General features: G+C 37.9%; 5 protein-coding genes and 1 non-coding gene across 8 annotated transcripts; 2 read left to right on the forward strand and 4 right to left on the reverse strand.

The window, feature by feature from the left end:
- Positions 1 to 16,430: 16,430 nt before the first annotated feature.
- On the reverse strand, positions 16,431 to 34,787 carry LOC137394860 (uncharacterized). 2 transcript variants are annotated; one of them, XM_068081635.1, is made up of 7 exons: positions 34,698 to 34,787; positions 33,847 to 34,040; positions 31,903 to 32,090; positions 31,448 to 31,678; positions 19,368 to 19,445; positions 17,817 to 17,894; positions 16,431 to 16,658 (listed from the first exon to the last, which is right to left on the reverse strand). In XM_068081635.1, the coding sequence occupies exons 1-7, from the start codon at positions 34,722 to 34,724 to the stop codon at positions 16,639 to 16,641; spliced, it is 816 nt and encodes a 271-aa protein (XP_067937736.1). In that variant the 5' UTR covers positions 34,725 to 34,787; the 3' UTR covers positions 16,431 to 16,638. The 2 variants fall into 2 exon arrangements, with proteins under 2 accessions (XP_067937736.1, XP_067937735.1); XM_068081634.1 differs by lacking the exons at positions 16,431 to 16,658; positions 17,817 to 17,894; positions 19,368 to 19,445 and adding exons at positions 27,820 to 28,112; positions 29,228 to 29,305; positions 30,918 to 30,995.
- Positions 34,788 to 43,027: 8,240 nt separating this feature from the next.
- On the reverse strand, positions 43,028 to 55,262 carry LOC137394906 (uncharacterized). Its single transcript, XM_068081690.1, has 9 exons — positions 55,215 to 55,262; positions 54,968 to 55,033; positions 54,050 to 54,157; positions 48,226 to 48,419; positions 46,852 to 47,002; positions 46,335 to 46,556; positions 45,806 to 45,883; positions 44,250 to 44,327; positions 43,028 to 43,124 (listed from the first exon to the last, which is right to left on the reverse strand). Exons 3-6 carry the CDS (start codon positions 54,110 to 54,112, stop codon positions 46,527 to 46,529), a joined length of 438 nt encoding a protein of 145 aa, XP_067937791.1. The 5' UTR covers positions 54,113 to 54,157; positions 54,968 to 55,033; positions 55,215 to 55,262; the 3' UTR covers positions 43,028 to 43,124; positions 44,250 to 44,327; positions 45,806 to 45,883; positions 46,335 to 46,526.
- A 3,150-nt stretch (positions 55,263 to 58,412) lies between these two features.
- LOC137394273 (uncharacterized) lies at positions 58,413 to 59,062 on the reverse strand. The gene is made up of 2 exons (XM_068080991.1): positions 58,899 to 59,062; positions 58,413 to 58,785 (listed from the first exon to the last, which is right to left on the reverse strand). Exons 1-2 carry the CDS (start codon positions 59,060 to 59,062, stop codon positions 58,413 to 58,415), a joined length of 537 nt encoding a protein of 178 aa, XP_067937092.1.
- Positions 59,063 to 76,791: 17,729 nt separating this feature from the next.
- LOC137394274 (uncharacterized) lies at positions 76,792 to 77,891 on the reverse strand. Its single transcript, XM_068080992.1, has 2 exons — positions 77,762 to 77,891; positions 76,792 to 77,627 (listed from the first exon to the last, which is right to left on the reverse strand). Exons 1-2 carry the CDS (start codon positions 77,889 to 77,891, stop codon positions 76,792 to 76,794), a joined length of 966 nt encoding a protein of 321 aa, XP_067937093.1.
- Positions 77,892 to 117,463: 39,572 nt separating this feature from the next.
- On the forward strand, positions 117,464 to 140,647 carry LOC137392925 (endoplasmic reticulum-Golgi intermediate compartment protein 3-like). Of its 2 annotated transcripts, none has more exons than XM_068079290.1 (11): positions 117,464 to 117,621; positions 118,816 to 118,974; positions 119,132 to 119,251; positions 119,414 to 119,522; positions 120,551 to 120,656; positions 121,333 to 121,450; positions 121,849 to 121,883; positions 125,338 to 125,434; positions 133,754 to 133,818; positions 134,503 to 134,677; positions 140,444 to 140,647. In XM_068079290.1, the coding sequence occupies exons 1-11, from the start codon at positions 117,531 to 117,533 to the stop codon at positions 140,521 to 140,523; spliced, it is 1,155 nt and encodes a 384-aa protein (XP_067935391.1). In that variant the 5' UTR covers positions 117,464 to 117,530; the 3' UTR covers positions 140,524 to 140,647. The 2 variants fall into 2 exon arrangements, with proteins under 2 accessions (XP_067935391.1, XP_067935390.1); XM_068079289.1 differs by having other exon boundaries at positions 134,485 to 134,677; positions 140,444 to 140,646.
- On the forward strand, positions 133,633 to 133,704 carry Trnap-cgg (transfer RNA proline (anticodon CGG)). Its single transcript has one exon. It is a non-coding gene; the product is annotated as a tRNA-Pro (tRNA).
- Positions 140,648 to 144,179: the final 3,532 nt, after the last annotated feature.

The following is a 144,179-nucleotide window of genomic DNA, read 5'->3' on the forward strand; positions in this document are numbered from 1 at the left end:
CATTGTGATCAACTAATCACAAGGAGAGAGTGTTGGGTTCAACTAAACACATGCTGTGTGTGCTGCGCTTCACCATTCAAAATTAAAACAAGCTCTATGTGGAAATAGTATTAAACAAAAAAGGTTTAGCTGCACAGAATCAAATGACAATCAACTGAAACCAACAAAACAATGAAAAACATTGTTATCACAAACCTGGGGGAATGCAGTCTTCAGAGAATGAATGAGTGCTGGTAAGATCAGAATCAGAGGAAATCGGTGAGCTGTCGGAATGAGGATTATAGAAGGACAGAATTGAACCACTAGATTCATTGTCAGAAACACGTGGAACATGTCTCCGTAGTTTCCTACGACGAAAGGCTGGAGGTGTCCGGGTCACAACTCTGAATAAATAAACTTTATTTGAAAATGTGAACACTGTCTGGATAGTTTTACCTTTCTTAGCATGAAACAAGAAAGAAAACCTATCAAAATTTATCATTTTTTATCACATCAAATCTATTGCGGAAAGGAATGAAATTAAACAAGGAAAATTCTCGTATCACAATCAAAGTGACATGTTTAAGGAGTTCTCATGGCATTGCATCTAAGGGTAAATATTAGGGGAGAAAACCATAAAAAGAGTCATACTATAAACGCTCCTATAACATATAAAACGTAAATTCCAGATAACGTAAAAAAATTATGCAAACTTTTTGCTTCATACTACGTACAAAATTTCATATAAAGTAAAGAGCCAAGTAAGGGCAACTTCTCAAATTTTATTTGAATAATAATATATCTCGGCGCCCTTGTGAAAAAAATGACTTATGTAAAGCGTTATATACTTGTACACAGCTTCCATGAAATTTTAGCTCGTCGCAACAGATCATCAATTGCGTCGATAAAACAGAGAATAGGTAGCTGCGCAAATGCTAATACATGTAAACACTTTAAGGCGATCGATTAGTGCCGGTGTTACAGCGTCGGTCTACCAAGCTAAATGTCGCCAGTGGAGAGTATTGCCGAAAGCTATTTTTTATCCTAACCTAGACTCCTAAATACAGGTAGACTACAAACAGGTAGATAATAAAAATTATAACAAAAAAAATTATACTCTTTTTATAATAAAAATATATTCTTATTTTGCTTTATCGTAGACGTATAAAATATTTGCTTTTAGTTTTACTTTGCAGAGTAGACATCGCTGTCTAAAAAAATAAACAAATCGTTGTAAATGGACGTCTAATATATATAGGCATTTATTATCAACGTATTGTATAATACCGCAATCTCATTCTATAAAACCAGTGAAATTGAGCAGAAAACTGAGACAAATTGCAAAGTAATAATACTACCGTTATGATAGAGCCAACAAATTAAAATGTGAAGTCTAGTTTTTTCTTTTTGTTAGCCAAAGGGATGAGTTTGGAAATATCTTGGAACAGATCAGGCAATTTACATGTATTTTAATGTTCGTACAAAGTAAAATCCCGATAACAAAGTAAGTTTTCTTTTCGCAATGACATGTTTGAGGAATTCTCACGGCATCGCATTTAAGGGTAAATATTAGAAAAGAAAACCATAAAAGAATCTTATATTTAAATTGACTTATATCCGAGAAACTCGTGGAGTTGTCTTTCTCTACAGTTCCTTCAGACTTCAATTAGGATTGTTAAAATGATTTAAAATGGACTAAAATCTACTAAAGAGTTTAGCAGATTTTATCCGAAAGTATCGATATTTTCCCATCATTTGCGATTGTTTTTGCAGTCTGAGATGGTCTGACTGCCTGGACATTTCAAGAATAATATCGAGAAAACATGATCGCAATTAAATGCTTAGGTCAAGCGAAAGTGCGATTATGACGTCTATAGTCGCAACAAGAACAAAAAAATAGAGACGCGTGAAGCTGAAATTTGAACACAATAGCTGATATCAACTATAGCAACTAGTGATCATTTCAGTACATACTTTTCTTTCGAGCCTCTTAATCGCAATCAAGTTTTTTCATACACTAAATGTTATAGTTTATATTAATGTAACAGAGAATTGTTAATACTTCTAAACATCTCAAAGTGAAAATTTAGCTGAATCACAACTCATACTCAACGTCTGTTTATACACTTTCAGATTGAAATATCGAGTTATCAAAGCTCATCTAACACACCTGGATCTAGTCAGCACCGTCAGAGCCAGCCACTGTTTCCTAGACATGTCACTAATGGTCCCATGTACGTGTTGATTGAATTTGTTTCTGGCCTTTCTCCCAACCATCCTATCCAGTACCAGTCTTGTTGTGATGCTCATTAGACGAATAAAACCCCTATCAGATATCTTAGCCCTCCTACATCTTAAGGCAGCCTGTAACACAAGAAATATATTAAGAACTGGAGTTCATCCAACTGTTATACAAGAGAGAATCAAATAGGTTTGAAGATATTTGAATGTTTAAAGAGATCTGGAACAGACATATTATTACACAATATCCCATATGTACAAACTAGAGCTGCAAAAGCAAGCTCCATGATAGCGCATCATTATGAATTAGCTGTCAAAAATTCCTTTTGATTACAAAATAAGAATTGTATAGGTTTATATTGACCAATGTAGTTTGGTAAGTGTTTGTATGGGTAAAAGTGAGGTACACACTTATAGTCCTGAATAGATGAACTAATGTTGATATTCTAACAGGTTCATATCAATTCTCTTACACATAAACCTTTAATTCAGAGAAACTTAATCATGCTAGAAATGAGAATGATGGTAGACTCTCTAGTAACCACCACTAGCAATTCCTGCCTAGTCATTTGGTTTTCCAGTTAACAAAAGATTAGAATAACTTAAAATGCAGCAACCGTCGTAAACACATTATTATCAACATAAAATACACCTAATAACGGAGTAACCATATTATTATAACATGGAGAATTATCATTATACAAAAATTCTAACGTCTAATTATATAAATTACAGAACAAAGACCTACAATCTAAAGAGAAACAAGTTACACAGACATACCTTTATGAACCTCTGACTAGCCATCATGTTTGTCACCAACACATCAACTTGGTAGTAAGAGAGTTTAGAAAAATTCTTGGATCTAACCAAATGTTCATACTCTTGCCCAAAGGTACCCATTCTAATGGCATCTTTCTGTAAGTGTATGATTAATAAACCAGTTTATTTACATAAAATCCTCATTGTTAAAAGGAATACAGTAACAAGTTATAAAACTAGTACAGATCACATTCTAACTTACAAATGAACATACCATGGCTGCTCGAACTTCCAGAGGAATAACCGACTCCATAAGCAGTTGAGACACAGAGTTCATTCTTAGAGAACCATCTGCAGTGCATGTCTCACTCTTTGAGTACTTCTGCCAAATTCAATTGAGATTATATGCTTTAAAAATATGCTTTAACATGTAATTTTACGAAAGATTTTATTTTCACAATCTCCACATGTTATTCTATCATAAACTGTACAACATAATGAATAGTAATCTAGAAAATAAAGCTAAAATAAATGTTTCGGTGGTCACTGAGGTTGTGATAGTAATGCGTCCAGAAGTATCATTCAGTTTTATTGTTGTTGTTCTCTGTAGAAAAAATTTTTTCTTTTTAAAATATTCTCAAATTAAAATGAAACAACTTTTATTGCAGAGTAAATGTTTCTGTCATATGTAAACTTTAAATTCCAAGCACCGGTTTTATTGACATTGTGCTGGTCATTAAAATTCGCCGCCATAGTAATAGGCTCAATTTTAAAAATCATCATATTTACCTCACATTCCATTCAGACAAACCTTTAGCAAACTAGGTAAGTCGGCAATTGTAGCAAATTTCTAAAAGAATATTTGGTCTTGAAATACTGGCGTTGCAAGAAAATCTACATCATGAACGTGACAGTGTTATTCAACTCTGGTTATTACACCAGCACCAGTAATTTAAAATTATCCCGGTCTCCATCTTCAACAATGAAAAAAAGTTGGCAAAATATAATATACAGAAAATTGAAGAGCAGTTCTTTCTGAATTGCTCCTTATTGGTTTCAATAACATAGAGTGGCTTTACCTCTTTTTAAATATGGTAATACAGAAAAAGTTATGTATGAGCATAGATGATCGTCAGTCATTACTCTTTAGTGTACAACTACATTTTTGTGAGTGATTTGCGATGTGAACCTGTTTGTTGCATAGGAGTGAATGTGTTACAAATATGAATAAACTCAAAGGCCTTTTTTAGCACAACATATTACTCACCAGAACTGAACTACCAGCCGCTCTTTTTAGACTCTGATCACCAAGACTACGAGATTTTCTAAGGGTCTGCAAGAAAATAAACTATGACTAAAATACCAGACTTTTTGATGTTTGTGAAGCGATAATTTGAAACTTATGGTTACAGTAGAAAACATTCAGGGTTAGAATGACAGTTGAACACCAGCCTGACTAGCAACAAACTGATGGGCAGACAAAAAATTATCTGAACCTTGGCTACAGATTGGCAGTCAAGGCAGTCTCTCAGCACAGCGATCTTATGGCTTGCTTCTTGACGGGCTTGCCAAATAGCAGCTCATCCATCTTGATGCCCGTGCGATAATTTACATAAGATGTCATTTCCTTCTGATAACAAGGCTCACGTATGGCCTCATTCATCCAATATTTCTGTCCCAACAAAAAGTTCATCATATGGTTGCAAAAGTTGACATCGAACCAAGTTTTTGAACATCAAACATCGCTTCTTTAAATAGATATAAATTATCAGAATTATCAAGTTTATTACAGATTACCAAGTGTGCCACAAAACGATACATTTAATTTTATATGGTATTCATTGTGCATTAAAATTATATCCTATGAATTGAAATATAGGGTGGTAGCTTCATTCACAACTAAAATTGACAAAAATTGACAATAAACCGCACAAACAGAACAGCAATACGTGAACACATATATATTTTTCTCCGATCAAGCTGTCAAATCCGGTCACTTAGATAGTATATCCTGCTTTAATGTTAAAGAAATATTTAACTAGGATGTAATCATTGAAACTAATGCCTTGTATCGATCATTTGAAAACTATTCAGCATGACTATTTAAAGAATAAAACACCAAATATGTTATATACTCTCATGCTAATGCTCATTGGTCCTTGACCTTTTCACGTGCTTCCTGTTTACGGCATTAGGGCCGCTTTTACGTCAGTCGTGTTTATGAAGCCAATATGGCCTAATACGTTTAATAAAGAGTCTCACTTAATCCAAGCAATCTGATCCAAGTTATAACAGATTGGCGACGAGGTTGTGTTTATCGGACTCTGTAACTACTACAGCGATGCCTGTTGGAAATTTGCAAGAATTTAAACCCGATGTTGAGGACTGGTCTACCTATAAAACGAGGCTTACCTCTTGGATGGTTATAAACGATATAACGGCGGCTGATAAGAAGAAGGCGTCTTTGATTGCTGTACTGGGCGGTGAGGCGGTACAGCTGCTGATCAACCTTTGTTCACCTGATCGTCTTGATGATCAGTCGTATGCCCAGTGTGTGACTTTGCTTGATGGACATTACGGTCGTAGAAACGAGGTAGCCGAGGCCTATGTTTTCGACACTCGCACACAGTCTGCTACTGAGTCAATCCCGGAGTTTGTTTTGGCGTTGAAGAGGCTCTCAACGCACTGTAACTTTGGCCCGTCTGACCAACTGAAGCAGAAGTTGCGAAATAGGCTTGTGGCAGGGGTGAGGTCTGACGCCATTCGTCAAGCCCTAATCAGAGAGGGGCCAACTTTGACATGGGATGCGGCAGTCACTTTGGCCTCACAGATGGATGACTACCAGTCAAGCGCAATGGCTCAGCAGTCCAACAACCCTACGGCAGAAATCAAGACAACTCAGTCTGGCAGGAAAGGTCCAGCTGCTCAGAGGTTCCAGGTCCCCCAAAATTCAGCCCCTGGCCTGGGACCACCAGCAACCAAAGCTAAGTATCTTTCTTCAAAATGTTGGAGATGTGGAAAATCCAATCATTCAGCTGACCAATGCAGGTTTCGAGATGCTACTTGTCACAACTGTGGTCGACTCGGCCATATTAAGCCTATGTGCACCAGGAAACGAGCTCAAGCCAATACAACTCAAGCTAATGCTGCTCATGCTGCTGACCATGTCGAAGCTGAGCAAATGTGTTTTGATTTTGACAATGTTTCACTTGCACAAACCCTAAGAGCAGCAAATTCTCATAATTCTAATCCTTATTGTGTTACTGTATCTGTGAACGGTGTCGATCTTGTCATGGAAATTGACACTGGTGCAACTGTTTCTTTGATCCCTTACGATGTGTACCAAAAACATTTTGCTAATGCTAAGCTTACTCCATCTGGTATGCAATTCTGTAGTTTCACTGGAGATATGGTGATGAGTGAGGGAAAATTCTTGGTGTCTGTCAAGCATTTTGGCCGGGCTAGACAGTTGTGGCTGCATGTGCTGAGGGCATCCCGCTTCACGCTGTTGGGAAGGGATTGGCTTAAGGAGTTACCCATTGACTGGCAATCGATCAAACTGGTAAGTTCACCGGTAAGTGGCCTGCACGAACTTCTTACGAAGTACTCTGATATCTTTAAGGGTCAAGGTGTGCTGAAAAGTGCGCCGGCTACTCTTGAGTTGGTTGAGGGTGCCGTTCCCAAACGTTCTAAGCCTTATAGAGTGCCCATTGCGCTACAGCCTGCAGTAGATAAGGAGCTTGATCGTTTGGTTAGTGAGGGCGTTTTGGAACCAGTTGAAAGTAGTGATTGGGCTACCAGCCTGTTGTTTGTTCCTAAGCCGGATGGTTCAATTAGACCGTGCGGGGATTTCAAATCGACTGTGAACCCTTTGCTCAAGGAGGTAGCACCACCTCAAATAAACATGGAGGACATACTTTGTGATTTGGCAGGTAACCAATACTTCTCAAACCTAGACTTCACACAAGCATACAACCAAATGGTTATAGACAAGAGTTCTCGAGATCTGTTGACCCTAGTTACTCATAAAGGGTTGTATCGATATACGAGACTACCATACGGCATTAAGACTGCACCGTCCTTGTGGCAACGAGCGGTTGAACGTGTGCTTAGTGGTATACAAGGTATTCATATATACTACGATGACATACTTGTGGCTGGGCGTACTATTGAAGAGCATAATCAGAGGTTGGAGCTTGTGTTCCAGCGTATAGCAGAGTATGGTCTAAAACTTAAGAAGTCTAAATGTTCTTTCCTAAAGTCGGAAGTGAATTACTTGGGTCACTGCATTAATGCTGAGGGCACAAGGCCAATCCCGTCCAAGCTGGACACCATATTGAACACTGAAGCTCCGACTGACAAAGCTAAGGTGAGATCTTACCTAGGGCTTCTAAACTTTTATCGCCGTTATCTCCCAGACCTCGCGGGTACTGTGGCACCTTTAAATGCACTGCTTAGGGCTAGCACAAAATTTCATTGGTCCAAGGAGGAAAATGATGCTTTTGAGGCATCAAAATGCCTGTTGAAAGAAAGCAAGCTATTGGTTCACTATGACCCAAACTTGCCAGTGAGATTAACCTGCGACGCATCTAGAGTTGGGGTTGCAGCTGTACTCTCGCACACAGTTGATGGGGAAGATCGTCTGGTTCTGTTTGTGTCGCGGAAGTTGACTTCGGCTGAAGTTCTGTATCCTCAGATAGAGCGTGAGGGTCTTGCCATCATTTTTGGGATAGACAAGTTGAGGCACTATCTTTACGGTCGTAAATTTACTCTGGTAACTGACAATCAGGCTTTGAGCAGGATATTTGCTCCAAAACAGGGCCTGCCGGTTATGACAGCTGAGCGCATACAGCGATGGGCCCTAAAGCTCTCTGCTTACAATTATGATTTGGAGTGGCACCGCGGTGTTGAAAACAAAGCTGACTTCCTCTCCCGCTATCCTGGTCCAACGGTTGGTGAAAGTTTTGAGGGAGAGTCACAGGCATTTATTTTCAAGGTATCTGACCTTGGTCTTCCGGTTACGTCTTTGCAAGTGGCTAGGGCTACCAATAGAGATGTTTTGCTTGGTAAAGTGCTTGGTCTGGTGCAGAGTGGCTGGCCCCAGAAACTATGCCCAGCAGATGCTGATCTGTCATCGTACTTTGCTCGCAGGGATGAACTGTCTGTGATGTGTGGAGTGGTCATGTGGGGTACTCGAGTGGTGGTACCACAGTGTCTTAGGGGTAAGTTGCTGCAGGAACTTCATGAGGGGCATCTAGGTACTTCAAAAATGAAGTCAGTGGCCAGATCCTTCATGTGGTGGCCTGGTCTGGATAAGGACATTGAAAATGTCTCCAAGAGTTGTGAATCCTGCATGGAAATGAGCAATGATCCCAGTGCAACCACATCCCACTCCTGGTTGCCCACTTCTCGCCCCTATCAGCGCGTTCATGTTGATTATGCTGGTCCTATTGGGGGTTGCATGCTGTTTGTTGTGGTGGATTCGTTTTCGAAGTGGCCGGAGGTGGTAGTTACTAAATCCATGACAACAGAAAACACAATTGATATGCTCAGATCGCTGTTTGCCAGGTGGGGGGTGCCTGCGGAACTTGTCAGCGATAATGGTCCTCAATTTACTAGTGTAGAATTTCAGGCATTCATGGCTCATTTAGGCATCAAGCACAAGCGTGGTGCCCCATACCACCCGTCTACCAATGGTCTGGCTGAACGGTTTGTGCAAACTGTGAAGGGGGCCCTTAAAGCGTCTAGCGCTGATAGCGGAAGTGTACAATGCAACTTGGACAGGTTTTTATTGGCTTACCGTAATGCCTCCCACTCGATTACAGGAGAGAGTCCAGCACAGCTGATGCTGGGACGCCCATTGAGATCTAGGCTTGATTGTGTAAAACCTGAGGTTTTGTCGAAGCAGCGCCAGGGCCCTTGTCCAGGTAGTGTCGTGCGTGGATTTGGCATAGGCTCTTCAGTGTGGGTGAGGTGTTACTTAGGAGCAGTGAAATGGAAGAAGGGTGTTATTGTTGACCAAATCGGTCCGCTCTGTTATTATGTTGAGGTAGATGGTAGGAGGTGGAAACGCCATATCGACCAACTCAAGAGTGGCACGGTAGGCACTGATATTGATTCACCAGTCCATTTTGATATTGACTCCGATGTCAGAGCACCACCTCATTCAGGCCATTTACCATATGTTGCTCCTTCTAGACAATCTAATGCAGCTCCACAGCCAGTCCGCTCTCCTCAGGTGGAAGGGTTGCCCTTGCATGTGGAGCCTCAGCCTAGCACTACGTGTCCTGAAACTGTAAGTAATCCACATCCTTATACACCTGTCACCATATCGCCAGGACCTAGGCGCTCTAACAGGGTACGTAGCGCTCCAAAGCGTTTGGACTTGTAAATACATTTAGCATGTTTTGTTTAACGTAATACTCATACTACTAGTCGTAGTTAGTTACTGTTTTACTCAGACTACTGGTCGTAGTTAGTTGCTGTTTTACTCATACTACTAGTTGCAGCTTAGTTACTGAGTGCTCTTTGTAAAGGGAGAATCTGTTATATACTCTCATGCTAATGCTCATTGGTCCTTGACCTTTTCACGTGCTTCCTGTTTACGGCATTAGGGCCGCTTTTACGTCAGTCGTGTTTATGAAGCCAATATGGCCTAATACGTTTAATAAAGAGTCTCACTTAATCCAAGCAATCTGATCCAAGTTATAACAAAATAAATGTTACTTTAAAGCACAACAGAAGATTTTAGCTTCTGTAACGTGCATTTGCTATGTAAGAGAAAAGACAAACAAATTTATTTAGGAAAAAATGAAGAGATACGCTGCAAAACATTAAAGATTAAACATACATTATTCATCTAACTTAAAGACAGAATAGGACTTACCAATGGCATGATAAAACCAGTTCCTATAAATAATAATAAGTAGTATGACAAGCGTTTGTTCCCTCTTTCATAAGAATAAAACGAATAAACTGAGCGCAATGGAGAATTTCGAGTGAATGTCAGTTTTCACTCTGCTCAACAATGGCTCTTTTTAAGACTGACAGCTTCGGCCTTTAAAAATCGGTCAACACTATTGTTCTTTGTATTAACAAATGGGGTACATTTAGGACTAAAGATAAAAGCATGAGAAGACAACTTTAAATCCAAAATTTTGTGTTGCGTGATAAACTACCGTAACAATAATTGCTTGCAAAAGTAACGACCAGCTTTACCATAAGAAAATGTGTATTCAACTGAAGCAAAACTAATCCTTGCATAACGGCGCAACGTCGATCAGTCAACTGATAACTGTACATAACGTTTTAACCAAACAAGATTATGGAGGAACAATATCTAATGCCATGATTACTGGTGTTCCTATTATACAATAACAATGTCTTTACAATTAGAAATGAATGGATCGTTTTGGATGGGTTATTATTTTAAAATGCATGTTACGAGTCAAATATACACTCTCACTTTTTTGCTCCAATTGAGTAAACATTGTGTTATAAAACACATTTGCCAACTGACAAGTTTGTCGATTACATCTATTGGCTAACAAGCAATCATGGAGCAGACTGTGCATAATACATGCTGGTCAATCGCCTCAGAGGCAAAAGTCTTAGACTACCTAAAGGCAAGAACTCCAGCTATAGCATTTAGTAGTAACTCAGTAATCACACAGTAGAAATTCAGGCTATGGCATCTAATGGTCATTTACTTTGATAGGCCACAGCTGTGCTAGGTTAATAGGCTATCGTAGCAGGGACAATCCTACAGCATGTACTGTTCCGCAAAAGAGTTACCTACTCAGTGTTACTAAATTACGAAGGCAAGACAAGCTAAACAAAGCTTTTATGTACATCATAAGATGAACACTGTCTTAGTATTTAAAAGTGTAATAGATTTATCGCACTTCTCTCATCCTTCTGTAAAACATTGAGTGCTAGTTTTAGTGTTATAAGTACCACTTTTCAGATAATATGAGTAAAATTTGGACTACAAGAGTGCAACAGCAAGGTGTTTATTATGATACCAGATCACAATGGTGTTTAGGAGAGAGAAATGATGTCATAAATGTGTGGTGTTTGAAATTATTCAGAAGTAATTTGTATTCTGATTGTTTATGAGTATAATATAATTGGATAACATTTTCATGTTATGGCGCTATTATTTAAAAGGATAACAGGAATATATATAAAGTAAGAAACTGCTTTATACCTATTACTAATAGTAAACTCAACCATACCTACTAGCTATATGCAACTCACTAATACTGACTTTTACTGTATGGTTGGCTATTGGGAGCAAAAATAGTAGTCATTCACTATTACACATCTTGGTGTCCAGCTATGTACACAATTGGTTTGTTTAGTTTAACTGAATGTGTAAAATATGCTGATGGTTAAACAGCTGACAGTCGTTTAAGCTTTTACTCTAGTTGCTGGTATATTAAATATTATGAATACACTCACATCAAATCTCTATAATGACATGTCAACCAACGTAAGTTGAGCTCATTAAAGCTTGTAGCTAGTTCATTGCTAGCAGCAGTCAAATCACACGCAGTACAAACTGACTCATGCAGTCTGGTTTTCTGTTCCCCAGATAATCAACTATATCAACTAACATAGCAACAATGCTGGTCTCAGAAAAGCAATTGGTTGCCCTTGTAATGGAAGACTCTAGCACTCATGTTAGTAGATTGGTGCAGCTGAAATGTAGCTTGTCAAGTCTGGAGTTGTGCCCTTTATGTGTTAAGGGCCGATAACTATGGCCATGATATAGATGTACTGTTATTATTGTTTATTAGACACCAACGTATGTAACATAGTAATTTGTAATTTAACAAATAAATGGAAACTGTCACCATTGATCAGCTCAATAAAATCAAAGCTGTAAAAAGTTGACCACCATAAAGGATTCCTAAGTTGACAGGTCTGAGGAATTTACTAGGTCAGAAGGTTTTGTAGATCAACACCTGCAGCATTTCTGTACTGTTGGTTTGTAGCTGAGCATGTAGCCTTTGCGTTTACCAAGTTATGTACTTTTTGTTCATCACTACATAGCTCAATATTTCATATGCCAAACCACCAATCAAAATGGTGATAAAGAACAAGTAATTGTTACAACAGTTAACAATATAATATATTTGGTAACTGACTACTATTTTAGTATACGAGGAATAAATATTGAACATGCAAGGCATAAGAGAATATAGAGTATCGTATGTACATACAGATATTGTTAAATATCTTTCCTGTTCATGTACACTCTAATGTTTCAACTGTTAACCTCAGGTCCATCTGAAAAGTGACTCACTATCTTGCTATGACCCAACCTTTCTCATGTGAAAAGGAGATGACAGACAACTCCAACTAGACTACTGTCACTTGAACCACACAGACTCTAGTCATGCTCCCGATATTATTACTTTCCCTCATCATCTTTTCAGTTGACACTGTGTTTCAGCCATATGGCTACCATTGAGGAGGTTTAATCATGCTCCATCCCTTCCACATGTATTTAATAAATGTAGAAGCTGAATAATAAAAATACATGCTACTTAACTTTGAGCACGTTTTAGGCAATAAAATGTTTTACAACGCTCGTGTTCCTAATAGCGATGGCATTTCTAATTTTTCTTGTTTTTTCGCCAATGCAGTAGACACTCCTATAATGTATATCTCCTATAACGTAAATGGTTCACACAGGACATCAATCGGGCTGGTTCAAATTTTGTTACCGTTGATGCCATCAGGCAGTTGTTCTATAAATGTAACAGTTGTTTTATAAATTTAGCAATTGTTCTATAAAAGTATAAGCAGTTATTCTTGCAACTGCAGGTTGCTAACACTAATATATATAGACTTCGCTTATAACAACAAGTTTAGCGCATAGCTTGCGCGAATTTAGGTCATACTTACTTGTTAGGTGGTATTTACTCACTCATCCCTTAGAGAACTCTAAAAAGTCAGTCACTCTGATAACCTGACTTAGCCAAACTTTGATCAATTTTAATATTTTTGCGTGCAACCAGAACGTCCTTTCACGTTTGTTTTATAATGGAACATACTCTACAGACATTGTTATTCAGTGTACCCAGTTACGAGATGGAACGACAAAATCCTTTCAAATTGGTGACATATTAGTATTATTTTATTTATTTTAGCTCATATTCAGTATATACATGTATGTGTATATATTGAGCTCAGCTTTTGTCGTCTAGTTACAGCAATAGTTACAGGAATGGAAAATCTGCTTCGCACTGAATTTAACTCAGAACCTCCAGGTCTGCAGACAGGCATGCTATCCCCTTGGCCAAGCAGCTATATTGCTACGCAATGGCATAATTGTGCATATGCTCCTTACACCTGTTAAAATACGCACACATGAAGCACTTGCAAAAATACTATTGGTTACTACAAGTGAGCCTGAAGATCATGCTTGCATGAGAGATCATGATTGCATGAAAAATCATGATTGCATGAGAGCTCATGATTGCATGAGAGATCATGTTTGCATAAGCGATCATGATTGCATGAGCGATCATGATTGCATGAGAGATCATGATTGCATGAGAGATTATGATTGCATGAAAGATCATGATTGTATGAGAGATCATGATTGTATGAGAGATCATGATTGCAAGAGATGTCATGAAGCGCAGCATAACGATTACAAGCTGGTTTCATTATTATAGCTAGCTTTTATTATAGTAAAGATTTAGACAAGCTTATATTACTAGCTTAAGTTACTCAAATTAGCCAATCTGTTACTTCTGCCATTGACTAATTAGTGAACCTAGCCAACAGCAACTACATTACCTGTCACTGCTTATAAGATGTTTTTGTTATCCGTGCAACGTCAAGCATTCGGCTAGTGTTATCTTAATGTAGTATAAACAGAAAAGGATTTCTTTTAAATTTGAACACTAGGATAATATACACCTACTGATGTATGCTGCAAATGCAAATTGTTTTGGGTCCACCTTTTCAGATCGGCAACATGAAAATTAATATAATCAAAAAAAGCCTCCTATTACATTTGCTAATTTAAAGTGACTGCTCAACATTCCAAACACTTTCAATTATATTTATGGAGAGTTACTGACATTCTAGTAATTTAATTTTTATTTATGTACAGTATGGTAATGGTGAGCATAGCTATTACAAGCACATGCCGATTTTAGTTTTCAACAATCTTTACTACAATAAAAGCAATATTCGTTTGTCTGAAGCGACGCTAAGAGTATTAAATTGTCTTGCTCAGGAATTGAACCCAGACTCTCCGATTCACAAACCAGTATTTCAACTCCGACTCCACCACCTTTGAAAAATTATATACATGCTGATTACTCATGCCAATCTCTCACAGTGCACAAGGCTGTCAAGAGTACTAGTATTCAGTAATATATGTGGTTAGAGTAAATCATGGCTATACCACACATGGTTCAATTATGCTATATATACATGCTATGATCATGACAGCCTGTGGTCTTACATACTTTCACTTGGCTACAGTGCTTTATGGTATACATACATGTGTGCATCCAATCTCAGTCCATTGCTATCATTCTTTCATGCACTTGATTGTGGCTTCGTATGCACATTTACAGTTTCATGTGTTTGATTATGTTCTGTATGGTTCATTGGGGTCTAATAGTTGATTGTAATATTGGCTTTGGTCATGGTAAAATGCTTGATAATGGTTTTATGCGCTTGATGGTGGTTTTACGTAATCTAAATTGCTCGTGAGTGGTGTCTGTAGTGTGAGACTAGTATACTTTCTCTTGCACCCACAACTGATCTCATGCATTTCTACGGGCTAAAATTTAATTATATGGGCTCCAGTTGTTTTCATGTGGACTCATGTGCACCCACGTGATTCAATATAGTCTCAAGTTGTTTTATGCACCGATTAGTACTCGCAGTTAAATGTTCGCAGTTCATGTTCTCCCAGTTAATATAAATTTTTGTGTGATTACAGTATATCACATCTATAACACCTGGCTTAATCATATTATCTATCCCATGCTATGTTTATGACAGCCTGTAGTCTTTTACTGGGTTAGGCTGAATTAAATTCCTTGGAAGATTGTTGAAGTTTGATGATAGCCAGACGTTTGATGATACTGTATATAAACTATATATGACCACTACAAACACAAAGTTATGTTGTCGTTTCCATCATATTCAAAGATTATTCTACTGTGCAAGTTTACAAGTGTGGCTATAGTGAACTATGACTACATAAATTTCATTATTTTCAATCAGTCACATGATCAGTTGTTAGTTGCCTGTCACAGTCATGTGACTTAGTAGCGCACTGTGAAGTGCGGACTAAGCATTGATTTTTGTTCAACTACATGCTTATCAGGCAATGATGGCTGAACACTATGGCCATCAAAGCTCTCATTTTAATTGCTTGCACATTAAGTGATGTGAATTTCAGTGTTCCAACAATGCACGCACAGCCAGAGAGCACAAACAGAAAATAAAATGATTTTGTTTATGGTTGTTGAGACAAAATAAAACAGCATTATTTTGTCAACTTTTAATTGAATTATTATTAAATTTTAAGTTTATTCAGGAAACTAGTACATTACAATGAGCATACTATAACCCAGAGAGTGTCTATACTGTATTTGTAACGTGTCAATGTAGGTTGAGCTCATTAAAACTTGCAGCTAGTCCATGGCTAGCAGCAGTCAAATCACACGCAGCACAAACTGTCTCACACAGTCTAGTTCTCTGTTCCCCGGATAATCAGTTACATGTATATCTTCTAACATAATAGCAATGTGAGTCCCAGAGGAATAAGAATTTGCCCTTCACATGAAACACTAGCACTCACAGGAGCAGAATGGTGCAGCTAAATAGATTGTCAAACCTGGAGTTGTGCCCTTTTTTGGTAAGTGCCGATAACTACAGCTATTATCCATACATGTACACACTGTTATTATTAATTGGACAACAACGTATGTAAAATGGTAAGTTGGTAACTTAACAAATGAATCAAAACAGTTGCCATTAATCAGCGAAATAGGACCAGAACTATAAAAAGTTAAATTTAACCTAATTGACCACCATATAGGATTACCAAGTAGTTGACAGGTCTGAGGAATTTACTAGGTCAGGTTTTGTAGATCAGCACCTGCAGCAGTTCTGTACTATGAGTTTGTAACTAAGCATCTAGCCTTTGTGTTTACCAAGTTATGTGGTCTTTGTTCATCATTACATAGCTCAAAATTTCGTACGACAAATCACTGTTGAAAATGGTGATGAAGAACAGAACAATTGTTATAAAAGTGAACAATATAATATATTTAGTAGCTAATTACCACCTTAGTATATAAGGAATAAATATTAAACATGCAAGGCAAAAGAGAATATAAAACATGGTACACACAGATATTGTTAAATATCTTTCCTGATCATGTACACATGTCTCAACTGTTAACCTCAGGTCCATATATACAGCAACTCATTATCTTGCTACGACTCAACCACGCCTTTTATGTGAAAAGGAGATGACAAACAACTCCAACTAGACTGCTGTCACTTGAACCACACAGACTCTAGTCATGCTCCCGATATTATAACTTTCCCTCATCATCTTTTCAGTTGACACTGTGTTTCAGCCATATGGCTATCATTGAGGAGGTTCAATCATGCTCCATCCCTTCCACCTGTATTTAACAAATGTATAAGCTGAATAATAAAAACACATGCTACTTAAATTTGAGTATGTTTTAGGCAATAAAATGTTTTACAACGCTCGTGTTCCTAATAGCGATGGTATCTCAAACTTTTAGTGTTTTTTCTCCCCTGTGCAGTACACATTCCTTTAACGTACACCTCCTATAATGTAAATTTCACGTAAAGTAAAGAATTTATGGAGAGTTTTTTCTTGGTACTACATAAAATATTTCACATAACGTAAAGTGTCAAGTCGATGAAAGCTCTCAAATTCAATTTGAATAACAACAATGTCGTAAGTCGGCCTTAAAAATATCGGTGTCTTTTCTACAGCACACAAAAGGAGAAAACAACATACATCTTTATTATATATGCATGCACCCTGGCTGTCAAGTGCACTGTGAGAGAAGGTCAGAGCGCGATAGAGCACAAAAAATCAGCAGCTGTAAAATTATTCAGAATTTATGCAGGTGCTAAAGTGTCGGTTGGCAAATCTAAATGTCACGAGTTGGCGTATCGTCGAAAGCGACCATTTTTCCTAACTTTGAACTGAATTGAAGGACAAATTGAAGGACGTATAGACACCGATCCTAAAATTATAAAATATACTTCTGTTTTACTTTATTGTAAACGTATAAAACATTTATTATTTTTATTTTGCAGAATAGCCTGCTATTTAGAAAAAACAAATCATGGTAACTGAACGTTGGAAGTGTGCGCTTTTATTGTAAAATGACTGCAACCATAGACCATAAACCAAGTGAAAGTGGTAAGAAAAAAGAAGAAAAGCTGTTGATACAAACCAATAATCCTAGTTACTGTACAGCCAATACATTAAAAAATTGACTCAAGTGTTTTCTTTTTGAAGGGTCAAATGAGTGAGTTGTGAAAGACTTCGGAACGAATTAGACTACTGTACATGTGTTATACTAATCGTATAACATGAAATCTTTTTAACGCAAAGGTTCCAAGAACAAATCATATATCATTTATGTTGTAGGAGTGTCTACTGTACAAACATAGCTTAAGTAGTCAAAGTAGCTTAAGTCAACTGGAGATAATGAGGCTATCTATATCATGGTCATCAAGTTATATCATTATATCGTGTATATTTCATCATAACTCTGTTAGTTAAAATACAAACATACCAGACGATGTCATGATTCTGCTACGCTTTACTTCTCCATCACTAACAGGTGAGCACGACTTCCTTTTTCTCCCAGCAACTATAGAATGAACACAAATTATAACTCAACTAATATCTACCTCTAAATAGTAAGGACACAGAGATACTACTAGAATCTTTTTCTCTATTACATCAATTACTATATCTTATTACTGTATAACATACCACATCTCCCCGAGTAGTCTTGTTAAAAACACAAAAAACTTTGCTGTTAGCACTGGAGTTTTTTTAAATGTCACGACTCCAGCATTCCCAATAGTGCTAGCATTTGAAATTTCTTAGTTTTTCTTGTTACTAAAAGCATAACGTAGCCAACTAGGGAGAATAATGCTATCTAGAGTTGACCGAAGGTTGTTAGTATTAATACAGACTGGGCCATGTCAGTACATAGAAAATGTCTGTACATTAAACAGCTTCTATCGTCTAGCACATTTAAACCTAAGCTACAATATAACACAATATACATGTATGCTGGATACATGAGAGAGTAAATTATCGTTATACCAGCAATAAGGTACAGCAAGTATAATATTAACCCTTTCGTGTAGCAACATAATGTCACCTATATTTTGCACTCTCCCACAAGCAGAGCGACATTACTGTCACTGAGATCAGCATTTGGCGACATTGACGTCCTCAGGGTCAGCATTTTGTAAACAGTTTTTCACATAAGAAACGATCAATCTTATCATGCACATTCGTCACTCAAACCACAGCGATTACGACAACAAAATAATCAGTCGATATTGAAGTCATAATTGGTACCCAATTTGTGGAGAATCTTTTACTGATCATATTTACTGCGGGTTGAAACAGATTTTAACAACATTAACAACAACAAAAACAGATTTAATTATTAAGTTATGAAAAATTGAATTGGCATGAGGAGGGGTAACTCAGACAATCAATTGATGCCTTTCAATTCTTTAAATGTGTTGAGTTGAGTCCACTCCGAATCATAGATATGGTAAAATGCATTTTGTTTTACCAAATTTATATGAAGGCATTCGCTGTGAGAGTACTTCAACATCATATAAACGCTCACTGCTGATGGAGCCGAGTCAATAATATTCAGTCAAACTCTCCCCAATGGAGGTAAATAAATTTCAGTGTACAACCATGCAAGTCTCTGCTAAAAAAATTTTGTGCTATTACTCAGTGCTGTCTCTACTTGACTTTTTACCTTTATATTAACCTTTCCGTGTCAAAGATGGGTTGCTCATAAAAGGGTGATGAAATAACTACTTTTTAGTGTAACTAGTTGACTACATATGAATTGAAAAGTTACCGCGACCCGAAAGCGAGTCTACTTAACAAGTTTTATTTTGAGGGTCCCATTGAGAATCTTGGAAAAATCTATATAGTGCAACTCTGATTCGTTGAAACATTAGGGTACGTATTCTTCGGCAGCGGGAAACTTTGAACAGTTGCAAAGCATGCAACTACAGTGAATAATGCTCTCTTCATCTGAGGCATTATTGTATACCTCCCGATAGTTAAAACACAAACATACCAGACAGTGTCATGATTCTGCTACGCTTTTCATCTCCATCACTAACACGTGAGCACAACTTCCTTTTTCTCCCAGCAACTATGAAATGAACACAAAAGATAAGGGAACTAATATCTACCTCCCCATAGAAATGATACAGAGAGATTACTAGACTCTCAACACTTAGTAATTATATAGAATATATTACAAAGTATGGTATGTCATCATATCTAGTATAATTCTATTAGCAAAAACAATAAATATATTCAGCTACTAACTAAAGATAAAAAGATATATAAAGATAATACAACAACAAATTCCATCAAATATAAAAGTAATGATAATAATAAAATAATAGAACTAGAGAAATGAAAAGTGGACACTACAATAGATAGTAAAACTTAATACACAGGATGTGGGATATCAGTTGATAATATAGTATATTTATTAGAACTAAGTAAATGGATTGATTATGTAGTGGAGAAAGTCACAAGTAGAAGTGATATAAGTAATCTAGTACACCTCTTGATGGATAACTTAGATCTTACCATCTGCTCTTGAAGAGGTACTTGGTTCTAGGTCAGACGGTACGGAAGAGGTGAGAGAAGCCTTTGGTATATCTGTGACAAACTCCAAAGAATCACCAGCATCATCAATGATCTCTTCATGATCGTATGTGGAAGAGTCATTGATATCTACACCAATTAGATCATTATAAGATGTCCAATATTGAGCATCACCCTCTAGCTCTAGTACAATGACAACTGCATCTTCAGGGACTAAAAAAGAGAGGTATTAGCGACTTTTAAAAAGAACATCTATTGCAATCAACCAATCATTATGACTACGTGTTGCACCTCACCAATCACAAGAAGCACGCATTGTGATCAACTAATCACATGCTGTGTGTTCTGCGCTTCACCATTCAGAATTAAAACAAGCTTTATGTGGAAATAATATTAAACAAGAAAAGGTTTAGCTGCACAGAATAAAATAACAATCAACTGAAACCAACAATCAACTGAAACCAACAAAACAATGAAAAACATTGTTATCACAAACCTGGGGGAATGCTGTCTTCAGAGAATGAATGAGTGCTGGTAAAATCAGAATCAGAGGAAATCGATGAGCTGTCAGAATGAGGATTATAGAAGGAAAGGATTGAACCACTAGACTCATTGTCAGAAACACGAGGAAAACGTCTCCGTAGTTTCCTACGAGGAAAGGCTGGAGGTGTCCTGGTCACAACTCTGAATAAATAAACTTCACTTGAAAATGTGAGAACTGTCTGGATAGTTTTACCTTTCTTAGCATGAAACAAGAAAAAAAACTTATCAAAATTTAACTTTTTATCACTTCTTTTTTACCGCGTGAAAGGAAAGAAATTAAACAAAGAAAGTTCTTGTTTCACAATCAAAGTGACAGGTTTAAGGAGTTCTCATGGCATTGCATCTAAGGGTAAATATTAGGGAAGAAAACCATAAAATGAGTTTTATACTATAAACGCTCCTATAACATATAAAACGTAAATTCTAGATAACGTGAAAAAATTATGCAAAGTTTTTACTTTATACTACGTACAAAATTTCATATAAAGTAAAGAGCCAAGTAAGGGCAACTTCTCAAATTTTATTTGAATAATAACATATCTCGGCGCACTTGTGAGAAAAATGACTTATGTAAAGCGTTATATACTTGTACACAGCTTCCATGAAATTTTAGCTCGTCGCAACAGATCATCAGATGTATCGATAAAACAGAGAATAGGTAGCTGCGCAAATGCTAATACATGTAAACACTTTAAGGCGATCGATTAGTGCCGGTGTTACAGCATCGGTCTACCAATCTGAATGTCACCAGTGGAGAGTATTGCCGAAAGCTATTTTTTATCCTAACCTTGACTCCTGGATACAGGTAGACTACAAACAGGTAGATAATAAAAATTATAATAAAAAAAGTTATACTCTTTTATAATAAAAATATATTCTTATTTTGCTTTATCGTAGACGTATAAAATATTTGCTATTAGTTTTACTTTGCAGAGTAGACATTGTTGTCTAAAGAAATAAACGAATCGTTGTAAATGGACGTCTAATATAGGCATTTATTATCAACGTATTGTATAATACCGCAATCTCATTCTATAAAACCAGTGAAATTGAGCAGAAAACTGAGACAAATTGCAAAGTAATAATACTACCGTTATGATAGAGCCAACAAATTAAAATGTGAAGTCTAGTTTTTTCTTTTTGTTAGCCAAAGGGATGAGTTTGGAAATATCTTGGAACAGATCAGGCAATTTACATGTATTTTAATGTTCGTACAAAGTAAAATCCCGATAACAAAGTAAGTTTTCTTTTCGCAATGACATGTTTGAGGAATTCTCACGGCATCGCATTTAAGGGTAAATATTAGAAAAGAAAACCATAAAAGAATCTTATATTTAAATTGACTTATATCCGAGAAACTCGTGGAGTTGTCTTTCTCTACAGTTCCTTCAGACTTCAATTAGGATTGTTAAAATGATTTAAAATGGACTAAAATCTACTAAAGAGTTTAGTAGATTTTATCCGAAAGTATCGATATTTTCCCATCATTTGTGATTGTTTTTGCAGTCTGAGATGATCTGACTGCCAGGATGTTTTAAGAATAATATCGAGAAAACTTGATCGCAATTAAATGCTTAGGTCAAGCGAAAGTGCGATTATGACGTCTATAGTCGCAACGAGAACAAAAAAATAGAGACGCGTGAAGCTGAAATTTGAACACAATAGCTGATATCAACTATACCAACTAGTGACATCATTTCAGTGCATACTTTCCTTTTGAGCCTCTTAATCGCAATCAAGTTTTTCTATACACTAAATGTTATAGTTTATATTAATGTAACAGAGAATTGTTAATACTTCTAAACATCTCAAAGTGAAAATTTAGCTGAATCACAACTCATACTCAACGTCTGTTTATACACTTTCAGATTGAAATATCGAGTTATCAAAGCTCATCTAACACACCTGGATCTAGTCAGCACCGTCAGAGCCAGCCACTGTTTCCTAGACATGTCACTAATGGTCCCATGTACGTGTTGATTGAATTTGTTTCTGGCCTTTCTCCCAACCATCCTATCCAGTACCAGTCTTGTTGTGATGCTCATTAGACGAATAAAACCCCTATCAGATATCTTAGCCCTCTTACATCTTAAGGCAGCCTGTAACACAAGAAATATATTAAGAACTGGAGTTCATCCAACTGTTATACAAGAGAGAATCAAATAGGTTTGAAGATATTTGAATGTTTAAAGAGATCTGGAACAGACATATTATTACACAATATCCCATATGTACAAACTAGAGCTGCAAAAGCAAGCTCCATGATAGCGCATCATTATGAATTAGCTGTCAAAAATTCCTTTTGATTACAAAATAAGAATTGTATAGGTTTATATTGACCAATGCAGTTTGGTAAGTGTTTGTATGGGTAAAAGTGAGGTACACACTTATAGTCCTGAATAGATGAACTAATGTTGATATTCTAACAGGTTCATATCAATTTTCTTACACATAAACCTTTAATTCAGAGAAACTTAGTCATGCTAAAAATGAGAATGATGGTCGACTCTCTAGTAACCACCACTAGCAATTCCTGCCTAGTCATTTGGTTTTCCAGTTAACAAAAGATTAGAATAACTTAAAATGCAGCAACCGTCGTAAACACATTATTATCAACATAAAATACACCTAATAACGGAGTAACCATATTATTATAACATGGAGAATTATCATTATACAAAAACTCTAACGTCTAATTATATAAATTACAGAACAAAGACCTACAATCTAAAGAGAAACAAGTTACACAGACATACCTTTATGAACCTCTGACTAGCCATCATGTTTGTCACCAACACATCAACTTGGTAGTTAGAGAGTTTAGAGAAATTCTTGGATCTAACCAAATGTTCATATTCTTGCCCAAAGGTACCCATTCTAATGGCATCTTTCTGTAAGTGTATGATTACTAAACCAGTTTATTTACATAAAATCCTCATTGTTAAAAGGAATACAGTAACAAGTTATAAAACTAATACAGATCACATTCTAACTTACAAATGAACATACCATGGCTGCTCGAACTTCCAGAGGAATAACCGACTCCATAAGCAGTTGAGACACAGAGTTCATTCTTAGAGAACCATCTGAAGTGCATGTCTCACTCTTTGAGTACTTCTGCCAAATTCAATTGAGATTATATGCTTTAAAAATATGCTTTAACATGTAATTTTACGAAAGATTTTATTTTCACAATCTTCACATGTTATTCTATCATAAACTGTACAATATAATGAATAGTAATCTAGAAAATAAAGCTAAAATAAATGTTTCGGTGGTCATTGAGGTTGTGATAGTAATGCGTCCAGAAGTATCATTCAGTTTTATTGTTGTTGTTCTCTGTAGAAAATTTTTTTCTCTTTTAAATATTCTCAAATTAAAATGAAACAGCTTTTATTGCAGAGTAAATGTTTCTGTCATATGTAAACTTTAAACTCCAAGCACCGGTTTTATTGACATCGTGCTGGTCATTAAAATTCGCCGCCATAGTAATAGGCTCAATTTTAAAAATCATCATATTTACCTCACATTCCATTCAGACAAACCTTTAGCAAACTAGGTAAGTCGGCAATTGTAGCAAATTTCTAAAATAATATTTGGTCTTGAAATACTGGCGTTGCAAGAAAATCTACATTATGAACGTGACAGTGTTATTCAACTCTGGTTATTACACCAGCACCAGTAATTTAAAATTATCCCGGTCTCCATCTTCAACAATAAAAAAAAGTTGGCAAAATATAATATACAGAAAATTGAAGAGCAGATCTTTCTGAATTGCTCCTTATTGGTTTCAATAACATAGAATGGCTTTACCTCTTTTTAAATATGGTAATACAGAAAAAGTTATGTATGAGCATAGATGATCGTCAGTCATTACTCTTTAGTGTACAACTACATTTTTGTGAGTGATTTGCGATGTGAACCAGTTTGTTGCATAGGAGTGAATGTGTTACAAATATGAATAAACTCAAAGGCCTTTTTTAGCACAATCATATTACTCACCAGAACTGAACTACCAGCCGCTCTTTTTAGACTCTGATCACCAAGACTACGAGATTTTCTAAGGGTCTGCAAGAAAATAAACTATGACTAAAATACCAGACTTTTTGATGTTTGTGAAGTGATAATTTGAAACTTATGGTTACAGTAGAGAACATTTAGGGTTAGGATGACAGTTGAATACCAGCCTGACTAGCAACAAAAAATTATCTGAACCTTGGCTACAGATTGGCGGTCAAGGCAGTCTCTCAGCACAGCGATCTTATGGCTTGCTTCTTGACGGGCTTGCCAAATAGCAGCTCATCCATCTTGATGCCCGTGCGATAATTTACATAAGATGTCATTTCCTTCTGATAGCAAGGCTCACGTATGGCCTCATTCATCCAATATTTCTGTCCCGACAAAAAGTTCATCATATGGTTGCAAAAGTTGATATCGAACTAAGTTTTTGAACATCAAACATCGTTTCTTTAAATAGATATAAATTATCAGAATTATCAAGTTTATTACAGATTACCAAGTGTGCTACAAAACGATACATTTAATTTTATATGGTATTCATTGTGCATTAAAATTATATCCTATGAATTGAAATATAGGGTGGTAGCTTCATTCACAACTAAAATTGACAAAAATTGACAATGAACCACACAAACAGAACAGCAATATGTGAACACATATATATTTTTCTCCGATCAAGCTGTCAAATCCGGTCACTTAGATAGTATATCCTGCTTTAATGTTAAAGAAATGTTTAACTAGGATGCAATCATTGAAACTAATGCCTTGTATCGATCATTTGAAAACTATTCAGCATGACTATTTAAAGAATAAAACACCAAATAAATGTTACTTTAAAGCACAACAGAAGATTTTAGCTTCTGTAACGTGCATCTGCTATGTAAGAGAAAAGACAAGCAAATTTATTTAGGAAAAAATGAAGAGATACGCTGCAAAACATTAAAGATTAAACATACATTATTCATCTAACTTAAAGACGGAATAAGACTTACCAATGGCATGATAAAACTAGTTCCTATAAGTAATAATAAGTAGTATGACAAGCGTTTGTTCCCTCTTTCATAAGAATAAAACGAATAAACTGAGCGCAATGGAGAATTTAGAGTGAATGTCAGTTTTCACTCTGCTCAACAATGGCTCTTTTTAAGACTGACAGCTTCGGCCTTTAAAAATCGGTCAACACCATTGTTCTTTGTATTAACAAATGGGGTACATTTAGGACTAAAGATAAAAGCATGAGAAGACAACTTTGAATCCAAAATTTGTTGTCGCGTGATAAACTACCGTAACAATAATTGCTTGCAAAAGTAACGACCAGCTTTACCATAAGAAAATGTGTATTCAACTGAAGCAAAACTAATCCTTGCATAACGGCGCAACGTCGATCAGTCAACTGATAACTGTACATAACGTTTTAACCAAACAAGATTATGGAGGAACAATATCTAATGCCATGATTACTGGTGTTCCTATTATACAATAACAATGTCTTTACAATTAGAAATGAATGGATCGGTTTGGATGGGTTATTTTTTTAAAATACATGTTACGAGTCAAATATACACTCTCACTTTTTTGCTCCAATTGAGTAAACATTGTGTTATAAAACACATTTGCCAACTGACAAGTTTGTCGATTACATCTATTGGCTAACAAGCAATCATGGAGCAGACTGTGCGTAATACATGTTGGTCAATTGCCTCAGAGGCAAAAATCTTAGACTACCTAAAGGCAGGAACTCCAGCTATAGCATTTAGTAGTAACTCAGTAATCACACAGTAGAAATTCAGGCTATGGCATCTAATGGTCATTTACTTTGATAGGCCACAGCTGTGTCAGGTTAATAGGCTATCGTAGCAGGGACAATCCTACAGCATGTACTGTTCCGCAAAAGAGTTACCTACTCAGTGTTACTAAATTACGAAGGCAAGACAAGCTAAACAAAGCTTTTATGTACATCATAAGATGAACACTGTCTTAGTATTTAAAAGTGTAATAGATTTATCGCACTTCTCTCATCCTTCTGTAAAACATTGAGTGCTAGTTTTAGTGCTATAAGTACCACTTTTCAGATAATATGAGTAAAATTTGGACTACAAGAGTGCAACAGCGAGGTGTTTATTATGATACCAGATCACAATGTTGTTTAGGAGAGAGAAATGATGTCATAAATGTGTGGTGTTTGAAATTATTCAGAAGTAATTTGTATTCTGATTGTTTATGAGTATAATATAATTGGATAACATTTTCATGTTATGGCGCTATTATTTAAAAGGATAACAGGAATATATATAAAGTAAGAAACTGCTTTATACCTATTACTAATAGTAAACTCAACCATACCTACTAGCTATATGCAACTCACTAATACTAACTTTTACTGTATGGTTGGCTATTGGGAGCAAAAATAGTAGTCATTCACTATTACACATCTTGGTGTCCAGCTATGTACACAATTGGTTTGTTTAGTTTAACTGAATGTGTAAAATATGCTGATGGTTGAACAGCTGACAGTCATGTAAGCTTTCATTCTAGTTGCTGGTATATTAAATATTATGAATACACTCACATCAAATCTCTATAATGACATGTCAACCAACGTAAGTTGAGCTCATTAAAGCTTGTAGCTAGTTCATTGCTAGCAGCAGTCAAATCACACGCAGCACAAACTCTCACACAGTCTAGTTCTCTGTTCCCGGATAATCAGTTACATGCATATCAACTAACATAATAGCAATGTGAGTTCCAGAGGAATAAGAATTTGCCCTTCACATGAAACACTAGCACTCACGGGAGCAGAATGGTGCAGCTAAATATATTATCAAACCTGGAGTTGTGTCCTTTTTCGGTAAGTGCCGATAACTACAGCTATTATACATACATGTACAAACTGTTATTATTAATTGGACAACAACGTATGTAAAATGGTAAGTTGGTAACTTAACAAATGAATCAAAACAGTTGCCATTGATCAGCGAAATAGGACCAGAACTATAAAAAGTTAAATTTAACCTAATTGACCACCATATAGGATTACCAAGTAGTTGACAGGTCTGAGGAATTTACTAGGTCAGGTTTTGTAGATCAGCACCTGCAGCAGTTCTGCACTGTGAGTTTGTAACTAAGCATCTAGTCTTTGTGTTTACCAAGTTATGTGGTCTTTGTTCATCATTACATAGCTCAAAATTTCGTACGACAAATCACTGTTTGAAAATGGTGATGAAGAACAGAACAATTGTTATAAAAGTGAACAATATAATATATTTAGTAGCTAATTACCACCTTAGTATACAAGGAATAAATATTAAACATGCAAGGCATAAGAGAATATAGAACATGGTACACACAAATATTGTTAAATATCTTTACTGATCATGTACACTCATGTACACATGTCTCAACTGTTAACCTCAGGTCCATATATACAGCAACTCATTATCTTGCTATGACTCAACCACGCCCTTTATGTGAAAAGGAGATGACAAACAACTCCAACTAGACTGCTGTCACTTGAACCACCCAGACTCTAGTCATGCTCCCGATATTATAACTTTCCCTCATCATTCTTTCAGTTGACACTGTGTTTCAGCCAAATGGCTATCACTGAGGAGGTTCAATCATGCTCCATCTCTTCCACCTGTATTTAACAAATGTATAAGCTGAATAATAAAAACACATGCTACTTAACTTTGAGTATGTTTTAGGCAATAAAATGTTTTACAACGCTCGTGTTTCTAATAGCGCTGGCAACTTAAACTTTTAGTGTTTTTTCTCCCCTGTGCAGTACACATTCCTTTAACGTACACCTCCTATAATGTAAATTCCAGATAATGTAAAGAATTTATGGAGAGTTTTTGCTTGGTACTACGTAAAATATTCCACATAACGTAAAGTGTCAAGTCGATGAAAGCTCTCAAATTCAATTTGAATAACAAGAATATCCTAAGTCGGCCTCAAAAATATCGGTGTCTTTTCTACAGCACACAAAAGGAGAAAACAACATACATCTCTATTATATATGCATGCACCCTGGCTGTCTAGTGCACTGTGAGAGAAGGTCAGAGCATGATAGAGCGCAGAAAATCAGCAGCTGTAAAATTATTCAGAATTTATGCAGGTGCTAAAATGTCGGTTGGCAAATCTAAATATCACGAGTTGGCGTATGGTCGAAAGCGACCACTTTTCCTAACTTTGAACTGAATTGAAGGACAAATTGAAGGACGTATAGACGCCGATCCTAAAATAATAAAATATACTTCTGTTTTACTTTATTGTAAGCCTATAAACATTTCTTTTTTATTTTGCAGAATAGTCTGCTATTTAGAAAAAACAAATCATGGTAAATGAACGTTGGAAGTGTGCGCTTTTATTGTAAAATGACTGCAATCATAGACCATAAACCGAGTGAAAGTGGTAAGAAAAAAGAAGAAAAGCTGTCGATACAAACCAATAATGCTAGTTACGATACAGCCAATACATTAAAAAATTGAGTCTAGTGTTTTCTTTTTGAAGGGTCAAATGGGTGAGTCGTGAGAGACTTCGGAACGAATTAGACTACTGTACATGTATTTTACTAATCGTATAACATGAAATCTTTTTAATGTAAAGGTAAAAATAAATCATTTATAGTTTATGTTACAAGCAGCTTAAGTCAACTGGAGATAATGAGGCTATCTATATCATGGTCATCAAGTTATATCATTATATCGTGTATATTTTATCATAACTCTGTTAGTTAAAATACAAACATACCAGACGGTGTCATGAGTCTGCTACACTTTACTTCTCCATCACTAACAGGTGAGCACGACTTCCTTTTTCTCCCAGCAACTATAAAATGAACACAAATTATAACTCAACTAATATCTATCTCCAAATAGTAAAGACACAGAGAGACTAATAGAATCTTTCTCTCTATTATATCAATTACTATATCTTATTACTGTATAACATACCACATCTCCCAGAGTAGCCTTGTTAAAAACACAAAAAACTTTGCTGTTTGCACTGGAGTTTTTTTAAATGTCACGACTCCAGAATTCCCAATAGTGCTAGCATTTGAAATTTCTTAGTTTTTCTCTTTACTAAAAGCATAACTGAGCCAACTAGGGAGAATAATGCTATCTAGAGTTGACCGAAGGTTGTTAGTATTAATACAGACTGGGCCATGTCAGTACATAGAAAATGTCTGTACATTAAACAGCTTCTATCATCTAGCACATTTAAACCTATGCTACAATATAACACAATATACATGTGTGCTGGATACATGAGAGAGTAAATTATGGTTATACCAGCAATAAGGTACAGCAAGTATAATATTAACCCTTTCGTGTAGCAACATAATGTTACCTATATTTTGCACTCTCCCACAAGCAGAGCAACATTACTGTCACTGAGATCAGCATTTGGCGACATCGATGTCCTCAGGGTCAGCATTTTTTAAACAGTTTTTCACATAAGAAATGATCAATCTTATCAGGCACATTCGTCACACAAACCACAGCGATTATGACAACAAAATAATCTGTCGATATTGAAGTCATTATTGGCACCCAATTTGTGGAGAATCTTCTACTGATCATATTTACTGCGGGTTAAAACAGATTTTAACAACATTAATAACAACAAAAACAGATTTAATTATTGAGTTATGAAAAATTTTTTGAACTTAAAAAATATTGATAATTTTTTCGGAATTGGCATGAGGAGGGGTAAATGAGGAGGGGTAACTGAGGAGGGGTAACTGAGGAAGGGTAACTGAGGAGGGGTAACTGAGGAGGGATAACTGAGGGGTAACTGAAGAGGGGTAACTGAGGAGGGGTGACTCAGACAATCAACGCCTTTAAATTCTTTAAATGTGTTGATTTGAGTCCCTTCCGAATCATAGATATGGTAAAATGCATTTTGCTTTACCAAATTTATGTGAAGGCATTCACTGTGAGAGTACTTTAATATCATAGAAGCGCTCACTGCTGATGGAGCCGAGTCAATAATATTACGCCAAACTCTCCACAATGGAAGTAAACAAATTTCAGTGTACATCCATGCAAGTCTCTGCTAAAAAAATGTTCTACTACTACTCAGTGTTGTCTCTGCTTGTCTTTTTACCTTTATATTAACCTTTCCATGTCAAAGATGGGTTGTTCATAAGAGGGTGATGAAATAATTACTTTTTAGTGTAACTAGTTGACTACAAATGAATTGAAAAGTTACTGCGACCCAAAGGGCGAATCAACTTAATAAGTTTTATTTTAAGGCTCCCATTGGGAATTTTGGAAAAATCTATATAGTGCAACTCCGATTCGTTGAAACATTAGGGTACGTATTCGTCGGCAGCGGGCAACTCTGAACACTTGCAAAGCATGCAACTACAGTGAATAATGCTCTCTTCATCTGAGGCATTATTGTATACCTCCCGATAGTTAAAACACAAACATACCAGACAGTGTAATGATTCTGCTACGCTTTTCATCTCCATCACTAACACGTGAGCACAACTTCCTTTTTCTCCCAGCAACTATGAAATGAACACAAAAGATAAGGCAACTAATTACTACCTCCCCATAAAAATGATACAGAGAGATTACTAGTCTCTCAACACTTAGTAATTATGTAGAATATATTACAAAGTATGGTATGTCATCATATCTAGTATAATTCTATTAGTAAAAACAATAAATATATTCAGCTACTAACTAAAGATAAAAAGATATATAAAGATAATACAACAACAAATTCCATCAAATATAAAAGTAATGATAATAATAATAAAATAATAGAACTGGAGAAATGAAAAGTGGAGACTACAACAGATAGTAAAACTTAATACACAGGAGGTGGGATATCAGTTGATAATATAGTATATTTATTAGAACTAAGTAAATGGATTGATTATGTAGTAGAGAAAGTCACAAGTAGAAGTGATATAAGTAATCTAGTACACCTCTTGATGGATAACTTAGATCTTACCATCTGCTCTTGCAGAGGTACTTGGTTCTAAGTCAGATGGTATGGAAGAGGTGAGAGAAGCCTTTGGTATATCAGTGACAAACTCCAAAGAATTACCAGCATCATCAATGATCTCTTCATGATCGTATGTGGACGAATCATTGATGTCTACACCGATTAGATCATTACAAGATGTCCAATATTGAGCATCACCCTCTAGCTCTAGTACAATGACAACTGCATCTTCAGGGACTAAAAAAGAGCGGTATTAGCAAATTTTAAAAAGAACATCTATTGCAATCAGCCAATCATGATGACTACGTGTTGCACCTCACCAATCACAAGAAAATCACCATTCAAAATTAAAACAAGCTTTATGTGGAAATAATATAAAACAAAAAAAGGTTTAGCTACACAGAATAAAATAACAATCAACTGAAACCAACAAAACAATGAAAAACATTGTTATCACAAACCTGGGGGAATGCAGTCTTCAGAGAATGAATGAGTGCTGGTAAGATCAGAATCAGAGGAAATCGGTGAGCTGTCAGAATGAGGATTATAGAAGGAAAGGATTGAACCACTAGATTCATTGTCAGAAACACGAGGAAAACGTCTCCGTAGTTTTTTACGAGGAAAGGCTGGAGGTGTCCTGGTCACAACTCTGAATAAATAAACTTCACTTGAAAATGTGAACACTGTCTGGATAGTTTTACCTTTCTTAGCATGAAACAAGAAAACTTATCAAAATTTAACTTTTTATCACTTCTTTTTTACTGCGTGAAAGGAAAGAAATTAAACAAAGAAAGTTCTTGTTTCACAATCAAAGTGACATGTTTAAGGAGTTCTCATGGCATTGCATCTAATGGTAAATATTAGGGAAGAAAACCATAAAAAGAGTCATACTATAAACGCTCCTATAACATATAAAATGTAAATTCTAGATAACGTGAAAAAATTATGCAAAGTTTTTACTTTATACTACGTACAAAATTTTATATAAAGTTAAGAGCCAAGTAAGGGCAACTTCTCAAATTTGATTTGAATAATAACATATCTCGGCGCACTTGTGAGAAAAATGACTTATGTAAAGCGTTATATACTTGTACACAGCTTCCATGAAATTTTAGCTCGTCGCAACAGATCATCAGATGCGTCGATAAAACAGAGAATAGGTAGCTGCGCAAATGCTAATACATGTAAACACTTTAAGGCGATCGATTAGTGTCGGTGTTACAGCATCGGTCTACCAATCTAAATGTCACCAGTGGAGAGTATTGCCGAAAGCTATTTTTTATCCTAACCTTGACTCCTGGATACAGGTAGACTACAAACAGGTAGATAATAAAAATTATAATAAAAAAAGTTATACTCTTTTATAATAAAAATATATTCTTATTTTGCTTTATCGTAGACGTATAAAATATTTGCTATTAGTTTTACTTTGCAGAGTAGACATTGTTGTCTAAAGAAATAAACGAATCGTTGTAAATGGACGTCTAATATAGGCATTTATTATCAACGTATTGTATAATACCGCAATCTCATTCTATAAAACCAGTGAAATTGAGCAGAAAACTGAGACAAATTGCAAAGTAATAATACTACCGTTATGATAGAGCCAACAAATTAAAATGTGAAGTCTAGTTTTTTCTTTTTGTTAGCCAAAGGGATGAGTTTGGAAATATCTTGGAACAGAGCAGGCAATTTACATGTATTTTAATGTTCGTACAAAGTAAAATCCCGATAACAAAGTAAGTTTTCTTTTCGCAATGACATGTTTGAGGAATTCTCACGGCATCGCATTTAAGGGTAAATATTAGAAAAGAAAACCATAAAAGAATCTTATATTTAAATTGACTTATATCCGAAAAACTCGTGGAGTTGTCTTTCTCTACAGTTCCTTCAGACTTCAATTAGGATTGTTAAAATGATTTAAAATGGACTAAAATCTACTAAAGCGTTTAGTAGATTTTATCCGAAAGTATCGATATTTTCCCATCATTTGTGATTGTTTTTGCAGTCTGAGATGGTCTGACTGCCTGGACATTTCAAGAATAATATCGAGAAAACATGATCGCAATTAAATGCTTAGGTCAAGCGAAAGTGCGATTATGACGTCTATAGTCGCAACGAGAACAAAAAAATAGAGACGCGTGAAGCTGAAATTTGAACACAATAGCTGATATCAACTATACCAACTAGTGATCATTTCAGTACATACTTTCCTTTCGAGCCTCTTAATCGCAATCAAGTTTTTCTATACACTAAATGTTATAGTTTATATTAATGTACCAGAAAATTGTTAATACTTCTAAACATCTCAAAGTGAAAATTTAGCTGAATCACAACTCATACTCAACGTCTGTTTATACACTTTCAGATTGAAATATCGAGTTATCAAAGCTCATCTAACACACCTGGATCTAGTCAGCACCGTCAGAGCCAGCCACTGTTTCCTAGACATGTCACTAATGGTCCCATGTACGTGTTGATTGAATTTGTTTCTGGCCTTTCTCCCAACCATCCTATCCAGTACCAGTCTTGTTGTGATGCTCATTAGACGAATAAAACCCCTATCAGATATCTTAGCCCTCCTACATTTTAAGGCAGCCTGTAACACAAGAAATATATTAAGAACTGGAGTTCATCCAACTGTTATACAAGAGAGAATCAAATCGGTTTGAAGATATTTGGATGTTTAAAGAGATCTGGAACAGACATATTATTACACAATATCCCATATGTACAAACTAGAGCTGCAAAAGCTAACTCCATGATAGCACATTATTATGAATAGACTGTCAAAAATTCCTTTTTATTACAAAGTAAGAATTGTATAGGTTTATATTGACCAATGTAGTTTGTTAAGTGTTTGTATGGGTAAAAGTGAGGTACACACTTGTAGTCCTGAATAGATGTACTAATGTTGATATTCTAACAGGTTCATATCAATTTTTTTACACATAAACCTTCAATTCAGAGAAACTTAATCATGCTAGAAATGAGAATGATGGTCGACTCTTTAGTAACCACCACTAGCAATTCCTGCCTAGTCATTTGGTTTTCTAGTTAACAAAAGATTAGAATAACTTAAAATGCAGCAACCGTCGTAAACACATTATTATCAACATAAAATACACCTAATAACGGAGTAACCATATTATTATAACATGGAGAATTATCATTATACAAAAACTCTAACGTCTAATTATATAAATTACAGAACAAAGACCTACAATCTAAAGAGAAACAAGTTACACAGACATACCTTTATGAACCTCTGACTAGCCATCATGTTTGTCACCAACACATCAATTTGGTAGTTAGAGAGTTTAGAGAAATTCTTGGATCTAACCAAATTTTCATACTCTTGCCCAAAGATACCCATTGTAATGGCATCTTTCTGTAAGTGTATGATTACCAAACCAGTTTATTTACATAAAATCCTCATTGTTAGAAGGAATACAGTAACAAGTTATAAAACTAGTACAGATCACATTCTATTCTAACTTACAAATGAACATACCATGGCTGCTCGAACTTCAAGAGGAATAACCGACTCCATAAGCAGTTGAGACACAGAGTTCATTCTTAGAGAACCATCTGCAGCGCATGTCTCACTCTTTGAGTACTTCTGCCAAATTCAATTGAGATTATATGCTTTAAAAATATGCTTTAACATGTAATTTTACGAAAGATTTTATTTTCACAATCTCCACATGTTATTCTATCATAAACTGTACAATATAATGAATAGTAATCTAGAAAATAAAGCTAAAATAAATTTTTCGGTGGTCACTGAGGTTGTGATAGTAATGCGTCCGAAGGTATCATTCAGTTTTATTGTTGTTGTTCTCTGTAGAAAATTTTTTCTTTTTAAAATATTCTCAAATTAAAAAGAAACAACTTTTATTGCAGAGTAAATATGTTTTTGTCATATGTAAACTTTAAACTCCAAGCACCGGTTTTATTGACATCGCGCTGGTCATTAAAATTCGCCACCATAGTAATAGGCTCAATTGTAAAAATCATTATATTTACCTCACATTCCATTCAGACAAACTTTTAGCAAACTAGGTAAGTCGGCAATTGTAGCAAATTTCTAAAATAATAACTGGTCTTGAAATACTGGCGTTGCAAGAAAATCTACATCATGAACGTGACAGTGTTATACAACTCTGGTTATTACACCAGCACCAGTAATTTAAAATTATCCCGGTCTCCATCTTCAACAATAAAAAAAAGTTGGCAAAATATAATATAGGCCTACAGAAAATTGCAGAGCAGATCATTCTGAATTGCTCCTTATTGGTTTCAATAACATAGAGTGGCTTTACCTCTTTTTAAATATGGTAATACAGAAAAAGTTATGTATAAGCATAGACAATCGTCAGTCATTACTCTTTAGTGTACAGCTACATTTTTGTGAGTGATTTGCGATGTGAACCAGTTTGTTGCATAGGAGTGAATGTGTTACAAACACAGGTGTCCTTTAGCGGGGATATTGCCGAAGCCGAGACCGGGCCGTAGTCTACACACACAAAAAACAACAAAGGTCCACGTAGTTCTGAGCAAAAACAAAAGTATCCATCCAAATATCTCACCAATCCGATGAGCAGCACACACAAAAACTAAACCAATCGACAGCGCCACCCATCATGTCAAAATATTCCAAGTTTCAAGTCATGTCTTGCACAACTCACCTTATGGTTTGTCAAAACTTGTTCCAAAGTCCTTATTAATTTGAGACTGTCTAATATCCGTTTTAGAAATGGTTGCCGTTAGCCTAGCCTAACGTTCTGATTCAACATCTTAGTAACTATCGGGGCATTGCTGAGTGCTCCTGATCTTTTTGAATCTTTCGTAAGCATGCAAAAACCAATCAACATCGGGTTAACGCTATTGTAAACAAAACTTAAGAGGGACTCAAAAAGATCGGGAGAACTCAGCAATGCCCCGATAGTTACTAAGATGTTGAATCAGAACGTTAGGTTAGGCTAGCGGCGACCATTTCTAAAACGGATATTAGACAGTCTCAAATTAATAAGGACTTTGGGACAAATTTTGACAAACCATAAGGTGAGTTGTGCAAGACAAGACTTAAAACTTGAAATATTTTGACATGATGGGTGGCGCTGTCGATTGGTTTAGTTTTTGTGTGTGCTGCTCATCGGATTGGTGAGATATTTGGATGGATACTTTTGTTTTTGCTCAGAACTACGTGGACCTTTGTTGTTTTTTGTGTGTGTAGACTACGGCCCGGTCTCGGCTTCAGCAATATCCCCGCTAAAGGACACCTGTGGTTACAAATAAGAATAAAATCAGAGGCCTACTAGCACAATCATATTACTCACCAGAACTGAACTACCAGCCGCTCTTTTTAGACTCTGATCACCAAGACTACGAGATTTTCTAAGGGTCTGCAAGAAAATAAACTATGACTAAAATACCGGACTTTTTGATGTTTGTGAAGTGATAATTTGAAACTTATGGTTACAGTAGAGAACATTTAGGGTTAGGATGACAGTTGAACACCAGCCTGACTAGCAACAAACTGATGGGCAGACAAAAAATTATCTGAACCTTGGCTACAGATTGGCAGTCAAGGCAGTCTCTCAGCACAGCGATCTTATGGCTTGCTTCTTGACGGGCTTGCCAAATAGCAGTTCATCCATCTTGATGCCCGTGCGATAATTTACATAAGATGTCATTTCCTTCTGATAGCAAGGCTCACGTATGGCCTCAGTCATCCAATATTTCTGTCCCAACAAAATGTTCATCATATGGTTGCAAAATTTGATATCGAACCAAGTTTTTGAACATCAAACATCGTTTCTTTAAATAGATATAAATTATCAGAATTATCAAGTTTATTACAGATTACCAAGTGTGCCACAAAATGATACATTTAATTTTATATGGCATTCATAGTGCATTAAAATCATATCCTCTGAATTGAAATATAGGGTGGTAGCTTCATTCACAACTAAAATTGACAAAAATTGACAATGAACCGCACAAACAGAACAGCAATACGTGAACACATATATATTTTTCTCAGATCAAGCTGTCAAATCCGGTCACTTAGATGTATCCTGCTTTAATGTTAAAGAAATATTTAACTAGGATGTAATCATTGAAACTAATGCCTTGTATCGATCATTTGAAAACTATTCAGCATGATTATTTAAAGAATAAAACACCAAAAAAATTTTACTTTAAAGCACAACAGGAGATTTTAGCTTCTGTAACGTGCTTCTGCTATGTAAGAGAAAAGACAAGCAAAATTATTTAGGAAAAAATGAAGAGATACGCTGCAAAATATTAAAGATTAAACATACATTATTCATCTAACTTAAAGACGGAATAAGACTTACCAATGGCATGATAAAACCAGTTCCTATAAATAATAATAAGTAGTATGACAAGCGTTTGTTCCCTCTTTCATAAGAACAAAACGAATAAACTGAGCGCAATGGAGAATTTCGACTGAATGTCGGGTTTTCACTCTGCTCAACAATGGCTCTTTTTAAGACTGACAGCTTCGGCCTTTAAAAATCGGTCAACACTATTGTTCTTTGTATTAACAAACGGGGAACATTTAACACTAAAAATAAAAACATGAGAAGACAACCTTTAATCCAAAATTTTGTGTTGCGTGGTAAACTACCGTAACAATAATTGCTTGCAAAGGTAACGACCAGCTTTACCATAAGAAAATGTGTATTCAACTGAAGCAAAACTAATCCTCGCATAACGGCGCAACGTCGATCAGTCAACTGATAACTGTACATAACGTTTTAACCAAACAAGATTATGGAGGAACAATGCCATGATGGTAATCACCAGTAATGCCATGATGGTAATCACCAGTAATAGGAACACCAGTAATCATGGCAACTAATGCCATGATTACTGGTGTTCCTATTATACAATAACAATGTCTTTACATTTAGAAACGAATGGATCGTTTTGGATGGGGTATTATTTTAAAATGCATGTTACGAGTCAAATATACACTCTCACTTTTTTGCTCCAATAGAGTAAACATTGTGTTATAAAACACATTTGCCAACTGACAAGTTTGTCGATTACATCTATTGGCTAACAAGCAATCATGGAGCAGACTGTGTATAATACATGTTGGTCAATTGCCTCAGAGGCAAAAATCTTAGACTACCTAAAGGCAGGAACTCCAGCTATAGCATTTAGTAGTAACTCAGTAATCACACAGTAGAAATTCAGGCTATGGCATCTAATGGTCATTTACTTTGATAGGCCACAGCTGTGCTAGGTTAATAGGCTATCGTAGCAGGGACAATCCTACAGCATGTACTGTTCCGCAAAAGAGTTACCTACTCAGTGTTAAAATACTAAATTACGAAGGCAAGACAAGCTAAACAAAGCTTTTATGTACATCATAAGATGAACACTGTCTTAGTATTTAAAAGTGTAATAGGTTTATCACACTTCTCTCATCCTTCTGTAAAACATTAAGTGCTAGTTTTAGTGTTATGGGTACTACTTTCAGATAATATGAGTAAAATTTGGACTACAAGAGTGCAACAGCGAGGTGTTTATTATGATACCAGATCACAATGTTGTTTAGGAGAGAGAAATGATGTCATAAATGTGTGGTGTTCGAAATTATTCAAATGTAATTTGTATTCTGATTGTTTATGAGTATAATATAATTGGATAACATTTTCACGTTATGGCGCTATTATTTAAAAGTATAACAGGAATATATATAAAGTAAGAAACTGCTTTATACCTATTACTAATAGTAAACTCAACCATACCTACTAGCTATATGCAACTCACTAATACTGACTTTTACTGTATGGTTGGCTATTGGTAGCAAAAATAGTAGTCATTCACTATTGCACATCTTTGTGTGCAGCCATGTACACAATTGGTTTGTTCAGTTTAACTGAATGTGTAAAATATGCTGATGGTTGAACAGCTGACAGTCATGTAAGCTTTCACTCTAGTTGCTGGCATCTTAACTATTGTGAATACACTCACATCAAATCTCTATAATGACATGTCAACGTAAGTTGAGCTCATTAAAGCTTGTAGTTAGTTCATTGCTAGCAGCAGTCAAATCACACGCAGTACAAATTGACTCACGCAGTCTGGTTTTCTGTTCCCCAGATAATCAACTATATCAAATAATATAGCAGCAATGCTGGTCTCAGAAAAGCAATCGGTTGCCCTTGTAATGGAAGACTCTAGCACTCATGTTAGCAGATTGGTGCAGCTAAGTAAGCATAGTAATCTGGTTTCATTATTATAGCTAGCTTTTATTATAGTAAAGATTTAGACAAGCTTATATTACTAGCTTAAGTTACTCAAATTAGCCAATCTGTTACTTCTGCCATTGACTAATTAGTGAACCTAGCCAACAGCAACTACATTACCTGTCACTGTTTATAAGATGTTTTTGTTATCTGTGCAACGTCAAGCATTCGGCTAGTGTTATCTTAATGTAGCATAAACTGAAATTGAGTTTTTCTAAATTAGAACACTAGGATAATATACACCTACTGCTGTATGCTGCAAATGCAAATTTTTTTGGGTCCGCCTTTTCAGATCGGCAATATGACAATTAATTTAATCAAAAAAAGCCTATTACATTTGCTAATTTAAAGTGACTGCTCAACATTCCACACACTTTCAAATATATTTATGGAAAGCTACTGATATTCTAGTAATTTACTTTATATTTATGTAGAGTATGGCGATGGTGAGCCTAGCTATTACAAGCACCTGCCGATTTCAGTTCTCAACAATCTTTACTATAATAAAAGCAATGTTCGTTTGTTTGAAGCGACGCTAAAAGTATTAAATTGTCTTGCTCAGGAATTGAACCCAGACTCTCCGATTCACAAACCAGTACTTCAACTCCGACTCCACCACCTTTGAAAAATTATATACATGCTGATTACTCATGCCAATCTCTCACAGTGCATAAGGCTGTCAAGAGTACTAGTATTCAGTAATATATGTGGTTAGAGTAAATCATAGCTATAGCACACATGGTTCAATTATACTATATATTACATGCTATGATCATGACAGTCTGTGGTCTTACATACTTTCACTTGGCTACAGTGCTTTATGGTATACATACATGTGTGCATCCAATCTCAGTCCATTGCTATCATTCTTTCATGCACTTGATTGTGGCTTCGTATGCACATTTACAGTTTCATGCGTTTGATTATGTTCTGTATGGTTCATTCGGGTCTCATAGTTGGTTGTAATATTGGCTTTGGTCATAGTAAAATGCTTGATAATGGTTTCATGCCATTGATGGTGGTTTTGCATAACCTAAATTGCCCGTGAGTGGTGTCTGTTGTGTGAGACTAGCATACTTTCTCTTGCACCTACAACTGATCTCATGCATTTCTACGTGCTAAGATTTAATTATATGGACTCCAGTTGTTTCCATGTGGGCTCATGTGCACCCATGTGATTTATTATAGTCTCAAGTTATTTTATGCACCCATTAGTACTTGCAGTTAAATGTTCGCAGTTCATGTTCTCCCAGTTAAAATATAAATTTTTGTGTGATTACAGTATATCACAGCTATAACACCTGGCTTAATCATATTATATATCACATGCTATGTTTATGACAGCCTGTAGTCTTTTACTGGGTTAGGCTGAATTAAATTCCTTGGAAGATTATTGAAGTTTGATGATAGCCCGACGTTTGATGATACTGTATATAAACTATATATGACCACTACAAACACAAAGTTATGTTGTAGTTTCCATCATATTCAAAAATTATTCTACTGTGCAAGTTTACAAGTGTGGCTATAGTGAACTATGACTACACAGATTTCATTATTTTCAATCAGTCACATGATCAGTTGTTAGTTGCCTGTCACAGTCATGTGACTTAATAGCTCACTGTGAAGTGCGGACTAACCAATGATTTTTGTTCAACTACATGCTTATCAGGCAATGATGGCTGAATGTTGATAGCCATCAAAGCTCTTATTTTAATTGCTTGCACATTAAGTGATGTGAATTTCAACGTTCTAACAATGCACGCACGGCCAGAGAGCACAAACAGAAAATAAAATGATTTTTCTTATGGTTGTTGACACAAAATAAAACAGCATTATTTTGTCAATTTTTAATTGAATTATCATTAAATTTTAAGTTTATTCAGAAAACAAGCACATTACAATGAGCATACTATAATCCAGAGAGTGTCTATACTGCATTTGCAACGTGTTAATGTAAGTAGAGCTCATTCAAGCTTGCAGCTAGTTCATTGTTAGCAACAAGCAACAATCAAATCACACGCAGCACAAACTGACTCACACTGTTCGGTTCTCTGTTCCCCAGATAATCAGCTATATCAACTAATATAGCAGCAATGCTGGTCTCAGAAAAGCAATCGGTTGCCCTTGTAATGGAAGATTCTAGCACTCATGTTAGCAGATTAGTGCAGCTGAATTGTAGCTTGACAAGTCCGGTGTCAAGTGACAATTCCTGTAATGTACACAATTGCTTTGTTCAACTGAATGTTTATACAGTGCTGGTGGATGAACAGCTGACAGTCATTTAAGCTTTCACGCTAGTTGCTGGCATCTTAACTATTGTGAATACACTCACGTCAAATCTCTATAACGACATGTCAACGTAAGTTGAGCTCATTAAAGCTTGCAGCTAGTTTATCGCTAGCAGCAGTCAAATCTCACGCTGCACAAACTGACTCACGCAGTCTGGTTCTCTGTTGCCCAGATAATCAGCTATATCAAATAACATAGCACCAATGTGAGTTCTAGAGGAACAAGAATTTGCCCTTCACATAAAAGACTAGCACTCACAGGAGCAGAATGGTGCAGCTAAATAGATTGTCAAACCTGGAGTTGTGCCCTCTTTCGGTAAGTGCCGATAACTACAGCTATTATACATACATGTGCAAACTGTTATTATTGATTGGACAACAATGTATGTAAAATGGTAAGTTGGTAACTTAACAAATGAATCAAAACAGTTGCTGTTGATCAGCGAAATAAGACCAGAGCTATAAAAAGTTAAATTTAACCCAATTGACCACCACATAGGATTCCCAAGTAGTTGACAGGTCTGAGGAATTTACTAGGTCAGGTTTTGTAGATCAGCACCTGCAGCAGTTCTGTACTGTGTGTTTGTAACTAAGCATGTAGCCTTTACGTTTACCAAGTTATGTGGTCTTTGTTCATCATTACATAGCTCAAAATTTCGTACGACAAATCACTGTTGAAAATGGTGATAAAGAACAGAACAATTGTCATAAAAGTGAACAATATAATATATTTAGTAGCTAATTACCACTTTAGTATACAAGGAATAAATATTAAACATGCAAGGCATAAGAGAATATAAAACATGGTACACACAGATATTGTTAAATATCTTTACTGATCATGTACACTCATGTACACATGTCTCAACTGTTAACCTCAGGTCTATATATACAGCAACCCATTATCTTGCTACGACTCAACCACGCCCTTTACGTGAAAAGGAGATGACAAACAACCCCAACTAAACTGCTGTCACTTGAACCACACAGTCTCTAGCTATTCACTCGATGTTATTACTTTCCCTCATCTTTTCAGTTGACACTGTGTTTCAGCCATATGGCTATCATTGAGGAGGTTCAATCATGCTCCATCCCTTCCACCTGTATTTAACAAATGTAGACGCTGAATAATAAAAACACATGCTACTTAACTTTGAGTATGTTTTAGGCAATAAAATGTTTTACAACGCTCGTGTTCCTAATAGCGATGGCAACTTAAACTTTTAGTGTTTTTTCTCCCCAGTGCAGTACACATTCCTTTAACGTACACCTCCTATAATGTAAATTTCACGTAAAGTAAAGAATTTATGAAGAGTTTTTGCTTGATACTACATAAAATATTCCACATAACGTAAAGTGTCAAGTCGATGAAAGCTTTCAAATTCAATTTGAATAACAAGAATATCCTAAGCCGGCCTTAAAAATATCGGTGTATTTTCTACAGCACACAAAAGGAGAAAACAACATACATCTTTATTATATATGCATGCACCCTGGCTGTCTAGTGCACTGTGAGAGGTCAGAGCGCGATAGAGCACAGAAAATCAGCAGCTGTAAAATTATTCAGAATTTATGCAGGTGCTAAAATGTCGGTTGGCAAATCTAAATGTCACGAGTTGGCGTATGGTCGAAAGCGACCATTTTTCCTAACTTTGAACTGAATTGAAGGACAAATTGAAGGACGTATAGACGCCGATCCTAAAATAATAAAGTATACTTTTGTTTTACTTTATTGTAACCGTATAAAACATTTATTATTTTTTCTTTTGCAGAATAGTCTGCTATTTAGAAAAAACATATCATGGTGAATGGACGTTGGAAGTGTGTGCTTTTATTGTAAAATGACTGCAATCATAGACCATAAACCGAGTGAAAGTGGTAAGAAAAAAGAAGAAAAGCTGCCGATACAAACCAATAATGCTAGTTACGATACAGCCAATACATTAAAAAATTGAGTCTAGTGTTTTCTTTTTGAAGGGTCAAATGGGTGAGTCGTGAAAGACTTCGGAACGAGTTAGACTACTGTACATGTATTTTACTAATCGTATAACATGAAATCTTTTTAATGTAAACGTTCCAAAAATAAATCATTTATAGTTTATGTTACAAGCAGCTTAAGTCAACAGGAGATAATGAGGCTATCTATATCATGGTCATCAAGTTATGTCATTAAATCGTGTATATTTTATCATACATGAAACTCTGTTAGTTAAAATACAAACATACCAGACGGTGTCATGATTCTGCTACACTTTACTTCTCCATCACTAACAGGTGAGCACGACTTCCTTTTTCTCCCAGCAACTATAAAATGAACACAAATTATAACTGAACTAATATCTACCTCCAAATAGTAAAAACACAGAGATACTACTAGAATCTTTCTCTCTACTATATCAATTACTATATCTTATTACTGTATAACATACCACATCTCCTAGAATAGCCTTGCCGAAAACTCAAAGAACTACTGTTTGCACTGGAGTTTTTTTTAAAATGTTTCATGACTCCAGCATTCCTAAAAGTGCTAGCATTTGAAATTTTTTAGTTTTTCTCGTTACTAAAAGCATAACTTAGCCAACTAGGGAGAATAATGCTATCTAGAGTTGACCGAAGGTTATTAGTACTAATACAGACTGGGCCATGTCAGTACATTGAAAATGTCTGTACATTAAAGAGCTTCTATCGTCTAGCACATTTAAACCTAAGCTACAATATAACAAAATATACATGTATGCTGGATACATGAGAGAGTAAATTATGGTTATACCAGCAATAAGGTACAGCAACTATAACATTAACCCTTTGACGGGCGTAGCAACATAATGTCACCTATATTTTGCACTCTACCACGGGCAGAGCGACATTACTGTCACTGAGATCAGCATTTGGCGACATTGACGTCATCAGGGTCAGCATTTTTTAAACAGTTTTTCACATAAGAAACGATCAATCTTATCAGGCACACTCGTCACTCAAACCACAGCGATCATGACAACAAAATAATCTGTAGATATTGAAGTCATTATTGGTACTCAACTTGTGGAGAATCTTCTACTGATCATATTTACTGCGGGTTAAAACAGATTTTAACAACATTAACAACAACAAAAACAGAATTAATTATTATGTTATGAAAAATTGAATTGGCATGAGGAGGGGTAACTCAGGCAATCAGTTGATGCCTTTCAATTCTTTAAATGTGTTGAGTTGAGTCCACTCCGAATCATAGATATGCTAAAATGCATTTTGCTTTACCAAATTTATGTGAAGGCATTTACTGTGAGACTACTTCAACATTATAGAAACGCTCACTGCTGATGGAGCCCAGTCAATAATATTCAGTCAAACTCTCCCCAATGGAGGTAAACAAATTTCAGTGTACAACCATGCAAGTCTCTGCTAAAAAAATGTTCTACTACTACTCAGTGCTGTCTCTACTTGACTTTTTACCTTTATATTAACCTTTCCATGTCAAAGATGGGTTGCTCATAAAAGGGTGATGAAATAACTACTTTTTAGTGTAACTAGTTGACTACAAATGAATTGAAAAGTTACCGCGACCCGAAAGCGAGTCTACTTAACAAGTTTTATTTTGAGGGTCCCATTGAGAATCTTGGACAAATCTATATAGTGCAACTCTGATTCGTTGAAACATTAGGGTACGTATTCTTCAGCAGCGAGAAACTTTGAACAGTTGCAAAGCATGCAACTACAGTGAACAATGCTCTCTTAATTTGTGGTATTATTGTATATCCCCGATAGTTAAAACACAAACATACCAGACAGTGTCATGATTCTGCTACGCTTTTCATCTCCATCACTAACACGTGAGCACAACTTCCTTTTTCTCCCAGCAACTATGAAATGAACACAAAAGATAAAGGAACTAATATCTACCTCCCCATAGAAATGATACAGAGAGATTATTAGACTCTCAACACTTAGTAATTATATAGAATATATTACAAAGTATGGTGTGTCATCATATCTAGTATAATTCTATTAGTAAAAACAATAAATATATTCAGCTACTAACTAAAGATAAAAAGATATATAAAGATAATACAACAACAAATTCCATCAAATATAAAAGTAATGATAATAATAATAAAATAATAGAACTAGAGAAATAAAAAGTGGACACTACAACAGATACTAAAACTTAATACACAGGAGGTGGGATATCAATTGATAATATAGTATATTTATTAGAACTAAGTAAATGGATTGGTTATGTAGTCGAAAGTCACAGGTAAGAGAGATAATAAGTAGTCTAGTAACCCTTTTGGTGGATAACTTAGATCTTACCATCTGCTTTTGAAGAAGTACTTGGTTCTAGGTCAGACGGTATGAAAGGGTGCGAGAAGCCTTTGGTATATCAGTGACAAACTCCAAAGAATCACCAGCATCATCAATAATCTCTTCATGATCGTATGTGGACGAGTCATTGATATCTACACTAATTACAAGATGTCCAATAATGAGCATCACCCTCTAGCTCTAGTACAATGACAACTGCATCTTCAGGGACTGAAAAAGAGAGATATTAGTGAATTTTTAAAAAGAACATTTGTTGCAATCAGCCAATCATGATGATTGTGTTGCACCGAGCCAATCACAAGTAGCATGTGTTGTGCTCAACTAATTACAGGGAGAGAGTGTTATTTTCAACCAATCACACGCCGTGTGTACTGCACTCCACCATTCAAAATTAAAATGAACCCCATGTAAAAATAATATTTAGCAAGAAAAGGTTTAGTTGCTCAAAATAAATTAACAATCAATTGAAACTCACCAAAAAATGAAAAATATTGTTATCACAAACCTGGGGGAATGCTGTCTTCAGAGAATGAATGAGTGCTGGTAAGATCAGAATCAGAGGAAATCGATGAGCCGTCAGAATGAGATTATAGAAGGAAAGGATTGAACCACTAGACTCATTGTCAGAAACACAAGGAAAACGTCTCCGTAGTTTCCTACGAGAAAAGGCTGGAAGCGTCAGGCTCACAACTCTGAATAAATAAACTTCTCTTGAAAATGTGAACACTGTCTGGATAGTTTTACCTTTCTTAGCATGAAACAAGAAAGAAAACTTATCAAAATTTAACCAATGATATACAGCCCCCACAAGGATAGGCCACAGGCACCATGTGGGTGGAGCTTAATGATCGAGCTCTGTTGAGATGAACCCGAACACGGCACCCGAACAAACAAATATGCTGAATAAAGCCCCTTGTAAATTTACCAATATTATGAATAGTGGTTATTTTACTTATCTGTTGATTACATTTTGTTGCCAAATAAATATAGTTGACCAATATTGTCACATTATAATCAGTCTGTTGCCATTCACAAGCATTCACGATATTAGTAGTCGCAATCGTAAAATAGCCAAAATTCGATTTTATGTTTAGATCTTGAGTATGAAAACTACACTCCACAGCTTTGCCTGCTGTCCCTCTTATTGGCCAGGTAAAACAATGTGACAACGATGAAAGACTTTGTCATTTTATATTAAGGTTTGCAAAATATTAATCATAAACTAGGAAAAAAAGGTCGTTGTTTGGGTGATTTTGGGTAAATTATATTTAACTTTAAGGATATACTACGAAACCTACAAATTTCAAAATTAGTAAAAGTAGATAATTTGAAATGTTTTATTTTCCATGGATCCATTTTTTTAGTTAGATGTTACCCTTACATTGTAGAAATTCATAGTTTGCTATTGTGAACCACAGGTATACTGACTGAATGAGCTAATGACACGGTAACAGCGAGTCGTGTTTTTCAAAACCTAACAAGGCAACCGTCCCGCGAGAATTGTGTTAGCTTCGAAACGCGGGCTAGCACAATCCTAATAGAGCACGATCATTAAACCCCGCCTATATGATTGCCGTTGCCTGTCTTTGGGGGGGCTGTATATCATTGATTTAACTTTTTATTTCTTCTTTTCTACCGCGTGAAAGGAAGGAAATTAAACAAAGAAAGTTTTCTTCTCACAATGAAAGTGACGGGTTTGAGGAGTTCTCAATTATATTTTATGCTATATTATAATGCTATAGTTAGTGCCACAAAGAATTGTTCATACTTCTTAAGATCTCAAGTTGAAAAGTTAGCTGAATCACAGCTCATACTCGACGCATGTTTATACACTTCGAGGTTGAAATATCGTTGAGCTATAAAACCACATCTAACACACCTGGATCTAATCAGCACCGTCAGAGCCAGCCACTGTTTCCTAGACATGTCACTAATAGTCTCATGTACGTGTTGATTGAATTTGTTTCTGGCCTTTCTTTCAACCATCCTATCCAGTACCAGTCTTGTTGTGATGCTCATTAGACGAATAAAACCCTTATCAGATATCTTAGCCCTCCTACATCTTAAGGCAGCCTGTAACACAAGAAATATATTAAGAACCGGAGTTCATCCAACTGTTATACAAGAGAGAATCAAATAGGTTTGAAGATATTTGAATGTTTAGAGAGATCTGGAACAGACATATTACACACTATCCCATATGTACAAACTAGAGCTCCAAAAGCTAACTCCATGATAGCACATTATTATGAATCAGCTGTCAACAACTGGTTTATATTGAACAATACAGTAGAGTTGCCGGATTTTGGTATCGGAATCGTTATCGGTGCCGATATGGTTGTTAAAGGTTGACTTGCAACAAGATTCACTTTCCAAAACTGCTCAAATGTGACATAGTTGTGAGAAATGGTTTCTATTTACACTTTTATGCAACCTTATTGGTTGAAATATTTTCACAAATATACTTCACGCATTCAATAAAACCATGTCTATTGTTCTTACGCGCCTGTTTTATCGTCATTGTAATGTTGTCACTTTTAGCAGTGATATCTTATAACTTACTGTAAAAATTCGTTTAATTTTTTAGCCTTAGCTTGAAGGAGTACATATCATTGTCTGATAATCATGACGAGCTTGTTGGTCACTTGTGATAATCGAAAAGTGCTGCAGAAATTATTTGCCAAGTATTGGGTCACATGATCAGATTACGACTTGCCGATTAGACCAAACCGAAACAAAACTGTAAAGTAGCGAGCATCTATATTTGATACGGGGTCTCCAGTAAAACTCGAAGTGTTTGTCATAAACTAGTGCTACGATAAGTTTTATATTGAGCTTTTTATTGGCCTTTCAATTCACGTGAGAACATAACGTGACAAGACAATAACCAAATTTCATGACTACAGTTGCTTCTGCACTGCTGATATCTCTAAATCCTGGGCTAGTAGATTGAGAATGTGGCCTCCACAACTATATGTTATTGGTGGAGATGTTGACTGGTCATCCTGTAGCTTTCTCCTCATGGCAGCCATATTGGCGGCATTATCAGTAACAAATGATTTGATTTTGCAATTGAATTGTCTTTCAGTTTTAGCTATAGCGCTTTGGGCAAGTTCATGGAGGTAATTGGCATTGTGGGAACTTCCAGATGTATCGACGGTGTCAGTCAAATAAGTTTTTCCAGCTGAGTTGGTGACACTTGCGCATACAATTGGCTCACTGTGCACATTCGACCATCCATCTAGAGACATTCACAGCTTGGTCAGCTAGCTGCCTTTGCAATCATTCTGCATCTCCGCATATACTTCATCTAACAGTCTGCCTCTTATTTCTTTACGTGTAGGAAGGGTGTAACCTGGTCGAACTAGATTCATAGTGTTGAAATGTTGGATGCTCCACTATCCGGAATGAGCTGTTTGTAGCATAGATGAATTTAGCGAGCTAAAGCAAAAATAATATCAACTGATTCAATATTTTAACACATTCCCTACTCAAAAAATTATTTTGCCTACAAAACAAATATACATGTACAAATCAATTCACCATTCTACATTTCACAACACCTCTCAGAGCTCGCTTGAAATGATTAAGAGAACATTCAACCACTATTATATGCAACAGAAATAGAAAATAGGTAATTGGTAAAAATCAAAATAATGATATGACTAAAAATTACCGCTTTGTCAAAAATCTCTTTTTCATTCTTGGTAGTCTTGCAAATATATCCAGATATTGTGTGCTGTCTCTTCTTACTTGTACTTGGTTCTTGTGTAACAGCAGCAGCACTGCTCACACTGGCACAGGGTTGATGAGTTACTGTTGTACCAGATGTATTGCTAGTGTTTGTAGCAGTGCCAGATGACTCAACTTCTATCACCTGAATACTAGCGTCACTGTCTGAATTGGAGTTATCAGCTTGACATTTTGCTAAGTGTGCTTCAAGCCTATCCGCGTGTCCTTGCATTACGACAGCACAGTTTGAGTGAAAAACTGCCAAACAAGATCCTTATTGCGAGGCATGCTGGAAATTCAAAGCACAACTTTAACTTTTCAACACACAGAAAGCTTGATAAAATGAACTTGAACAATCCAACTTGTGAAGAGCATGGTGGGCTTGGTGTTAGCGCGCTCTGGTTACCCTGAGTGATGACTAATGGACAGCTGGCCCGACCCTGCACTGGGTTTCCTTGGGTGGTCTGATGATGATGACCAATGATAGCATTGGTTTTTGGTCACCAAGCTTTGTTTGTTCCCACTCTTTTTTTTCTTGTTTTAGCTTAGTTCCAAAGTCTATGACTTGCCTTTGACATATTTACAGCTGTTTTTACAAATAACGAAGAGAATAAATAATGTGAAGCTAGTATGCTAGTAATGTGATAACGGAGGCACAAGGTTAGTGAAACAGATGTTACACATGATATGTCATTTTGCTAGCAATTCTGTACTACTGGTTAGTTTTCCTGCATGATATATGTTTCTACATGATGCTTTATATATTCTATGTTTGTTTACTTTATGTAGTAATATTCGACTAATTAAGTGCCTTCATTCATTGTATAGGTTTTACAATCTACAAATCTTAAAATAGACCAGTGAGCCATAACTCCAGACTTATCACACTGGTGTCTAGCAAAACTCTACACAACTACTTTGGCTTGTGCCCACTAAATGAAATATTAGTTTGTAAAGCTTTTGCTCAAAAGGATTTTATTGTTTTAATTTCTAATTATAGGCACTGGCTAGACGTGAAAAAGTTTTCATTATTAAAGACAATGATGAGATTAGTTTACTTTACAAGGTTTTCATATTTCATCAGTAAAGAGATCATCATATCGCTTGATAAAACCAATTGAAAATGAAATTCTTTAACTCATTGTTGTGCTAGGATTTCATGTAGTTTCAACTCGAGCTCTGCCATCACTTTACTACTGTGTCCTAAATGAACTTCCACAGCTGATAATTGCATAGAATTGCATTTCTACCACACAGAAACCATTAGGAGCTTAAAATATTGTTTTTCACGAAAAATAATGAAAAACCATAAAAACCAGTTTCTCGGCTTGGTTTAAACCGGATTTAAACCACTTGGTTTAAACCATTGGTTTAAACCGAGCCAACCCTGTTTTTAAGTAACAGCAGAAACAAATCAAATTAAACCATAACTGCCACGAACAACTTTTATCGTATTTACTAGGTAAATCAGACATGCTGATTCCGATTTTGTAATCAAAATAAAGATTAGGCCACTAACTTTCAGAGTAATAAAGGATTTTTTATAGCGTTTTAATATCGGTCTCGAAAACAACACGATCGGCATAACAAGCTCCGCCCATAAATACTTGACGTAACCTAGCTTTTTAGGAACAGAAGTTACGTAAAGATGTTTAGACCGATTTAGAATAATAGAGATGGGTGTTTTAAAATCTATCAATATCTAAATCCAGCTTTAAAAATAATAACAGTTTTTTCTGAAAGATAGATAAGCTATTCAGCATTGCGTATTTAAAAAGCGCGATAACAACGCTAGCTCGTGATAAAATCGCGCTTTTTGAGCTCCTTTTTCTCGGCGTCCAGCCCATTTAAACGTCATGTAACAAGCTGCGAGCAATTTTAAATAGTTTATATCCCTTTCATAAAAAACTGAAATTATTTTACAGGCTGGATTTAGACAATAATGGGTTTTAAGACACCCATCTCTATTATTTTAAATCGGACTAAACTTTCCTAACTTCCGTTTCTAAAAAAGCTAGGTTTCGTCACATATTTATGGGCGGAGCTTGTAATGCCGATTGTGTTGTTTTCGAAACGGATATTGAAACGCTTTAAAAAAGCCTAAATGACTTTGAAGGTTAGTGGACTAATCTTTATTTTGAGTACAAAATCGGAATCAGCGTGTCTGATTTACCTAGTAAATACAATAAAAGTTGTTCGTGACAGTTATGGTTTAATTTTTGCACAGGATGTTAGACCAGAAAATTCATTTCCATTTGTAACAGTTTTCAAATATCTTCACCTAGTTCCCTCGTTTTAATAACCCATTTTATTAGAACGATAATGCAAAAAAATCGATACAACTCATTTGTTAGTAGGTCATAAATGATATTACTGCAAATAAAGAATTTTATGATACTAATTATAATTTTTTAGTACTTTTTGAGTCATGAAATGATGAACAAATGCTAAATGGATATGCTGCTACTGTGTATGTTTTTACGAGTTTTGTAAAATTGCACAAACTTTTATAGTTTTAGCCCGAATAATGGTGACGTAGTTTTTTTTTCTGTTTGATGACATTTGCTGTGGGTTGCCCAACTTTTTTACTAGTGTTTTTCCGAATATCATTGTATTATGAGCACATTTAGATATATTTAATAGAAGTTTAAAAACTTCGGATCACTGGACAGATTGCCCAGGGTTACTGACCCGCATTGACAAAAACGGCCAGGGTTCAAAGGGTTAACAGTGAGCCCATTTTCAATTTTTCTCAAGTTCACAAAATAAAGCCGGCTTTACCAGTAGTGCAACTTGCTCTATTAAGGTCGTGTGTTAGCTGTCAATCTTGAGCTTGACCTAATAAATTGACGCACCTATCACAATCGCCAAGGAATATAAGTCACAGCAGTTGCGTTTGATTCTGTGATTGCAACTAATACTAATGTACAAGTAAACACGGGCAACTCGCCTACGAATAGCTCGAACACATAGTTAACTCAAACAGATTTGTTCGGTCTGTTCCAACGCAATGATAAATTGCTTTAGATAACTCGAACTTGACATCACTAACTTGAACAGTTTTTTGCCCAACGGCTACCGGGACAGTTGTTATCACTTTAGAATATCATTTTATTCTGATCCATAGAGAAAACATCAACCTTTAGTACTTCTTAGGCATCATTAATACCAGTGTCGGCAAAATATTTTTGCCGACTTTTCTAAAGGTTTGGAAAAGATCCAATTTTACCAGACATCCGCTTTGCGATGGCCTCTCGAAAGCAAAAGGAAAGCGTGAAAACCTTCGGATGAACTTGAAAAGTAAAATCAGCAAAATTGATCTTGGTTTAAATGCTCAAAAGAAAAAGATGTCTTTCTTTCTGAGCATTTTATCAGCAATCAAGTTTTGCCAATTTTAATCTGAAAACGTCTTGGCGGTCACATCACTTAAAACAACAAACAAATCGCAAGTGAGAGAGACATGTCTATACTTTCTGATGAAAATTTTTAAATATTTACATGGGAGGCCCTTTAACTTGCAACAAGCAATCTATGCTTTTGATTTATATATAGTTTGTATATATACATGTATTTACTGATAAATACATGCACTTGTGACAGCGCTCTGATAACTTGAACGCTCTGATAACTCGAACACTTTCGCTTGGTCCCGTGATGCTTGAGTTATCCGTGTTTGACTGTATTCAGATATGTGTATTCTTACACTTTAACTATCATTTAGTTCGAACTAGCCAGAGGTGATTCAAATTAGTCAGACTATTTACCGTGGTAAATGATATAGAGGGACAGGAACCTAAAAGATGTTTGAATTAAATAGAAATTCAAATTATCCAGGTCCGAATTATTCAGACTTCACTGTAGTATGAAATCATTCAACTGCACTCTCCTACTTAAAAGGAAGTAAACTTTATTGTTTCAGTCATACAAATATGTACAGCATATGTAGGGTTACTGTGCACAAATGAACATACTATGGTTGCTCGAACTTCAAGAGAAATAACAGACTCCATGAGCAGTTGAGACACAGAGTTCATTCCTAGAGAACCATCTGCAGCACATGTCTCACACTTTGAGTACTTCTGTAAAAATCAATTTATATAAATATACACTGAATATTCAATGAAAATCAAATTAAACCAAATTATAAACTATAGGAAATTTAAACAGCATGATGCTGTGTTAAGGTTGTTTTGTTTTTATAACATTTAAAATCACTGCACCTGATTTAAACATATTCCTGTAACTTCTATCTGCTGGACAAATTTTGAAGATATTTCGTTTGTACATTTACGAAACCATATTCAAATAATTAAATAATGCTGCATGTTGGGTTTCAATTAATGACAGACTTGTACATTCTCACCTGTGACTTGTAATTGTGCTTTAGCAGAACTTCCCCACAATACTAAAGGTGTATAAATACTTTGACATTACGAAAAACAAAATAGTTTTTAAATTTCTCAGATTAGACTGTTGAATGTATTCTTTTTTGAATACAAGAGCTCTTAGGAACAAAAGAAGCAGTGTTAAGGTAAGTTCTAATGAGTTGCACGTTTTCTCCAAAGTAAACACCAACTTCCAGATTCCACTCTTAAATCAGTTACCATTTTATGAACAAATCTTCCTTAAATGGTTATGAGATTAATTTGAAAGATATTTCGAGCTATAGCCAAACACATACCGCATTCTAAGAAGATTTTTGGTTGTACCTCAATGGAAAATATGTGACCGACAGCTAATTTGTCTCCTTACCAGCAACTGAAGGAAAAAATATTTATACCATTGGTTGAAGGGCGAGTTGGTATTTAATAGGGGTTGGCAACAACTTTGCTGCATGGGATAAAATGCTAGAAAAATGAATACACATAACGAGCGAACATATTACTTACCAGAGCTGAACTACAAGCCGTTCCTCTTTGAGTCTGATCACCGAGACTACAAGATTTTCTAAGGGTCTGTAAAAAATAAATGTTTATGAAGTGACCATTTAAAAATTATAATTTTAGTAGAAGCCTTATTAGCATGTGATGTGAAGCATGCATATTATACAGAAACGATTCTTTGGTAGGGGAGACAGCTGAACACCCGCCTGACTAGCAACAAACTGATTGTCAGACAAAAACAAATGATCTAAACCTTAGCTACAGATTGGCAGTCAAGGCAGTCTCTCAGCACAGCAATCTTATGGCTTGCTTCCTGACTGGCTTGTCAAACAGCAGCTCATCCATTTTGATGATCTTGTGATTATTTACATAGTTTTATTTCCTTCTGATAGCGAGGCTCTAATATGACCTCATTCATCCAATACTTCTGCCACAATAAAAAGGAGATATGGTTGCAAAATTTGCAATTGAATAGACTTTTGCATGTTGAAAAGTTTTTTTTAACTCTTTCACTGTCCTAAGCAAGTTTATGCAGTCTATTATCGACAGATGTATATGTATTTTGCGAAATTTACACTGGCTGTGTAGTAAGTGAAGATTATTGATTTGTGACAACTTAACCAATGATCGTTAGTATTTCTAAGGCATTGAAAGTGGTGTCCAAATATTTCTCTAAAAAACTAGCCGGTATTGGCCAAACAAATTACAATATTAATCAGAGAATTCCAAGTCCAAAACGAACATTTTGTTTCTGACGATCAAATGTTTCAGTTGTAACATGATTTTCGTGAGCACCTCCTGTGTTAGAAAAAGAATAGTTTTGGTTGATGACATAATAGCTGATTCAGACTTAAGTAAATACTTTGATAATGAAAGTGACAGCACTGACTCTGATGGTGGTGAAAGTAATAATTTTGCAAGAGTAAAGACCATTGTAGAGGATCATAATAGTTTCAAAGCGATCGTAGCTTCATATAGCTTTAGCAATGCATGTACATGTAATATAAATACATTGAATTTTTTGCATAGCTCTGTTTGTTAACATGTTGGCAACATAAACCATGTAACAAAAATGTTCTAGATAATGTTTGGAATTAAAAAAACTGTATACACATCATTTTTCAGCAAAATGGCTGGCAGTAGGCCGAAAGCTAAACTTGTACATGGATGGCAGCGAAAGGGTTACATGAATCCAAATATATTTGAAAAGCAGGTAAAAGATAACTTTTTATACCAATAGTTTATCAGGTGTGCCACAGAGTAGTGAATTTAGTTTTCTATGGTATTCATAGAGCACTAAAATTCTATCTAATGAATTGAAACACTGGGTAATAGCCTCATAAACAGCTGAAAGTGACAAAAATTGATAATAAGCTTCACATGCGAAGCGATTATATCTAGACCCTGTAAACAATTCTCCTAAATTGAGCCAGCAAATCTAGTCCCTAGGATATATACTGCTTACTTACTGATATATACTGCAATGTTAAAGAGATTTAACAGTGGCACGACCATCGAATCTAATGCCTTAACTGAGTTTTGTACACAAAAACTATTTTGTACGAGCATTAAAAAAAAAAAACATCGAATCAACGTTACTTTACGGCAAAAAATGACAACGTAATTTTTGCAAGGTGTCCCTGCTATGCAAGAGAAGAGACAAACAAAAGCAAAGTTGTGAAAGTTAAGACAAACGAAAGCAAAGTTGTGAGATGCGCGTTTAAACATTTGCAAATGAAAGTGAATTAATAGATGCATTTAATGACAGAAAATAATTTACCAATGGCATAATTAACCGGTTTTTTAAATAAAAGAATACTGGATGATAAGCGTATTTTTGCTTGTTACAAAAATCAAACGAATAATTCGAGTGCCACGGAGAATTTGACTCGAATGTTCTGCTCAACAATAGCGCCTTTCAAAGTAACACGTATCCGCCTTTAAAAGAATCGGTAGACTTTTGTGATTTTCGTTATTAAATGGGATGGATTTAGACATTGAACTCACAACCCCTGGAATGGCAAAGGTCATTCGCGAGTACGGAAATCCGGCCTAGGCCTTGTCCTATGGCGCCTAAGAACAGTGCCTCGCGTTGCGTGTTTGCAACTCGAGTTGTACAACTCGGCCTGGGTTTTTGATGAACTCGAGTTGTGTTACGCAAAACAAAAATAGGTTGGTAAAAAACAAAGCGAGTAATTGGGGTGTAACTTTTACAGAAATTTAATAATAATTTAATTATATAGACACATTTAAATTATATATATTGGCGATATTTGCGCATATTTATTTTTATAAATATAACGAGACAAAAATGCATGTAGAATGTAAAAGGCAAACTAAAAAACAATCTATATGGGACCCAGACTACTTCTTTTTCAAATGAAAAAAGAGTTATCTCTCTAGAACCTGACAAGAAACTGAATGAACACCGAAAATGAAGATAGAAATTATTTCAACGGCGTTTAATGATGCACTCGAGTTTGTTTAACTCGAGTTAAACAAACTCGAGAATATTTACAAACTCGAGTTTGTAAATATAACTCGAGTTGTACAACTCGAGTTGCAAACTCAGGACACTATAATTCGCCATTAGCTCTGGTTTTACAGTACATACATACATAGTTTAATTTCTACTAGCTAACGGGTGTCTATTGATGTATCATTGTTAATATAACCAGATCTACGGTTATGCTACTGTACAGACTTGCCAACCCAAGAGTGGGGCAGTGCGTGAGATTTGGTTTTGGAGCAATTGATGTATCAATGATAGTATTTTATATTTTATAGTATATAAAATTGTGGAAATTGGGGCAAAAATCTCCTGAATTTTCTCTCATTTTCATTTTTTCTTTGGGGTGATTGCGTGAGTCTCACGCCCAATGGGTGAAAGTTGGCAGGTATGCTATCGTAATACAAATATATTGCACCTTTTACAAACTTGTGTTACGTGTTCACAACTCGAGTTGTGCAACTCGAGTCGTACAACTCGAGTCGTGCAACTCGAGTCGTACAACGCGAGTCGTGCAACTCGAGTTGTGTGTTGAAGTGTTGATGGATGCCATGGATGAAAGTTAGATATATATATTTGCTGTTATATGTAAGAAGCGTGTAAAAAAAACAGGAAGAAGAACGGCATAGACACAACACATATAATATTAATGGTCAATTGCTAATCACGTATTGGATGTCTATGGTGTCACTAATTATGAAATCTCGGCATACATAAAACAGGAGCAGACAACTCACACACAATTTGTACTACTTGGCTAAAATATGTTAAACTATAAATGTAGAAATATGAAGAGTAATAGCTATGAAGGGTGTATGATTGATTTCCTCAACACGCCCCCTCAATCATAAAACCTAACTGTTTGAGCGCACAGTCATGTTTGATTCGATCGAGCGGTTTGGTCATGATGTTGGCGAGGTTATTGTCACTACTCACATATTTTTAGAGCATTGTCGTCTGTTCTCTGACAAAATGATATCTAATATCAATATGTTTGGAGCGAGAAAGTTTAACGCCATGTCCTTTGGATAGTGCTATTGCGCCCTGGTTGTTGGATAGAACTATGTTCTGCTCTGGTTGTTTAAGATCAAGTGAGAGGCAGAACGTACGCAGGTAGAGCATCTCCCTTGTGGTATCTGATAGAGCCATGTACTCGGCCTCACAGCTGGAAAGCGCTACGCTAGGCTGCTTTCTAGTTTTCCAGCTGATCGGAGATGAGCCCAAGGTAGTTACAAAACTGGTGGTGGAACGTCTATCATCCGTGTCACCGGCCCAGTCCGAGTCGGAATAGCCTCTGAGAACACCGTCACTTGGGCTATATATCAGTGTGTGTGAAAGCGTGGCCTTAATATACGAAGTAGACGTTTCACTGCTGTAACATGCGCAGGTCCTGGCTTATCCAGAAATTGTGAAAGTTTGGAGACAGACCAAGAGATATCTGGTCTGGTGGCTGTCATCAAGTATATAAGGCTGCCAACGATCTCGCGATATGGGAACTTTGATACGTGTACCTGTTCATGCTCGTCATCTGTAGCCTTTTGGAGATGTGTGTCACTACCACTTGGAGTAGAAGCCGGCTTGCATTCAGCCATGCCATAACGTTTGAGAATTTGCTCAGCAGAACGTTGTTGGTTGATCTGATAGCGTCCATCGTTCAGCCTTTTAAAGTCTATACCTAGAAACTACTGGAGTTGTCCCCTGTCGTCCATGTTGGATTTCTCCTGCAAAAGAGTTTTTACTGAGTTTATGCTTGTATCAGTTTTTCCGCCAACAATGATATCATCGACCCAAAACACTAGGATAGCATAATCATCATTATCCACTCTACCGCGAGTATACAGACATAGGTCTTGAACATTAGCTACAAATCTATTCGCTTTGAGATAATCAGTCAGTGTTTCATACCACATGCGGCCACTTTGCTTTAAACCATATATGGATTTGTTTAGTCGGCATGTAAGATGTGTGCTGCGGTTGGCTGTCATTTCGTAGCCAGGTGGCTGTTGTATGTATAGTTCTTTATCGATTGGTGCATTCAGATATGCCCCCTTGACGTCTAACTGATGTAAAACGAGGTCTTCATTAGTTGTTTTTTGTAGCAAAACACGTATAGAAGTGAACCGTGTAGTTGGTGAAAAAGTTTCATCATAGTCAACCCCTTGTACTTGAGTGAAACCTCGTGCGACATAACGAGCCTTGTACTGAACTTGATCCAGCATTTCGCCCTGCTCAAGTGTGTATACCCAACGGCCTTTAGTCTCCATAAATCCCTTTGGTAGAGGGGTCACTTCCCAGGTGTTGTTATCGCAGAGGGTTGTCACCTCTTTATCCATTGCAGCTTTCCACATGTGTGCCTGCTTGCTATTTGTCGCCTCGTCATAAGTGTTAGGTATCAGTGGAAAAGCAGTGTAAGCACAATCAACATTTGCTGAGAGTACGTAATCACTAAAACGAGCTGGAGTTTTGTGCTCCCTGCGCGGCCTACCTCCATTACCGTCAGCAGGCTGGGGACTCACAGGTACTTGCGGCACGGTGATGTCAACGGGTGTATCGGCATTTTGCCCAGTATTATCATTGCAAGGAGGCCAGAGTTCCTCGTGTTCTTCAACTGCCTTTTCGTCGGCATATTCGGGCTTGTGTATCCTTACATTTCGTGTCGTTATAATCCTTGAGCATTGAGAGTCAAGTATATAATAACTGTGGTTTGCTGTATTTACACCCAAGTAATAACCTGGATATCCCCGAACATCGAGTTTTTGTTTGTGGGATTCGTTGTAATATGTGTACGCACAGCCGAATTCATATATCTTCCGCATATCAGGCTTAGCTCTCGTGAACAGTTCATATGCAGTTGATTTGGTACGTCTTTGAAAGCTACGGTTACGAAGGTATTGGGCATGTCGCACAGCATATGTCCAATAGGGTTTAGCTATACCCGACTCGGAGAGTAAACACCGGGCCATTTCTAGCAGACTGCGCCATGCTCTCTCTGACTTGCCATTTTGATACGGCATATATGGGGCTGTTGATGTGTATTTGATTTGATTTTCCACTAGTACGGTTTGGAACGATTTACTCACGTATTCCCCCCATTGTCACTGTGAATTTCCTGTGGTTGACCGACTGGCGCTACATCTGCGAGGAACTGTTTTAGAGCGGTAGTTGCTTCGTCTTTTGAACGAAGGAAGTACACAAAATGCTAGAATATTCATCAACAAAATTGATAATATACTTGAAGCCTTCACGTGATATTGGCATGATTGGCCCGGTAATGTCTGTATGTACCCGTTGAAGCGGTTTTGTAGCATGTACAGGCGCATCATCAGTAGCTTTTGGAAGTCTAGTAGCCTTGTTTTCATTACAAGTAATACAAGTTTGGGTTACACTTTGTGACTTAGCAATTGACATACCTTGTGTGCATGCCTGCAGTTGATTTATGTCCTCATGGTTCATATGTCCCAAACATCTGTGCCATTCCTGTATGGTTCTTGTTGTGTATGCACCATCTTGTCTATCCTCCAAGAAGTATAGTTTGCCGTGTTGTACAAGGTTGAATATAGTGTCACCAGATTGGATTGTGTTGTTGCCTTTAGAAAATATAGCAACAGCGCCAGCCTCTGTAGCTGCCTGAACAGAGAACAAGCTTACCGGAAAACTTGGGGCTAGCAAGGCGTTATGTAGTATCACCGTTTGTGATTTGCCAGTTGCGTCTGTTATCATGAGTTCAGCATCACCACGAGCGGTTACAAGTTGGTTACTGCGACGGCCATCCGCTACTTCAATCGTATGCTCTTTTGGAGCGAATGTGCTGTCGTATGCAATGAAGCGATCGGGCGAGTTCACTATGTGTGTCGCGGCTCCAGTATCTACGAACAACCTGCGTGAAGGAGTGTTACCCGGTGCGCCGTTATGAGCTTCACTCGCATTTACGACAAAATGAAAGGAGGTTGATGGATGAGCAGTATTTGGGGTAGTTGTAACTACATTTACGTTAGATTTATTCTGATTGAATAACCTCTTTCTTTTCTGACATATGGTTTCTACGTGTCCAATGATTTGGCAGTGGTCACAAAATAAAAACGACCGGTCTTGAGAGCAATTACCAGCTTTATGTCCCGTATTTCCACAAGCTAGACATTGTATGCGAGTATCGCTTGTTGGTGGTGCAGTCCTTGGGTTACGATTTATGGAGCTCCATTTGCTATTACTATGCGTAACGAGCGCAGTGTTTGGAGGTGACCTCATTGCTTCGGTGTTAGCATACGTGTTGAGCGCAGATTTAAATTCAGATAATGTTTTTATTTTGTCAAGTTGCGTGTGCACAACTACGAACGGTTTGTAGGTTTCGGGTAAACCTTTCAATATCATAGCTATTACAAGGTTATCGCTTATTTGCTCACCAGATGTTCTTAACCCAGTAGCAGCGCGTTCAGCTCTTATCAGGTAACCTGTTATATCTTCCGTGTCATTGAGCCGGAGTGTGGTGAGTTCTTCGTATAAAGAGAGTACTCTTGATTTTTCAGTACTAGCGTAATGTTGTCAGAGCACTTTAAGTGCTTTTCTACCATCATTAGCAGCATCTGCCATGATAAGTTGGAGCGACTTTTCATCGAGAACCTGAACGAGTTCGGCGTATGTCCTTCTATTGCTGATATGAAAATCCTCTTCATCTTGGACAGAATCCTCTTTCGGTAAATCTGCTTTGTAAAGCTTAATATCCAGCGTATACAGATAATTTGTGAATCTGGTTTCCCACATTTGATAGTCAGTTGGGTTACCGGAGTAAAATAAACGATTCCTGGGCCCATAACCTGTTGAAGTGTTGATGGATGCCATGGATGAAAGTTAGATATATATATATTTGCTGTTATATGTAAGAAGCGCGTAAAGAAAACAGGAAGAAGAACGGCATAGACACAACACATATAATATAAATAGTCAATTGCTAATCACGTATTGGATGTCTATGGTGTCACTAATCATGAAATCTCGGCATACATAAAACAGGAGCAGACAACTCACACACAACATGTACTACTTGGCTAAAATATGTTAAACTATAAATGTAGAAATATGAAGAGTAATAGCTATGAAGGGTGTATGATTGATTTCCTCAACATTGTGAATGCGCAACGCAAGGCACTGTAAGGCGCCATAATGTTCAGTTAACGTTTGAGTTAATTTGAGTTCAATATGAGAAAGAAATCTGATTTCAGATTTATCAGCTATGGAAGATCACGAATACACCGCTAAATCAAAAGAACAGACTACTGAGATTACTACTAATAATTTATGTAAGAGACAGAAGGGTGTAGGTTGTTGTATGGGGATATAGCGAAAAGAAGATACCGACAGAGAATGTAACCAGACCATAGGAGAAGCATATAACACCCGCAAGTGGCAAGACGCCTAAGAGACAACAAAGGATTCGCTAATTGGAAATGTCGAAAGAAGATTAGAAACTTCAGAATTGAAAGAAATTAATCACAGAAACTACGTCAATGCCATCTTAAGAAACCACCGAAGTAATAACGTCTACCAACCATTTTTAAGCACAGCCAAAAATAACTGAACTTACCATCACCCTGACCCAGTACTTTTCCGTGACGTATTTACAGTGCCAACGGAAACATTATTATGCAATCCTAGCTTCCAGCCACAGAAGCAGTGCTCTTCAGATGGCGTACCCAAAGACAGTGTTCCCTCCAATGGATTTACTCCTACCACATAAAATATGATACGAACATTATATGTACCCGCCCTCAGGCTATTCTGAATGCCTATAAAAGCGAACAATTATAGTAGCTCATCCTCTTTTGACAGTGACACCTGTAGACGTACAAGACAGCTTAAGAGCCTATACAGCTGTTGGCGTAAGAGATTCACTATGTTTCCATGATACGCAGTGCTTTGATGAGCCCTCTCCAAAGTCTAGGAGATTGTACGTTTACATGCTGCGCAGTGGTTTTCAGCAAATTAGCCGGAGAAGAGAAATTGTATAAATCGAATTGTCGGATGGAGACATAGAGTCGATCATGGATACCGAACGTCAGAAACGGTCTTTTTATGCTTCTGTCATCATAATACTTTTATTTACAAAACACATTCACAAGGTTTTACAAACCTTAACACAATTTTTACCAAGTAATATATTTTTGACAGGTATTTTTAAGTAATATATTATTTAAATGTTACTGGAGGACTTGCCATATATTTTTTGAGAAGTGTTGGCATCGATAACAAAGTCCTGGAATGTAATCACCTCATCATCTTCGTGGATGCAGACCATAATTAAATTTAAGTGAATGAAAATCGGGAGAATAAAAAAAGGTAAGCGGAATAACTTTTGTACTAGTTTATGGCCCTCGATGAAACTGCCTCCACAGCAAGAGAGCTATGCGCAGCCACTGCGCAACTGCCGTTTCCTTGTTGCGAATTTGCACTGGCTTCGCACTGATCAGTGCGCAGCGATTTCAGTGCGAAGACGCCGTTTCCATGATTCGGAGAGAGCGCAACTCCGAAGTACTGCGCATCATGGAAACAGTGATTATTTTACTTAGCTTTTACTACTTGTTATCTTTCTTATATTCTAGAATTTTGCTACTTGTGTATTAGGTTTTGGTTCATAAGAATAAAGGACATTTTGATTGATACACCTAAGATTTTGCATAGTTAGACTTGCACTAATTATATGGGTCAAGTCCTATAATTTGAACTTTCCACTCTTGACAACCATAACAAATAAGGCAGCTTGCCTGTGTCTAAACAACCATAGCAACTTGGCTAGATTGAAGTGGAACTGGTAGTTATTAATCATTGATGTTAGTGTGGTATTCAAATGAAGCAAATTCCTTAAATACCCATATAACATTTCTGGTGGAGGTGCCTTATCAGTCACCAACCTGTCGCATAGCTAAGTGTATTTCCCAAACGCTTAAATCTTTCGTAATACTTTCGTAATGTTTCATAGCGCTTACTGTAGATCTAACCATAGAGTTATCTCTCCCTAGAGTGATAACAACACGAGTGTTTCCGGTGCCAACAAGGAGTGTTTAGGCCACGCCCCTTTTTTGTGCTAATCAATCGTAGTGATTGACTAGATCAATCACATCAGCCATGAGAATAGTTAAACAAGGATCATGGATTTCCAGTTAAGATAGTAATTAATGATCATATTAAAGAAATGATGATTATAGTTTATTACTCTAATATATGCTTATTATTTAAAGCAATTCAATACCTACCAGGGATCGCTAAACATATTATGCAAATGTTTACTTACTTTTCCATATCCATTTCCATAAACATAAATATTTCCATAGGTTCAGGGAAATGGATATGGAAATTTTATTTTAGAAATATGGAAATGGAAATAATATAGATATGAATTATGGAAATGTTATGGATATGGAAATAATATGAAAATGAATTAGGGGAATGTTATGGAAATAGAAATAATATGGAAATGAATTATGGAAATGAAAATAATATGGAGATTAATTATGGAAATGGTATGGAAATGGAAATAATATGGAAATGAAGTAGGGAAATGCTATGGAAATAAAAATAATATGGAAATGAATTATGGAAATGTTATGGAAATGGAAATAATATGGAAAGGAGTTATGGACATTGAAATAATATGGAAATGAATTATGGAAATGTTATGGAAATAGAAATAATATGGATATAAAATAAGGAAATGTTATGGGAATGGAAACAATATGGAAATGAATTATGGAAATGTTATGGAAATGGAAGTAATATGGGAATGAATTATGGAAATGTTATGGAAATGGAAATAATATGGAAATGAATTATGGAAATGTTATGGAAGTGAAAATTGTGACATACTGATCCTGAGTTATTGTGACATACTGATCCTGACCAAAATAGATCTTGAGTTAGCTTAGTTTGCTGGTAGGCAAGTGACTGTAGCATTGAATTGAGTAAGGCAGCGTTTTGACCCACTGCTGATATCCTTTCTTTTATCGTATCGTTAAGTGTGACATTCGTCAGTGGTGTAATAAATTTGACTATAAGGCCTTGGTCCAAAAGCGAAACGTCAGAGTTGTTGCAATCCTTTTGTGAATTCAGTCCCGAGTTATAAAATGTTAGGGCTAAGTCTCGTTTCTTAGAGACGAAGTGTGCATCAAAAAATTCTCCTGATTCGTTGAACCATAGTGTATATTCACATGTTTCGACTATGTCCAGGTCCCACATAAGCATTGATTTGTCGTTTAATTCACAATAGCCGTCGTTGTAATGACAGTGTCTGACGTCTGGCTGTACTTTCAAATTTGTCAGATCCGTGTCTCTTGTACAGGTAGGTCTCCACATAACTGCATTGCTTCACACTGAAGGTTTTCTGTTGGCAGCACCATACGTACATGGCGTTGGTTGGTTCGTTCGTGATATACATTCCATCTCCTCCATGTAAAACTCCTGCTTGGCATTTCTTATGTATTACCATGTCGGTGCATTCTTCTAATGTTACTTTCTGGGTGCTGCTTGAGGTTGTCCTGGTCTTAATGTCTCTGAAAAACGAAATTTGTGTCATAACGTGTGTGGTGAACTTCGTGCATTGGTAGGCGATAGTCTTTTGTTTGATCATATTCTTCTTATAGATAGTAACGTTAATCTTCTGAGAGGCTAGGTCTGACTGTTTGCTGGTATCCATTGAGCATTCGTATTCTTGTTTTATTAGAAATGTTCGTGGAGAATCGTTTTCTCCTGTGCCGCCAATCATGGGGTTGTTTGGTTGCCCTTTGGATGCTGTCGTCCCGGTAACGCATAATGCTAAGCATAAAAAGCTAAATTGCAAGTAGCTGGCCACGTTGAATAGGCCGAGCCGTCCTCCGGTGAATCTTCTGTGTTTAGGCCGTCGGACTACGGTATCAGCGCATATACTTTTTGTAGTTCCAATGCAGTTGACGGGTTCGGATAAAGGGTTGTCTTCTCTGGGTCGTCTCGCGTTTTGTGAGACAGTGCCATCGTGATCAGTAGTCAAAAAGTTGAGTATGAATTCTCGTGTTGATAAGTTGTCGTTGGATTTCGGGGAAGAGTTGGATACTTCTGCGACGTGATATCTTGTGGGACATCTTCCGAATTCGTGAGTCTTACTGAAAGATTTACAGTAAGCCTGTGCGTTAGCACTTCTTGGCCTTCTATATTCTGGGTTTTTTTGTGAGCTGTCTTCTCTAGTCTGCGAATTGCAACGTTTGTATTGTGGTTCTCTTGAGCGATATTCATTCTTCGTCCATGCTTTCTGTTGTTTTGGTCTTCGAGGTGGGGAATATCCGTTTCTTCGTGGTGATACTATTATCTCTTCTTCGTTGGCTGTAACTCCTGTTGTACGAGTTCGTTCTAGGTTGCCGTCGGTAATGTTGACGGCCATCATAATGGTTTCTTCGAGTTAAGTAACCTCGTCTACCTCTGTAGTTTCTTGATGTCGCCTCTCTTATCGGAAATTCTGTTTCATTTTCTTTTATTCTTGCTTGATCGTTCACTAGCATGGTCAGCCCTTGTATTTGTTTTATCAATGGTGCGAGGGGTTCAGTGTCTACTTGGTTAACACTCGTCGTCTTATTTCTTGTCACTGCTTTATCTATAACTTCCATGTTTCTGGCTTCCTTAGAGCTTCTTGTAAAGTGATGTTTTCTTGTTTCAGAATCGATCTCTGATAACTCTCCTTCAGACCTCCTATGAATGCAGATTTTATCACTTGATCACGGTTCACTTCCGGTAAATCTTTAAATGCTGATCGACCTGCAGCCACAATCTCGGAATAGAAATCGTTGATCGATTTCTTTCCTTGGCTGATGTTCCATAGGTTCTTCTCTCGGAGTGGTTGATCGACTCAAAAAGCAGACATCAGCTCTTTCTTCAAGGAGTTGTAATCTATTGCATAAGCTGGCTTCAGCTTTATGACATTCCTATAGGACTCCCACGCTGATCCAACAAGTTTAGCAGGTAGGACTTGTGCTAGCTGTCTGTTGTCGTAGTTGTATTGAGCCATCAGTATCTCCCATTGGTCAAGGTAATCTTCAAAATTACCTCCTTCCTTGTATGGCTATATGTTGTCAATGTTAGGTACTACGCTGATGACAGGTGGTTCGGCTCGAGGTGGTGGGAATAGCAGCTGTCTATTGGTCAGTCTAAGTGCTCCGTTAGAGTATGGGTCAAACTCTACGGAACTCTCGGAGTTGTCTGCACTTGGCTTTTCACTCTGTGAACTCTGTTCCTGGGCTTCGGAGTCATCTAAGTCTAGTCGTTCATCACGTGGAGTCTGCTCCTGAACAATAATTCGGTTTCTTAGGGCTCTTACCGCATGAGATGCCTTCTTAGCTTTCTTTTTCACCATCTTAGTCTGGCGGTGTTGCCTTGTGTTAGCTTAGCTGAGCTATGGGAGTAGCTCAATGCCGGCTTTGGCTGTTCCTTTTAGATATTCTCTTGTTGCTGTTGGTTTGGCTCCTGGTTGTAGTGATGGGTGTGTTTGTGCTAGGTTGTATAGGTTCTAATCTGCTACAACAGACTTAATTAACATGCAACCTATGAGTAATATGCGATATATATTTTATAGGTACTGTTTTATGTATGTAGTTGACAGAGAGATTTAATTATTAAATCGTATTTATGTTAAGACAAGTATCGAGTAAGTAACGAAAAGGAAATAGTCTATTATGTCTGTCAACGAGAAAGTTATTTTATATTGTGAGGGTTGCTTTCCAAATGACTGGAGTTCAACCGCAAGTTGAGTCTGTAACGTTTATATATAAGTAAACAGCGTAATAAAATGTATAGGATTAGTAGGCCTACAGTGAGCATATGAAGGTAGATAATTGTTGTTATAGGTTGGCAGTTGTTAATCCAGTACCTTACGTAAATAGGTTGGAAAACTAGTGTAGCTGGTAGACTATATTAGTATCTACCTGAAAGTTAATACTCAAGTTTAAGTTTCGTATAGTAGTGCACTTGTCTATGAGCTGATGTAACTTATTTATAATAGGTGTATTGTTATTAGGCCTTATACGTATGTGGATGTTAGGCGTAATAACCGTGAGCTCAGTATATCTACAGTCACTAATAGTTATGAGGATATGCTTTCCTTGCGAACGAAAGTCGGAAAGATATAAATTTGATTTCCCTGCGAACGAAACAGTCAGAAATAGTATAAAGCTATGCTTTCTCTGCGAGCGAAACAGACAGAAAGATAGGTTAAGTGTGAGCATGTGACTGGATAAATCTGCAGAATTGAATGTACATCAAAGGTTGCCAATGTATAAATAGATTTATACTTTCTCTGCAAGCGAAGCAGAAAGGTAAATCAAAGTAGAAAGTGTCCTAAGAAATTTGTGAAATTGTACGTATATCAAGTTCTGAGCTGTGTAAGCCCTGGAGCAAAAACAGTCAGAAAGGTAATAACAATGCTCAGCTGTGAATTGTGTGTGTGTAGTTTCCCTGCAAGCAAAACAGTCGAAAATAGTGGACACTTTGGCAAATGTAAAGTGAAAGGACGCGGCTGTGAATATGTTTGTGTGCTTTCCCTGCAAGCGAAACAGTCGGAAATAGTGAATTAGTTGTTTTCTCCTAGGCAAATGTAAATCTGACCTCAGATTTTCTTAAAATAGGTTAGGATCCTCAAGCCTAAAAGTAGTATGCAGTGGGTGATCAATCCCAATATAGGCGGTAATTAAGCGCTGCGCAAGTATAACGAAGGTGTTACGAAAGGTTATGTTTTGGCTGAAATATATACCTAGATTAGTCACTAAAATCTCAGCTAACATAGACTTTTAATTAGTTCCACAATAGATATGTTAATTATCTACCTGCCCAGTAGAATATGGTGACCAAATAAAATATTCTAGATAATCAAGCAACTAGATATGAATAGAGACGAAGATGTTAGATCCATAGAGTTATCTCCCCCCTAGAGTGATAACTGTGCCTTCAACAACACGAGCGTTTCCGGTACTAACAAGGAGCGTTTAGGCCATGCCCCTTTTTTGTGCTAGTCAATCGTAGTGATTGACAGAACAATAACATCAGCCATGAGAATGATCATGAATTTCCACAGTTAAGATAGTAATTATTGCTCATATTAAAGACATGATGATTATAGTTTATTACTCTAATAAATGCTTATTATTTAAAGCAATTCAATGCCTACATGACTTGCAAAGGCACTGAATAGATAGTGTTAAGTAAGTGAGTTAATGCAATCAGTTACTCCAATGATATACAGCCCCCACACATGAGGAGCTGTATATCATTAGTTACTCATAGATAAAATAGATAGTCATCCAGGGGTTGTATTACATTGGTGTGATGGGAAGCTAATCGACTGCCATCAACTGAAAGTATTGATATTGTATGGTGATAGAGTGATTCATTGACACCACAGTCCACAAACAGCTCTTGCATGTAATATTAGATTTCAATACATATCAATCAAATACATAGACTAGCTTGAAGCAAAGATGTCCACTAGTTAGTGGACATCTTTGCTTGATGTAAGCAAGCAAAAAAAAGTTTGAAAGTTAGAGTGGCAAATTTTGTTATATATAAATAAAAATAAATTATACTTCATTATACCAAATTATAACTATTTAAAAGCGAAATAGACTTTTTTATTAGACTTGCTACTTATTTCACACTTACATTTAAACACATTTGCAGTTTCATTTTTCTTCCTAATTTATTTCAACAAAAAACTTCTTTCATGCACTAAGCAGCAAACTATGCTAACTCAATATCTATTTTGGTCAGCTTCTATGCCTGCCACAATCTAGCTGAGACTCAACAGATAGTTGCCATGCTATTAGGAGAACACCCAACACTCGGCGCAAGATATTCACTGGACAAACCAAACGTTATTGCTACAGCAGGTCCTGATTTCCTTCAAGTTTACCCTTATACCATACTTAACTACAGTCAATACGAAGTACTGCCAATGGAATAGAATAATTGCACAGAATTTATTCCGATGAAGATCAAAATAGCCGGTACAGAAAAGATTGGATATTTTAATCCAAAAGACAACGTGATACACCCAGACACCTATACAGTCAATTGCAAGACAAAAAAAGGCACATTGATGATGCTGGAAGGTAACATTTCTGAGTATTTTTTAAATGGAACGATTTTGCTAATAAGGGAAGCCACCGACATGAGCATTCCGGGCATCAACCTCGGCAGCCAGCCTCTACAAATACAAGAAACCATATTTAGCAAAGCCCATGTATTAAGATGGTCAAACACAGACGATTACGGAGGACTGAACGAACTTCTATCTACCTTAGACAGACAGAAAAGAGTACTAAAGGCTATGGGGATCGTCATGAACCGCCATAACACCCTACAATATAACACCGTAGAGGGCAGAAAGAAACTATTTGGCTCATTCCTATTCAGCTTTCTATTTGGAGGACAGGTAGCCTCAGGTTATGAGCTATGGACGTTCACTTGTAACATCATTCTCATGTCAATGGTTTTATCTACAGTCATCGGAGGGATCACAAAAGGATGCTTTGTGTACAGAGCAAGAAAGAGCGCAACGGTAAATGCTTTAGATGTGGAGACTGCACTGGAACTAACCGATATGCCAGGACGAGAAGACGAATCTGAAACTGACTCCGATGACTACCCATCCGCACCACCGGAGGGCTCGGAAATCGAATCATCATTAGAAGACTTGAGCAGTGCGCCTCCATCATATAAACCCTACGTACTCAAGTACTCACAACCAGGAGCAACTGACGCAGAGCGTGAATGTTTGAGGGCATGGGTTGAATACTTTTCGCAGACATACAATATACAAACACCACAAAGGCACCCCGAACAGGTTAACGGTGTTACCAGCACCTCAAGAAAAAACTGTAGACGGGCCACCATAAATGTAAAGATCAACGGATTCATCTGCACATTACTTGTCAACGCAGTAGCCACGATAAGCCTGATCAACACAAGGCTTGCTCGCGAATTGAATCTACACTTACAACAAAGCGACCTGACAGCTACAGGCGTAACCAAAGACACTTTAAAAATCATCGGGCGATCAACAGTGATTTTGAACATCGGAGGCGAATAGAACGGAAAACATCAGTTTTATATAGCGGATGGTATCTCACATGAAGTAATTCTAGAAACAGATTTAATGAGCAAACTTGGCACAATTACTTACAATTTCGATAGATGTACTCTTCACATCAATGACGGACCAGCCATCACCATGAAAGAGAATTGCTCCACTAGCTCAGCATACGTCTGCAACAACGTCCAAGTAGCACCATTTATAGAAGTGGCAATCGTAGCAAATGTAGATAGCGACTACGAAGGAAAAGAATGCTTATTTGAAGAAAACACTGATACTCTGAAAAGACTGATGATTGGCAGATCAGCCACCCGAGTTGATCAAGGGAAAATAATAATCCCTATTATCAACCCAACCAGCACACCTTTTGAGCTGAAGAAGGACACCATGGTGGGAGGCATAGAAAGCTTAGATGAAGACTTAGGATTGCTCAGTGTGCCGACAACTCATGCCGAACCAGAGAAGTTCCGCCCTTTTCCAAGTGACCAGCTGGACATCTCGAAAATGAATTTGACGAAGGAACAGATCAACGAGTTGAGAGAACTCGTAGACGAGTTTTCGGACATCGCAGGAGAAGGAATCACCGAGCTTGGACGAACATCAATAGTAGAGCACGTTGTTGAAACATTGCCAGGTACCATTCCGATACGGAGCAAGCCATATAACATACCAGTAGGAGTGACAGTTGAAATCAAACAAATCGATCAGATGCAAGAAAAAGATCTCATTTCGCCTAGCTCAGGCAAATGGACTGACCAGTTGTTTTAGTACGGAAAAAAGATGGCAACTGGAGATTCTGCGTAGACTACCGCAAACTCAACGCTGCCACAGTGAAGCAGTCTATGGCCATTTCTTCAATTAACAGTGCAATAGAGATCATGCACGGGAGGCAATATTTTAGCTCGATAGACTTAAGTTCAGGATTCTTTCAAGTTTCTTTACACAAAGACTCAAGAGAAAAGTCAGGTTTCATCACTTCATTCGGATGCTACGAGTTCAATACCATGCCACAAGGGATGTCAGGCAGCGCAGCTACTTACACAAGACTAGCATTAGCTATCATGGCGGACCTGATTAGTGAAGGCAGCAGTTGCGTCTATTTGCATGACTGGCTGATGACATAACAGACCTTTTAGGAACACATCCAGCTACTGAGAACCGTTTTCACCCGTCTTCGCTTTGCCGGACTCAAGTACAGACCTTCGAAGAGTCAACTCTTCAAAAGAGAAATATTGTACCTAGGACACATCATATCAGAGGAAAGCTTAGCAGTTGCACCACATAACACAGAGAAGATAAAGAACTTTCCTACACTTAAGAATAAGACAGAAGCTCAAAGACTGCTAGGACTATTTGGCTACTACAGGACATTTATAAAAGGATTTTCAAAAATTGCTGCACCCATCACACGGCTGACAAGTAAAGACAAAGAGTTCGAATGGAACCCAGAATGCGAAGAAGCGATGCAAATTCTGAAGTCACGTATCACCACCGCCCCTATACTCAGCTTCCCAAACTTTGAAGAACCGTTCATTCTAACTACAGACGCATCGTCTACCAACATGGGAGCAGTACTATCACAAAAACAAGCCGACGGAAAAGAACACCCAATATCTTTTTACCTCCAGAAAGTTAAATAAAGCCGAGAAGAAATGGGACTCATGTGAACAAGAGCTATTCGCCATAGTAACAGCGGTTAAACACTACAGATCTTACCTGATGAACGTACCTTTCAAGATCTTCACAGATAATGCAGCATGCACCTACATCCTAAAGAAGCCGGAGTTATCTCCACGCCTTGCCAGATGGGCCATTCAACTGTCAGACTACACCTTTGAAGTAGAACACAAGATAGGAAGTCAAAACAAAGTGGCAGACGCTTTATCCAGAGCAGTCACAGCCATTAAAACAGATTCACCATCATCAGCAATAGATGTCGACATGAGAGAAGATCAGAAAGATTTATTTTTAGGACCTATTTGGAGGTATCTCGCAAAATAAAAATTCCCACAAGACGCAGAAAAAGCAAGAAGAGAAATGGTTACAGACAGCGAAAGTCTTGTGCTAAAAAGAGAAGTTTTGTACCAAAAACAGGACGAGAAATTACTGCTTGCCATACCTGAAGTGCAGCGGCCACTTCTACTCTACGCTATTCATGACAGCCAGACAGCAATGCACCCAGGAGTGATGAAAACTTTGTTGAAGCTCAAGAAGTATTGGTTCCCAGCTGTCACAAGAAGTAGAAGATTATATCCGACACTGTATTTCCTGTCAACAGAGAAAAAGCCCGCATGCACCTGCACGAGTACCACTTGGCACCCGGATGGCTAAAGCACCATTCGAAGTCCTATCTGTCGACTTTCAGGGGCCGCTAACAGGGAGCTCATGTGGAATGAATCACATACTCGTTTTCACAGATCACTTCACAAATTGGACAGAGATAATACCAATTAAAGATCAACTAACTACAACAGTTGCTAAAGTGTACTTACGACGGATATTCTGCAGATATGGAGCTTCAAAAATTCTACTGAGTGACCGTGCTAAAAACTTCATGAGCGAAATGATCGCAGAAACTAACAGACTTCTAGGAGTGGAACACAGATTTACCAGCTCATACAGACCACAGACAAATGGACAAGTCGAGATTTACAAAAAATCAATAGCAAACATGCTGTCACACTTTGTAAACCCGAGCGATCATAAGGACTAGCCTCGATACATACCATTCTGCCAACTCGCACACAACTCATCCAAACATACGATTCTACAAGCTTCACCAAGTTCACTACTATTGTGCAGAGAAATGAGACTACCCTTTGATTTGACAAAACCATCGCCAGAACTAATTGAAGAAGATGATGGCACATACAAGTCAAAACTACATGAGAGGATGACAGCAATTTGGGAAAAAGCTAGAAAACTAATGGAAAAAGGAAAAGCCAGATAGAAGAGTTACTACGACCAGAAGGCTTCACCCAGTTCTCTACAAGTAGGAGATTACGTTCTCTACTACGACAAGAGATGTTACAAGAACAAGACATCGAAACTGATCAAGAGATGGAAAGACACTTACATAATTAAAAGCAGGACATACACCAATGCGACCATTCAACCTTTCGACCGCCCAGACCAACCAGCAATTACCGTACACCTCAACATGCTTGAGCCACACCTTGGACCACTAATTAGAGGAGAACACACAGACATCACTTTCGAATTAAACTCACCACAAGGAACAGATAGTGAACAGCATGAAACTGAACATGATAAAAATGAGATACAGGTTAAGACTACTCCATACAAAGACAACGAACAGTTTGACTTAAACTTACCAGAACATAAGACGACGGAAGAAAACGTAGAGTTGCCAGCGAGCACGAGAGTACGTTTCCAACTTCCAGAAGAAATAATAAATCCTTACGAAGAAGATCAGTACAACGATCTATCTGAAACAGAAAATCAACCATTGATGACAGAAATGAATCAAAATTCAGATGAATGGGAACCTCAAACACAATTCATGAAAGCAACAGCAAAACATAGCCAGACCCTATCACCCAGCTATGAACAAGAACGAAGGAAAGAGAAAGCTCACGGACTGCGAAGAAGCCCGAAGCTCAAGCGGATAGAAGATTTTGAATATTACGAATAGCTACAGTTCTTACCTACACAAATGGAATGAGATTTTGGACTAAAACGGATTCTTCTTCGAGAATTAACTTCCCCGGACTATGATTACCGGAATAAGACCAGCAGAAAACTTAATATATTTTATTTCTGCTTACAACAAAATCAACAGACAACAACAATAACAAATGCAGCTATACCTCCCATAACCAAAGGTACCACGAGCTTGGGATCTAAAAGAAGACAACGATAAACACTACATGCTCTAAACAACCATTTAAAGAATATCTTCCTTTTATTCAACCTCATTTAAATGGATGTAAGACGACGACAATAGTTCAATAACTCACCAATGATCACCGGGAAATCCGAGGTAGCCTCCCCGCGCGGTATGGAAAAAAGAGACAGTTCCTCTACAACCATATTAGTCGAGATACCAGGAGCTACAAGGGAAGTTAAAACATCCAAAGAACAAGCCAAGAGCTCTGCAACAACTGCATCTGCAAACGTCCTGTTTGACATGTTACCAAGAGAAATACTCCTGGGACTTTCCCCCAGTATTTATACATTGCGGCTTTAATAACTAACCACTCCTACTACTAACCATGACATATTGCTACTCAGGACATTTATAAAAGGATTTTCAAAAATTGCTGCACCCATCACACGTCTGACAAGTAAAGACAAAGACATCGTTACTGGTGAGTAACTATATTTGTAGAGTTTGTTCGAAACTAGATATTGAATTCACTCAGGATTTTAAGAGAGACGACTTCACTGGTCAAGTGTGCGGTTCACAATCTTTATTTTTACTGTGAAACCTGAAATAACATTTCAATACCCTTTTTATACCAACTTGCAAAGCACAATAATTATGAATGCAATCAAATATGAAAAGTTACAGTATGATAGCAAGTAAAAGTACTGAACATCAAATGAAATGTGACAAGAAACAATATAACATGGTATAATAGGATCAAAATACCATATGCAACTAACCTGTAATCTCTAATAAATAATCCCTTAGCAATTGACAACTTAATAATTAAGAGTTATGATTCAAATCTGGCTGCCTTCTACAGAAGTTAGAAAAACGTCACTTTATGAGTTGAGCAAAACCTTAGCTTATGACTCAATGCCGGCAACTATCATTGGTCATCACGTATTAGGCCAATTTGACTTGGCTTCAACTCCAGGAATGCTAAACTAATAAAATTTTCCTACACTCTCATCTAAATTTCTTTAATTTATTGTAATACGTAGTTTTTGTTTGTTGTTTGTGTTTGGTTTATTGATTGTTGATTAATTCACACTAAATTATTGATAATGAATAATCCTACATGATATATAGTTGCTAATCTAAGTACTCAGCAAAACTACTACACTGTGTACTGGCCTCTGCAGAACAGTTGGTGGGTGCATGAGTAACCCTTTTTTATCAAGAAGTCGGCTCCCTATTTTGATTTGTAGGTCGCGCACCAAGCTGTCTGAGCTTGCAATAGTTTCGGTCACTCTACCTAGCTTCCAATCATTTCTAGCTGCCTGGTTGTCTTTGACAATGACAATGTCTCCTTTTTTGACATTTGGTCTCATCCTTGTCTATTTCTGACGAATTATTATGCTGTTTAGATATTCTGTTTTCCATGTTTTCCAGAATTCCTCTGCTGCTGCTTGGGCTATCTTCCACCGTTTGCTGCTATACAAATCATCTTCGGTGAAGTTTCCAGGCGGTGGTGCCAGTAATGGTTGACTTTTCATGGTCAAAATATGATTAGGTGTAATCACATAATCACTGTTGATCATATTCCCTGCTTCATAGAAAAAAGTTCTTAGGGTTTTGGTGTCTAGTTTGTTTTTCAGCTTGAAGGTCATTGCATGGAGTACTGCTCTAACCAATCGAATCATTTTTTCTATGGCTCCTCCTTGATGACTTGTCTCAGGTGAGTTGAATATGAAATGAATGCGGCTCTCTAGCAAGTATTGCTTAGTTTCCTTACTGGTTATCTCTAGTTGCTTTTCAATCTCATTCTTTGCTCCAACGAAATTAGTTCCATTGTAACAATATATTGTTTGAACGGGCCCTCTTAAGGCCATAAAGCATCTCAGGGCTTGTATTAAAGTGTCTGCACTCATGTCGTCTAAGACCTCTATATGAACTGCTCTAGAGTAGAGACAGGTTATCAGAAGTCTCCATCTTTTCAGCTCTGTGCGCTTGTCCTTCACGTTATAAGGTCCAAAGGTGTCGATTCCAATGTTTGTGAATGGAGGAGTAGCTTCCATCCTTTCTTTGGGGAGTTCTCCCTTAATTTGTGTCTCTGGTGCATTTCTTACTCTAGCACAGCTTACACACTGGTTAAGCACGCGCTTTACCACACCAGTTCCATTTACCATCCATATTCCAGCATTCCTAATTGCTGCGAGTGTGCTTCTCCTTCCTAGATGTAAGTTTGTTTATAGTAATGCACTGTCAAAAGATATGCTAGGTGAGAGTTCTTAGGAATGATGATAGGGTATTTCTGCTGATAACTCACTGTTGAAGCACTGGCTCTCCCACCAACACGAACTATACCTTCGTCATCAATCTTAGGGTTGAGCTTGATGAGAGACTTCTCCTTCATAGGATAACGCTCTGCTTGTGCTATCTTTAAGATAAGTACTTCAGCCTCTTTCAGATCATTGGTCTTCAACTCTTTGCACATCCACTATTTTTGTTTGACAAAGCTCTCCAGCAATGCTATGCCGTGCACTAGTTTCTTCCAACTACTGAATTGAGTGAATTTTCTCGTTATGCTTTGTGTGTTGAAAGTAGCCATGGTAACTAATCTCTTTTTTCGCACTTCGTGGTCAGATTCATTAATTGTTGTTGACCCGATTTTTCTTAATGAAATCTAGCCCTTCGGGGTCTCTGAGGAAGGGGGGGCCCATTCCACCACATGTCATTATCAATGATTTCTTTAGCACTTATTCCATGAGAAGCTATGTCTGCTGGATTGAATTCTGTTAGAACATAATTCCATTGTTTGGGTTCAGTTGTCTTTTTAATTTCACTTACCCTGTTGGCAACATACATATGAAACTTTCTGACATCATTGGATATGTATCCCAGCACTATTTGAGAATCACTTCAGAAAGTTTCTTTGTCTACACTAAGCTTTAACTCTTTCCTTAGCACATTGGCGAGGTGAGTTGCAGTTACAGCTCCCTGCAACTCAAGCCTGGAATAGTGGGCTTTTTTAATGGGGCTACTCGTGATTTGGCTAAGATCAGGTTGTTCATAAATGTTGTGTATTCGCATTTGTATTCTGAATCTTTGGAGAACTTTGTCAGCAAGATGTGTAGACGATGTTCAGCTTGTCTCTTGTTATTGGGTAATTTAGGCAATGGTGATTTGAATGGCAAAGGCACGACTTAATTTCCAGCTGCATTCTGCTGAGTTGATGTCTCTAAAATTTTCATAAATTTGACATCGTTTTGAGATAAGTATGAATCCTCATTTGTGTTTTGGAAGTCTCTTTCCAGGATATTTAGCAACCATACATCTTTGGACGTGTCTGCTTTATAAGCTGTTTTTCTAGATTTGTAAATGGTTTCTGGTGTACCTCCACACATAGTCCACCCAAATAGCGTTCTTACTCGATAGGCTTTGCCCATTTTTCCATTAACTGCTGGTCTTGTTTCTAAAGGCTGAATTACTTGTGGAGTTCATTCCTATTAGAAGTCCAACTGGTATGTCCATCAAGGGTGGGAATTGTGTTGCTATGTTCTTTAGGTGGTCTAGTCTAGCAGCCTTTTCTTTAGGTGGTAACTGATTTCTGTCCCAATATATGTATTCACGCTTGTAGGCATTAATATGTGCATAGCTATTTGTTAAATAACCACGCAGCATAATGTCATCAAATCTTTCGATGTCTTCAGTTACTGGTCCGTTAATGGTGTGTATGTTGACGTTTTTTGTCCGTTTCACTAGTTCTCGCTTTTAATGTTGCTACTACATCCTTTGATACATAACATACGTCCGGCATGTTGTCAAGAAGAGCGTAAACTGGCATTTCACAACTTGTGCCTGCTGAGATATAAACAGGTACAGCCATGCTTGTTAAATTGTTCGCTTCTGTTATTTGACATTTCAGTACCTTAGTGGTACTGTGAGCTTTCATTGCTTTCTGTGGCTTTGTTTCAGCATCAGCCCGATTAGATCCACCAGTGTTTGAAGTTACCTTGCCATACTGTTAGTTGGAGTCGTGATTAGCTGTGGCATGTTCTTTTTTACACTTCATACTGTAATAGGAAAAATATGCTTAGCATACCATTGTTATTTATTGTGCTACAAATTTGTCTCTAATATTTCTTTAGTTAGCTATTTCACTGTCTATATATTTTTTCAAGTTATTATTCTCTTGCTAGCATATAAATCTTATTACAAGGTCTATGTGTAACACACTACATGTTTGAACTTTGAATTGAGCAACCCGGTTCTGCTGTGTGAACTTATAAACTTTAACAATGGCTTTGTACAACTCACAACGAAAAGAATGTGATTCAATAGTTTGTCAATTAACCCTGGCTTTATTCATATCAAGATTCTAGAGTCATCTCGTCCAGTTATAGTTAAAATATCAATACGTTGCATATCACTGATCCTCCACAGTATAAAAGAGGTTAACATTTATCTTTCCAAAACATAATATATATATTTTATAAAATCAGCTAAATACTCAATTTAAATTTTACACATCTCCCTCTGGTGTTTTCCATCTGAAGATTTAATAACTTGGTATCAACACAAAACAACTTACTTGAGTGTATGCAAACTCTGTGTGCTCCTCTTTCAGTCTTGTTAACACGCTGGAAACGACTGATGAGCCTTAGCACAAGTTGGTCTTTTTATATTAAAAGTAACGGATGTTTTTCTAGACTTGTGTAAGCCAGATTAGGACCTATTACTTCGGCCGCAAGCCGATTATTTCTGACGTAGGTACCAGTTCTGATCGGACACAAGTTGCCTCCAAACCCGGATTTATGCAGCAAATTTAATCAGCTCTGATCCGCAAAAATCCTGCGCAACTCCGTTTTTAGCGATTTCTAAAGCAGCTTAGGCGGTCAAATGACCGACCAAGACCGTTTAGCAATCTACTTTTCTGACCACAAGAAGAGCTTGCCCACTGGTCACATAGATACGATATCTATGTGTCTAAATAGCATGAACCTCATTTTTCATACTGTTTAGTGAGTGCATTTCAATATTGTACCAAGTTATGTATATGGGTCTCATGCATTGTTAGTTAATCCTAACAATGATGATCATATATTAATAGATACCTCTGTCTCTATGAGCTCTGTAGATCACTGTCAGTATGCCTATCAGTGACCTAAAGACCCATAGAGCTTATATCTTCCTCATTTTTGAAGCATCGTGCCCGATGCTTAAGCTAGACGGCAGAACGACAGATATAGATACATGTATATGAAGTGTGAAGGCAGAGAGAATAAATTTATACAATATTTATGTTTAAGTTGTATTAAAATTTAAAATTGCTTGTATTAAGGTATTCACTTGTTAAGCAATATTCTTTAACCAATCATGCAGCCAATATATCAGCTAATAGTCTGTCCAGAAGGGCGGTCATGTGTGCAGACCTGTCTCTAGCCGACTGCACGGCCGCCCTCCTATTCTTTAGTTTCTTTTGCAACCTGGCGAGCTTCGCTGCCGCCGTGCAGCATTCCTTGCTTTGTTTTCTTTTGCCGTGGCTTTTCTTTTTTGTTTGTTCTTTCTTCTTGGCTTCTCTCTTTTCCTCTGATCGGACTTCATCCACTGTTTCCTCCATTACCTCAACCTTAATAGGCAGGTCCTCTGTATTTGCCATCTAAAGCAAGGAAGACATCCACAAATGTAATCAATCTAACCGCACTTGTGCAGTTAGTCAATTACGTTCATTCGTAACCTAGTTCAAAGGTACATATAATACACACAAGGTTTACACTATTGCTCTGCACATTGCAAGACATATCAAGTGAACTAGAAGTTCAACCTGTATCTATTGCAACATAGCCACACAATGCATACGACCTTATTGATGTATGAGTATACACATATATATTGTTTTTGATACAGGATCGAGATACGATCCAGTACCAGCAACACAAACTGTCAGCGTGTCCTTAAAACCATTTGTTTACGTTATATAACGGTTTCGGGCCGGTACGAGGCCTTAACCCGTACCTTGGCTGTTCATCTGCATCGGCAGATTCATCAGCCTTACACCCTTCATCATCCCAAACAATGTTATCAGAGTCTGCATCTGACAGATCCTGGGTAGCGTTAGATGCGGATGGATTACCTCCGATCTCAGCACCTAACGACTCGTTTGGACTCTCTATTGGCGCGGGCTCGGTTGCGTCGCTCGGTACCGGCGGTACTGAGTCGCGTGCAACAGCCTCTGGCCAATGCTGCAACCTTTCCTCAGCAAGCTTGCAGTCATTTAGGTGGACCCAGTCAGGCCTTTGAGTCCTCCCATGCTGTACCAGCACGTCCACCCCTTGTCTGACAAGAACCTCGTAAGGTCCCTTGTATAGAGGTTGAAGTTTAGGTGAGAGACCAGCTTTTGGGCTAGGTCGCTTCACATAAACCTTATCTTCTGGGTGTACATCAACAAAGCGCACCCGTTTGTCGTGCTGTTTCTTTTGTGCTGCACTAGCCACTTCATTATTGTCGTGAGCTACTCTCCAGCAGCCTCTGAGCTTCTGTCTTAAAGTCTCCATGAATTCATCTGAAGACTCAAAACAGGGCTCATCGGTTGAAGGACACAGCAAGTGAACTGGTAGACGGCATGTCCGTCCGTGCTCCATCTCAAATGGAGTATGTCCAGTTGAAGCATGCTTGCTGGTGCGATAGGCTAGAAGTACTAGGTCCAAATCTGAACACCAGTCTTTCTGTTCCCTATCAACGTAAGCTTTGAGAAGCTGCAACAGTGTCCCGTTGAACTTTTCCACCAAACCCTGACTTTCTGGGTGGTAAGCACAACTGAACGCCTGTCTCATTCCCAACAGCTTCGAAACCTCGCTGAACAACTGTGATGTGAACTGCGTACCACGGTCTGTCTGTAATTTAGCTGGTACACCATGTCTACAGACTATAAGCTGCACAAAGCTTTTTGCCACAACCTTGGCAGAAATCGACCTCAGTGGTGCGCGCTCTGGATATTTCGTGAACCTATCCATAATGACCAATATATACTTATTTCCCCTATTGGAAACAGGAAGTGGTCCTAAAATATCCATTACCACAGCAATCCATGGAGCGGCTGCCATAATGGGCTGCATCGGCTCCTTTATAGGATGTGTCATGTGTGCTCTTGTAAGACAACCTTGGCAAGATTTAACCCAGTTTTCCACGTCTTGTCTGACCGTCGGCCAGTAAAATCTCTCGAGCACCTTGCCAAGTGTCTTATCACAATCCTTCGATCGGTGGCCATGCTTTAAGCATTTCCATTGTCCATTTTTTCGAATAAGTTCTTCCTTTTCTGGTTTGGACCTTTTTTGGAGACGGTAACAGTCTGCAGTGTTGTGGTTAGTTGATTTGCAACAAATACATTCCTTCTTTTGGTCAATGGAAGCTGCAAAACTTTTAATGGCTCTGTTTTTGTGCTAGGTTTATCACTCTGATTATGTTTGCTTGGTTTATAATTCAGTGATATCATTGATTGTGATATTGGAAGTGTCATGATGTGGGCTTCTTCATTGATAAATTCTGCAAATTCTTTGGAGTCTGGATAAGTTTTGTTAGCCGAATCAGCTTTTGTTACTACTCTTGTCCATTTAAGCCTTAGCCACTCAGGAAGCTTTTCTACCATCCTTTCATTTTCAATGCAATCGTTGAGAACCTGCGCATTTTAACAGACTGCATGGCACTCCTTAAGTGACTCAAAAGATCTCAAAAGTCTCTCAGGCCTAGTCCATCTTTGGAAACAATATTTGGCCACTTGTCCAGCTTCATTCTGTAAGACCTAGCTATGTTTTGTTCATTTTCATACCGGCTTTTTAAAGTTGTTCTAGCTGCCAGATAGGCGTCATTTGTGTTTGTGCTGAAATGTCTTTCAACACATGAAAGACATTTCAGCACATCTTGGCTTCTCCTTTCAGAAATATTTTGAGATGTCGAAGTCTGTAGCTACTCTCTATATGTTCAGCACAAAAGTAGGAATCCAGGTCTACTTCCCACTCATTGAATTCTAAGACATTTCCTTCAAATACACTGGGTTCTACGGATTTATGTGAACTTTTAAATGTTGCTGTCAGGCAGGCTGCTAGTTGTTCTACAACTGATAGTTCTGACTTTGTGGTGTCAGAAGTAGACATGGTACTTTTTGACTTATCTGGTAGGGCTCTGGTTGGGTTTCTTCTGTTCTCAACATTCATACCTATCTGCTCAGTAACTTTAGCTACCTCTATGCATGATTGTTCTTGTTCTGTTCTGGTTGTGTCTGTCTCCTTCATTAGATGGCAAATCAGGATCCTTTGTTTGGTTGACAACTCTGTTAATTTGTTCTACGCTATGCATTACGGAGGATGTTGAAGGATAGTTAGAGCTAGATTCTCTCTCCCTTACCATCTCCTCAAATAGCCTTGCTTGTTTTTCTATTTTTCTGTTGGCTTCAGCAATTTTCTTTTGAGTTTCCCGCAGTTGCAATTCTTCCAGCATCTCCATGTATTCCTCTACTGAATCTTTCAGAGATTTAGCTGTGATCGCAAGGCCATCATACATGGGCTTTATTGTTTCTTTCATTTTATTTGATGCCATATCAGTATTACATAGAGCGACTAATTCATTATACATATCATAAGTCTCGATAATTCTAGCATCAACGTTGTCACAAATTTCATACAATGTGTCAATAGAAGTTTCTCTTATTACATTATGCTGGACTTTATCAATAAGTTTGTACTGATTCATGATTTGTTTGGTTAGTTTCAGGTTTAACTCAGAAATTCGGCTTTCTCTCCCAATGTTAGAAAGTTTTACCTTTCGTCGCAAGCGCATGCTTTCGCTGACTACCCTAGAAGTGAGAGCGCTATTGAATTCCCTATCATCATTTGAATTGGTTATTTTCTGTGTTTTATTAGAAGTCAAGTTTTCATAACTGTCATCTATTGATTCTATGCTTAGCATACCATTATGCACACCACCAGTGTCGTCAATATGCAGCATCGCCGAAGTGTCCCCAACCTCGGACATGCTTAAGTAAATGGCCAAAAACGCGCTGCTCACAAGAAATTGTCGACGTGAGTCACAAACTACAGGTTGCCAGAAGATAGGTACAAATATAGCAAAGTGAAAATAAAAACTGCATGATAATGGTACCTAAATCAAGAATAGCCAATTATATGTATATTAGTAAAATTTTGGTTTAAATGAATGGTTCTATCCAGATACTCACAGTTGACTGTTGCTAAGATGTAATGCAGGCATAGATCCTGATGTCTAAAACGTAAATGAGTTAATCTTAGTGTTTGTAGTTCAGCTCATGTGGTTTTTTTCACTTTGGCTGGTATGTATGTTTCCGGTACACTTCTCGTGTTGTCTACACTGTGTAATGGGTAGAGTTATCTTTTTTGTAGTTCAAGAACAGCTCTTGTGTTGTCTACACTGTGGCCCACTGGAGTTATCTTCTCTTTATAGGTTCGGAACAGCTCTTGTGTTGCCTACTCTGTGGCTGACTGAAGTTATCTTTTCTTTATAGGTCCAGAACAGCTCTTGTGTAGTCTACTGTTGCTGACTGGAGTTATCTTTTCTTTATAGGTCCAGAACAGCTCTTGTGTTGTCTACACTGTTGCTGACTGGAGTTATCTTTTCTTTATAGTTCCAGAACAGCTCTTGTGTTGCCTACAATGTGGCTGACTGGAGTTATCTTTTCTTTATGGGTCTGGAACAGCTCTTATGTTGTTTACACTGTGGCTGACTGAATTATCAATTGTCCTCACTTTTGATTAGAGTAGAGGTTTCACTGTAGAGTTTGTTGGAAACTCTAGATATTGAATTCACTCAGGATTTTAAGAGAGACGATTTCACTGGTTAAGTGTGCGGTCCACAATCTTTATCTTTAGCGTGAAACCTGAAATAACATTTTAGTACCATTTTTATACCAACTTGCAAAGCACAATAATTATGAATGCAATAAAATATGAAAAGTTACAGTATGATAGCAAGTAAAAGTACTGAACATGAAATGAAACGTGACAAGAAACAATATAACTTGGTATAATGAAATAAAAATAGCATATGCAACTAACCTGTAATCTCTAATAAGTAATCCCTTAGCAATTGACAACTTAATAATTAAGAGTAATGATTCAAATCTGGCTGCCTTCTACAGAAGCTAGAAAAACGTCATGCTATGAGTTGAGCAAAACCTTAGCTTATGACTCAACGCCGGCAACTATCATTGGTCATCACGTATTAGGCCAATTTGACTTGGCCTCAACTCCAGGAATGCTAAACTAATAAAGATTTTCCTACAATATTACTCACCAGTAAAGATGGGTAGATCTGTCGTGGCGACCTCATTTGACGCAAAATGTCGCGGATACATCTTGGGTTCAGGAGCTACAGATACGAGAAAACCTCGCTATGAGACACGACAGGGTGCAGATATACAGACAAAAAAGAAAAAGGAGGAAATATATCACTTACCAGGAGTAACGGGAATGGTGGCATCCACTTCTGTAGCGTCCATCAGAATGACGCTAGTTTCGGTGGCACATACACTCACGACACCGAAACACGTACAGTGGATTATATCACAAGGCTAAAGAGAAAGAAAAACCGTTTACCGGCACCAGTAACCACCAAATAAAGATCAAACACATAGATTAATTGGAAGGAAAAACCTACTGTGTCGGAAATTGGGTACAGGCAAACACCCACCCAGAAAAGTGACAGTACCAGAACAATTATATGAAGCATCCCTTCAATTTGACCACACAGAGAAGAATGAAAGGACGAGACTACGAATTCGCTGAAAGAAAACACATTTGATCACATGACACCAAACGAGCTCCCTCATTGGACATTACATCCCGCCAACCTAGCAATAACTCCGCCCACTCTACAAGGCCAACGATTGCGCAAACCACTAAGTGACCTCCAGACAGGAACAGACTAACTGCGTGCCAATTACACCTAATACACCATCTCACGGTCGAGCATTTGATTAATTAGACTCAAGGACGACTTGATTTATCACGGAATGTTCCCTCCACGACTGACAATTTGACAACACACCGATGATGACTATTTGATGAGATGACTCTTCCTACACACCAACCCAAAATCCACAGCAGCTTCCTTCAGTAAACTACAACCGACAAACGATTAAAACACATTTGAACGAGTTCAAATATTTATAAATTTATTTCACAGAATAGTGTAGTACACAAGAGAGGATGGGAGAGCTAAGACGATGGAGGGGCTACACCCCACTGGCGCATTCACACCAGACATCTCAGTGGGTAAACTGCCCACAATCCTGGCACAGGCGAGCCCCATGGGCGCATCTGATATATCCCCGTCTAATTCTGGCCAGACATTTTGGACCACATTCTGGTGGACCCTGTAGATTCTCCTCATCGGAGCTCTCCTCCCACGCCGAGAGAACTCATACAGCGGGTAGCCTGTAATCGAGACATGGAACATCCACCGAATCGCTGACACAGAAGCAGAATATAGCAAAAGGGTATATACGTGTATATATATACAATATATATATATATATATATATCCGGGCGTGTATATATATATATACACGCCCGGAAGGCTCACCTGGCCTGCTCGTCGAGATAGCGAAGGAGCCTCTCTCCCCTTCCCATCAGGCGCCTCACCAGCCGCATTGGCGCTACTCATGCCACCCTCCGATCGGCACTCGGGGCTAGTCCCCACATTGGCCTAGTCGTAGTGGCTTCAGTCTGGGTGGAGGCCTCGGCTGTCGCGGGCTGTCCCTGGCCACCGAACTCCCTCTCAGCAATCTCGTTTAACCTGTCACATAAGAGACAAAGATCAACGCATTCCTGGTGAGTACACTGACTATAATACACCTAACTCGAGTCGATGGCCATCAATCTGATATTTAATCTAGCTTACCTCCTTACAAACGCCAAGAGTTCTGCAACAACTGCATCTGCAAACGTCTTGTTTGACATGTTGCCAAGAGAATTACTGCTGGGAACTTCCCCCAGTATTTATACCTTGCGGCTTTACTAACTAACCACTCCTACTACTAACCATGACATATTGCTCACCACATGCTAATACCTATATTTCCTTGACAGGTACAGCGTGCCGTGCCGTATTGTTTTACTAATCTCAGATAGTGGCTGATTGATTACCTAATTTAATTAAACACACCATGGTTCACACAACTTTGAGATGGAAGCTAACAATAGCCACTGTAGGAAATAGGTGGTATGCCTCACTTCATGTAACGAAAATTGATTTTTGATTTTTTAGGATAGACTTTACTGTAAAATAGACATGGCACATACCAGAAAATGAACTCATTTAAAACTTTCAACTTTTATTATGACTTTCTATTTTTTAGGATAAGACAGGTTAGGTTAGTGATGAACACAGACACTTGGACAAATTTCTTTCTGTAGGTAGCTCCCGCAGTGGAGAATGAAAATGCCTTACACACAGCTGAGTCATGCACATTATAACATGTATTTTTGTGATTTTAGAATCCTGAGAGGCATGCCAGTTTTTGCTATAATGTTGTATGAAGTTTTTATTTCAAGATTTAGCTTCTTTCCTGACCATAAGACCAACGACTTCAGCCCACTCACTACCACCCATACACGCTGACACACGGGAGGACCCGTTTACTTTGCCAAGGGAGACGCAATACAAACACCAGGACAATAATACGCGATTCCGAAAGGACAATTGATACTCGCCTAATACCACAAAGCAAACTAACAACCATTTCCTTCTACTACTAACACATACCTTATTGCTCTGAGAAAATCAATTTTTTTTGTTTCACTTTTAACATCTTTATGGTTTTGGATTTTATTCATGGTTTTGGTGTTACTAATTATGATATACTTTTTTTATTAACTCGGTACATGTTTTTTAAATATCGTTATTCTAACCATAACCTTATAACTTCATTTTCACTTTATATCTTTTCTTTATTTTACTATCGTTACGCCAACAACAACCTCACCACGGAATGCCGATACCGATACGAGGACATATCGTTCTTTAACAGCAGGAGAAATGTTGTATGGAGATATTGCGAAAAGAAGATACCGACAGAGAATGTAACCAGACCATAAGATAAGCATATAACACCCGCAAGTGGCAAGACGCCTAAGAGACAACAAAGGATTCGCTAATTGGAAATGTCGAAAGAAGATTAGAAACTTCAGAATTGAAAGAAATTAATCACAGAAACTACGTCAATGCCATCTTAAGAAACCACCGAAGTAATTGCGTCTACCAACCATCACCAAGCACAGCCAAAAATAACTGAACTTACCATCAGCCTGACCCAGTACTTTTTCGTGACGTATTTAGTGTCAACGGAAACAGTATTATGCAATCCTAGCTTCCAGCCACAGAAGCAGTGCTCTTCAGATGGCGTACCCAAAGACAGTGTTCCCTCCAATGGATTTACTCCTACCACATAAAATATGATATGAACATTATATGTACCCGCCCTCAGGCTATTCTGAATGCCTATAAAAGCGAACAATTATAGTAGCTCATCCTCTTTTGACAGTGACACTTGTAGACGTACAAGACAGAGCTTAAGAGCCTATACAGCTGTTGGCGTAAGAGATTATTTTACTTAGCGTTTACTACTTGTTATCTTTCTTATATTCTAGAATTTTGCTACTTGTGTATTAGGTTTTGGTTCATAAGAATAAAGGACATTTTGATTGATACACTTGAGATTTAGCATAATAGACTTGCGCTAAATTAATGGGTCAAGTCCTATAATTTGAACTCTCCACTCTTGACAACCATAACAAATAAGGCGGCTTGCCTGTGCCTAATCAACCATAGCAACTTGGCTAATTTGAAGTGGAACTGGTAGTTATTAATCATTGATGTTAGTGTGGTATTCAAGTGAAGCAAATTCCTTTAAGGTTGACTTGCAATAAAATTCACATTACAGTTATTTGATATCAAAAGATTCACCATGTCATACTCTGTTGTGTTGTAGGTGCCAAATATGTGGAAATGTGATTACAAGCTCTTGAAATCTCAAAAAACGAAAAGCCGCCGTAGATTAGAATCTCTTTATTTCGATGGCGTAGTCATGAGAATTGGTTATTGTCTTGTCACGTGATGTTCTCACGTGAATTGAAAGGCCAATAAAAAGCTCAATATAAAACTTATCGTAGCACTAGTTTATGACAAACACTTCGAGTTTTACCGAAGACCCCGTATCAAATATAGATGCTCGCTACTTTACAGTTTTGTTTCGGCCTGGTCAAGTCAGCAAGTCGTAATCTGATCATGTGACCCAATACTTGGCAAATAATTTCTGCAGCACTTTTCGATTATCACAAGTGACCAACAGGCATGTCATGATTATCAGACAATGATATGTACTCCTTCAAGCTAAGGTTAGAAAATTGAATGAATTTTTACTGTAAGTTATAGGATATCACTGCTAAAAGTGACAGCATTACGATGGCGATAAAATAGACACATAGGAACAATAGACATGGTTTTATTGAATGTGTGAAGTATATTTGTGAAAATATTTCAACGAATAAGGTTGAAAGAAAGTGTAAACAGAAACCATCTCTCACAACTACGTCACATTGGAGCCGTTTTTGAAAGAGAATCCAAACTACGGCGGTCTCGTGTGGCTGCGATTTTCTGTTCGTTTTTGAGCTTTTAAGAGCTTGTAATCACCTTTCCACATATTTTGCACCTACAACACAACAGAGAAAGACATGGTGAATCTTTTCATATCAAATAACTTTAATGTGAATTTTGTTGCAAGTCAACCTTTAAATACCCATATAACAAGGTGCACAGTGCTATTGCTATTCCATGAACTGCAAAAACCGCAGGAATGGACTTTCAAAGGAAAGGGCATGACATTTCACAAGTGAGTCACTTCTACTACTAGTTCTATTACTATTGCTAAAGTCTACGACTACTACTAGTTGTGCTACTACTAGTTAGTACTGCCACTAGTTAGTTCTACTACACTAGTCACTGGGTGAGTGAGAGTCGATCAGTGTCACTACTGAGTGTACGAGTTGGACTGTATGTTGTCGGTGATTAAATAAATTCATAAGCTAGTGATTGAAATTTTTCTTCTTTCAGAACGAAGGTTTTTATTATTTAAATTTGTAATTTGTTATTATATTAAATTTGGAACTACAAACCATTAGGTTATTTCTAAATATTTATATTTGAAAAAAATGTTTGTAGTGCCTATAAAATTATTTATTGTTGTACCTGGATATAGCTAGCAGTAAGGAGATAAGAGTAATAATACTATTGTTATTACTACTGTTGCTAACTAACTACTACAGTTTCACGTTAATTTTTAGATTTCCAAACAAAGCAACTGAGAACTCTCGTTATTTACAATGGTATCACAACCGCATAAGAGTGAATAAGCCTGATCCTTGGGCACTTATCTGCAATGAACATTTAAATGATCCATGTTTTGACAGAACAGGTTAAAATGTTAGACTCAAGTCATTTAAAGGTAATATTTTTCAATGTTGAATAGTTCAAGGTTGAATGGTTGAATGATTTCAGATGCCAAATTTCTGTTATAGGTAACATTAGTCTATATAGCTGGCTACATTGTGCAAAAGCTAATTAAAGTGCTGTCATGACATTGGCCGTCAGTCGCTGGTTACCACTAAGTCAAGTATCCAGTACCGACATCTCTATACTTTACTTGAGCTACAAAACAATGGAGGATTGGTGCGTCCATCAGACGGTGTCATCAGGATCCTGCTAGTTGCAGATCGATACTTTCGTATTAATACAAAGCCAGATCCACTCCATTGTGTGGTGTATGTTATCAGTAGTGTAGGATCTAGTGATGTGCTATGCCTTGGGAAACACCTTACGAGACACGGCAGTTGGCATATCCAACCACTGCGTCATTGATGGAAAACCTTTTTCAGTCGTTTTTATGATCTCCGACAGCATCATTATGCTAAAGACCTACATTCAAACTGCAAGGTGCATCTTTGTGGCATAAAATACTAAAGTAGTACTTTTTAATACTGTTTTTTTAGTATAATTTTTAGTTCTGTAATATTCATCTGTAGCTGTTGTTGTGCTGTTATTTCTAATCTGATTTAGTTCCAAGAAACTCTGATGCACCTTGGCTCAATATTCAGTGGTATACAAATCTCCTTTTACACATTTTCTGTAATGTGTATGTATAAGTTTAATCATCTGATCCCACGACCACACGAGCGGAGCGGAAGTGTGTGAGTTTTTATGATAAATGCATGTGCACAAAACTTACGAAAATTATTCATCAACAATGTGACGAACCCTCGTCAAGAAATTTCATCAAAAAATTTAAGCATCGGAATGTAAAGTCGTTAAAGTATAATAACGATACAAAACACATTTAAACCTATTTAAATATGTTACCAAGTCTTTGTAAACCGTCGGTATTATTTTAAAACTTACCCATCTGATCGGATTATACGCAAATAGACAGATTAATTTGAACGAAAATTGCCACAAAAAGCTTGAAAAGCTCGGTTTAATAAATGTTAAGACCGAAAATTGAAACGCCAATAAAGCCGTGCGACCGATTGTAGAACTATTTAGCAGTGCGCAGTTCACGAGAAAGCCGTGCTCATTTCGTCAGTCTATGGCCTTTTTTACTTGTATTCGAATTTATTCGAAGGTTTCTGTAATAAACGTAGACCATTTGAGGTGTAGACCGATTTACAGGTACAAAATTGTGGTACACAGTTTATCAGCCTGTGTTTTTTGTCCAATCACCGAAGGTTTCATTATTTGAAACGTTAGCCGAAATTCTTTACAACTTATGTACAAGCTAGGGCTGAACTACAACGCCCCTTCATGACGAGAACATTTTTTATTCTGCTAAATTTTTATACGCGTGAATGCTCCTACCCGCTTTCTGTTAAAGATCGCTTATCAAAACCATTCTACATTCAACGCAACCAACTTTCAAACTGTGTATAGTACACAGTAGCTTGCCATTTTACTTCTAATTTTGCATTTCAGAGTTATAATAAACATATTTCTTTATTGTTGTTGAATTACATACATTACAGTAAATTAGGCCTACAGCTTTATAACACTTTTATAACAGCTTTTATTTTGCTGCAGTTTGCAGAAATCTTCGAGACGCATGAACGCTCATAGGTTTTCTATTATTGCTGTATTACTATATTAACAATATTGGTTATTTTAATAATATCACTGCATTTTACTTATAATATTGGCCAACATTGCATTTCTCCTATTGCAAGGGAGAGATATAAACGTGTAATATTTTCCTTTCATTGTTGTTGTTTGTCATGACCAAACACTTTTTAAATAAATTTTCTAAAAACCTATATAAATACCACAACTTCTCGATATTGCTACCTATGACGTTTTGAAATGTAAACAAAATTGTGTGTTGGTTTTCTATTATTACTATATTAATAAAATTGATTATTCTAAGAATATCAGTGCATTTTACTTCTAATATTGGCCAATATTGCATTTCTCCTGTTGCAGGGGGAAAATATAAACATCTTTTCCATTCATTATTGCTTATTGTTGTATATAATAACACCCACACCCAGTACATTACAGCTACCATTGCAGTTATCCTATTGCACTGCAGAGCCATTTGATTGCTAATATTGCATTTCTCAACCATCAGTACCCTTTATTTTTTTGCCAATATCTCTGGCCATCTCTTTGGTCCTGGGCTGTATGACAGTGGAATTTCTAGTTACACTAATGCCTGCATTTCCTTGTTTGAATTATTTTGATTATCCTCTATTACAACTGTTTTTAATTTCCGTCTAGTTGTTGCAGTAGTTTATTCCATCTTTTACAGATACTGTATTATACATATCATACATTCATAAGCTATTATCACTTAAATCTTGAAAACGGTTTCTGTTTTGGCAGCATATGTGTTGTTTTTATCGAAATACTTCATGTGCTAAGTTTCTCTATTATGGTTTATGCATATGTAATATGATTTTTAAAATAATGGAACAGTCGTTATTTGCCTGAATATATCATTTGCTGGGTTTATGCATCTGTAATACAACAGTTTTTATGCCTAATATGGTCCGTGAAAATCTATTTTACATCTACTTATCATTTTATATATCCCACTCCATATGATATAAATAGGTTTTCTTCTATCAGGGCACTCTTGTGGCACTCTCAAACGTTGTGTAGGAGGAGTTTTTATTAACACCCAGCTAGAAAATAACTATTCAACATGTACGTTTCTCTCATTTTTCAGTTTGTTTACAAGCGGAACTAGCATACGATTAAAGATATCCATATAGCTCTCCAATATGGCACATGCATTACGTATCACTATCAATGTAAAAGGGTTTCCAAGGGTTTTAAGTGTAGTATTATTGCGTTTGGCTAAAGGTAAAATTGAAGAGTTGCGGTTTCATTCGTAGTTTATTGCGTTAACTTGCGCCCAGAATGATCACCGATGTCAAGAACAAAACCACGTAACGTAACATAAGCAAGGAAAGACAACACTTAGAGTAAAGCCAGCCCAGTTCCGCTACATTAAGTGTTGTATATGCAGATGTCTTATGTGCATCTGACTATGTTACAGGAACAGGCTAAGAAAGCCAGATAGGCTTTGGGAAGCAAAACCTCTCACACAGGCTTGCAAGATTATATAGCTATCTCAGCTTATTGATAAAGCTAAGGAATAGCTAAAAAGAGAGGAGGAAGAGTGTACAAGGGGATTCTTCCTCCTGCTACACACGAGTGAACTTGTGGTGAGTGAATACACAACATGGCGTCGTAGGCAAACTTAGTTTGCGGCGAATAGTGTTAGTGTTGCCAGTATTTAGTGCTCAAATTGTTGCGTGGACATTTGAGAGTGGTGTAAGGAGAAGGATACAGTGTTAAGTGCTCGAATTGTCATGTGGACATTCGACAGTGGTGTAAGGAGAAGTGATAGTGTTCAGCGATTTTGCTACAGGATTAATTACCTATTCGCTTCTGGAAAAGCGAGGGTAAGTGTTTTGATTAATTTTGTGCAGTAATCGAGATAGCGGCCTTCGTTATTTTCAACTATGGCCGCATTCAGGTTTAATATCAATGACCTTCCTAGGTTAGTTATCAACTCTAGTGATGCAGCTAATTCTTACAAGTTTTGGCTGTCAGAATTTAGTTTATGTGTAGAAGTTACCACTCTACAAATGGGTAAGACTGAAGGAGGTCAGGTTAACTTTAGCGGTAGCATTAAACTGCTTGCACTATTGAGTGCTATAGGTAAGGATGGCTGTGAGGCTTGACAGCCTGTAGGATTTAGTTTGGAGTCTCATGATTCTACTTATGAGCAGGCCATAGATCACCTAAATAAAATTTATGGTAGAGAGGAAACCATATATGTTAAGGTTATGAAATTCGTTACTTGTTCTCAAACATGTGACAAAAATGAAAGGAATTATATGTTAAGGGTTGAGAAACTCAACAGGAACTTAAACTTTGATGTTGATGATAACAGGAAATAATTTGCTTTTGCGATAGCTGTTAATGGACTCGGGGAGTCAACGCTACGTAGGAAATTGATGCAGGAAAAGGATTTAGATTGGGCACGGTTGTGTGACATTCTCAGAGCTAGGCAACTTGCTCGTGAATCAGAAGCAGTACTAAAAGATGCTAAGGCTAAAGGTAGAGGTACAGAGGTTTCAGAAGTAGCGGCCATTGTTTCTAGCAATCTACAAACAAAACTAGAAGCACTAGTCATTACTATAGTGAGAGTGCAGAAGTTCATAGAGCTTCTCGAAAGGAGTGTGAGGACTATGATAATAGGTCTAAGAACAGGTACCTCAAGGCTGGGTGTGGGACTTGAAGTCATGAGTTTATTAGACATGAATGTAGAAGCGGACATAGAAACTCTATTCGATCTTCTAGGTATTCTAGTGCTGATAGACATAATTGGCGCACGAGATCTAAAGGTGAACTTTCACATAAAAGTAATAAATGTTACAACTGTGGTAGTCGGCAGCACTGGCTTCGTAGTTGTCCTGATGTTAAGTGCTTTACTTGCAATAGGAAAGGCCATACTAGTATTGACTGTGCTAGGAATGGTTCTGAAGACTCTCAGAAACAGGATCTTAACAGGCATCGCTATGATAGGAGTAGCAGTAACGAAAGTGACAGGAATATGGACAGAGGTTCAGGTAGAGACAGGGACTACACTTGTTTCGGTCATCTTAGTAGAAGTGTAAGGTTTTCTTCCTCTAGTCCTAAACGGCTAGATGATAAGATAACCAGAACTTAAAAGGTAAATGATATGGAGGTTGATTTTGTGCTCGATACAGGTGCTGAGGTTTCAACAGTAGTCGAAAAAGCAGCCAACAGGTTAGGCTTAAAGTTAAAAGTGCCATCAACTGGTTTGATTGCAGTAGATGGTTCTGAGTTAAAGGTAGTAGTTGAAGCGGAGGTTCAGTTGAAAAGTAGACGCAGATCTATAGTCACTCGGGTTCATGTTATAAAAGGATTGAACGAAGACTTTTTGGGCATAAATGAGTTGAGGCAGCTGAAATTATTAGCTGTTTTAAATGCATTGTGAATGAAAGGTTTTAAGCCAGTTACACAGTTGCCTCCTACTGCTGGTGCACGTTGGCATCTTTCAGGTGATGGCAAGTTGCAAAACTTGACAAGTATGTCGGATAGAAAAGATAAAGGTCCCGGAGACGAGAAGGACAGGAAGCAAGGTCAACCAAAAAAATTATCCATGAGGGATGGTAACAGCTCAGAAAAAGCTGTTCCACAAACAAAGGTACATGGTCGTAGCACCAGCTACGCAGAGACAGCTCAGGGTAAGCTGCAACTTTTTCTGAATCAGGTGAGCAGCTTTCTTTATGAGGTTCAGTCTGGTTTCATGTCACGTGAGGCTATTCTACAGCGTAAACAAGCCCTTGCTGAACACAGGTCCAGGATAAAGGAGTACAGGATGGCTAGTGCGGCCGTAGAGAATGAGCAGGAGTTCAAGGCTGCCTTGACAAACCTGGCTACCCTGAAGGACAAGGTTCAGAAAGACGCTAGACTGCCTGCTCCCCAGGCTAAGGGAAAGTCACCTACAGACAACCAGCTGTCTGTGGGAGGGGAGGCCCCTTGGCTCCCCACACTTCTCATCAGGGAGGTGCAGAAGGGACTGCTTTGTCAGTAACCAGGTCTAGCCAAAAGTCTAGTAAGGCTCAGTCAAAACCACATACAGGCAACCAGCTGTCTGTCGGCTGGGAGGTCCACTTGGCTCCGCACACCTCAAAACAAGGAAGTGTAGACGTTCCTGTCTTGACATTAACCTGTACTAGCCAAGAGGCTAGCCATGCCAAAAGAGGTGGCATGGTAACTCAGGGAAAGTCTTCTGGAGTTAAAGCGGTCGATGAGGCAGAGGCCCTGATGGAGGGTATGTCAGGCACTGAGGAGGAGTTTGGGATATACCCTATATGTGATTCAGATGACCCGATTATGTCAGTTAAAGAAGGTGACTCCAATACCTAGTCACGACACGGGTGCAGGTGAAAACTTGAGAAGGTATGTGCTCAGGATTTGCAGGTTAGAGCTGAAGGTGATAGGTTAGACTTGCGAGAGCCACTATTGCTCGGGGAGTATGCATGAGAGAGGATGACTCCACCTATACAGGTAAGGTCCCTTTGATTTTAGTATTGGTTAACATCCGGTTCACAGGCTACGCTCATGCTCATGTACAATTGCTAAGCTCTCGTTTAACACATTAGCGAGCTCATGTTGATGCAGGCTCTATTAGAGTACCAGAGGATAGTATACATGCACGTCAGACACAAACTTGTTGCCCCCCAACATGATTGGTGGTTAAACCTATGTTTGAACCCCATAAGTTACAGGTGCTATGTTCAGGTTTCAAAGAAAAAAAAGGGCACATTGTACATGCGGATGTCTCTTGTGCGTCTGACTATGTTACGGGAACTTGGGCTAAGAAAGCCAGATAGGCTTTGGGAGGCAAAGCCACTCACACAGGCTTGCAAGATTATGTAGCTTTCTCAGCTTATTGATAGAGCTAAGGAATAGCTGAATAGAGAGGGGAAGAGTGTACAAAAGGATTCTTCCTTCTGCTACACACGAGTGAACTTATGGTGAGTGAATACACAAACATTAAGTTCAATGGATTTAGGACTAAACATAAAAACGAGAAGTTTTTACTAAAAAATTGTATTTTTGGTTGAGATGACAACCCTTTACAAATATATTAGCCTATGTTATATTAGCAGCAAACCTTTAGATTCAATTTTTTTAGATTTAGCAGGTATTCACGCATTGTACTATTTTTGCACAAAACCTTTCGTCCTATTCTTTCGAAAAGTATTATGGTAGCTACTGATATGAAAAATAACGGCAATTTACATACATGTGCAAACGTACCTATTACCAGAGATATACAGCCCCCATGGGGGCTGTATATCATTGGTAATAGGTACGTTGGCAAGTGTGCGCCCATTGAACTTAAAACCCCTAGAATGGCAATCACGTTACTTTTACGTTGATAGCGATATGTAACATATGCGCCATAATGGAGAGCTAATAGAATGCTAGTTCCGTTTGTAAACAAACAGTGAAAAATGACAGAAATGTACATGTTGAATAGTTATTTTCCAGCTGGGCGTTAATAAAAACTCCTCCTACATAACGTTTGACAGTGCCACAAGAGTGCCCTGATGGAAGAAAACCTATTTATAACATATGGAGTGGGATATATCAAATGATAAGTAGATGTAAAATAGATTTTCGTGGACCATGTTATTCATACAAACTGTTGTATTACAGATGCATAAACTCAGAAAATGATATATTCAGGCAACTGTTCAACAGGCAATAACAACTGTTCCATTATATTAAAATTTATATCACATATGCATAAATGCATGCTGAAAAACTTAGCACATGTATTTCGATAAAAAAAACACATAGGTATGCTGCCAAAACAGAAACTGTTTTCAAGATTTAAGTGATAATAGCTTATGAATGTATGATATGTTTAATACAGTATCTGTAAAAGATGGAATGAACTACTGCAACAACTAAACGGAAATTAAAACAGTTGTAATAGAGGATAATCAAAATAATGCAAACAAGGAAATGCAGGAATTAGTGGAATCAGATGATTAAACTTATACATACACGTTACAGAAACTGTGTAAAAGGAGATTTGTATAGCACTGGATATTGAACCAAGGTGCATCAGAGTTTCTTAGAACTAAATCAGATTAGGAATAACAGCACAACACCAGCTGCAGATGAATATTACAGTGATTACATTGTTACTGGCCTTTAAAAAGTACTACTTTATTATTTTACGCCACAAAAATGCACCTTGCAGTTTGAGCGTAGGATTTTAGCATAATGATGCTGTCGGAGATCATAAAACAACTTAATAAGGTTTTTTATCAATGATGCAGTGGTTGGATATGCCATCTGCCGTATCCGTAAGGTGTTTTCCAAGGCATAACACATCACTAGATCTTACACTACTGATACAATACACCACACAATGGAATGGATCTGGCTTTGTATTAATACGAAAGTATCGATCTGCAACTAGCAGGATCCTGATGACACCGTCTGATGGACGCACCAATCCTCTATTGTTTTGTAGCTCGAGTAAAGTATAGAAATTTCGGTACTGGATACTTGACTTAGTGGTAACCAGCGACTGACGGCTAATGCCATGACAGCACTTTAGTTAGCTTTGGCACAATATAGCCAGCTATATAGACTATACTGTTACCTATAACAGAAGTTTGACATCTGAAATCATTGAGTTCCACAAACAGATCAACTTCTGGAGTAGCCTGTATGATGAGAATCTCATTTTGAGCAGTAACATTACCTGTCTCACCAGCATCTAATTTTGCACCACATTTGCTGATAAGATTGCGAAAGGTAGCCTTAAACTGAGTAACAGTAGGATTATTATTCCAACCACCTAAACAAAAGCATCAATTATAACAATTACATAAAATCAACAAAAATGAATGTCTTATTCACGTAAAAATAGTACCCTTAATATACAACAATACAACTCATAAAGTAAGCGAAAATAAAACAGCTCAAAATGCTACCATATCGTAATGTAAAATGAAAATTTGGCAATTTTCATTGGAAGTCATTCACACCCATCTTAGGCATAAAGCTTAAAGGTTGACTTGCAATAAAATTCACATTACAGTTATTTGGTATCAAAAGATTCACCATGTTTTACTCTGTTGTGTTGTAGGTGCCAAATATATGGAAATGTGATTACAAGCTCTTAAAAGCTTAAAAACAAAACCGCTGTAGATTGGAATCTGTTTATTTATCTGAAGCGGTCATTACAGTTTGGTTATCATCTTGTCACGTGATGTTCTCACGTGAATTGAAAGGCCAATAAAAAGCTCAATATAAAACTTATCGTAGCACTAGTTTATGACAAACACTTCGGGTTTTACCGAAGACCCCGTATCCAATATAGATGTTCGCTACTTTACAGTTTGGTTTCGGCATTATTTAATCGTCAAGTCGTAATCTGATCATGTGACCCAATACTTCGCAAATAATTTTTGCAGCACTTTTCGATTATTACAGGGGACCAACAGGCTCGTTATGATTATCAGACAAGGATATGTATTCCTTCGAGCTAAGGTTAAGAAATTTAACAAATTTTTACGGTAAGTTATAAGATGCTAATAGTGACAGCATTACAATGACGATAAAATAGACGCGTAAGAACAATAGACATGGTTTTATTGAATTCGTGAAGTATATTTGTGAAAATATTTCGACGAATGAGGTTGCATGAAAGTGTACACAGAAACCATCCTGTAACAACTCCGTCATATTTGAGCCATTTTGGAAAGCGAATCCAAACTACGACGGTCTCGTGTGGCTGCGATTAACTGTTCGTTTTTGAGCTTCTAAAAGCTTGTAATCACATTCCCACATAATTTGCACATTTTTTGCATATTTTGTTGCAAGTCAACCTTCAATGGAAATTTCTTAATCAAGCAAAAATCAAAAATGGATTACATCCATAAAATTATTTCAACATAAATGACAACAAACAAATTGCAGTAATACTGCAAAGAAGCACTAACCATTGCCACAGATGCATTACTAGAGAAATTCACATCAACATCTTCTGCTAAGCTGCAGACATATTCATAAGCACTTGCTGTGGCAGCTGTCACTGTTTTGCGTGCTGTTTGAGGTTTCTAATTTTTTTTCGATACACCTATTTTAAGTTGAACAACCTTGCAGCACTGCGATTGACAATATGGTTTTAAATTCAATCATTGAAAAGCATCATTCAACATTGAAAAATATTACCTTTAAATGACTTCAGTCAAACGTTTTAACCTGTTGTCAAAACATGGATCATTTAAATGTTCGTTGCAGATAAGTGCCCAAGGATCAGGCTTATTCACTCTTCTGCGGTTGCGATACCATTGTAAATAATGAGAGTTCTCAGTTGCTTTGTTTGGAAATGTTAAAATTGAAATGAAACTGTAGTAGTTAGTTAGCAACAGTAGTAATAACAATAGTATTATTACTCTTATCTCCTTACTGCTAGCTATATCCAGGTACAACAATAAATAATATTATAGGCACTACAAACATTTTTCTCAAATATAAATATTTAGAAATAACCTAATGGCTTGTAGTTCTACAATAATTGTAGTAAGATTGATTTAACACGGCCACTAGACTAGATGCGCTCGATAGATTTTCTTATCAAGTCATTAACAATCTCGTGTAGTTCTGCCCGGAAGCAAGAGTGAATGTTATATTTTTCCACATAACCTAATATATAATCCTACTGCGATAATGCGGACACAATACATGTGTATATGTGAACGAGGGAAGAAAACTACTACAACATCTCCATTAATACAAAATAAGAAGTAGGTAAGGCATATGTGGATTGGGCATACAGAAAGAAGGCGTTACAAACTATGCGGAAACAGATAAGCCGTAAACTGAGAACAACAAGAGTGAGTATAATATGTACAAGGCCTAGCAACGAATAAATTATCGGCTGCTTACAGATCCATGCGCTTTACGGGTTTGCGTATGCGAGTGATGCGGTGTAGTACTGGTGGCTGATTGTCAGAAATTGACATAGGTTGTCGTACTGCTGCAGTGTTGGATCCGGCCTCACGCTTGACTAGTGGGAGAGTGCTCGGTTCAACAGTGTCCTGATTGTTCGGTGACAATCGGCAAAGAGCTTGACGGTTGCGACGTACGCTGCCGTTCGGAGTGTGTACTTCATGCAAGCGTCTTAGAAGGTTTTTTGTAACAACACCTTCTCTATCGAGATCCCTAATGTACACGTCATCACCTCGCGATAGCGGAGATAACTCTTTCGATCTGTGGCGACTGTCGAAGTTTCTCTTCATGCAGGATTTGTAATCCTGCTCTTTCGACCTGACTATCTCTATGTCAGGAGGATTCGGTAGGAGTGTCTTCGGATCAACGGGTATGTCCGATCTTAAACTACGTCTCATAAGTAGTTCAGCAGGAGAATAACCGTTCTGTATGGGCGTGTTCCTATACGCTCTTAGCGCTCTATACGGGTCGGTTGATTTGTGTAACAGATTCTTAACTTCTTCTCCGTTAGCTTGTGGAAATCTCGGTGAGCTGGTTATGCTGATGAGATTGTAATCTTCAGCAAACTTCTTAAACTGTTGGCTAGCGTACTGCGGGCCATTTTCAGATATGACAGACTGTGGAATACCGTGACGAGCAAATAGGGACTTCAGTGCGTTGATCACGGAGTCGCTATCGGTTCGATCCAGCTTTATCACTTCTATGTACCTAGAATAATAGTCTATAACTAATACATAGTCTTTGCTTTGCCATTGAAACATGTCGGTGGCTACACGCTGCCATAGGTGGTCGAGGAAGATTGACGGTTGCAACGGTTCAGTCCTTTTGCTAGAATATGTTTGGCATGTTCTACATGACTTTATCATTTCAGAAATCTCGGAATAAATGCCTGGCCACCAGACTGACTGGCGAGCTCTTTCTCTGCATTTTGTGATGCCCTGATGGCCACAATGCAATCTAAAAAGAATGTCTGCGCGCATCAGAAGAGGTATTAACAAACGGTCCATCTACATGAGAACATTGTCCTTCAGACTGAGATCTCCTTGAACTTGCCAATATGGTTTCAGGCTCGTCTGCAAGTCTGATAAGTAAATGGCCAACCATGTCCCACGTATTGCCTGATTTGCCTACATGTTGTAACCTCCAGTTGTGCGTGTTTAATCTCGTTAAGCCTGCGGTCCGTCGCTGGTAGTTGCGATAGAGACGATATAGTGTACACCTCAATTTCATCGGCGAGCTTCTTGTCCTCGACGTCTAGTCTACCTACTGGTTGGCGTGAAAGCAGATCTGCCACATAATTCGACTTTCCCGGTACGTATTTAGTCACAAAAGTGTACTTCATTGCACGTAACCTTTGTCTTTGAATGCGAATCGTAAGATCGTTTACCGCCTTCGAATTAAATATGGACACTAGCGGCTTGTGGTCAGTTTCGACTGTCATGTCCTGATGGCCAAGAATGTACCTATTGAACTTAGCACATGACCATGCTATACCTAGTGCCTCTTTTTCTATAGGTGACCAACGCTGTTCGGTTTCGGTTAGAGATCGGGATTTACATGCTACTAGCTTTTGGGAGCCATCGGATTGCACTTGTAGCAAAACTGCTTCTAGACCTTGATTAGAAGCGTCACACATTATGATTATTGGTTTGTCGATGCTGTACTATGCTAAATACGGAGCCTTCGACAATTCACACTCAATGTCAGACACGGCTTGCTTTTGGGCAACATCCCAGACCCAATGTGGCCACTTAAGGACAGCACGAAGTGGTATTGTCAATTCAGTGATGCGTGGCGAGAACTTTCCCAACTGATTCACGGTACCTAGGAGTGATTGTAGTTCAGTTACATTTGTCGGGTCAGCGAGATTTTGAATATCACTGATACAATCGGGATCGGGTCTCACGCCTTCTGCATCTACCAAATGTCCTAAAAGTTTTGTGGAGCGTTGGCTGAAGCAACATTTCTCTGCATTAAGTGTCATGCCGGCCGCCCTCAGGCTTTGGAGCACTTTGAGGACACGGTCATCATGCTCCTGTTTGCTGACAGAGCTGTATACTAATAAATCGTTCATGTGACAGACGACACCGTCAAGACCTTCGAGAATGTTATATATACACCGTTGAAATATGTCGTCGGCGCTGACTAGTCTGAATGGAACCCTATTGTAGCAATAACGTCCAAAAAGAGTCACGAATGTCGTGAATAGCCGGGATTCGTCAGATAGCGGAATTTGATAATAGCCCGAGTTTGCATCAAGCTTGCTCATAAACTTTGCACCTGATAACTTAGCAAGCGAGCTATCGACTGACGTACTTGGATATGTGTCACGCCGTACGGCCTTGTTCAAATTTTTAAGGTTGGCACAAATTCGGATCTGATTTTGGTCTGCATTTGAAACCTGGACCATGCCCGCACACCAGTCTGTAGGTACGGTCACCTTTGAAATGACCTCCTTTCGTTCCATATCGTCCAGCTGCTTCTTTACAATCCGCAAACGGGGCATCGATACTTCGTACGGGATATGCAACGCTACTGGTTTCGCATCGTCTAGTATTTGTATCATATATGGATCTGCAAGCTTGTCTAAACCACAAAAAACTTCAGGGTATTCAGATTTAAAATCATGTTCCCTACAACATCACCAGAAACAGTGTTAACATTGAATACATGATTTACATCACAAGTAACCAATCCTAAAGAAATACAAGCAACCTTGCTTAACAGGTTAGTGTTCTGATCAGAAACTATATAAACTTTCTCAACAATGTGTCAGTTGCCAATGCGCATCTTAGCATTGGCATAGCCTAGTACAGGTAAGTGAGTGTTACCGGGTCCTACAAGTTGCTAGTCGGGTTTAGACAGTTTATGAATGTTACCTTCGACAGAATCTACACTGCATACAGATACAGCAGCACCTGTATCGAGTTTGAACACACTTATGACCTCGGGACAGTTATTGAAAGTGATATTTATTCTTATTGACCAGCTGCAATTGTCTACTTTGACCGGCTTGCCCTCACCTAGGAAATGTGGTGTAGAGATATTTTCAGCTATTTGAACTTCTGAAACTTTAGATAATTGTCTGCATACCGATTTCCAATGTCCAATCTTTCGGTAGTGGTTACATACAGATTTGATAGCTAGGCATGATGATTTTGGGTGGAAGCCTTTTCCACACCTGTGACAGGCTTTTGGTTTACTGGCTGGATTAGAGTTATAATTAGCAGCACCAGTCGTTATGGGCCTAGCATTCTTGGCAGTCGCTTTCATAGATCTACGGTTTTTGCCATGTTTAACGCTGTCTACTGACGCCGACGAACCTTCAATGCCAGGCCTCACTACCGTCTGTGCCTGCTTTGCTGATTCATATCTTCTGCAAATGTCTACAGCAGTGTTGAGAGTCAAATCTAATTCTGATTGTAGTTTGTAGCTCAGCGAATCATCAGTAACGCCAACAACCAATCTATCGCGGATGAGTTCTTCTGTCAATGCACCGTAGTTGCAATATTCAGCTTGTCTATACAGTTTATTGATAAATACATCCATGCCATCGTTGCCTTGAGCAAGCTTATTGAATTTCGTGCGTTCTACTATCGTATTAGTACGAACACCAAAATAGGTATCGAAAGCATTAATTAGATTGTCGCGTGTATCCTCTGAGATAGCTTTGGCTAAAATGATATTTTCTGCTTGAGGGCCTAACGTGTAAACAAGAGTGTTAATCTGTTCTCTGTCCTTTTGCTCACATAATCTACTTGCCTCCCGATACCTGAGCCATCTGGCTTTCCACCTAGTCCATTGTCCTTGGTCATTGAAGTCAAATTTGTCCGGTGGATTCAGTCTTGGAATTGAGTAATGTTTATGTAACACAGGAGCGGCATCTTCTTCTTCGCTATGCTCACTGTCTCCCATAACATCGTTGAAGACCTCCTCTCGCTGCCACCATGTAGTAAGATTGATTTAACACAGCCACTAGACTAGATGCGCTCGATAGATTTTCTTATTAAGTCATTAACAATCTCGTGTAGTTCTGTCCGAAAGCAAGAATGAATGTTATATTTTCCACATAACCTAATATATAATCCTACTGCGATAATGCAGATACAATACATGTGTATATGTGAACGAGAGAAGACAACTACTACAACAATATTAATATAAAAATAATTCCAAATTTGAATAATAAAAAATTTTCGTTCTGAAGGCAGAACAATTTCACTCACTAGCTTATAAATTTATCTAATCACCGACAAAATACAGTCAAACTCGTACACTCAGTAGTGACACTGATCGACTCTCACTCACCCAGTAACTAGTGTAGTAGAACTAACTAATGGCAGAACTAACTGGTAGTAGCACAACTAGTAGTAGTCGTAGACTTTAGCAATAGTAATAGAACTAGTAGTAGAAGTGACTCACTTGTGAAATGTCATGCCCTTTCCTTTGAAAGTCCATTCTTGCGGATTTTGCAGTTCATGGAATAGCAATAGCACTGTGCACCTAAACCCTTCTCTCACTCTCTTACATAAATTATTAGTAGTAATCTCAGTAGTCTGTTCCTTTGATTTAGCGGTGTATTCGTGATTTTCCATAGCTGTTAAATCTGAAATTAGATTTCTTTCTCACATTGAACACAATGAAATTAACTCAAACGGTAACTGAACATGGCGTCGGCTGGATTTCCGTACTCGCGAATGACCTCTGCCATTCTAGGGGTTTGAGTTCAATGTGTACGCCAAAGGGAATACGGGCCACCCTAGGGAATGCGGGCTTATGCAGGGAAGGTGCATCACTAGTTTACAATCATTGTCAACACACACGTATTATCTAGCCTGGGCATGGCTCTCGTGGGGGATTGGGAGAGAGAGCCTGGGACACATAGCAACACGCGGGGAAGACAACTCTAAAAGTCGACTACTGCAGTCGCTAATATCACAATCGTTATTTCCGAAGGAGTAGCATGTGACGGTCTTATTTATGATCTACGCGAGTATTATGTATTATTTTTAATCTGAATTGGCAGCAAACAAACGCTGGTTAGTAAGTATGAAATGTTGGTTGCATAATAAATCAATCACAGGAGTTATATTATTTCATATATTTAATTGATTATGTTTTGATTTAAGTATAATAAAAAATTAAATCAATTAAATAAAAAAAATCACAAAAACTATACAAACATAGCAAACGTATAGCAATAGAACAACAAACATGAATTGCAAGCTGCTCTGCTAGTAAAAAAAAGTTTATCTAGTAATAAGTAATTTCAGTTTTATTTTACTCGCGAGTATTATGATTACTCGTGACAGTTATTATGAACAACTCGGACCTACCACTGCAAAACGGTGCCATCTGAAAGCAAATACTCTTTGCAAGGCTAGTAGGAAAAACTATAAATTGGTCAAAACCTGCGATAATATGTTGTGAAGCTTGAAACTGTTCTGATCTCAGTGTGACTATGCCTAGCTTTGATAGTAATTTTGAATCGCTCCATTTTTTTTATCAGTATATGAAATGAAACTGCTAACGTGAAAACGCAAGAAAATAGTAACCTATGGTTTTTATCGTTTTATTATCAAACCGGGTACTACGTAACCACCCAGCCTATCAAAAACATAGAGCCTTTTACTAGATTAAATCACGTGACCATGACTATAGGTTTTTAAGCGCGCCACATCTAATACATCGTGGGATCTGAAATTAACGACACGCTTCCATTAGTATCAGTCTGAGCGTCATATGTAACATATGTCGCTAGTTTTGCAGAAGTTATCTTACCTTTTTTTCGCTATGTGTCCCAGGCTCTCTCTCCCAATCCCCACGAGGGACGAGTATAACTGGAGTGGCTCAGAACCTGGTCACGTGACGGGGAATTTTCTGTTTTTGTCTAATATTTAATATCTCATGTCAAATCTTACCAATTTTTTCGAGATTTATATATTTTTTTATACTTTTCTCTATTTTTCTATACATTTTCCAAATACCTCTCTGTTGTATAAATCGATGTACTTACATGTACTGATGTGAAGATGAAGAAGAGCTTCGGTCTTTCGTTACACTTCCTTATATCCTTCCCTATACTGCCTTACACTAGCTTATCTACGAGCTTTACCCACTAGCTTTATCCAGCTTTATGCACTCACCGTAATTACCAAGACCACCTGTACTGCCTTGAGCTCAGACACCAATATAGCCTGAGCCTAACAAATCCCATAATACAACACTCCCAGGGCTGATCATCTGAAAGAAACACCCACCTGGATAGGCCCAGACTTGGATATTGTACCCCCAATCACCTGGTTGGTCAATTTGAATTTGGATATTGTACCCCCAATCACCTGGTTGGTCAATTTGAAATACACCCCCTAAACACTGGGAGTTTTCTAAAGGGCGCCCAGGTTCTAAGCCCTGCTAAACATCCAATATGATTCATGCATTAATAAAGCAGAAAAAACCTACAAACAAAATTCCCAATTTTATGTAGATACGTTTTTATTTCGAATTTTTTGTTTGTTTAGTATTGCAAAAACGTGTACTGGTTTTTGTCTTGGTCTACCAGTGTACCTAATGGCGACCTGACAGGTCGGCTTACATTAAGCTTGCCGTGCCTATAACTGTATGTGATTATAGAAGACCACGTCAACCCTAAGGTCCGTCGTCTGATTAGCTTAGGTCGACCTCTCTTATATAATTAGGTCGACCCAGTCAGGGCACCTTTAGCTGCTGACCCCGTAGTCAACTAGCTGACCGATGATGCCTATACTGGTCGTCTATCCGGCATTAATTCTTTTGCTGACTGCTCAAGCAAGAAATGAAGAGAGAGTGTATGTGTGTATAATTGTATTGACTATATTACAAACAACTGCCCCCACTGCAGGCTGTGCATTCCTTTATATAGGTTGTGATGTCAAGCGTGCAGCTCGCCCATGTAAGGGCATAATGACTACACGTATATACGGTAATAATGACCATATAAGGATTAATGACGCGTGGGTTGACTAAGAATATGAGTAAGCATGCACTGTAACCGAACTGTATAATATGGGTAGTAACAAATCTGCCACATACGCCGCCCCTATAGACGGCTATCCGTCTATATAGACATATATAAAAATAATACTAAAAATAAAAAAAGAATAGTGATGAGGTGATAAAATAGAGAAGGAAATGAGTCTAAACCGCTTGTTACTGTCACAGTTATGGGCTGGCCTCTTGCTGGTCGGCCAGCTTTTCTAAGTATGCGGCCGTCCTACGCAATTGCTGAGCCTCTAACCTCAACCAGTCAGCGGCTGACATTGAATTTCTTGGGATCGAGATTTCCAACCTCTCTGGACGTACACTCACAGTCCGAACGGAAATCTGAGGCTGGTGTCGACTGAATGATTGGGGCATGGCAGCACATTTTAAACTAGCCGCTGCCGATGACATAATCGCTCCCGAATTGTTTAATTGGATACTGTTCAACTCATACTCCCGCAGGTGCGGAGGCAGATTCCTACTCCTCTGAGGTCTGCTAACATTGTCTGGCTGTCGGTGGACAGCTGACTCTCCTGCCTCCGCACTTGCTGGAGTGCAGTTTTCTGTATCTCGGCTTTGTTCATTAGAAGGCTGGCCCTCTGGGTTGTCAAAAGCTTCCTTAGGAGTTGTCCCATCGTCACCTTCGGAGTTGTCTTTCCTACTTGCCTTTTCTGCATTTTCAGCTTCTAAGACGGGCTCTGCCTGAGTTTTTCTGTTGTTTTTCCTTACTCCACGCATGTTAGGCCTCCTACTAGGCTCAAGCAAGACTGGGGCTTTTCCATGATAATTACTGCAGGGTTTGTAAGCTCTCAACCGGTGTTCAGACTGTACAGAATGCTGTCCCCGGCGTTCGATTGTGTACGTATGATTTGGAAAGCTTTGGATTACCCGGTAAGGCCCAACTCTCTTGGCCGACAACTTGGAGTTCTCCCCCTTCCGTCGACGTCTGCGGGTCATCCAGACTAGGTCGCCAGCTTTGAACAGTGGTGGTTCAGTGGTGTCTTCAGCCACGATTTCTAACTGCCTGTGCCTGAAAATCTCATGGGCTTGTAAGAGCCGATCTTGGATTGCAATAGCGTACTCATTCGTACTCTGAAAAGATTCCACAGAACTCCCATGTTGGAGTTGGTCAGGGAAGCGCAACTCCCGACCGAGCATCATGTAGTTTGGAGTTTCTTTGGTGGCTGAATGGGGAATCCCCCTCAGTGTTCTCATTAAATGTGGTAACACGAGATCCCACTCCTCCTGTCCTCTTACAGTAAGGAGGGCTCGCAGGGAGTCTCCGAGTATTCTGTTATTCCGTTCAACTATACCGTTACCTTCAGGCCTGTATGGAGTCGTCCTTGACTTCTCGACTCCCCAAAGTCGACACAGCTCCTGGAATAGGTCGGATTCGAACTGGGCCCCCTGATCAGTATGGATTATTTCTGGCAATCCGAAATAACTGAAAACCCTTTCCTCCAGCGTACTGGCCACGGTAGGCGCGGTGGTATCTGGGATTGCAATACCGTCCGACCACCGAGTGAAGTGGTCGGTCATCACAAGAGCCCAGATGTTTCCTCGGGTGGTTAAGAGTAGGGGGCCGACCAGGTCTACAGCCAATCTCTGCCACGGTCAACCAGCATAGAGCCTCTGTCTATTGGAGGTTGTTGCACCAGTGCCATGTTTGGCCTGTTGGCACACTTCACAGGACATTACCGTCCGACGTACGTCACTGGTCATTCCTGGCCAATACCAGTTCAACTGGACCCTTTTTAGTGTCCGATCTAAGCCACTGTGGGCCTGTCTATGTGTCTCCCAGATTAGGTCTTGCCGCACAGGTAAAGGGCAGACGGTGACTGCTTTGCTTCTACCATTTCCTGGGATTGTCGCTGTCAAGACCCCGTCCGGATCGATCCGTAGCTGCGAAAACATGTTGGGTAGCCTTTTCAACTCTGGGTCGCCAAGTTGTAAAACTTGGGCATCTATGGGTCTACCAGTCAACACTGCCTGGTAAATTTTCCCGATTGCCGTCTCTGCTCTCTTTTGTAGTGCAACAATTTCGCCAGCTTTCGTCTGTGCGAAGGGCCGTTTTTCTATAATAGGGGGGTGCTGACCTAAGCCTTGGTCGACCTTCTTGTTTACACTAAGGTCGCCCTCCTGGATTGGCCTGGGGCCGGCCTCCTTGTCTTTCCGAGGCCCGCTGTTGGGTCCGACCTGGTCGATTTCCACATCTGCCGGGACGCCCACTGCTTGGTTCCTCCATCTCTGGGGTTGTTGGGGCAGAAGTGGCCACTCAATCTCATCCAGATTTCCCGTGGGTACTCGACTTGATGGAATCGTCGTCCCCTTCTGTAATTTTTTACAGATCTCCGAGCGGGGAGGCCCACCATCTCGTCTATCTATTGAGGCACATTGCTTGCAGTCTTCACACTGTTGCCTACTCAAGCCATCAGCATTTCCATGCTTCTCTCCCTTTCGGTGCACAATCTTGTATCTGTGTTCCGACAAGCTTTCCAACCACCAGGCTATCTGACAGGAAGGTTCCTTCCTCCGGTGCAGCCAGACTAGGGAAGCATGGTCGGTCCTGATGACAAACTCTCAACCGTACAAATAGGGCCGGAAATGTTTCACGGCTAACACCACCGCCAGGAGTTCTCGCCTCGTGACACAGTAGTTCCTCTCCGCAGGGGAGAGCGTCTTGCTGTGATAGGCAATAACTCGCTCCTGTCCTTGTTGGACCTGGGACAATACGGCCCCAGTTCCGACGTTGCTGGCATCTGTGTCAAGTATGTACTCTAAGGTCGGATCTGGGTAGCCTAGTACAGGGGCATGCGTCAAGAGCCACTTGAGGTGACTGAAAGCTTCTTGTTCAGGTTGACCCCACTTCCAGGTGGACCCTTCTGCCGTGAGTAGTGTCAAGGGCTTGGCAACCGAAGCGTAGTCGGGCACATATCGGTGGTAGTAACCGGTAGTGCCGAGAAAAGCCCTCAGCTGAGTTACATCGGTTGGCTCCGACCACCTGTGGATCGCTTCCACTTTTTCCGGATCCGTGGCTACACCAGTTGAACTCACCACATGTCCGAGGTACTTCACTTTTGTCTGCATGAGGGTACATTTAGATGGTTTTAGTTTCAAGCCGGCTTGTCGAAGCCTGTCTAGTACTTCTGACAGCCTAGACAGGTGACTCTGGAGGTCGGCTGACATGACTATGATGTCGTCCAGATACAGCAAAAGCGTCTTCCAGTGGAGCCCTTGCAGCACTCGCTCCATAAGCCTCTGAAACGTTGCAGGGGCCGACGTCAGCCCGAAAGGCAGCACTTTCCATCTCCAAAGCCCACTTCTTGTGATGAAGGCTGATTTCTCCTGCGCTCCCGGCGACAGGGGTACCTGCCAATAGCCGCTCATCAAATCGAGAGTGCTGAACAACTTGCTGCCTGACAGAGCATCCAGACTGTCATCGATCCGAGGAAGTGGATATGCGTCCTGTTTAGTGACCGCATTCAACCTCCGATAATCAATGCACAGTCTCCAGGTTCCATCCTTTTTCCTGACCAGGACCACAGGAGAGCTCCAAGTTCCATATGCCTGCTCTATCATTCCTTGTTTGGCCAGCTCAGAGACCTGCCGATCTATTTCCGCTTCCTTCTCAGGGCCAACCCTGTATGGGGTCTGCCGAATGGGTTGAGCATCCGTTATCGTGGGTATCTCATGTTGGACCAAGGTAGTCCGACCCACATCTCCATCCCCTTTACTGAAGACATCGGCATACTGATCAAGGAGCCTAACTACTTGTTGTCTGTCGTAGTCACCCCTACAGTGCACTATAGCTTGGCTATACAGCTCTTTCACGTGAGGAGCCACCTTTGGGTCAGGCCGGGTATCCTGGCTTGGTCTCGCTCCCTTTGGCCCCCCTCTGTCCAGGGCTGGCCGATTTCAGTTTCATCAACTCCTGTGTAGCTGCCAATCACAGTTCTCGACGCTACCTGTACAGGGGAATCTGTCGGGTTCAAACAATGCAGGGCGACTCTTCCCTTCTCATCAGGTAGGTGGAGACTGGCAGCGACCATGTACCGATCTCCTGATCCCTCTACCATTCCTAAGGGTTGGTATGTGTGGGTCGTGAGGCGGCATGTAACCACCATCTCCGACCGAGGTTGAAGTGTCATGGTACGGACAACCTGCACCTTGCTCACCAAGGGTCGTCCGTCCCGATCTGTGCAGATCAGCTTCTGACCATTCACTACCAATGTGGACTCTTGGAAATTCATCTCACAGCATTGGTCTGTCAAGAATAGCATCCTGATGATGGCATCTTCTTTTAGGGGGCATACAAGAAGTGATACAGTCACTTGTACACTTCTGACTTGGATGGGTACGGTCAACATGCCATGAAAGTTTAGGCAAGACCCGTCAGCCATCGTGCCATAGTCTGTTCTCTCTACCAACTGAGCCTTCAACCCCGCGGGAAGCCGGTCAAAGACATGACGGCTGAGTAGGTTGGAGGTGCATCCACTGTCTATCAGGAAATGAGCAGGTCGGCCCATAATCTTCCCAGGTAAGAAATAGCTACTACTGTACGGTTTCCAAAGGGTGTCCGCAGCCACTCTCTCAGGACCGACCTGCTGAGTCGTCCGACCGGTGTGCTGCCACCTCTTACGCCGTCTCCTTGTCTGGAGCTTTTCTGTAACCACTGGGTTTGGGATTTGGATTTCCTCTGTTTGCTGCTCAGTTAGTGAGTCAAAGGAGTTTTGTAGTAGGACTGAGGTCGACCCATGGGGGGTCTGAGGTCGACCTGTCCGACGTGGGGTTTGCCAAGGTGGCTTTCTCTGGTTTGAGGGTCCACAGTCAGTATGTCCCCCTACTGCTGTAGACGATGCCCGTTTCCCTGCTGCTGGTTTCTTGCTGGCTGGGTAGCTGCCATCCGAGGACACTGTCGTCTGACATGTCCGACTATTCCACATTCCCAACAGCTGGTCGCCCTTCTGATCTGCTGCGGCTCTGGAGTAGTCCGACCTTGGCTTCTGGGTCGGCTACCATTGACCGCCAGTCCTGTCGTCAAGGTGGTCAGCTCCTTTAGGGCTACAAGGACATCTTCCAACGTAGCCGATTTTGTAGCTTGTGGGAGGTCGACCTGGGCTGCCTTGGGGTCATCCTCTTCCTCCCCTTCTATAGCCATGATGGTTGACCTTTGGGTCAACCGAGGATTAAATGGCTGAATTTGCAGAAAGTCATTTCCAGCCTGCACTGCCTCTCCCAAAGTCTGTGCTCCCACCGCTAACAGATGCCTCTGTAGATAGGTGTTGCCCAATGTCAAGGAGAACGCATTTAATGCCATATTTGCACGATGGTGCTCAGGCAGATCAGCATAAGCTATATTGGCTAGTCTTTCTATTTCCGCAGCATGATCTTGCAAGCTAAACTTGACTTCCTTCTTGAGGTTTAATCGACTCCTGGCCTCTCTAACTGTCAGACCAAATTTGGTTCTCAAGGCTGCAAAGATGGCATCCGTAGTTTCTCCCCTGCCACAGCTTTTAGCACTGTCCTTCAGCACCTCTCTGAGGTGTAGACGTGCTGACTCTGTAGACCATTGATTAGCTTCAGCTACTTCCTGAATCTGACTGATGAACAGTTCAACATCATCACTGCCATCAAACTTAGGGAGCTTGAAGTCCCTCTCTGGTCGAGATTGCCGTAAAGCCTCAGTTATGGCGTCAGCCATCCGCCCATACTGATAAGCTTGATGGAGATCAGCCTCAGCTGCCTCTCTCCTAGTTGACCGCTTTCCAGACATAGTCAGACGATCCCACCGCTGCCACCAGTGTACTGGTTTTTGTCTTGGTCTACCAGTGTACCTAATGGCGACCTGACAGGTCGGCTTACATTAAGCTTGCCGTGCCTATAACTGTATGTGATTATAGAAGACCACGTCAACCCTAAGGTCCGTCGTCTGATTAGCTTAGGTCGACCTCTCTTCTATAATTAGGTCGACCCAGTTAGGGCACCTTTAGCTGCTGACCCCGTAGTCAACTAGCTGACCGATGATGCCTATACTGGTCGTCTATCCGGCATTAATTCTTTTGCTGACTGCTCAAGCAAGAAATGAAGAGAGAGTGTATGTGTGTATAATTGTATTGACTATATTACAAACAACTGCCCCCACTGCAGGCTGTGCATTCCTTTATATAGGTTGTGATGTCAAGCGTGCAGCTCGCCCATGTAAGGGCATAATGACTACACGTATATACGGTAATAATGACCATATAAGGATTAATGACGCGTGGGTTGACTAAGAATATGAGTAAGCATGCACTGTAACCGAACTGTATAATATGGGTAGTAACAAATCTGCCACAAACGATCGTTTTTTTCTGAAAACGGCTTATTTTTTGTTGCTAACAGAGACTGATATATTGTAGTTTACTATTAGTAAAAAATTAAACAAAAACAGGCAATTAGCTAACCATAAATCAATTTATAAAAACCGTTCGTGTGGCGACATAATAGTTGCTCTGCCGACTAGCGTCAGTATCGCAAAACGACAAAATGTCACAAAGCCTGCAAAAAGGGTTAATAAAACTGATTCCAAACATCAACTATCAGATCATCATTTTAATTTACAAAGGAAAACATAGTAAATATCAATGAAAGAAATAGCATATCATTCGTTCTGAGTATATGGCTAAAGAGTTGCTAAGATGATTCAGTGTTGACTGTCTCTTTTCCATTTGTTTCCCGTCAGCAAGCATGCAGATTCTAATGCGATTTGTATTAAAATGAAGACTGGAAATTCGATGCAATTTTTTGGTATTACTTTGGCTGAATAAAACCTTAATGAGCATGGGCCCTTTTACTGGCTTGGCTGTGGAAACCACCCCTAAAGTAGCAAATTCACTGACAGTGCCTCATGGTCTGAAAACCCCCCTAAAACGTGATTTTGGGCCGAACCTAATGGGCCTTTTAGGGAGGAGTATCAGCCCTGGTGCAGATGCAAGATTATGCAAGATTCTGCAACTATTTATGCACATTTTTGCATAATATCTTATATTTCTTAACAGTATTGGGTTATTAGTAGTGGGTTATTGCAATATTGCTGTGATAGAATATAGCATTGTGGCCAGTGTCTAATATTAATCATGATACATGATTAAATGCAACTGGGCATGTGCAAAACATGTGACAAAAACAGAAAATTCACCCCCCCCCCCCCTCCCCCCCCCCCCCCCCCCCCGTCAAGTAACCAGGTTCTGAGCCACTCCAGTTATACCCGTCCCCCCACGAGAGCCCAGGCTACGTATTATCTTAATTACAGCACAATAAATCAGCGAGTCAAACAGGAAATTTACTCAATCGGAAACATCGGTTTTCCATTAGGATCTATAATTTTCTGTATATCATTGCTATTACGTACATACATGTATGTACTTTAATACATGTATGGCCATGTATCGACGTAGTTTGAATGTTGTTGTGAAGAGTTCGCCTTGTGACAACTTCGGAAAGAACCTTATGGTGCGTTTACACTGGCCGATTTTGTTACCGATTTTGTCGTGCACAGACAAATTTGATGAGTCGGTGTCGGTGTCGGTAGGTGTGAACAGAAAAATCGGTGTCGGCACCGATCTGAAAGTCGGTGTCGGAGCTACCCAGCAGTGCCCGGTTGCACCGACAAGTCGGACGCTCATCAGCCAATCAGAAGCTAGGAGCCTCTAGTTAAATGAGCCTAGGCTTTAATGACAGTGCTAAGTTTATGAAACGAAAGGGCTAGGTTTAATGAGAGGCTAGAAGACTGTTATTAAAATTTCCCTCGTTTTCTTTTTAATAGTGAACCAGCATGGCTAGCAACGATGTGAACGCGAGAGTACCAAAAAATCAAGTTTTTTTCTTTAATTTAATTAAAAGTGAATAGCCAGTTGTACGACTACTACTAATTCTACTACTAGTACTACTGTAAATACCACTGTAAAGAAATTTGTCGGTCCTTACTTGGCACGATTTAGATTATGTCATACAGAAATACATTGCGTGTAATTTCATTCAATGTTTTATTAGCGAAGGAAATTCACTAGCTGAGGAGCGTACGGCCATTTGCTCTGTCTACTAAGTGAGCGTTGCTCCCTTATATACAATAAAATTGCCCGTTCCGGCTGACGGGACCGAGTGAGAACACCGGCTAGCAATGTTTAAATGGCCAATAATTAGGCCCGCTAGTGCGTTGATATGACAACATAAACGACGACAATAGATAGCATTACGAGTAACAAGGCCAACAATAAAAAGGCAATAAAGAGAGAATAAAAAGGACAACTCATATAATAAAATATTTACAGACATATCAAATATATACAAACAAATAATTACAAGAAGTGTAAAGTGTTGGCCCGGCGTCCATCACACTACTACTACCACAAATATACATTCACCATTCAATCTTCTTCATTATTCATTTTATTTATTATAATTACTCGAACGAAAGAACTGTACGTACAGTTCTTTGCTCGGATTTTCATTGCCTCATCATTCATTCATTGCTTGGCATTCAGTAGTTGCTTCTAGCAGTAGTAGTAGGAGCAGTAGTAGTAGTGTAGTACTAGTATATAATTTTCCACACCAAGCGCGTTGATTTTTATGTGTACTCGTCTTCGCGTGGTCGGGTGAAGGTCAGAACGGCGAAACGCTGTGATTGGCTGTTGGTACCGACAAAAATCGTTTGATCGTTGCAATGTAAAGTGGGAGTCGGTGTCGGCACCCATGCGTGAAATGTCGGAGGTACCTGTCTGAGTCGGGGTATTGGCACCTAATCGGAGTCGGTGTCGGCCAGTGTAAACGCACGATTGCGACTTTGCATTGCAGCGGTTTTGCAGATTCGCTAAATACGGGCAAGTTGGTCGTTTGTTCGTTTTATTGTGATTAATTCACCTAGTCGCTGCAAGGCCGTTTTAAAACTTCCGAAAGTGGTGACTTGTTCCATGAAGCAATGGATACTATTGTTGGGAGATTAAAATCTTTTGATGCCTATCCAAAGACTTTGGAAGATTTTCGTACTAAAACATATGGTGGAGCTATGAGTGAGTAGATATTGCTTATAATAAAAGCGGTATAATCATTTACTTCTGCTTATGAATTACCCACCAAAACTGTTCATACTATTTTAACAATTAGGGTCTCTTTTAACAATTATGCGTCTGTTGTATTTATCTGTTAACTGTAAAATGTGTTTGTTGTTAAAAGAGAATATTATTAGTTACAGTGGCCAAACGTTGAAGATAGACACTGTGTGTAATTGCATATATCCATCTTAACAGTCACATAGCTTGTCCGTTTTGATCTTTTGATTATGCATTGCATTTAATTTTGGTTGTGTAACCGCACTACTGCGTGAACCACGTTTCGTACTTTATTTATAAGAATGTAGTACTTTAACAGATGAGTAAACCTTTTGATGGCTTTTCTGTGATCACTTGGGTTGTCCTTAATAAGTAGCATAGGAGATTGTGAGCACTTTTTTGCTCCTTCATTTTGTTTACTTTACCATTGATAATGCATTGTTTGGTATGGTTTTAAGGTGGTTTTCCTTTCACAAAACCTGCTGGCAGAAGTGGACACTCCGCATACTAGTTAACTGTGGGCTTTGCTACATTCAAGTTGTGTGTTTTGAGTGTGCTGTGCAATTAGGCTTAATTTTCTTTTTTCAAACACAGGTTGAATGTTCAGCTCATGTTAACCTTACAATGAGCACTTTGCTATAATGGCCTATAATGTGCTATCTGCTCCACTTGATATGTTATTGGCAGTGATTTTTTTGTGTTAGTCCTTTGCATTGATGAATTCTTCGATTATTATTACTTTTTTTAAAAATTTGATTGCACGAAAACTTTAGTAAACTTATGTTTTTTCAATTTTTAAACCGTTAGTACACAAAAAAACTTGAGAGGGAAAGTGTTAAATAACTTTAATTTTAAATGCAATCACTGAATAAATACAATGCCTTCATGGTTTGTTATGAGAGAAAAAAACAACTCTTTCTTGGTATTTTATTGGCTTTACTGGAAGGTAGAGTATATAGGTCTACTCTGACTATTTAATAGGTGGCCTAGTGTTGATGTTTTATTAATTTAGTTTGGAGCCACAAAACAATTCCCTATTCGGAACAAGGATGCGTTTGAGAGGGTCTCTATTCATTTAATTCATTAATGTTTATTAAAGAAACACTATAATCGAATGTTCAAGTTCATATAATCGTTACACTATTGCTTTTTTAGTTACGCTAATTAGTGCAATCATTATGAGTTTACTTTTCCTCTCCGAGCTCAACTACTACCTCACACTGCAAGTCGACCAAGAGCTCATAGTCGATACCATGAGAGATCAAAAGATGAAGATCTTTCTAGATATTACATTTCCAAGGATTGGATGTCCTCGTAAGTATAAATCTCGTGTTGATGACATTGTACAACTAAACATGCGATCTAGAACTTTGTGAAAATCAACTTATTTTTAAGGTTTGTACTATCATATTGATAGTACGGAATAACTCTGAGTTATGAGGATAGTTGATAGTAGTCCGTGATTTAACAGTTGTCAGCATAGATGCCATGGATGTTTCTGGAGAGTCACAAATTGATGTAATCTCTAACCTGTTCAAACAAAGACTTCATCTGAATGGTTCATCTATTGATGCAGAGGCTGAGAAACATGGTGAGTAGGCTTATAGTACTTAATAAGCTGGCAGGATGGCTCTTTGTATGGTGCTACAGGCTTATTGCTAATGGTGTTGCTATTGTATTTCATTCACCTGTAGTCAATCTTCAATCAGCCTCTGCTCCATGAATTAGGAAAAGCTTTACTATACTCTTATAGATTTGGAAGAACACTCTAGCAAGTCAACTGCTGAAAAGCAGGTCAACGAAACGCAACTCGATACTGATCGATGTGAAAGTTGCTATGGCGCTGAAAATATTAATCAAAAGTAAGTCTTGTTTATTTTTCATATAATGGCATGAAAATTATTGGCATTACTATAATCAGTGTATAATTGGCATGAAAATACTGATATATTATAAACATGTTTATAATATATAAGCATATTTTCATGTCAATAAATTGCCTGCTCAGGTACTTCAGCTCTGCAATATTGTTAGAATTCTTGTAACCTTTTATCAAATGCTGTATCACTTGACTATATTTTATCTTATGCGTGTGACACTATATCTTATCTGATACTGTATCATTTGACTGTATCTTATCTGACTCTGTAACACCTGACTGTATAACATCATACACTGTATCACTTGTATCACTGTATCTTATCAGATACTGTAACATCTGACTATATCTTATCAGGTACTGTAACACCTGACTATATCTTATCAGATACTGTAACACCTGACTATATCTTATCAGATACTGTAACACCTGACTATATCTTATCTGATACTGTAACACCTGACTATATCTTATATGATACTGTAACACCTGACTATATCTTATCAGATACTGTAACACCTGACTATATCTTATCAGATACTGTAACACCTGACTATATCTTATATGATACTGTAACACCTGACTATATCTTATCAGATACTGTGACACCTGACTATATCTTATCAGATACTGTAACACCTGACTATATCTTATCAGATACTGTAACACCTGACTATATCTTATCAGATACTGTAACACCTGACTATATCTTATCAGATACTGTAACACCTGACTATATCTTATCTGATACTGTAACACCTGACTATATCTTATCTGATTCTGTAACACCTGACTATATCTTATCTGATACTGTAACACCTGACTATATCTTATCTGATACTGTAACACCTGACTATATCTTATCTGATACTGTAACACCTGACTATATCTTATCTGATTCTGTAGCACCTGACTATATCTTATCTGATACTGTAACACCTGACTATATCTTATCTGATTCTGTAACACCTGAATATATCTTATCTGATACTGTGACACCTATTTTTTCAGATGCTGTAACACCTGCAACGATGTTCGTGAGGCCTACCGAGTGAAAGGCTGGGCATTCGTAAATGCAGAGAATATTATCCAGTGCAAACGAGAGGGCTACAGCGAGGTTTGGTGCTCTTTGTGATCGTAATTTATCAGTTGCGTTGTCTCGGCTATTTTATCTCATTTATATAAAGCTACAGTTCTTGGAGCATTCTTGTTGCTATATTCAACATGTTTCTTTTGCCACACAATCTCCAGAGATGCAACTTTAATAACCTAGTTTTTTAGAAAGCCACATAGACAGTTATCATGCAAATTAACCTGTTTCCTCTTGTCATTGGTAACACATGATTGGTTCACTTTAGGCATTATTAAGTGGGCGCCGGCAAATGGCCATTAATACTCAGCGTATTTAATGTTATTTAAAATAATTCAAGGCTTCCATGAACTTGAACCAGCTCAATTCAGCCCAGATGATTTGTTACTGACTACCGAAGTGCAATTGGTACTACTGGCAACTCGTGGTGCAGCATTTAAAATTTTTGTGTCACAGCTGATTTTCTATCCGTTGGTTAGAGAGCTATTGCATGTCTGTTTATTTTAACCCATTTTTATATCACTTATCTGTAATTACAAACACATGAATCACCATTTTTGTTTTTCATTTTCGCTTTTCAACTCTACAAACTGTCACTGGTTTCGCTCGAGTAGTTTTTGATGCCCATTTCCGCGTTGATTATTCGACATTAATACACTTAGTGCTTGTCAGAAAATGTATTAACATAGTAGTGTCTTTTTAGAAATTAAAAGACTCGCAGAATGAAGGTTGTAGACTATTTGGTTTTCTCCTCGTCAGCAAAGTAGCCGGTAACTTTCACATTGCACCGGGTCGGAGTTTTCAATCAAGTCATGTACACGGTGAGTTACTCTAGTCATGTACACAGTGAGTTACTCTAATTATATAGGTAGACAGTGAGTTACTCTAGTCATGTACACAGTGAGTTACTCTAGTCATGTACACGGTGTGTTACTCTAGTCATGTATACAGCGGGTTAGTTATATACATAGTGGATTATTTCAGTTATACACATTGAAAGAATCTACTCATGGAAGTGCCTATTCATATGCACACGGCGCGAGTTTAATCAACAACAGAGCTAAGCTAGCATAGCAATTTTGTCAGGCATTGTTGTTTTTGTTTTCTAAAACTCATATTCCTCAAATATTGTAGTTTTGAGTCTGTTATGGGTGTTGGTCAGCATGTTATTTAGTTTCTCAGACCTCATTCACCAACCACAAGTTCTGCTTTGTTACAGTTCATGACCTGAATGTTATGCAAGGTGGACTCACAGTGAGTGTCATACATTTATTTCATAGCTGGCATATTTTCTGTAGTAGATTATTGATTTGTGATTATTTGCATGAATCTGGGTGTAACATGGATGTGTAACCGGCGATATATTTAATCATTGCAATGTTTTAGAAGCTCGGTTAGTGTTGACCATAGATATAGTAAACCCTAGATATGCGAGTAACCAAAACAAGTGAGGCCTATAATTAGCATGACGCAACGTCATGGTGATGTGCAAAGCGAATCAGCTGATCTATTAACTCCTATTGACTTAGCACTAAAAACTGCTCAATTTTTCCATAGTTTGTGCATCTGAGACTGCATATTTTATTGAAAATATGTAAAACTTATATGCAGTAATACTTCAACTTACGAGTGCCCTAACGTACGAGAAACTTAAGGTATGAGCCAGCTTTTAAGCAAGTTTTAGCACTAAAATACGAGCCATGTTTGAGATACGAGCACATGAGACAGTTGCCAAGTATGTCGTAGGTGTTTTATGAGAACAGCATCACTCTGTATTTTCAACTGCTCAGATTATACTTTTGTACCATGTTTTTTGTGCGCGATTTTCAGTGCAGAATTATGTGAATTAAAAGTACCGTGCGTAGACTGAAAGTTTGCCAGTAAAAGGATAGATAATGCAAAGAAAAAGCGAATGATAACAATTGATATTAAATGGAAAATTATTGAAAAATATGCAAAAGGTATATGCGTGATTGAGCTTGCTCAACAATATGACAGAAATACATCCACAATTATCAAACACAAGGATTATATTCAAGGCATTTAGTCTGCAAAAGGACTAACCATATTTTCTAAACGATGCAGCGATCTTCACGACCACTGATGGAGAGACTGCTCAGGTTTTGGATAAAAGACTAACAATTGGCCGGTGACTGCGTAACTGAAACGACGCTATGTAAAATGGCCGGTGCTATCTATCAAGACTATAAAAAATAGACATTCGGACAAGTTGCCTAGCGGTCGTGCATTAACCCTTGGTGACAACACTTGTGTTCGTCCTTATCGCAACACGTTGAAAGGGCGACAAAGGCAAACGTCCTTAGATAGGTTTCTCTTAAAACGGTCGGCTGGTCGTGAGAGCGAAACAAAAGAAAAATTAGCTAACCAGCAAGAAACTTAAAACTATGAACGCCGAAGAAACTTTAATTACGTTAAGTTAAAGATTAAAGTTTGCTTTTAGGTTTGCTTTTAAGTTTGTCTTTTACGACTTGGATAAAATCTAAATTTATCAAAGTCAACTGTTGTAATGAAGGATAACTTAACTCTCCCTCTCTGGCAAATGCTAGCGTTAGTCGCTATTGTATGTATTTAATTTTACATTTTAATTAATCACATTTCCTTGCATTATTTTTATTTGCTGTTTTTTGAAAGCATGTGGTAAGTTAGGACAATAACCAACATGTTCTTTCTGTTACAATATATTGTTTTGAGTGTTTTATTTGCATTTTCAGAGTATGAAAACCTATCAATATGTATTTAATTGTTCTATATATAAATAAATTGCACCAACATGCGAGTAAATTGACATACGAGCTCAGTCTCTGAACGCATTAAGCTCGTAAGTTGAAGTATGACTGTAATGACTTTGGATGAGAAAGGCAAGAATCTTACACACATGGTAATGAATAATACCAATGATTTAGAAGCTTCTATATTATTGATAATACAAAGAGTGACCAAATAGAAATTAAACTAATAACAAACTAATGAATCAAATGAGGTTTAGAAGCAGTTACGCTGGACCACTGTATTAAACACCCATTAGACATGACTGAAAATAACTAGACGAGATAGTTTTTGTCTAAGGTTGGTTGAACTAGATTCCTGCTTTGAAGCGGCTGTGTTTTCTGATTTTAGTATAGCGATTTACTATAGTTTTGAGTAGGCTGTTGGCATGCACTGTACATGTAAAACCTTGATGGAGGTTATGTAATAAGACATATATGTTACTGTCTGTGATGTTACTTGTTTAAAAGCTCTCTGTGTGATACCACAGCTCTCCATGTGTGAACGTAGACACTTTTCTGCAGCAATTCATATTCGGCCTATCAATCTGGTCACCAATCCTCCTCTGTTTTTAACTGAGATTAGGGTTATGTCATCACTATTTCTACTTCCCACTACTTCGACATCAGTCAAGAACTTGATACGCTCATCACATTTGAGTTAGAAAAAAATCCTCATCACCGCCAGAGAATGTAGCAGGAGTTGGCCAGTTTTTTCAGCCCTGCTCACATCCAGATCAATACAGTTAACATTGGGACATGGTGTGATATCTGCTTTTATGAACAGTGCTCGAAGTGCAGATCTAAAGCACTGCACATCCGGATTATTGTTATAGCCACCCTTAGATCGTATTGTGGAAAACAGAATCTAAATGTGATCCTGGTTGATCTTAAAGGTTAGGAAGTAGTTGATGTAAGGGTAGTTGCTGAAAAGATATTGAGCAATGCCATGTACAGATTTGGCTGCTGACTCAAAACCAATGACGAAATGATGATGATTTTCCTATTATTTTCCACTAGCAGCTTTCAGCTTGGTGTCTTTAATCGGCATAGATAGCTTATGATATTGTTGAGAACTTCTTGTTTTGAGTTGAAGTTCTGTTTTGTTATGGGCAATTCAGGATATACCTGGGGTGTTGTGGTCTCTTCTGATGACATTTCACTAAGAATTTGGTCTTATTGTTATGTTTATGACTTAAAAACTAGTATGTCAAGCGTGCTTCCACTACTAAACTTATTGCTCAATTGAAAGCTTTGATGCTGTGATGCACATCACTACGACGTAACGTCGTGAAAACAACAGCCAATTATAGGCCTCACTTCTGCTCCTTGTATTGATAGCTATTTGCCAATCTAGGGTTTACTATATCTATGGTGTTGACAATTATAAAAAACTGTAGTTGATCTACTAGGCTACCAATCTCCCGCATTGGTATACTCAGTTGGGTATCTTGTATATCCAATGTTGTTTGTTGTACTGCCAACTAATATAATTTTTGTACTTTATTGTATGTTCGCACACTAGAAATATCATTATACAGCGAGTGTATATAAGTGTTGCATACTTGATGGACCCAGTAAGCTGTTTATTTAAATGTACTCTCAAGTCAGTTGACCACTTCGGCACCATGTTTCTGCTGTTTCAGAGAATATTTACTCAATTTCTTGCTTTTTGGAATAGTTAACGGTCAGTATCATACGTTTACTGTTAATGACGAAGGCTACATTGTATAGACCACTTTGTTTTTTTCAGGTAACGAAGGGTGCATTGTTGACAGAGGAAATGGTGTGAAATGTTAAATGCTTAAATCATTAAATACAAAACTGTTCCCTACGAGCACTCAACTATTGCATTTTACAAAGGTATCTTGCAGTCAATGCCTTTACTAGCCCATTCACTCAATTTTGCTGCTTTTGTATAGTGGAACACAAGTCACACAATTCAGCACATAGGATTTGGTGAAGACTATCCAGGCCTAGTGAATCCACTTGACAGCACGTCACAATTTGCTGAAAAAGGTGAGCTAAGATTATGAATGGTTGTACACTATATTTGCACGGGTTTTGTACACATGATTTTAAGAATTGATGAAAAAGAAACAAGCGATGATACATATGATTCATATACATTAAGTGACGAAGTGCAATAATTAACAACGAATTCCGGTGCCAACAGACATAAATACTCCAAAACTACCTCCTCCTTGGACCATAGTCGTGCTCACTGTACGCAGGAGTTCCCTTCCTCTAGCTCCGTACCTGCAATGCAGCCAACCCTTTATATGTAAATGTAACATGGTAGTGTCTGGCACATCAGTCATTAAAATTGATGGAAACTGAGGACCATGTTTTTCTATTGAACAATCATGTTGGGCTCGAAATATCATACAAACACAAAAATATCACAGAAAATGGGAGTTATCTCCTCATGGTCTCTGCTACAAAAGATAACAACTCGCGTGTTCATTTCATTTTTCTTGAAGATTAGCAAGTTAGTCACTAAACATTTATTATATAAATAAGTAGTTCAACATTTATTTTATCTGTTTCATGCATCATTTCGTGCTTATCGCCTCAGACTACGTAGTAATATTCAGAATCGCTGTCCAACAGGGCCATTCACTAACATATACAATACCTGTATGTAGCACTACATAAATCGAGTCGCTCGAAGTTTCCAATGATAAAAAATATTAATTGCAATTTTTCTAATAGTGATTGATATTACAGAATAAACTTAAAGCACAATGTACATGTTACATGTATATATAATTCTATATTTTAATTCCTAGGTTATCGTTTATCTTGATATCGGTATGTAACTACTTGGCCCTACTAAACTCGTTGACCTAATAAACTCTCTAAGTTGAGCTGTTACTTCCATTCTTTTCTTTCTCGGTTTTTTCTTACACTTTTCTTTCTCGTTTTTTTCTTACACTTGCTGTTATGAATAGTGACTTTGATAGTAGGCTTTTAATTGTTTGGTATGTAAGGGAGGCAAGATTTGTGGGGGGATGGTACCTAACCTTGTTGTTTTGTGGAATCAATAACATTAAAAAGTTACGTTTAGTAAATGAAACGCCAAGCCAGAATAGAACATGTGATGTGCAAACAGGAATGCCTAAAGAAAAATCTTTAAGTAACCATTTTGAATTATTTTACAACCAGCTTGCCATCATATCTTTACAAATGCATAGCATGACCAACAAGACATGCGATTAACACCAAAAATTCTTGTTGCTAATACAGTGGACTTTCGCCATACGATTCTGATTCATTCTAGTGTTGGCATCGCGAGGCAAAAATGTCGTACAGAGGGGTATAGAAACCCATAATAATTATCTAATGCAAACACTCCTTTGGTGAAAATCATCAAAATTTTATGTAGTGCTGTACATATTAAAAATTAGTAACAAAATAATGTCAACCTTAGTAACTATAGTTACCCACAGTAACTTAAGTGTATTTAGTGATTATGATCTGCAATAAAATTTAGCATTATTATGTGCGAAAGCGGCAGTACGGCTGTAGAGAGTTCTTACCTTCTAGACAGACAGATAACATAAATGTTATCTGTCTGTCTAGAAGGTTATATACTTACACTAAGTTTTAACATGTATTGTACTAAACTTCAACTTTGTTATCGGCTAAAATTTTATGTTTCCGGTTTCGTTTTAACCATAACGAACAACGCTGAACTGAGGGAGAGAGAGCGTCATATCTCTTTCATGCGTTGTGGGAGAGATATCGGCGAATAGTTTTATTTAGCACACCGATGACAAATTTGAACTTTGAGAGAGATTTTTTGAAGACATCGCATGTTGAACAGCATGTTATATGGTAAGGGTGAATAAACATCGTACTCCACATCGTAAGGTGAAAAAATCGTATAACAGGGTCATTGTAACCTGAGGGTGCACTGAATAGCATTTTAAAGATGGCCGAATTTATTGTGGGAGGAACCTGACAAAAATCTATAGACCTTGAAGAGTTAAAAATGACGAGTCTTGTTTGTGGCCCATTCACTTGTGTTTACATATATAATTTATTTTATTAAAATGGACGATTATAATGGATGTAATGTTTATTGTTTTGTTAATGTTTCCATTGTAATGTTTATTTACAATGGACGATCAGAACTCAGTATTAATAGCAGTGTCCCACCTTACTCCCACCATCCTAAAAGATGGCAGCACCCTTGAGCAAGTAGAATTGGAAAACTTTCACACAATTCTATCACTAGGCTACAAAACAACATTATCACTAGCATGGTTCAGAATAATTGAATAAAGCAATGCCATTTACTTATGACCTCATTATTAAAATCATATAACTTGGTTAATAGAGAGATCAATGCGTTAAGTAGTGTTCGTTAAGTAGTGTTATGTAGGAGCGTGTGCACTCAGCGAGCGCCATGACGCTGTGTTATCAACCCTTCCCATATAGTGGCATTGTATTTAAGGTGACATTCATATAGAGAATGACACTTTATTTTTCGACCAACTCATTAGAATTTTGGGAATAATAATATAACCCTTTTACAGGTGAAGCGATGCTAATGTCGCTTATATTTTGCACACTCCTTCGGGCGAAGCGGGATTAATGCCGCCGGCCTCAACATTTTTTGCTAAATTAATTTTCATACCCTACAGGATGAAAATATTCGTTGGTCATAAAAATTCGCGATTTCGCGAGCAGTCAATCCCGCGAATTATTAAATTCAGTGAATAATTAGTTCTATTTTTAATCACAAGAGAGGATAACTCTTGCATCAAATTGAAAACTAGTCGCTAGCCTAGTTTTTAATGTAAATACTAAACGTAATTGAGTTCCAAAACATTTTTAAAATCATTGCCTGAGCTTTGAGCTAACACCATTGGCAATGCATCACATTTATTTACAAAATTATTCGAGGTTGTCACAAGATATGCAGAATGGCGTCATCGTGAAAATAGCCGCGAGGCAGAAGTACTAAACGTAGCCGAGTTCCAAACCTTCTTTAAAATCATCGCCAGGCTTCGAGCTTTATTGCCATTGCGTCAAACTTTACAAAATTATTCAAAGTTTTTACAAGTTATTCGGCATGGCTTCAGCATAGCAAAAAAGCTCTCCTAGTCTCTCTACATTAGAATCAACTTCATCAATCTCTAATACCGAAGTCAAGGACGATCATGATTCTGATCTGGACATTATGGTATGTATTTGATTTGCAGTGCAGATACGTTTTTCCATAATCAACTGCATTAGTTAATTCTTTTGTTTAAAAACTGATCGCTTTCATCAAATACTTCAGCTATTGTTTTTGTACTTCCTCAACACTCGTTAATATTTTTTCTTTTTTGTGTTTACTGCAGATTGAGAATGAAACAACCTACTCCGATTACGAAAACTAGAGACAAGTAGTAATATTCATCAAGGCAGGAATTTTGGCAGAAAGGCAACCAGTCAACCTAGACCCCTTCATCGACAACTCCTTGATATCGCTGTAGCAAACATGATTAAATTATATATTTTATTTCATGTATAGATATATTATAATTTATTACAAACTTGAGTGTACAAATAAAATATTTCAAATACAAATAAAATTTTACAAATGATGGAGTAAAAATATAAACAGTTTAGTCCATATGGCGGTTGTCTAGCAATAAAATTAAACTGGTACTCTTGATATGTGAATACTAGCGTGTAATGGTGCTTTCTGACTAGTTATTTTACTAATAGCAGATCTGTCAATGTCTTGGGTAGGTGTTGAAGGCGATTCTCTCGCTACTACATGGCTGGTAAGGAAGTTATCATCAGAACTCTCCTCGTGGCTTACTATTGCAAAGTTCTGCCGGTTGGCCAAAGATTTGTGCTCGTAAAGGCGTTTTTGTTCCTTTTTTAAAAACAGATATATTCTTCTCGTAAGTAGCTGCGGCCACTTCAACCTCAATTTCCAGACCTCCCTGAATGATTGGTGTTCTTCTAAGAATGACATCTACCACCCTTGCAATCATTGTTCTTCGGTGTATGATGAAAAATCTTTCTCTCACACTAAAACAAATAATGAAGCAGTAGGGATGGAAAAAAATACGGCAGTATTGTGTTTTACCGAAGAACCAAAGTAAAATTCAACTAATTTATAAATGTAAAAACTCATTACTCACCACAAGTTGTTGGCTTATCAAAGGCCTCCAAAGCGATGAATATTCGTGAAAACCTCGTGTATACCGTAGAATAGCATGATCGCCTCGCAGTTGTAAGCTAAATATAAACTGGAACACGCGGTGTGCGCATGCATAGTAATAACTATTACTAGCCGCAATAGAGTTAACTTTTCCTAGAGAGCGGCAGTTTTCAGCCGCGAATAAATTCATCCGCGAATATGCATGAAAAGACAATTTTCGCGAAATGTAACTCCGCGAATAAATTCATCCTGTAGGGTATACATCAAAGTATCAGTCTGCGTTAAACAAGGAATGAACTTTCTGAGTAAAACATTAGATGCATATAGTTATTAATTAATTTGACGGTGTCGCTGTCAAAGTTTTAAAGAAAAAAGCTGTACAGCTGTAGAGTTATAAAACGGACTTCGATACATCATAACAATAGCTGCTAGCTATTCCATCGTATGACATTCCTGAAAAGCATTCTCATCATTCATCAAATGCTCTAACTCTTCAGATCAGGTTGTAAACCACATTATGGACGAATCTGAAGACAATGGATCGGATTTAGACTTTAGTGACTTCAAATTCAAGTGATTCCAACCTCCGGCGTTTTCGTGATGGCTGCGATTAACTGTTTATTTTTGAGCTTTTAAGGGTTTGTTTCCACATATTTTGCACTTGCAACACAGCAGGGTAAAACATGTGAACCTGTTGATATCAAATATCTGTAATGTAAATTTTGCTGCAAGTCAACCTTTAGGTAGGAAAAAGCTAAACCTAACTTTCTACTTTAATGACTGTACAGTAACTGTGGTATTATTGGTTTGTGTCGACTACTTTTTTGTTGTCATTTTCAGTTGGTTTAGGGCTCAGGATTTCAGCAATTTTTCGCGATGTTGAGGAGTGAACACCTTTATTGTCAATTTAAATTATTTTTTTACTTTTTCCAGACGACATGGTCTATGGTAGAAAAAAGGTGTATATGTCTAAAATAAAGCAAACAAAAATACATATTTACTATCAAAATAGCAGTGTCAGTCTGTTAGTTTTTTCGAAGCCAGGGTTAGAGGTTAGTATAAAAGATTCATTTAGAGACTCCAATTCGTGACATTCAGCTCGGTAAACAGACATTGACATCTGCAAAAATCCGCCTTTTGGCATTTCTGAATAGTTGTGCAGCTGCTTGTTTTCTGTGCTTTAACAGCACACCTGACGATCACTCACAGTATATTAGACTGTGAGGGTGCTAGTATACAAAATAGAGATGTCCCTATATGGCGTTTTCTTTCCGAAATACGGCGATAGCGAACACAATAGTTCTAAGGTTTATATAATTATGAGATTCTCGTTAAATCAAATTCGCACCGACTTGACGTTTTACGTTATGAAACTTCTCATATAATACGAAGCAAAAACTTTACAAAAAATTTTTACATTGAGGGGAATTTATGAGATCGTTATAGAAGTGAGGAGTGTCTACTTTAACCGGAATGGAAAAAGCATTGCAATACATCTAACAACCAAGTGCCACTAAAGCTAGCACTATCCGTAGTAGGAAAGATTAAATATTGATGAAACATTGTCTAACGACTGCAATGGGTTACTGTAGAAACCTTCTACATTTTACCTAATGAATGCATCACATATGGTGCGATATTTCAAGCAGACGAAACATACCTCAATGCTGTGAATCCTCCAAAAAGGGCACCCGAAACCATTCCTACTGCAAAGCCCATCATGAAGCCCATCTTCATTTTTTGCATGCATGTTGGTTGGCCAGCGCGCTGTCCATACTGACTGGGCGGAGGAACCATCTTTTTTATAGTGAGATTATGATTTAAAATATCTGGAAAAAAATCGTTTTACATATATTTCATTGTTCTAATACTACATTTACTTGAGCTAATATCGCTAATGTCAGGGTTAAAAAATATCATGATTGTCTTTAAAAAAAATTGACTTTTTCCATGTCTATGATTTTTTTGATGAGTTTGACGTTTTTGCTCATGCAAATTATCCGCATAATGCATTTGCACATCAGAATGACCCCACTTTTCGAGTATTAGCGACTTGAACGTTTTAATTTGACAATTTTTTTAATTTATGTATGTAGGTATAATATTTCTTTATATTATAATGCGCAAGTTAGTGGAACAGAGCTACTAGCAGTTTTACACAAACTATGAATGAAAGCCAAAACCGAAAAATATAGTATGAAATATTTAAGCGCCTTCTTTATTGCTGTGATTGATGCAGTTGATACAATTAATACTGCTTTGAGGCTTACTAAATAAACTTACAGGTTCTAACTTCAAAGGTCTAGCATTGTACTACAATTATTTCCATCACACTTGCTACTCCATGACAGAGAAGTGTTTGCAGGTTTGTCACGCAAATTAAGAAACAAATAAAAATACCATGATTATTTTTCCGAAAAAAATTACGATTTAAATAACTTAATTTTTTAAAATCAACTCGGGTTAATGCATTATGCAACAATAATTATGCAGATTTTTGTGAGTTCTCAATGGATTATGAAATGTACCCATTTTCTATGTTAATCAAGTTTGGTCGTAAAAGTATTGTCGCCAAATAAAAATCATCTACATATTAAACCTGAAGTAATTCAAATAATGCTATATATAAATCAATACATCACACTTGCAAGCATTACAGGGATGAAAATAAGTAAATAGTTGTTTACTGCATGTAGTATTGTATAGTTCTACAGAGTGGTGTCTTGATCATCACTCTTTTTGGTTTAGGGTTCATCAAATAGATTTGGCAAACAAAATCTTTGAATCTTGTGTTGCAGCAAAGCTAGCAAATGTAAAATTCAATAGTGTACAAGAAGTATGCACTATATATTATGCAATAATCAAGATTACATAAACTAGATGTTTCTGGTACTCTCATGTGTCAGATAAAATGTTAATGAATAGACAAGTGTAAACAACAGTCACTTGTAATACACCTGTCACATATAATATTTTTCATTCAGGTTATATGTATAAATTTATTTAAATATAATTATCTGTCCATGTGTTGCATTTCTTTTAAGTAGTGCCGTTGAACATTATGCTGAAATAGAATTGCGCAAAAGTATATGTAAAATGTTGGAAATTTTTGTAAAGGTAGTTGAAATGAAGTTGGATTATTCATTCACAATTGAACACCTGCTTTATGAACTTTTAGTCCAAGTTCACTATAATCTACATGTTGATTATGCACAGGATAGTAAGCCTAAAACATCTGCTCTAAAAAAATAAAAATACTTGGCAATGTTTTTACGTTATTAATAACTATCGTGTTTTCTTATAAAAAAAATATTCGTGAAGACCTATATAAGGCAAAATTTCTTATGATACGTTTGAGCGCAGAGTCTAAATCGGTGTACTGTACATGCACTGGCATAATCAAAAAGAAGGAAATGAAAGCTAAAATAGTTTATATCAAGCAGGGCTTGTCTATCAGCAAATTTAAAATAAATGTTAGGGAGTGTATATTTCGATTACGAGTTTTTTTTAAATAAAGTTAACTTTTATTCTCGTTGACACTCGTTAGTCAACTTGTGTACGTGACTTTATGGCACAAACGCTTCGAATATTTCACTAGATACTAATATCGTTCAAAGAATGGCAAGGTTACATTTACTAAAACTACAAACTGACGAGTCTAAAGAGTTAACGCCTCCATGTGAAAGGGTCAATATTTAACACTGCCATCTTCAGCGATTTAAATTAATGTGGTAGATTAATGCATAGTATTCGTGAAAAGTCTTTATGCTAGTGGACAATTTTACTACCTATGTAACGAGTTCAAAGGAAGTTCGAACGAACTATAGCGCACGGCTTGTCTGTCTCCCTTTTGAAGATGACTGATAATTCTAACACATTTTCTGTGCCTTGCGTGAGAAAGAGTTCGCCGGATACAACAGATGAGGTCTAATGAAATAGAGAAGTGGGTGCGCGAAACTTCTAATAAAATTAAAACGGCAGGCTAAAAGACTCGCTACAATGATTGTTAATTTCTTTATATTTTAGATTAGAAACACTTGTAGACATCGGCTGCTTGGTCTAGGGGTATGATTCGCGCTTCGGGTGCGCGAGGTCCCGGGTTCAATTCCCGGAGCAGCCCGAAGTTTTGTCACTATAAGTGTCTGTATATAGCATTGATACTTTTGCAGCAATGATGATGTATACATATTACGTGAAGATTGTGCCCACTCTCTATGCAAAAGTCTCTGGTGATGTGAGTTTCTTATTTTCTCCTAATCTTGCAATAAGTTTTTTTATCAAAGATATTTGTACCAATAGGATCAAAGAGCTGTTTCATTTTATGCAGTGTGTAGCATCGGTAGCCTGGGTTAAATGAAGCCAGATCTTGAAACTTTGGTGTATTGAATAACAAATGTTAGCAGTTTGATCTCATGTAAATCATGTTTGCTGAACATGTAGGGCAGACCATCTATTGATGTACTAGCGGCGAACACAGTATGAATGTAAGTACGTACAAAGAAGGCGATAGGCAATGCAATTATCACACTATCCTTCGTTTTTTCTGACATCATTATATCATTGTCTGCCATCTTTATGAACAACTTTTATTGGTAAAAACACGAAGCTTTTGTTTGCAAATCTTTTATTTTAGTAAGAAAACAACACTGAAAAATACTATTAATCAAGAGAATGACAATTGTTTTCTACAAAGATGAGGGCTTTTCCATGGACGAGCGTATGTGCAAACAGGGTTATGATGTCAAAAAAACGATGGATACTTTTTCTGCTCACATCAGATTGATGACCTTAGTGGTTGCATGCATTCTTGCCTGTTATAGCCTAAAAGAATAGCTTTTTTACAACACAATTTTTAAACTGTAATCTTGTTCGTATCTGCTCATAATCTAATGTTTTTTAGCTTTTGTACTCCAACCAGTTCTCCGTGACGAAGCATTTCAAATCAGTCGGTGTTGCTACTGGAGAGAGTGGATTACCTGGAGTATTTTTTATATACGAGTTTTCACCGATGATGGTCAAGTACCAAGAGAAAAATAGATCCCTCTTCCATTTCCTAACAAGTCTTTGCGCCATCATCGGAGGGATATTTACAGGTTAGCCGTATAATCCTTCGAAAATGATTTTAAAAAGTTTCTCTAGTCAAGCCGGGCTGAGTTGCTGGTTGGCTGCCTAACTCCCTGTCGAGCGGGGGTCAACTAAGGGGCCCGCTAGAGCCGCCACAATATGTGATTTATCTTAAAATCAATGAGATAGCTAGCAAGAGAGTTAAAGCTACAGTAATTCAGGAGACCACAGACTTTCTCTTTGCGCTTGAAAATTAAATATTAAAGTAAAGCAAACTATTTTTTATAATATCTACTCATAGTTTTTAGAGTCTACTCACATCAGATCTTCCTGTTCATAAGATTTCTACTCAGATTCATTCCTTCAGTCAGCTCAGGACTTCCTCAAGGTCCCTGAGTCATTTAGATTTAAGATGTCATTAAAAAAAATTTTTTAAATCATTTCAGAATGATTTCAAAAAACTCTCAAAGTTATCCTTTGAAAATGTGTTTAAATGAGACATAGGTTTGTATCTGTGTATAGTTTATAAGGAGTTGAAGAGTGATACAGTTGATACAGAGAGTCTATAACTCTAGTTTATAGAGATATATAAATGATATAGAGAGTCTATAACTCTAGTTTATAGAGAGATATAGTTGATATAGAGAGTCTATAATAACTCTAGTTTATAGAGAGGTATAGTTGATATAGAGAGTTTGTGAGAACTCTAGTTTATAGAGAGATAGTTGATATAGAGACTCTATAATAATCCTAGTTTATATATGTCATGCAAGTGCCAAGTATTACTGGTACTTTGCCAACAAACATTATGCTTTTTAGCTAAAGCTTTATACAAGCTAATATTATATAGTACTGTCTCATTATAGCTATTAATAATGCTTGTAGCTTTTTACAAAGCTTTTCTATGACCAAACATATAAATACTTGGGTTTTCTGTTATCAAATCAGTTGTCTCTGGAGTGTGCAATAAACCATTTCTCTAATTTAATACTCTATTTAATTGCTTCTGTGCAGAAACATAACAGAAGCTAATTGGCAACAAGGATTTCTCTTTTGAACAGTTACAAAGAGTTTTGTTCAGATTTTATCATTGATAAAATCGATACAAAGAGTTCTAGTTTATTACAAGAGTAACTGTTCAAAATTGCACCACTGCAATGGCAGAAGTAGCAGACCTGATCAAGCTAATGCAGAAGCAGCAGGAGGACCAGAGACAGCAGCAAGAGGAGCAGAGAAAGCAGCAAGAAGAGCATAGACAACAGCAGCATGAGGAGTTCAAGCAGCAACAAGAGGAATACAGACGTCAGCAAGATGAAAGAATGGAGGAGAATAAGAAACTGATGGAGCTACTACTACAAAACCTACAACGGAAACAAGAAACAGCTGCAACCGCTGTTCCAGCCTTCCCAGGTTTTGACCCAACAGCAGAGCTACTAACAGATTACATAGACAGATTCAACACATTCATTGCAGCAAATTCTATTCATCAAGACAAGATTGCTGGCACTTTTCTCACCAACCAACAGCCTACACTCTACAAGCAGCTTAGTAATATGGCATCTCAGCTTTCAACACCCAAGCAGATCAACGACCTCAACATGGATGAAATACTGGAATTTCTCAAAGACCAGTATGACCCTAAGCGCTTCATTGTTAGAGAGCGTTACAAGTATTGGAGTGACATGCAGAGGAAACCTGGAGAAACTATTCAAGAGTTAGCTGCCAGAATTCGTCAAGATGCAACTACATGTGCCTTCATAGACATTACAGATCCATTAGATGAGGCTCTCAGAACAAGATTTATCTGCTCTGTAAACAATGAAGCAGTTCTCAAATCTCTCTTCAAGGTCAAGGACAATGAACTCAACTTCAACAAAGCTATACAGGTAGCACAGGAAACAGAAGAAGCAGCTAAAGTTGCCAAAGAGACAGTTTATGGAAACTCGTCTAAAGTCAACAAGGTTGCTCAACAGAAATCAAGATACAAACCAATCCAGAAAAACAACTCTACACCTGACAAGCAGAAGGAAGGAAAGCTATGCTACAGATGTGACCGAACTAACCATACAGCGGATGACTGCAGATTCAAAGCAGCCACCTGCAACTTTTGTTCTAAACAAGGTCACATAGAAGGAGCATGCAAGAAAAAGAAATCATCTGCAGCAGAAAAACCAGTAAAGATGATAGAATGCACATCAACCAAGATGGTGAAACTTGCTGAAAACATCAAACTGGAGGGAGACAACTTCACACTTGAACTGGACACTGGAGCATGTGACAACTTCATCTGTAAATCAATATGGGAGAAGCTAGGAAAGCCAAACCTAAAACCTACTACAGTTAACTACAAATCAGCCTCAGGACATCTCATAGAGACGCTTGGCAGATGTGAGCTAACTGCCCAATTGGATGCACAGAAAGAAGTCAGACTACCATTTGTGATTAGTGCTGTACAAGATCTCAACCTACTAGGAAGAACGGCTATACAGCAACTAGGCATCTCTATTGATGACAAGCTACAACAGAACCTTGTATCAACAATCACAGAGAACCAGCCAGATGGGAGGTTACAAATCAAGTGTAAGGAGATGTGCAAAGAATTTCCAGAAATATTCAAAGACGAGCTAGGATGTCTCAAGAACTTTGAACTAGAGATAAACTTCAAACCTTCAACAAAGCCAGTCTTCTGCCGACCCAGACCAGTTCCTATTGCCTTGACAGAAGAGCTCAACCAAGCATACGAAGCAGGTGTAGCTAAAGGCATATGGGAACCAACTCAATTCAACCAGTATGGAACACCAGTTGTACCTGTACGCAAATCTACAACAGGTCAAGCTGCAGGGAAGATCAGAGTATGTGGAGACTACTCCAAGACTATCAATAATCAGCTAGAAACACATAGGAAACCTATCCCACTACCAGAAGATCTAATCAGAAAACTAGGTGGAGGCTATTGCTACACAAAGATTGATTTAGCAGATGCCTACAATCAAATATTGTTGGCACCAGAAAGTCAACGACGACTAGCACTATCAACACACCGAGGAGTACTACTACAGAAGAGGTTGCCCTTTGGCATAAGCTCAGCACCAGGGTATTTTCAAGAAATCATGGAGCAACTGACACAAGACCTCCCAGGAGTAGCAGTATACCTAGATGATATACTAGTGAGTGGAGCCAATACAGAGAGCCATCTACAAAACTTACGTCGACTTTTTCAAAGATTAGAAGAAAGAAGGCTCAGATGTAGAAAAGACAAGTGCTGTTTTGCTCAACCTACAGTAGAGTATCTGGGACACAAACTCACTTCAAAGGGAATCACTAAAGGAAAGAAGGCAGATGCAGTACAACAGATGCCAGTCCCAACAGACTTAACTCAGCTAAGATCTTTCTTAGGAGCTACACAATTCTACAGCAAGTTTATACCCAATCTGTCACAACTCACAGGACCATTGCACAAACTGACACGCAAAGGAGAGACCTGGAAGTGGGGCACTGAACAAGAAAAGAGCTTCAACCGATCGGCAGAAAAGACAGTTAGCAAGATACACAGCTAAAATCTTGGAGCACCATGCTATGCCTTGTATCATGGACCTAGACGCAACAGACAACCTAGATGGGTTCCAGCCATTGTTACTAAGAGATATGGAACTCGTAATCTCAATGTCAAAGTGGTACCAAAGGGACCTACTTGAAGAAGACATGTTGAACAACTCAGACCAAGATACTCAACAGAAGAAGATCAAGACCCTGGAGATAAACCTGATATAACAGAGGAGACAAAACTGCAACTACCAGCCCCTACAACTGTAACAGAGCAACCTCCGTCTAGAAGAAGACCACGCAACCCTCGTCTACCTGATGGAGATGAGTATAGCAGAGACAAACCCCGAAGGTCTAAGAGAACCAGAAAGAACCTTTAGCTTAGTGAGGAGGTGTCATGCAAGTGCCAAGTATTACTGGTACATTGCCAACAAACATTATGCTTTTTAGCTAAAGCTTTATACAAGCTAATATTATATAGTACTGTCTCATTATAGCTATTAATAATGCTTGTAGCTTTTTACAAAGCTTTTCTATGACCAAACATATAAATACTTGGGTTTTCTGTTATCAAATCAGTTGTCTCTGGAGTGTGCAATAAACCATTTCTCTAATTTAATACTCTATTTAATTGCTTCTGTGCAGAAACATAACAATATAGAAATATAGTTGATATAGAGACCCCAAATAACTCTAGCTTATAGACAGATATGGTTGATATAGAGAGTCTATAAGAACTCTAGTTTATAGAAAGCTATAGTTAATATAGACAGTCTATAAGAACTCTAGTTTATGGAGAAATAAAATTGATATAGAGTCTATAATAACTTTAGTTTATAGCGATATGTAGTTGATATAGAGAGTCTGTGAGAACTCTAGTTTATAGAGAGATAGTTGATATAGAGAATCTATAATAATCCTAGTTTATATAGAAATATAATTGATATAAAGAGCCCAAATAACTCTAGCTTATAGAGAGATATGGTTGATATAGAGAATCTATAAAAATTCTAGTTTATAGAGAGATATGGTTGATATAGAGAGTCTATAATAACTCTAGTTTATAGAGAGATATAGTTGATATAGAGAGTTTATAAGAACTCTAGTTTATGGAGAAATATAATTGATATAAAGAGTCTATAATAACTTTAGTTTATAGAGATATATAGTTGATATAGAGAGTCTGTGAGAACTCTAGTTTATAGAGAGATATAGTTGATATAGAGAGTCTATGAGAACTCTAGTTTATAGAGATATAGGTTATATAGAAATTCTATAAAAACTAGTTTATAGAGGGATATAGGTAATATAGAACTCTATAGTCTATAATAACTCTGGTTTATGGAGAGATGTATCTGATATAGAGAGTCTATAATCACTCTAGTTTATAGAGATATATAGTTGATATAGAGAGTCTATAATAACTCTAGTTTATGGAGAGATATAGTTGATATAGAGAGTCTATAATAACTCTAGTTTATGGAGAGGTATAGTTGATATAGAGAGTCCATAAGAACCCTATTTTATAGAGATATGTAGTTGATATAGAATAAAGAGTATACAAAAACTAGTTTATAAAGAGATATACCGTTCTTTTCGGACTATTAGCCGCTACTTTTTTCTGATGTTTTGATCTATGCGGCTTATATAAGGGTGTGGCTATTCTGAGGGTTTTTTTCACCGCTAGGGCGCATTAACCAGAATCGCCGGGGAGTGCGCTTTTAGTGGTGAAAGAAAAAATGAACCAATGCTTAACGGTACTATTCTGTTAGGCACTAGGTTAAAAAGCGTCGGTTAATACGGAACCAGCAAAGTTGCTGCCGTGTTAAAAAGCACCGTCATAAGTTCTGCGGCCTATACAAAAGGTGCGGCCTATGTATTGTTTTATTATCAGGTTTTTTTTTAAATAAAGCAGATGCGGCTTATATAGGGGTGTGAAAAGAACTGTAGCTACAGTTTTTTGAGTGGTTGAGTTACACAAGAAAAAAGACAGCTATGACAATACTTATCGACAATACGTTGGCTACCCTGCAAACAACAAAACTGGACTATTAATAGTTATTAGTCCGAAAAGTACGGTAGCTGATATAAATAATATAAAGGAACTTTGATTATTAATTATATCTTCTTTTCTAAAAATTACGAGTCGATAAGTTATTTAATTTATGGAGAGGTGCATTTGGTCTGAAGTACCTGTTGAGACAATCCCATTGCTATATGAGAATTAAGGTTTGAATGTTTTTCATTTGTAGTTGCTGGCTTGATCGATGCAGTACTCTATCATTCTATCAGGTCAATTCAGAAGAAAATAGAGCTGGGAAAAGTGAACTGAGTTTTTAGACCTTCTAGTGTTTTCTCTTTCTCGTGGTGTGCTTTTGATTATTCATCTTGGGTGCGTCCTCTGCTCTAGAAGCCTTTTCAATACATCATACATCAAAACTCCTTTCTTTTCACACCATCATAGTGGTTGTAAAAATCAGGTTTATCATCACCTCAAGAGAGGAAGTATTTTCTGTTTCATGAAGCTGTAATATCTGTCCATAACCTACCTATATAGCCATGACACATAGGATGGGAGCAATGTTTCAATAACCTCTTTAGTGCAATCCCGGACAACTGCTCTACTCAAGACAGCTTGAAGGGTGCCATGGCTATTTTTGACAATAAACTAGGTGCATTTTTTAATAATCTCTGCTGTTCAATGAAAGCTAAGGAGCGTGAGCAAGTCGACTAATTTTGTTTGGCTAGTAAAATAGGTATGGTGTTGAATATGCTTAATGTCTCATAAGCTGTAGAGAGAGTACGTCTGCTCTGTCAACTAACCACCATCAGAGTTTTTAGATTACATTACAAATGAAATAAGATACTTCCAAAATACACAATGTGTCATGGGTATGTTTTATAACTAAAATGCAATAATCAGGTGAGTGGCAAAGGTGTTTACAATCCCACTAACCAATGACAATGGAAATGCTACTACAACTAACCACTCATACATAATAATAGTAGTACTAGCCAATCAAAAAAACCACTTAGCAGACAATGACACTAACAGTTGGAAGGCCAAGAGAGTGCTGTAGCGCTATTACTGCTGTAGTCTGCGTACAAAATGCTACCGGCAATGAGTACACACTGGTAGTAATGCTGGATCAAGTGAACTTAATTTATACACAATTATCGATAAAACTATTTGTTTGTTCAGACGTTTTCATGTACTGCCATTTTATATATTTGTAAACACCAGTATGCAGCCTCCCACCATGTAGGTAACACCGAAAAACCAAAGCTTTTGTGTAGTTCTAATATTAACGCGCTACTCAAGGAATTATTTTGATATCAGTGGTGGTAAATAAAAGGAGCTGTATGAACATAACATGTATGACAGCGGTGTTTTAGTAAGGCAATGAAGGCACAAAACCGCTTTAAACAGAGAAACTTATTAGGCCTGTGATAAATTATTCGTAATCTGGTTTTTTATGGTGAGCAAAAATGAGGGTTTCAGAGAAGATGGAGGCAGGAAGCATGAGAGGGGAGCAGCCACTGTTCAGTGGTTAGTACGCTGGCTTATGATCAATAGGTCAATGGTTTGAATCACAGACGAACCATCTATGGTTAGGAAGGGCATCCAGCTACAATAGATCTGTGCCAAATCTGGTCGGGTTGTCCGCGACTAAACAAGCTTCCCCGTCTGTCCCTCCCCCATCACATTCCCTGCAGCACTAAATACAAAGCCTGAAAATTGATGGGTGAGCTAATGGCCAGCTAGCCAGAGAATAGTGTCCCAATAAACACAACCAACCAAACGCAATGGCAAGCCAATGTTGAAACCTGTCAAGAGAAATCACGGTTATAGGAATAAAGCTTGATAGCCTGAACCATGATTGTTTAGGTCCTCGCAAGAACATGGTATTTAGAGAGAAAAAGGACGCGAGGTGAGACAATGCAAGACGAATGGGGGTCGTCAAAGATTATTTGGCTTTATGGGTATTGAGAGACGACGCCTAAGCAGATTATCCAGCTGGTTGCTGAAGTTATCCTTTTAGCTATATTCTTAGGCATAGTGGCATTAGACCAACCTTTGGAGCAGCCAAGAATCAAACAAACCTTTGCGCGCAAAGCAAGCAGAAGCTATGGTATCAAAAGATACGTGCTCGCACACAGTACAAAAGACACAAGCCTGCATTTGAGAACATACCATGCAGTATGTGTAGCTGAAGAAAAGAGATCGTTTAACATGGTAGCAGCATTTCCTCAAGAAACTTTAAAAATACTATTAAGATCGTTTAAGGCATAGAGAGCAGACTGCTAAGATAGTAGAAGGTAGACACAAAACAAATATAAAAAATCTAAGGACAAATTGAATGAACATTTTAGGTAAAATATGGTTGTGTATTCACCATGTAAAATAAGTTGATTTCAAACAAGTTTTCTAATTTATTGGAAAGCAAGTTGTGACTAGAGATGTTTAGGAAGTGGAAGTTCATGCAACTTGTACATTAGATTTTGTGGTGACTGATGTGTTCTAGTCAGACTAGTTTATGTTCATAGGATGTTAGCTGCTTCTCCAAAGTCGTTATTTTGAAAATTGGCTTTTGTCATATTAAAGATTATATACTAGGAACCTACTTCATCTGAACTGCTTGCTTTATTGCTTATGGAAGAATCATCATGATAGTGATAGAAGTGATTACAAACAATTGTACTCAGATTGAACCGCCATTGTCTGACATCAATCGTACGTATCTTTGGCCTCGGAACTTTAGATTCATTTTAATCTAATACTACAACAAAAAGTGATTAGAGACATTTTTTACAAAGGAATTGTTAGCTGATGGTATGCTTGGTAGAGCTTCATTACCTCTAAAGTTGGATGTAATCTAACTTTAGATGTGATCAAAAGCTAACCAAACCCTGTAGGTTACCGTTGGATAATCAACACAAACCTAAAGGCTTAGCTTGGATTATCAAACTGACCATTTGGGTGCCTAATGTTTTCGATGTTATATGTAGTACAGCAAAGCGTGCAACAGTCTTGTAACGAACATCGCTGTCTTTTTCGCTAATTATGATTGTATACTAATAAACAGTGAAAGGCTTTATACAAGTAGGTATTTAATTGACATTTAATTTGTATGCCTGGTTACGAGGCAAGTGTTTGCAAGTGTTTTTGCTATTAGACATCGTAGCAATGTTTCGTTATGCCTTTAAGGTTGACTTGCAATAAAATTCACATTACAGTTATTTGGTATCAAAAGATTCGTCATGTCTTACTCTGTTGTGTTGTAGGTGCCAAATATGTGGAAATGTGATTACAAGCTCTTAAAAGCTCAAAAACGAAAAGCCGCTGTAGATTGGAATCTCTTGATTTCGATGACGTATCCGCGGATTTTGGTTATTGTCTTGTCAGGTGATGTTCTCGCGTGAATTGAAAGGCCAATAAAAAGCTCAATATAAAACTTATCGTAGTACTAGTTTATGACAAACATTTCGGGTTTTACCGAAGACCCCGTATCAAATATAGATGCTCGCTACTTTACAGTTTTGTTTCGGCATTATTCAATCGTCAAGTCGTAATCTGATCACGTGACCCAATACTTCGCAAATAATTTTTGCAGCACTTTTCGATTATCACAGGTGACCAACAGGCTCATCATTATTATCGGACAATGATATGTACTTCTTCGAGGTAGGGTTAACAAGTCAAATGAATTTTTACGGTAAGTTTTAAGATAACACTGCTAAAAGTGACAGCATTACAATGATGATAAAACAGACGCGTAAGAACAATAGACGTGGTTTTATTGAATGCGTAAAGTATATTTGTAAAAATATTTCGACGAACAAGGTTTCATGAAAGTGTAAACAGAAACCATCTCTCACAAATGCATCACATTTGAGTCGTTTTGGGAAGAGAGTTCGAACTACGGCGGTCTCGCGTGGCTGCGATTAACTGTTCGTTTTTTGAGCTTTTAAGGGCTTGTAATCACA

This window comes from Watersipora subatra, chromosome 4, assembly GCF_963576615.1.
Source record: "Watersipora subatra chromosome 4, tzWatSuba1.1, whole genome shotgun sequence".
NCBI lineage: Eukaryota > Metazoa > Bryozoa > Gymnolaemata > Cheilostomatida > Watersiporidae > Watersipora > Watersipora subatra.

Coding starts and splice junctions, on each gene's coding strand:
- LOC137392925 (XM_068079289.1), top strand. CDS start 117,531: ATGGATACTATTGTTGGGAGATTAAAATCTTTTGATGCCTATCCAAAG. Junction 125,435..133,753: donor GTCACAATTTGCTGAAAAAG/GTGAGCTAAGAT, acceptor ATACTTTTGCAG/CAATGATGATGTATACATAT. Junction 134,678..140,443: donor CATCGGAGGGATATTTACAG/GTTAGCCGTATA, acceptor TTTCATTTGTAG/TTGCTGGCTTGATCGATGCA.
- LOC137394273 (XM_068080991.1), bottom strand. CDS start 59,062: ATGGCTGAATGCAAGCCGGCTTCTACTCCAAGTGGTAGTGACACACAT. Junction 58,786..58,898: donor ACCAGACCAGATATCTCTTG/GTCTGTCTCCAA, acceptor ACTGATATATAG/CCCAAGTGACGGTGTTCTCA.
- LOC137394860 (XM_068081635.1), bottom strand. CDS start 34,724: ATGATGGCTAGTCAGAGGTTCATAAAG. Junction 19,446..31,447: donor TACCTCTGCAAGAGCAGATG/GTAAGATCTAAG, acceptor TTCATTTCATAG/TTGCTGGGAGAAAAAGGAAG. Junction 16,659..17,816: donor CAGAATCATGACATCGTCTG/GTATGTTTGTAT, acceptor TGTTAAATACAG/GTGGAAGGGATGGAGCATGA.
- LOC137394274 (XM_068080992.1), bottom strand. CDS start 77,891: ATGTGCAAAGAGTTGAAGACCAATGATCTGAAAGAGGCTGAAGTACTT. Junction 77,628..77,761: donor CCCTAAGATTGATGACGAAG/GTATAGTTCGTG, acceptor ACTTACATCTAG/GAAGGAGAAGCACACTCGCA.
- LOC137394906 (XM_068081690.1), bottom strand. CDS start 54,112: ATGAACTCTGTGTCTCAACTGCTCATGGAGTCTGTTATTTCTCTTGAA. Junction 47,003..48,225: donor ACGGTGCTGATTAGATCCAG/GTGTGTTAGATG, acceptor CTTTTCTCGTAG/GAAACTACGGAGACGTTTTC. Junction 46,557..46,851: donor TGAAGACAGCATTCCCCCAG/GTTTGTGATAAC, acceptor TCTCTTTTTCAG/TCCCTGAAGATGCAGTTGTC.